At 33.7% G+C, this 144,179-nt stretch overlaps 6 protein-coding genes and 2 non-coding genes across 11 annotated transcripts in view; 6 read left to right on the forward strand and 2 right to left on the reverse strand.

Annotated features, from left to right (window-relative positions):
- Positions 1-6,634: 6,634 nt before the first annotated feature.
- Positions 6,635-33,754, forward strand: LOC128998861 (uncharacterized). Its single transcript, XM_054425218.1, has 3 exons — positions 6,635-6,722; positions 10,221-10,258; positions 33,488-33,754. Coding segments are annotated over exons 1-3 (306 nt in total). The 5' UTR covers positions 6,635-6,721.
- Positions 33,755-42,398: 8,644 nt separating this feature from the next.
- LOC128998368 (5-aminolevulinate synthase, erythroid-specific, mitochondrial-like) lies at positions 42,399-74,193 on the reverse strand. 3 transcript variants are annotated; one of them, XM_054424475.1, is made up of 10 exons: positions 74,172-74,193; positions 63,139-63,438; positions 61,422-61,490; positions 56,442-56,652; positions 51,347-51,531; positions 50,548-50,759; positions 49,136-49,268; positions 46,692-46,960; positions 45,394-45,603; positions 42,399-44,501 (listed from the first exon to the last, which is right to left on the reverse strand). In XM_054424475.1, exons 2-10 carry the CDS (start codon positions 63,401-63,403, stop codon positions 44,388-44,390), a joined length of 1,668 nt encoding a protein of 555 aa, XP_054280450.1. In that variant the 5' UTR covers positions 63,404-63,438; positions 74,172-74,193; the 3' UTR covers positions 42,399-44,387. The 3 variants fall into 3 exon arrangements, with proteins under 3 accessions (XP_054280450.1, XP_054280449.1, XP_054280452.1); XM_054424474.1 differs by lacking the exon at positions 74,172-74,193 and adding an exon at positions 65,620-65,730; XM_054424477.1 differs by lacking the exons at positions 61,422-61,490; positions 74,172-74,193 and adding an exon at positions 65,620-65,730.
- Positions 74,194-83,222: 9,029 nt separating this feature from the next.
- On the forward strand, positions 83,223-88,227 carry LOC128998752 (mediator of RNA polymerase II transcription subunit 21-like). The gene is made up of 4 exons (XM_054425087.1): positions 83,223-83,407; positions 84,376-84,484; positions 86,017-86,117; positions 87,676-88,227. The coding sequence occupies exons 1-4, from the start codon at positions 83,366-83,368 to the stop codon at positions 87,853-87,855; spliced, it is 432 nt and encodes a 143-aa protein (XP_054281062.1). The 5' UTR covers positions 83,223-83,365; the 3' UTR covers positions 87,856-88,227.
- A 5,330-nt stretch (positions 88,228-93,557) lies between these two features.
- Positions 93,558-105,223, forward strand: LOC128998371 (fumarylacetoacetase-like). The gene is made up of 9 exons (XM_054424480.1): positions 93,558-93,703; positions 94,395-94,505; positions 95,310-95,419; positions 100,792-100,932; positions 101,767-102,020; positions 102,279-102,485; positions 103,323-103,471; positions 104,134-104,251; positions 105,046-105,223. Exons 1-9 carry the CDS (start codon positions 93,620-93,622, stop codon positions 105,120-105,122), a joined length of 1,251 nt encoding a protein of 416 aa, XP_054280455.1. The 5' UTR covers positions 93,558-93,619; the 3' UTR covers positions 105,123-105,223.
- A 3,908-nt stretch (positions 105,224-109,131) lies between these two features.
- LOC128998496 (delta-sarcoglycan-like) lies at positions 109,132-125,000 on the forward strand. 2 transcript variants are annotated; one of them, XM_054424652.1, is made up of 7 exons: positions 109,132-109,268; positions 118,918-119,083; positions 120,113-120,323; positions 121,716-121,838; positions 122,500-122,566; positions 122,870-122,993; positions 123,825-125,000. In XM_054424652.1, exons 2-7 carry the CDS (start codon positions 118,922-118,924, stop codon positions 124,026-124,028), a joined length of 891 nt encoding a protein of 296 aa, XP_054280627.1. In that variant the 5' UTR covers positions 109,132-109,268; positions 118,918-118,921; the 3' UTR covers positions 124,029-125,000. The 2 variants fall into 2 exon arrangements, with proteins under 2 accessions (XP_054280627.1, XP_054280628.1); XM_054424653.1 differs by lacking the exon at positions 109,132-109,268 and adding an exon at positions 114,356-114,434.
- A 9,282-nt stretch (positions 125,001-134,282) lies between these two features.
- On the reverse strand, positions 134,283-134,354 carry Trnap-ugg (transfer RNA proline (anticodon UGG)). Its single transcript has one exon. It is a non-coding gene; the product is annotated as a tRNA-Pro (tRNA).
- Positions 134,355-134,533: 179 nt separating this feature from the next.
- Positions 134,534-134,605, forward strand: Trnap-ugg (transfer RNA proline (anticodon UGG)). The gene has a single exon. It is a non-coding gene; the product is annotated as a tRNA-Pro (tRNA).
- A 9,469-nt stretch (positions 134,606-144,074) lies between these two features.
- The window catches only part of LOC128998658 (gamma-sarcoglycan-like), an 8,310-nt gene continuing 8,205 nt past the window's right edge, over positions 144,075-144,179 (forward strand). The window contains exon 1 of the mRNA XM_054424884.1: positions 144,075-144,179. This exon is cut by the window's right edge and continues 73 nt beyond it. The gene's annotated coding sequence lies outside the window, so the exon portion shown is untranslated.

Consider the following 144,179-nt stretch of genomic DNA (forward strand, 5'->3'; position numbering starts at 1 on the left):
CGAAATGTGATTACTGTATGTGTAATCGTGTAGGCCTACGCACCAATATGAGATGGCTAATAGGCTTGTTGGCCTAATGATGGCAGCGCACTAGCGTTGAGCAGAAACTGAAAGTGACATATTGTAAAAGCGAGTTAAGCAGAAAAACACTGTAACGATCACAACGAAATCGTACAGGTCTTCCGGGATCGCAGCGCAGTTGTGATTATTTACATGATACAACAGCCATCAAAACCCCGTCAATGAGTGGAAACCTCGATTGTAGACTATTGATGACGATGATTTAAAAATGTAAATTTTCCAGTCTTATACAACACTGATTTATGTTATTATTCCTGGTTATCGTCACCTTCTCCCCTTCACACCCACCACCTCGGATGTGTAGCATTTGTTTATTACTTTGTTATCATATCATACTTCATAAAATTATAAGTAAGACAGAGGAAATGTTGAAAATGATAGTGTAGAAGTTCATTGTATGTAGTAATAATAAATAAATAAATGTAAATAAATAAAATAATTCTTGATTCGATATTTTTCGTATACATAGAGCTGAATATGAACATTTTGTATACTTTTTTCATTTTGTTTTTGAGAATCGAGTATATCTTACGTATATTAATTCATATTGAAACCAGATTAAGTATAATTAACGACGTTATTGAAGATTTATATTATTTTAACAATGTTGGGGATAGCATTTTACACAAAAAGTTACATTTACATTTAGAGTAATTTATAGGGTAGTTCAATGTAGATTTAGGGTAATTTAATTTTAGCCCACCTAATGGTAAAATCACCATAATGAGGTGACAACACTACTATAGGATTGAGAGTTTTAAGCCAATCATCGGTCTCAGGTAAGAGACACGACTCTCGGCTTTTTAAATAATAGAACATCAACGTGAGTCCAAAGCAAAGATAAAACAAAACAATTAGGATTGGGGAGGTCATGTACCAGCTACTACCAAATCAATGTGAGAGCCTGCAAGTAAAAACGCGTATTAAGCATACTAACACTGGTTTAAATGTAAAAAACGTGATTCGTTTTGAATATATGTTGGGTTATTTGTTTGGGAAGGTTCAGCTTTTTGTTTCACCTTATAGAATTAATAATATAGATAATTAAATCAAACGACGGTGGGTTACAACTGGAAATTCAACTCAGGAGACACCTAGCGGCAGTTAGACGAACTGTTTCGAACGTCAAAGTGAAAGCGCACATTGTGGCGGAGGCGATGGGCGATAGCGGCTGGCGAGGCAACTGACTAGATGAACTGTTTAACTGTTGTTGCCACTTTTAGGGCAATTACCCCTTTTCGGGAAATTTACTGGTCTTAGGGTAGATTTGATGGTAATGGCGAATTTAGGGTAAAATCACAAGTTGCCAAAACAATGAAAATTCAACTAAAAACATTAAAAATTAGTTAAAAATCAAAGATTACTGTCATTAATAATATATTTCTATGATGAATTTCCCGTATTATTCGAACTTAGCTATAGCTGTAGTTTGCGAATTGTTATCGATTCGGTTGTATTCGATTCTACAACAGGTTTTAATACAACCTCTTATTATTCATAACTTCTTGCTATTTTTATCACGGTTTTGAGGTCGATTACAATAAAGGCGGGATTATTTTACTATGATTGTGAATTACCATTGATGAAAGCATTATAAAAGCATAAGATTGTTAAACTGTTTAAGGAAAAGTAGTTATAGATTGATACTTTTGACTATCAATGCGATACAAATGAAAAAAAATGACGATAGTTTTGATTTTATATTTTTTGTTTTGTGATGGTCGAATTAGAATATCGATTAAGTTTAGTTCGTTTTTAGGTCGTCTTCTAATTATTTTTACATGTTATACTCTTAGGCTACAGCCAAAAGATTTTAAGCAGTCAAGTCTCTAAACAACTTTAACTATTGCAGCATGCTGACCCGATGCCACAAAATGTTATGTACTTTTTGAATTCCTTTTAGTATTGGTGGGTGGGTTTAAGGGTAAATAGTACTTCCATTTATTGATTTCATCACTACTAACTTCTATCAACTTTATTTTAGGGTATAGTGGTTGAACTTTTTCAATCAGATCGTGAGCATTTGTAACATCAACATCCTGACCGTGAAGAACGACAGAATCGGCCGTTCTTTTTATTGTGCCACCGATTCCGTCCATCGGACCCTTTTCATGTACGGAAACAGAAATATTCCAGGTTTACATCTTAATGTTTGGGAAAAACTCAGGTAATTTATGAATTAAGAGAAACAAATTGCTCTTATTTTTGTACTGATGAGCTTGGCCAACGTGCTTAGATCAAGTATCAGTTTTGACGTGCATTTTACACACTTTCTAAACATACACTTCTGGTATTGTGTCCTGCAACAGGCCATGTTCAACAGTTTTGACTACGAATTACTTGGTAGAACTTTCAGGAAATATAGCTTGTCTATAACAAGTTTCATATTAGCATGTTCAATGCAAAGGCATGTCTCTCTATCTGATAGTCTTGGCTTAAAATGTGAAACGGCCTTAGTTTCCTAAATAAATCGTGCGAAATTTTAAATTTATAATCCCTCAAAAACTTGAGATGCAAGTTTTTCATTGTGTCCAGTAAAACTCTTCTTTGGACTTAGATTTTTTTCTCGGGTGACTGTCTTTCTTGCCAGGACACACATTCAGCTGTTATCGTCCTGTTCTAAAAATACCCTCACAAGCAAGGCGTGGTTCACTTTTTTCAAACAACATTCAATGTAAAAATATCAGTGACAGCTAGAAGTGAGAATCTTAATCCAAGCAACTGTTCGTTATTTCATAAATTACGTACGTAGTAAACATTGGGAGATAACTTGAAAAAATTGCACAAAATTGGGTTTTTGATTGTTTGTTATTTTATTTCTAATATTTTAATAGCCAAAGACACTTTCACCAATCCAGTGATACAGAAAAATGATTTTAATCTTGATCGGTACTCTAGTTTTCTAGGAGTAGGCCGCGTAAATTGACATTTTGGCGTTAAAGACAGAATGGCAGGGAGAGACAGACAGAAAGACAGGCAGACAGAAATTAATTGAGATAAGACTCGTTTCGGGTTTCTTAGGCTATGAAACGTAAAAATAACCAAAACACTGCATAATTCTACGCAATGTACAGACAAAGCTGTAATTTTATTTATATAGATAAGAAATTGTCTCGATCCCAGTTTAATAAGTTAATTCAACTTAGATTATAGTTGCATGTAAGCTTTTTGCACGTTTAACAATATAATGTATATATTCCAAAGTTTACTTGTATTTGTTGTTCATATGGTACGATTTTTAACAATCTGCCATTAAATGACCAGTACGAAATCAAAATTGTGTTTTATGTGGTTTTGAGTACTACGATGTTAAAAGATATTTTAGAGCCTTTTCATGAACAAGGCATGTTGTATATAACTTTTAATTATTTGTTTGAAATTGCTGATTGTTATAATTTTCTTGGAATCTCGTAATGAACCTAAAAGTAACAGATATCTAATTGTAACAGTTGAAGGGATACAATTGTATGTTACTAATACCCAAACCGAAATGTTTGGATATTTCATTTTCGGCCCAGCTTACATTTTAACTACATAATAATATATACTCTTATTATGATGATAATTTTCATTTTTTTCAGTCTGTTTTGAATACCGTGGTTTTTTCATAAATGCGATAAGCGTGTATATTAAAATAATTAAAATAACGTTAATTACCTAAATTTGTATATATAGTTTTACGTTACACATATTAATAAAATGTGAAATATAATGTTATGAATGTGATTCAGATAAGCTCTTCGAATGGACATGACGGTGGACAATATCACTATAATAATTAACATGTTGAGAATATTCCATCGATGTATATAACCTATACATCGATGGAATATCCTACCTCTTTAGACAGTAAACCCATAAAAAGTTGATTTAATGTTTCTAGATGGATAATTAAGGATAATGGATTCTAATGCAGCTAATGGATTAGTGAAGAAGAATGGATTCTAATGGATAACTAGATGCATAATTCTCTCACTCTGAATCAGTCTTTGCTGTACAAGCTTTGTAATCTTGTGTATGATGCCGTATTAAAAATCATGACTAATATAGTTTAATGAATACGAGTAGTATTTGCAGAAATAGTTATGGGAAGATGTGTTAAATGCAACTAGTCCACGGAATTAAATCAATTGTAATGTTGTTATTGGTTGTTTAAATAAACTTACATGTTGGTTAAGTATTTGGAACTGAAAGGGAGAGCGATATGTACTAATACCATTTTATAACTTTATGTCACTTAAATGAACTTAAACTTCCACCGTCAACTCTTATTTCGATTGTGTTTGTAATTGGTTGATTTAGAAGGGATGGCTAAAGTGGTAATGATTGACTAACTCTGAAACAATGCAAAATTACATAGACATTTTAGGTTATTAGTTCAGTGTTATTGGCCATTTGATTTATCTTTTCCTGTAATTAAAACAGGAATTAACCTATAATACATTTAAGGTTTCAAATTATTCTGAAATTGTTTTACCTGGATATAACATCCAGATTTAATTTCTTTATAGAATAGTAGGTTTTAGAAGTTATATAACTTCTCCAATTGCTTTTTTAGGGGTTTGTTTTAGCCAATTTCCCATACAGGGAATAAGCTATTACCGTGGGGCTCATGGTTAGACCTGGACCCAGGACAGATTACATTTTAATTTTGATTACCCTAGAGGCCAAAAACGGCATTAATGACAACAAATATATATTTTTATTTATTTATGTGTGCGTTAGCTTGAAAACTCGAGCAAATGATCTGATTTGACGAAATTTGGCACAAATGTGTGAAACTTCGTTTTCCTTACGACACAGAAAACGTACTGCGCAAACAAGTATGATCGGACTATGGGAACTAGGTTTATCGGGTGTATATGGTAAACATTAGTGGCACTTAACCCGTTTCACAATTTCAAGGACTTTACATTTACACTCTCATCACTGATTATAGTTGTACCGTAAGTTAATATTATTGCTTCGAAATTCACCTAGTCTGTAGGTTTGCTGCGGTGGTGGTATTATCTATTATATAAATATGATCAATCACCCATTCCAACACTTTTCGATGTATCAACTACTGTGATTATATAAAAAAAACTGTAAACTTCGAGTAAAAGATGTTAGATTATAAGATCGATTTCGGTCTGAAACATTGGTTAACTCTGCATCTGGAAGCTACAAATCTCTGTACTGGCAGTCCATTTTTTACTGTATGTACATAGGTTACTTTAGAGCTGTATAAATTATGTTCTACAATATAAAAGTATATACTATTATATTTTTTTCAGGAAATTACAAGGAACAAATGTAAATAATTGACAGACAGCAAAATCGTTTTGAGAACTTTTTATATGTAAAAACAAAAAAAGGAAAATGGGCCTGTAAAATTTTTCCAAAGCAGAGGTTTGGGAAAAATACAAAAGATTTTTTATCAGAAATACAAGATATATAAAACTTTTAGAGAATAATTCTTTGTATGACAAAAGTAAAAAATCATATTTATTATTATTTGTATGCAAAACATACAAGAAAGAATGTTACGTCACACCACGCTAAACACACAGTTAAACATATACGTTTTTATTCTCAACTTTCAAAATATTGTTACATCACGGTAACTAAACAAACTACAAATAAAAACAAACGTTAAAATCTCTTGTGCAAATTGATATAAAGCGATATTATAATACAGAGATGTTTTCTTCAGCAGTTCAAGAAATTGTTGTTCATACGATTAGTGACTAGTCGTTTGCCAGTGGAGGAACTAGTTATAATGCTCGATCACTTTAGAAATGATTGATAACTAAGTAAAATGTTCATCTTTTTGTACGCACGACCACCACGTCTCTAATTGGGTTTGACTTTAAGATTTCATGATCAATGCCTGATCAACCTACAAATCCAAATAAAATTATATGAAATACTTCTATTCATCTAACTAATTTATGTCAACAAACTATATAGTGAAAACATTTTTTGGGTTAAAAATGTGTCATGCGTATAGAATATGGCAACATGTGGAGGTGTATGTGCGTAGGCCTGGTTGTTATCAGAGAAAATTCCAATATGGCTCATAACTAGGTGAGTATTGTTGAACAGACTTAGCTTCGGCTCTTCATTCTAAAAGCATCAATTTGTCTAATGGTTTGGATGTAACCTGACATTTATATTTGACATTCCCTAAATAATAACCCAAGAACTGTGTAAGGGGTTACAACTGTGTGATCCCTCAATATTTAGCTCATTTCTCCACAGAAGGACCCCACAGCTTGCACCCATGATCCGAATATTTATATTTTACTTATTTAAGCTAAGATATATTCAAAATGCAACTTAACACAATATTTTATACATACATTAGTATATACACACAAATAACCAACTTAATTACCTCCACGACCACGGTGTTCTCACGTCAACTGCCGCCCAACTGGCAGGTGCCACCAGTGATTATGGCGATATGTGTTTCTCTGCATTGTCGCAGTCTAAACAACGATAAAATGAATAACGAGCCACTCCCCACTCACTTCATCCCGCAGTTTTGCTTACGACTTTGCTCCGTTGATTGCACTCTTACAATAGGTGGAGTTCGCCGGTAGCAGGTACCGATTACCACAGAACACACTCAACGTCTTGGCGCCGCTAGGACAAAAGTGAGTTGAATAACTTAATTACATATTTTATCGATAATTATTTATAACTAATTGTTAAAAGTTCATTGACATATAATTACAGATGTTTTGAGTGCAATAAGTTGTATGAATTTTTATTTAGAGTTTTAAAATTTTTTGGAAGGAAATAAATTTGACTTTATGAAGCGAATAAATAAGGGTTTGTTCTATGAAAAATATATTTTTTCACATAATAACTTTTACATATTTGATTACGTATTACAAACATATATGCTTAGTTATTTATATAAACACATGCATATTGTTGAGTTAATTTCCAGTACGATTGAACGATGGGAACAGGGGTTTATGGAGGTTTTATAGAATAAAAATTGGGTTTTCCATTTTTGACCCTAAACGCATAAAATTAAACAATTTCTTTTGAAACCATTTTGTAACGCGTAAAGAAGGAATAATTTATCATATTTAAGCGTTTTTCTATGCATAATATTGCGTTGATAATTAAAAAAGCTAAAAAATTTAAATTCCCATGCTTTTTATATGGGTATTTAAATTAAATTTGGCAATTTTGTTAATTTAATACTAAGCTACAACATTTCAATAAAAACACACCTCATTACCTTCACTGTAGAAGCAAACCTAAGAACTAATTAGAATTAATGTTAAAGGAAATAAATCTGGCAATATTAAGGAAATATTTTAGTATAAATCCAGTAGGTAATTGGAAATACGCTTAGTCTTCAGATTTTCTTTGGCGGGGATATTCGTACAGTTTCCCCATAATCTTGTTCTCACTGCTAGCCTTTTTAGCTAAATTGAACTACATTTTGTATCGTGTACTTTTTGTTTTAACGTGCTAAAGGATCATCTTCAAATGGTCCAAAATAGTTTGGTGCAACGTTTATATTGCCGTTCGTTTGGTCCAAAATCGTTTTATCCAACACTTTAATACGAGTTCGTTTGGTCCAACAGTATAAACTATTGCGTCCCTCACATTGAAGGCGTTCAAATAACCGCCATCGTATACAATAATAATATTAATACCGTACAATTTTTGCTTTAAACATGCCGACTTTCTATGTTTTAAACGTTAAAGACACCATTTTTTGTAGTATTCAAACCACTAAAGCGTACATAAGCAGACTTAAAGCTCAAGAGTGTATCATACGGTTGGAAATCTTATAAATTAACAGTTTTATCATATTTGGCAACCTTCTAATATACAGAGTGTAGAAATTCAGTGGACCAACGTGTTTTAAATGTTTATCATACACCTTAATGTTTATTGTTGTATCTATTTACAATGGAGTGTTTACTATTGATCCTCCATCGTTGTCTATAATTCTTAATCAACAGTTTAAAATAGAACATGAAAATTACATTAATTAGCCTACTCATATTTTCTGGACGTCCACAATTTCCTGGTAAAAATTTGGTCTTACAGGATTATATATAAGGATCTTATTTTCTTACGTTAAAATTGATGTTCTTCTGTATAATGTCATGTTTAGCAATATAACGTTCCATTACGAATAATTGTATAGTCTTAATAATACAGTAACTCTTTTAATGATTTCTTATTGCATTATGTTATATCTATTGTACTGGTTGGTGTCTGCCTTTTTTACTAGATGATATCGTTGATATTCTTGGGACTAATTCTACTTCAAACTTATCACTTATGCTTATGATTGTTCCTACGATGTTTTTTATAGTCAGTCTGGTTCGGTTGCACAGCTTGGGTGTACCTAAGTTTCACATTATTATTATTGGCATTCCTTCTTTTAGTGACAGTAATGTGGTCGGTTTATGACAAATTTCGAGGCATTTGTATATCTGAGATAGCGCGCACAATTATTTTTCACGATTTATGTTACATTGTGTGTGTATAGAACAAAGGATAACCATATTAAAGAATTACCATCCCTTTCATTGATTATAATACTGTAATAAAAAAACAGTGTCGGGGAACAAACTATTTATTGTAGTTTATTAGTAATTTCTCACTGGTTTATATCAATAATAGTATTGAATACAATATCATTTGAAAGATTATTAAATGGCCAAGTTTTTTATGCATTTCAACATTGCATAGATGCAGGGTTATGTATCAAAATGGGCTCATGAAAATTATTGTAACTAATTAATTTAATGCAATTTTTACTTTATTTTGGATATAACGTGGACTATGTAATGGTATAATTGTTGAATGAAACCTTTGATTTATAGAAAATTTAATATTCTTTCCAATGATTTTAACTATAACTCTCTGAAGTAATTGGTTAAGTTTTTATTACATAAATTGTGGAGCAAAGTCTAATAAAATAAGAAAAACACAAAATCCCCTATTACAGCCAAACGGTTGAAAATCGGGCATGGGTTTATATGAATTTTTTTGTTCCTTTTAGTGAGTAGAACCTACTGGCGAAGTTAACACGATCAGTAGAAACTCATCCTGTATAGTCATAAGAATGCAATAACATGATATTACTGTATAATAATTTAACCTATTCTTATGTCACACAATAATGGTGGCCAAGATAACGTGTACAACTGTACATACTGTGTAAAAATTTTCTAGGTTTTCCCAAACCATAGTTCAATCAAATTAAATTTGATACCATCGAACTTAGGTTTAGTTTAAACTTAATTTCTAGAGATATACTGCTTTATTATAAAATTATGTGTTTAATATGAAGTTCGACGTCTGTAAATTTAAATAATTCAAATCAAATTCGCTACTATTACACCTGCCTGGTTATAAATTAATAATTTTTAAATGGGGCATTTTTATGCTAGGTGAAAGAGTCCAGGGACAGTTAAATATTTCAAAAGGTAATACAGATGGAGCTACAAAGCTTGGCCTAAAGTAGGTCGTTAAAATCATTTTACGCCACACTACACTATTTTGACAAACTTCCCATGGGGGTTTCATTGCGTACTACTGTACTGTAATGAGTTTTACCGGACACCAAACAGCTGATTATACTGCATTTGGCAATGAGTGTTACTAAATAAAAACATAACACAGTGGTAAGTCAGTGGTAATATATAAGGATTTGTACAGATTTAGTAGTATGGTGTAAAATTTCGTACGTCACTCGTCCAAAATGTGTGTACCAGACTCGTATGGTAATCCCGTACTCGACTTCGTCTCGCACGGGAACGACCACACTTGTCCGGCAAACACCTATTTTCAGGACTAGTAACGTAATATACTAATAACTTATTGTTCAGTGATGCGCTACCTCTACAGGGGGGGGGGGTGGCCCGCTAGGAGTTAAACGTACGGGAATCATGTTAGAAATGCAGATCAAAGTATCACTGGTTAATGTTTTTCAATTGTTTTTATACCCTGTAACTTTGTACCAAGTTCCAAAGCTCCGTCTTTATTATTTTTTTGAAATATTTAACTTTACTGGAACTTTTTTGCGCCCTGTAAAAATCGTAAAACAAATATTAATTGTAGTTTTACGTTACTTCTGTGTTCTAAAACGAAACTGTTTTGTCTGTTTCTAGTGGAGCATTCTTCAACAACGTCAACAACTGACAAAACAGTAAGCTAAAAATCATGTCTTGCATAAACTAATTACCTATGATTATTCTTGTCAATGTTGCATTTGTCAAATTATTGCATGAGTCTTCTACGTATGATACATTAGTAGCTTAAAATATGAATGTTTACTATGTTTAATGATTTGTTTAGCTGTAGTGGTGTCTATTTACAGTCAGTTTTTTTTTTTTTTTTTTTTTTTAATTAACAACTTTCTTAAAACATGCATTGTGTAAAAGCCTAAAAATACTTAATTCACTGACTAGCCTATATGGGCTGGGGTAGTGGAATTCTACCGCCGGAAATTTACCCCTTGGTCAGCTATGCTACGAATCGGCCAAGATTCATTATTGTATTTGATTATATTAATTGGTTTATGTAAATCAACGGCTCTTTTGTTAATCATTACCTCCTAATATCCAGTACTAGGTTAGGTTAGGTTAGATTACTAATTAATAAAATCAACTACAACAATGAATCTTGGCCGATACGTATAGTAGCCGCGACCACAGGGGGAAGATTTCCGGGGATAGAATTCCGTGTTATGGCAAATCACTTTATAAGCAAACAATTATATGTTGATTATTTAATAATGTAATGGGGGTAAATTTCCAGTCGCGGGCTGTTTCTCGACCATGTATAGACCCCATTCATCGTTACGTCAAAATGACGTAGGTGTTCTTCATGGGGGTAAATTTCCGAGGGTAGAATTCCGCTATCCCAGCCCATATAGGCTAGTCATTGAATAAAGTATTTTTAGTCTTTTACACAATGCATGTTTTAAGAAATTCAATAATTTAAAAAAGCTAAACTATGTAAATTATAAGGTCTATTATAAGGGATCCGGTGGGAATGAAATTAGGTAAACTAAAACCCATGACCCAAATAGTTATTTTACTTTAACACTTACTAGAGGACGCAGAGCTCAAATTCATCTCAAATCTGATAAGTGTAAATCATTGGATATTAATGTCAACAAAAACGAGACACAGAGAAGTCCTGTTCTTGCATCCGGCATTGTACAGCATTGGCCTTCTGGGATTATACTCTTTAAATATAATTCTCATTGGTATTCAATAACGTGATAATTTATACTACGGAATAGGGTGTTTGTATTGATGATTAACGGCATTATACCATTACGCTATGTCGTAATGGATTGTACACTTGTTTGTTACACTTCTTACCAGGGACAATTTATCTTTAATTTACTTTTCATTTTTAGTAGGTAAAAAAATAGATCTTCATCTTACTTCAATATTTATATATTAAAAATTAAATCCACTTCAAAATAGTTACAACTAAAATTCCTAATCATCAATCTGTTCAAATATTTCTTATTCAAATATTTTATTAATCGTTATCAAAAACCCCCGAAATGGGGTTAAGCACTGAATTTACTGTATGAACAACCTCGGTATGAACAAACAACATCTACTGAAATAAACAGGAACACTTGAAATCTTATTGTACAAATGGTACAGGATGATTGATTCTAACAATCTAATCATGGTAGATAATAGTATATTTTTAATGATAATCTTGTAATGCGTTGATTGTAGTATCGATTATTTTATCGTATCTTGATATAGTTGTAATAATTCAATTTATTGTTGCAATTTATCGATGTAATTTACATCGATTAAATTAATTATTGTTAATGAGTTAATTAATAACGTTCAGGCCATATTTTAACTAAAAGCATGATTATATTTTTTACGGATTAATTAACTATTTTTTAAGGGGAACAAGTACCTAGGTATGCTGCTACAGGGAGGGTAATAAAGTGTATTTTTAACAAAATATTAAAAGCTTAGTATAAAATAAATAATTTACCAAGTTTGATAAAAATATATACATGAACAAGACTACCGCTGTTAACTTATTCTCCATAAGAATAACAAAGGAATTTTAAATTTACAATTTTTTGAATAGTCTCCGTAGCCAATAACCTTACAAAAACACAAGATACTAAATTATTTGTTTTTTTATGCTTTTTAAAATGGTTTGAAGAGAAATTCGAAAATTTATGATTTAAGGGTCAACATTGAGAAACCCAATTTTTACCCCCATAAACCTCCGTTCCCACGGTCCGATCATGCTGGTTCGCGAACTCATTCAAGTTTATTGCACCTTACACCTTCAAGCCAAATTTTATCAAAATCGGACAAAAATTATTCAAGTTATCGCGTTCACGGACGTTTATACAGGGTTAGTAAAAAGTCTAGAGACCCCCTGTAAATTTTTTAACGGCTCATACTAGAAAAACTAAACTCGGCCCACCTTTATGGCATGCTATGAAGTACTTTTTGGGCTTAACTGCCACTTGGTGTACATCACCGAAATGGGCGATTTTGGGGGAAACTTAACATTTTCAAACGGTAACCCTCATTCAACAAACCCATCGAGCGACCCCTCATTTTAAAGGTCCTGGTAAAAGAAAACCAACAACGCAAACTATAGGCATCTATCTCAATCCAGTAATAAATGGCAGCCAATTGAAATTCTGAGAAGTTAAATTTAACTTGCACCTTTCCAAGTCTGGAGACCCCCTGTAAATTTTGTAACGGCTCACACTAGAAAAACTAAACTCTGCACACCTTTATAGCATTTTATGAAGTACTTTTTGAGCCTAATTGCTACTTGGTTTCCAAACCCAAAATGGGGGATTTCGGGGGAAACTCAAAAATTTCAATTGGTAAGCCCCAAATAAAATTGGTAAATTCAACGCAAACTAGAGGTCTCTATCTTAACACAGTAAAATATGGCAGCAAATTTAATATAAAATTGTAAGTTAATTCTGATTTCTAAAGATTTCAATCAGCTGCAATTTTTTACTGGATTGAGATAGAGACCTCTAGTTTTGGTTATTATTTTTCTTTTCTCAGGACCTTCAAAATGAGGGGTCACTCGATGGGTCTTACCGTTTGAAATTTTTGAGTTTCCCCCGAAATCCCCCATCTTGGGGATGTACACCAAGTGGCGGTTATGTCCATAAAGTACTTCATAACATGTCATAAAGGTGTGCAGAGTTTAGTTTTTCTAGTATGGGCCGTTAAAAAATTAACAGGTGGTCTCCAGACTTTTTACTAACCCTGTATAAACGTCCATGAACGCGATAACTTGAATTATTTTTTGTCCGATTTTGATAAAATTTGGCTTGAAGGTGTGAGGCAAATTTTATTGAATAGTGGTTTTGGCCTCTAGTGACATCAAAATGAAATAAAGTATATCGGTCCCGGGCCCAGGTCTTACCATGCCACCTACGGTAATACAGTAGCTACTTCCCTATAGGGAAATGTGCTAAAACTGCAAATAAACACTCTGAATTCTCTAAGATGACTGTGGTTTTCGGCTGTATTAAAGGGTTTGCGAGACAAAAACGGCATTGATTTTACTTATGCTTCAAATGTCTTTATTTGTTCATAATACGATAGAGTCTACAGCATATGATTTACACGAGTGTGAAGAGGTTGGTTTTTATTACGAATCGGAATAACGTTTAGAATAAGTTTAAATCAAACTATTAATTTGGAACTCTTAGTTAACCTATTAAAACATATACCTTAAAGCTACTTGTTTTACGTCATCTTCCTTTTAATTTGTTCCACTTTTAATTATGTTGTAAAACCAATTTCTCTTCGGTAGACCTCTCTTCATTCTTAGTTTACTTAAAAACATTTCCAGACGAACAGTCTATATTGAAAATAAATATTTAAAATAAATTTCAATAACAAACTCATAAGTCGCTATAAAATTTAACATCAGCTGTTGGTCAGCATTGTTGCGAGTTGCGAATATTATGTGTTCTCTGGTTGCAACATGTTAGTCATTGGCATCGCGGAACGGATATTAGAACAGACACGGTATGGATCAAAATAATAAAAGAATGACGTCACTGGATAGAATCTACACTAATAATCTCTACATGTGTTTTGAACATTTTTTCACGGTTGCATTGAAATAATACAGTTGAACCTCTATAAGACGAATTTCAAGGGGTAGGGGAAAAATTCGTACTATAGAGGTATTCTTAATAAAGAGGGTCGTTTTATCGAGGTTTAATGCTGCTGTTATTCTTCTTATAGAGGTTTCTCCTCGCTCCAAGGTTTCTCCAAACAATGACTGAGGTAGGAGGAGGGATGGGTGGGGGTTTCATGTTGAGACAAGCTTCTGTTTGTTTTGAAAACTACGTACTATGGAGGTTAAGATTATGATAAATTCTTCTTATAGAGGTCACGTTCGTCTTGTAGAGGTTTTGTGCTAAGCATATTCGTTGTATAGAGGTTAATCAGTCCTAGCCCATGTCACAAACAAATTCGTCTTATGGAGGTTTTTAACTTAATTACTACGTTGTATAGAGGTGTTTTTAGCATTGACCTATATGAAAGTGTCAAGGGGATTTAAAAAAATTCGTCTTATCGAGGAATTCGTTTTATCGAGGTTCGTACAAACGAGGTTCAACTGTAATACAAACATGTTTATTTTCGGGTTATTATTGTTTATGTTTATGGCCCATACCGTTTCTATTTTATAATCTGTGGAATCATCGAACAACCCGCCCATTCCGCATCGTTAAAACAAAGTTCATTTAGCATCCCCGAAAACTACAAAACGCCCTTCTCTGTTCCTTTTGAGTTTTAATACAATATTGGCCTAGTCTAGTATATATTGTTTTGAGGTAAAAGACTCTTCCTTTTTGAATAGTCGTAATCATCCCTTGCTTTGTAACACACCCCAAGTGGATTTTATAATCAATGCTAAATATAATTCGTAGGGTTGTCCTTTCTTTTGTACTATATTTAGTAATTTGCCTCTGTACTGTAAATGATTTGTTACAAGCATATGTTACAATTCATTTATTTACACTTTCTTAAAACTGCAATAGCTACTTGCTATAAGACTAATGTTAAAAACGTTGAAATTTCATTTTTAGTTTTTAACGAAAAACATTTTTTCCAGAACAGCCACTGATAGCCACTATCATGGGTATTGTTTTAGCCTAAAACTAAGATATTTCTAACAATTTACAGGAAATCATAAGAGCCGTTTTTTAATCATTGTGTGCCAACGTTACTAATATTATAGTATAGATTTAATAAACCTTTAATTTGATACCAAACTTCATTTTCAAAGAGTTGTTTAGCCTCCGGATTACTGTATTATACATAAAATGGTTTACGATACCTGCATATAGTAATCCTTTGTTTTGTGGCTGTTTCTGCAACTATTAAAAAAACTAGCTAGAACGAAAACATAGAATACATAAAAATACACAAAAGAAACATTGACAAAAACGAACGTGACCGATCCGAAGTAAAGTCTAGACAGTACTAGAAATTGATAAGAACCATTATGTATTCGTTTCTCGTTCGTGTGTCGTATATGTTTTATTTATATACTCTGTTGACGACCTTCAAATGCAGTGATCACCTGACACCTTGAGGCCTGATGATGGTTCAGACGAACCGAAACTAGTTGCCGAAATAGCAACTAAGGATTAACTATATGGGGCTATCGTAAACCATTTTAAGTTGATACCAAACTTGAAGTAAGCTAATGAAGAATATTGGCCGACTCCTGGGTGGAACGTCACCTAAGCCTTGAAAATCTGCGACCTTAAGTTATCATAAATTGTTCATGTAAATATCGGTTTGCCTATATTTTATTAGTTTTGGAATAACAACTGCTTCAATCTGAAATCTTCAACAAATTTTAACATTATCTAGAATATTATAGAATCGTCCTCCTAAAATCCCCTACTGCGATAGACTATAAATATAAATAAATGAGTAACAAAAATGGACGATTATGTAGCTAATGAGGTATTTTGGCGTGTGAAGATGTATACGTGTATAAGCTGCTTTGCATCCTTGAGCATTTACATGGTTTTAGGCTAGACTTATCTTGGTAAAAATCGAGCAGTACGCACATCTAAACTATCATGTATTCCATAAAGCAGCATCTATAAAATATAGTAAAATGTACCAACCATCAAAAGCAGTCACTATTCCAATGAGGTTCGATTTTGATTCTGGTTGTTGCTACCTTTTGCTGTATACATCTAGCCAGGGGATATACAGGGTGATTTGTAATCAGTGTGATAAAATTGTTTTGATGTAAGTACAAAATAAATGAAGTTTGATGATGCATATTAAATGTTCCAAGTCTAAAAATTAGCTTCCCAAAAAATATTTTATGTTTTTAAAAAATAACCATGCTTTTAAACTTAATACAGCGATTTTTCAATTACCTGTGTATGGATTTGAGTAGATAATGCCATTTTCGTGTTCTACATTAAATTTTGAATAAGAATCATAGAAAATGACAGAGGATCAATTGTAAAAACTCCATTGTAAATAGATTCAAAGATAAAAAGTAAGATGTTTGATAAAAATTTTAAAAAAATTGGTTGATTGCATTATTTACACCCTGTATACAAGAAAGTATCGGAATATGTTAAAAACTGCACCATTTTATGAGCTTTCCAACCATATGCTACACTATTGAGGTTTAGATATTTTTTGTTTGTTTTAGTAGTTTGAATACCAGAAAACAGGGACAATTTTTACTGTTTTTACTGTTCAAGCTGAAACAAAAATACAACTTTTGCTTAATATATGCTGACTTTCTATGTTTTAAATGTTAAAGACACCATGCTTTGTAGTCTTCAAACCACTACAGCGTACATAAGCAGACAGAAAGCTCAATGGTGTAGCATATGGTTGGAAAGCTTATAAAATGGCACAGTTTTAAACATATTCCGACACTTTCTTGTATACAGGGTGTGAACAAATGCAATAGACCAATGCTTTTTTAAATTGTTATCAAACATCTTAATTTTTATCTTTGAATCTATTTACAATGAAGTTTTTACAACTGATCCCAGTAATTTTCCATTATTCTTATTCAAAATTTAATGTGGAACACGAAAATGACATTAACTACTTAAATCCATTTACAGGTAATTGAGAAATCGCTGTATTAAGTTTAAAAGCATGATTATTTTTTAAAAACATAAATTTTTTTGGGAAGCTAATTTTTAGACTTGGAACATTTTATATGCATCATCACACTGCATTTACTTTGTACTTACATCAAACAAGTTTTGTCACACTGAGTACAAATCACCCTGTATATTCTTAGGGGCGCACTACTTTCTTGCGAGAATTAAACTAATTATTTCACAATAACACAAGTAGTTTTGGTACCATTTTGATGAAACTTGGTATGAACGTGTAGGGTGGCATCAATTTGAATGAGTTCGCGAACCAGCAAGATCGGGTTATGGGAACGGGGTGTTATGAAATTTTAAAATTTAATTTTTTTATTTTTACACTAAAAACATAAAATTACACCACTTTAATTACTACCATCGTGTAGAGCTAAAAGATATAAACAATTATGGATATTGAAGCATTGTTGTATCATTAAACAACATTTTGTTAAAGAGAAAATTCCAAAAACTGTATGTTAAAAAATCCCATGCTATTTTTATAGAAACAAACTGTTGTAGTTTGCTTATTAATAAATATTTTTTAAATCAAATTTGGAAAATTTATTTCACAGCACATGTTAGGGATTGTCAGACAAGGTAAGTTTAATCATTATAACTTATAAGAAAGCGTTAAAATTGAAATAATGGTTTTAAAGGCGAGCACAAATATATATGTTCATCAAATTGAATATCTTGTTGAACTATAAACAATGACACAAACCGGACCACAAATGGACTATCGGGTAAGAAATGACAGCTGTTCAAAGATTCATTGAATTTGCAACACTACACCTAAATTTAAAATCCTCTTACCTCCTCGAGGCCCGCCCTATAGTACACTAGAAAACGCAAGGACATTATAAACGTATGCATAGATTGATATACACATCAAATTAAAGGTCTTTAGAATACAAAGCTGCAAATTTTTGCTCAAAAGAGCAACTGAGTAAAAAAATGTCAGCCGTTTAAATATTTAAAATGGCAGATTCAAGAAATCCTTGAACGGCTGCCATTTTCGACGTGGTTGTCTATTTGAAGTCCGGTTTGCGGAATTGTTTTCAGTTCTCAAAGACCTTTAATGTTATGTACATATCAACCTATGCCTACTTTTAAGATTTTCAACTTACTCCCTATGGGTCTTCCCCTATAGGTGACGCATCCAATCACCATTTACACAAAAAAGTGGCTCACTATTACCTATAAAGACATGCCAAATTTTATTGTGATATTTATTCTCGTTTTAATGTTATAAGGTTGACTTAATTGTCACCCTGTATACTCTATAATTTGAGCTTTTGAAAACAACATGTTAAGTGTATTTTAAAATAAATGTCCATAGCTTTAACACTAAACTCATAGCTAACCATGCAGCAACGCATATCAGCTGATCGGCAATGAAGTAAAAAGGGATACCAACATATCTAGTTTAGTCATTAAAATGAGTCTCGCTGTACTTTTAATTTGGGTTGCGATAAAAACAACACCCTGTATCCAATAAAATAATTTTAAATTGTGAATGTAAAACATATATACTGAAATAAAAACACTTAATATCTATCAATAATATACAGAATAATTAACACAAACACAATTGGGGCACAAAAATATAGGCATACACATTATTTATGGTGACAACTAAGACTTGACCAATTCAGTTGTTTGTGTATGTGCATATGCATAAATCCACACAAGTAAGAATCGATACAATCACCACTTACACTAATTGCAGCTTAAAGAGCCGTTTAAGGAATTGCGGTAAGTTTCTAAGTGCCTTATTTATTATACAGGAGTTTCTCTTTTGATAGCTTAAGTGATTCAAGCACAAAGCAAAAATGTGGCGAATTTTTTTATCAACGAAGCCAGGTGATTCATTCTGATAATACTGTACACCCGGTAGGTAATCAGGTAGGTTGTGTTAATCCGTTTTGATCCGCTGTAACGTGTACACGATAGCGCTAACAGCTGCGATATTCGTGTTTTAATTTCACTGCAAATGGAAACGCCTAGCATGATGAATAATAAAACAAAATAACAATCTGTACAGTTGTACAATTGTAAATAGTTGATAAATCACGATTTCTAGTTGTGGCCTACAGGCAAACTTTTTATAAAAAAAACAAAATGGATGGTATCTTGGTAAAAAGGGATTTTGAAAAATATTTTATACTGTACTTGATTTCCTTTCCATTCCGACCCATAAAACTTAACCCTAATATTTTTTAGCTTAAGCTATTTACGGAACATCCTGTATACAGATTATTAATAACTAGTTAACAAGAATTATGTTTTGCTTACACAACGTAGTGAATTGTCAGTCTCATTGTTGTATATTTGAAAGTTACAACTAACAGCTGTGAGATCACAAGTGATAATCCGTTGTACGTTTAGCACGGCCGGATAAAGGTCGATTCACACACATCAGTCCAGTCACAGTTCCGTTACAGTCCAGTTGCAGTCCAGTTACAGTCCAGTCACAGTTGCATCCGCAATTTCTCAGTCAATTGTCCGTCAGTTGGTTTCAGTCAGTCTTCCGTCTCTAATATTTATAGTAATTTACAGTCCAAAAATTTAAATTTTAAACCTATATTCTATTAAATTATCATTGTCCATCTTGTTGATTTGTTACAAACAGTACTCAAAATACAAACGCAACCATTTAAATAACAATAACACTATTTTCTAACCTCAAACAGTTCCGTCAGGCGTCCGAACAATCAAAAAGTATCGCTGGAAAGAAATCTGAAATTGACTGACGGATGCCGGTAGAGCAACTGACGGGACTGCAACGGATAAGTGTAGATAGCGCAATAGAAAATCCATTAAAGAATATTTTTGTTAACTGTGACGTGCCTGAAGTGACTTTACTGTGACGTGCCGTAACTGATGTGTGTGAATCGACCTTTAAGGTCGATTCACACATATCAGTTCAGTCACAGTTCCGTTACAGTCCAGTTACAGTTCACTCTCAGTTGCACCAGCAATTTCTCAGTCAACTATCCGTCAACTGGTTTGATAGTCTTCTCTCTTCTCTTTTGAGTCTTCAGTGACTCAGTCAGTCTCCCGTCTCTAATATTTACATTAATTTACAGTCGAAAATTTTAAATTGTAAACCTATTCTATCATATTTTCACTGTCCATCTTGTTGATTGTTACATTTAAATAACAATAACGCTATTTTATAACCTCAAACATGTCCGTCAGGCATCCGAACAATCCAAAAATATCGGTGGAAAGAAATCTGAAATTGACTGACGGATGCCAACAGAGCGACTGACGGGACTGCAACCGATGAGTGTAGATAGCGCAATAGAAAATCCTTTAAAGAATATTTTTGTTGACTGTGACGTGCCTGAAGTGACTGGACTGCGACGTGCCGTAACTGATGTGTGTGAATCGACCTTAACACGAGTAGTATTTTTTTAACTTTATGCTACATACGCAAACAAACTTAGTTTTCGCACGTTTGTAGATAGTAGTCACTAGTAGGGCCTTAACAGTAGGCCACCATGGTGGCGTCACCACTAAATACCTTGAGATGTACAACAGCACACTGGGCCTCTTTGGTGGAGTGGTCACGCTCCTGTCCTGGAAGCACGTACTAAATTGCAGTGACCACTGACCAGAGCCTTGTATTAATGCCTTAATTTACCATGTATGTAGAGTAGCTGTGGTGTGCATGGACAAAGCATGAATCATGAATCACAAGTAGTTAGTTGCATTTTGATTGCTCCTCCTACTGGATTCATACTCCTACTTCATAGTAAGTACAAAGCTGGACTTTGTACCTCTGTGGAGGAGATATTTAATTTTTTACTTTCTCTCCCTATACATAGTATATGGAGAAAGTATGGTTTAAATTTATGAAAAGACCTATACAAAAGCAAAAACGGTTTATTGAAAGGTATTCACAATTTAAAATTATATTGGACGCTTATCTGAAAACCCTGTGTTATACCATAGACAAAAATAATTAAATATAGACCATTAGCTGTCCTGCGGTCACCATAGGTTCTGGCGTACACCGCTTGGAGCGCCATGAAGTTACGGCATACGCGCTACGTAACTACACAGTGCTCCCAGCGGTGTGCGCCAGAACCTATGGTAACCATGGTAACCACAGCACGGCTGACAGTCTATATTTAATTATTTTTGTCTATGATTATACATATCACTAAATTGTTAAGATTTACTGTATACATAAATATGGTTTTTTTTTACTAAATTGAGCCTGTATGAGAGTAGGAAACTCTTGCACGTCAACATCACTGTGATAACATGGTTAATATATTCAAAATACAGTACTTATTATTAGGCATTTCGTTAGTTTTCGACTGAAAACAAACTAATTTTACAACTCCACTTATGGTGTCCACTTTATATCCATGGCACGATGTGGTCCGAAACGCATGTCGGACGTTTAACCTTTGTCGAATATTCCTCGTGAAGTTATTAATATTATACGTTATATGCAAGGGTGACTCAAAACAATTTTGTTGACATAAAGTGTGTGGTACTGACGCGATGAGTATAATGTCACAGTATCGAACCAAATATGACAGATATTGTTTGTAAGGTCCACCACACGATCGCTGGATTTGACGCAGTCATCTTACCCATGATGGGAACATAGTCTACTAAAATCCGAGAATTTACACCATATAAAAGCCAGTTAAATGTCAGATTTTAACAGCAAATGTGAACATTTTTATTCGAACGAGTCCCTCTAGTCGAAGGACTCTATACATTGCCTAACCTGAACCAGACAAAGTATGAAATAGAGCTACTTATATACTTTGACTAGCATTCTATAGAACGCCTGCATTGCAAGCAAAGTATAACATACATCGTGGAAATTATTTTAGACTTTTGTTTCCTTGTTAGCATTATTCATTCTAATGCATAACCTACTAGTAACTATTATTTATTAGTTACTAGTAAATAATAGTAACTAAAGTAAACAGAAAAGGAATCATTAAAATTAAGACAGCTGTTAGCTTTCATGAAAATGCATCGTAACTTTGGTTAAGTCGATTATATGTTAAAGTCAAAGTATATAATATAAGCATTGTTTAGAACTACTATATTCTATACCTATACAATGCCTGAAGCTTTTATAAAAAGTATGAAAAAGAATTATAACAATAGGATTGTATACACTTTGACTAGGAAATGTGTATAATGCCAATTTCCATAAAAGTAAGGAAGTTTCAGGGAAAGTAAGAAATACAAATATTTGTTAAAAAGATATATTTAACAGGATTGATTTATTTATGTATGGTTAGGTTGGATTGACTAATTTGAGTTAATTCCTTTTCCCTCCTCTTCTTCAAGATATATATAGGCCTACGCTGCCAACTGTCCATGACGGTCAAGAGTGCAACTGCACTAGTCACTGCTAATGACAGTAATGACTATTGACTAATGAAATGTAAACAATTTCAAACATAAGCATTTCGCAGGATTCCAAAACAGTTACAGATGAATGTGTCTTCTACGAATAAATTAAATGAACAGTGATGTTTCCTTTAATCATAGGGCATGAACAATGTTTACCAATCATGCCAGGGCAGATTAATGTTACCTATTCAGGTACAGCCATCAGAATGTCAGAATCATCCACTTCCTCCTTCGACTGAGTGTTAGTCTCACCTCTCTCTGATAAAGTCCACTCGTGTCTATCGTACAATCACAGTCCATCACTAACATCTCATTTCACTTATATTATACCTCACACTTGTAATTTGTAGAAAGCTAAAATTAAATTTGTTATTACAATTTAACCTAAATTAGTTTAAAAAAGAATTCATTGTGATGTGTAGTCCTAGCAAAAATGGTGTTAGTTACTCAGAGAAACTTTTACAAGTAAAAAATAAAATAGGCTAACTTACTAATAAAATTGTCTCAGCGTCAAGAGAAGTAATAACAGCTAAATAAGCAAAATGTCAAGACCTGATTTGGAATTTACATGAATTGATTTCAGTTTCAGAGGTAGAAAAATAGTAAGTACCTATGTATAAAAATACAGAATATGGTAGAGGGTAAAGTCAGGGGTGGGGTGGATCCTAAAACCAATTGTTTGGAGAGCAACTGAAGGATCTGTGGGTCTAAACATTACTTTAAAGGGTTTTCTTTTACACACTAGATAGATGGATAGATAGATAACAGTACTTAATTTTCTGAATAGTGTACAAATTTACAAATTGTATTCTTTTTATTCACAAAAGACAATAGTCATTTGACCGTCTGTCTGGTTGGCACTTCCACTACATAATTACAATCAACACTGCACTCGTATAAAAAATAACAAACATAAAAGCACTCACTTAAAAGCTAAAATAAAATTTAAACTAATTTACATTCATTCCTATTTTTGAACTACACCAAGGAATCTAATCTATTGCCTACACATACCTCGACAAATACTAATACACATACACATCATACCTAAGCTATACTGTAAATACATACATACACACATACAAACATACAGATATATATTCTAACATACAGTTTTTTGAGTTAAGCCAAGAATTTTCTTATTCAGTAAACAGTTAAATAATAAATCTTTGAAATAAAAAATATCATGATCCTTTCTAAAAACTAACTATACATTTCTAATTTGTTACTTTATAAAAGAAATATTTTTTCCTTGCAATGTAAGAATTCTGAAACATAAAAATACTGCTCTAATAACATGAAAGAAAAAACATAGCATATGATTATTGGGATTTATCATCAAATAGCCTAATATCTTTGAATAGTCAATGCTAGTATACAGTATAATGTTTTAAACTGCTTAATTCATGTATGCTTTTTGTCACATGCCTTTCAGAAGATTACCGGTACCTACCTTTAGAACAGAATATTCCCATCAAGTTTAAATTGAATTAATTTATTAGCCCTCGCCTACGGACCAGGCTAGTTTAATAAAGTTACCCAAACCTCGCCAATCCCTCCCATTTAGATAAGATAAGAATTCGTGATAAAAAATAGTTAATTTATGTAAATGACATTTTCTAAGATCTTTAAACACGGGACACCTTGCCACAAAGTGAAAAACAGTTCCATTTTTATTCAGGTTACACAAAGAACAATAATTTTTATCGACCACAAAGGGTTTATAATTTAAATCTAACAACTCCCCTCTACATTTCATAATCCATGATATTGTGACGACCCCCCTTTACCCCCTCTTGGACAGACTATAGCAATATAATTTTTCAAAAACATGCAGATCATTTTAATTAACATTCTAAGGTCATGCCAGTCTTCACTGATCTGTGTTTTGTGACCTCGCAACACATTGTTCTTGAGCAAACATTCTTGACGCCAAAAACTATATTCTTGTAGCTATATTATCAATTGGCTAAACAGTTGCGTCATTTTACCAAATCCTTGAGGGGGGCAAACACCGAGGGGGGGGTCTGAGAGCCCCCCTGAAAGTTTTGCAGTTTTGGAACAAAAAAATAGGGGTTTAAACTTATTTTAATTGTTAAAAGCAATAAAAACCAAATTAAGGCAGTGAAGTGACCACAGGTGTCGTCGCACAAATTAAATAATATGCGGTAAACCCCTGATAGCTGATGTCTACACTACAGGGTGTCCCGGAACTCTCTACCAATATTTTAGGGCATTGTTCCTGGGTAAGAAACATATCTAAATATCATATTTAAATTGTCCGGAAGTCCTTAGTTACTCAGATAGCCGCCATTTTGTTTTTTTCACTTATTCATTTTTTTCTGAAAATTGGTTTAACATACGAAGTTGAAACTTTGCACAAACATTTATGACAACTAGACAAAGCTACAAAAAATTATGACGATTTTTCAAATTCATAAAACAAAATGGCGGCTGTTTAAAATTTTGTTTCTTAAATTACTCGAAAACCGTTGATGTTACAAAAGTTTTACAGGAATAACTTTTTTAAGGCAATTTTATTACAAATCGATCGACACCTTAATCTTTAAGATCAGACGAGTATTAACTGAGATATGGCAGTTTTAGTGATACGTGACCGCCGGATATTAGCTGCAGCGCATGCTGAAAGCGGTCACGTATCACTAAAACTGCCATATCTCAGTTAATACTGGTCCGATCTTAAAGATTAAGGTGTCGATCGATTTGTAATAAAATTGCCTTAAAAAAGTTATTCCTGTAAAATTTTTGTAAAATCAACGGTTTTCGAGTAATTTAAGAAACAAAGTTTTAAACAGCCGCCATTTTGTTTTATGAATTTGAAAAATCGTCATAATTTTTTTGTAGCTTTGTCTAGTTGTCATAAATGTTTGTGAAAAGTTTCAACTTCGTATGTTTAACCAATCTTCAGAAAAAAATTAATAAGTGAAAAAAACAAAATGGCGGCTATCTGAGTAAATAAGGACTTCCGGACAATTTAAATATGATATTTAGATATGTTTCTTACCCAGGAACAATGCCCTAAAATATTGGTAGAGAGTTCCGGGACACCCTGTATAAAGAACAATTGGCTCTGCCATTATGATTTCAACCAATACGTGTACTACTGTATAAGTGTGAACTACACTAAGTTTATTATTATAGATTGTGTGTTTTATTAGAGACACTTAAAAATTATGCCAATTTTTGTTTCAAATTACTGGTACTGTACAAGAATAGCCAGATTTTTGTCTGCTGTGCTTTTTAGGACTTGACAGGAGAAAATATTTGTATATTAGCTAGAACAGCATATTTTTGCTCTAGCCCAGGAACCAGAGGGAGGAAATGCCCCCCTCCCCCACCCCCACAATGACGCCCCTGCTCCCTATAATGTAATGCATCCACTAATAAAGGTTAAGTAGTAGTTAAGTAGACACGCCGGCGCTCGTCAAAGTAAGTGATTTACACTACGCAGTACTGTATTTGCATTGTTATGCGAACGTGTTTATACGCACAGAGAATGAGGGTAGGTGGGAGTTAGTTTCGTCGACAGCATAGCTTTGAAGCATAGACGGTGAAAGTTTTGCCAAATCGACGTTGTCAAAATTAGCCTACACGTACTCTAAATAGTAATGTATGCTTTTACTGCAATATAACATTGTTAAGTAATAAAAATCATCCATAGGATAGGTAATTATAATATAATATGTTATTTAAAAGAGCAAGAGTCTCATTAGCAGTAAATAAACGTCAAATACGACTTTATCTCAAAAGCACGACCGAATGGCGAAGGCGAATACTGGAAACATTTGCTATGTGCTGTCAGTTTGTTTAGTCTTAGTTCGCCAAATCACTGCTAGTTGCGCTAGCGTCACTTATAGTTCGTCAGATCACCGAGAGATGGCTACGAAATTGACTTCCTCTAAAACCTTAGTAAAGTTGAATGTTTTTAAATAATTTAAATCTTATAAAGGTTGACAAACAAATCTGACTTCAAATTTAAGAAATACAATTTATCCATTCAAAAAATATTAAATTTTCTTACGTTTTAAAGTCGTTTTAGTTAGTAAAAAAATCCTCTAAATAAGTTGTCTCCCGCAGTGATTGTAGGAGAGCTGGTGGTAGTCTACTGCAAATTATCTCCGCCTCAACATCCTTCAAAGTCGGACAAAACACGAAACGAAGCATTTTTTAAAAAGCCGAGAGTCGTGTCTCTTACCTGAGACCGATGATTGGCTTATAACACGTTCAAATGTGAGGGCTGGAACTGCACTCACGGTCAGTCCCTGGTCCTAATCCAACTACGGAACTGCACTCACGGTCACTTTGAGCCTTTCTGGGGGTACCGGAACTGCACTCACGGTCAGTTTTTAATTAGCCTATATCACATTGTGCAACACCATGATTGAATTGATTAAAACTTATTAAATTAGTTGAAATATATTGAAAAGTTTTGATTAAATTAATCTAAACGTCAAAAAACACTTACTACTGACATTGTAAAAAATACACATATATATGTGCACAGAAAATTATAGCATAGTATTTACGATAACATGATAGGCTATATTCTTATTATAACGAAGCTTCTTTTGTAAAGGTTAGGTTAGGTTAGGTTAGGTTAGGTTAGGTTAGGTTAGGTTAGGTTAGGTTAGGTTAGGTTAGGTTATTTATTGTTGTATTTATTGGGACAGACACTAAAACGTGTATTAAATAAAGTATTGGATAAAGTAAGACAGAGGACGGAATAAACAGATGACTAAGGGGCTAGCGAAGCGTTCAGCCGTGAAAGACCGATTTTTGACCGTGAGTGCAGTTCCATATGGCTTAGGCGGGCTACCCTTCCAACCCTTGTAAATTCCTTTGACCGTGAGTGCAGTTCGTTGTCAGCCGTTCAAATCATGCACTGTAAGGATGGGTTTCATAGGTCTTTGACAAACTAGTTCCAGTCGGTCCAGGTTCATGAGAGTCGCTGCATAGGAATTCTACCTTAAGAGCATGAAATAATGAAGATATTTTAATTAATTTCAATGGCTTTTATGAATATAAACTTTAGAACAAAAGTCGTACATTTGTTTATTGTTATATGTTCTTAAAATGTTTAGAGAAATATGGGAAATGGAATATCCTTCAAAATTCTTTCAATAGAAATATAAAATAGATTTGATCCTTGTTTACATATATTTTTTAATTGTGTAAAGTTCTTCTTTAACAGTTTTTATTGCAGTATCTTTTTAAGTAGTTTTTTTCATTTCAACATTTTATTTTTATAGTTTTAAGCGAAAATTTATATTGTTGATACAATTAAATTGTATTGTGTATTTGCCTATAGTAATTGAATGATCTAATGATATAAGAAAAAAAACTATTGCTTCAGGCGTTAAAATATAGAGTCTATAAGCCAATAAAATGATAACTGAAACCTAATATAAATATCTCACTAGGCTTTCCAATTTAAAGGGTGCCTTTAATATCTGCTTCTTAGAAAGTGTAAATAAAATGTCGTCAGATAATAACTGTCGGATAACCAGAATGTCGTCCATCTATCAACAGCACATTAATTCTAAAATAAAAGATTTTTTGCAACCTTTATTAAGTTATGGACGGTTCATCCTGTAGAAGTATTTTTTATAAAAAAAAAACTGTAAGCTTGAAAGCCGTATTATTTAGTTTTATGAAATCCATGAAGTAGGTGAGTCTTAAAAATATTTTTAATAGGTTGTAGTTTTAGAAAAAAAAAACACCTACAAAATTCCCTCTCGGCAAAAAGACCTATAAGTGTTGTATTCACCCGATTGGTTTTTTACATAAATATTTCCTTTAACCTGTATGATTTATTCCCAACTAAACTAACCTTAAGTTTCATGGGTTCTTAGGTTTGCGACAGAAAAAGGTTAATTGCTATTAGATAAGTATGAAATCAATAAATTTGATCATAATGTATCCATAAACAAGAAAAGTATACAAATGACTTAACCCTTCGTAATAATAACACAATTTTAAATGTACGTTTTTTTCTGATTAACTAATGAGTGAAAAAAAAAATTGTTCAGTATACTAAATTATATTTTGTTTTGTTCTACAAACAAAAGAGTTAATGAAAATTGATCATTTTTATGTTTAAGGGTAATATTTGAAAAGAATTTTGGAAAATAAACTCGTGTAATATCATTCCTGTTACACGATGTTGCTGTTTCGCGAACTCATGCAATTTTATCCAGCCCATGTCATCAAAGTTGGACCACACAAGTTATAGTGTTCATGGACACACAAATATAAACATTTTAACGAATAGTTTTTGACGTTTGGGACTTTTTAATCAAGTAAAATATCTAAAAATAAACAATTACCTTAGCACTTATTAAATAGTACCACTGGGTTGAAAGTAGTTTGCCCCAAAGATGGATGGATAGCTGCTACACGTCGGAAACGTCGCCCTCTACTAACATTGAATATATGAATATATAGTCTTGAGTGTAGGACAGTCTGCCAAACAGTGGTTCTCGAGAAACCAACCCTCCACAACAAACGGTAGGGCACATGTATAGCTCTGAGTCTGTTCTCGCCGAAAATCCCCTATAGGTTATTTTAAAAGATGTTGTAAGAGGGATTGGCAGTAGAGAAGGGGTTATAAAAGGTGTGCAACATAGCAAGCTTCAAAGCAAAGATAAACCCAACAAATAATTAATATTAAATAATTTTATTTTAATCAATCATAAATCTATGTTATTTGGCAAAATAAACTGACGAATATTATTATTAAAAACCTGTACAGTTGATATCCTCGACTTTAGTCCTGACTATTTTACCCTAGGGTAGTTCACTTGTGTTTTTATAAAAAATTAAGTTCCATAACTGTTATGGTATTTTTAAAGGCTCCTCTCTTCAATGCCAGCGCGTTGTTGTGCAGCATGGTTAAAACGTTGTACTTCTCCAAGTACAATTAGTTTATTAACATAAGTTTTTTACTTAGAAAATCACTATCAAATGTCGTATTGAAGTAAGCATAAAACCTAACTTAATTTGTTTAAGGTATTTGCATATTTTTGAATCTTGAAATAAAACGAGGCTTATTAAGGGCGGATATTCACTATCCCTTGTCAACTTCTGAGCCGTAAATGCTTAAGATTATAGTAGTTTTCTAGTAAAAGTATTTTTTATTTCGTAGAAGGCTCCAATGTTATTGCCCATGCTTCCTGCATCAACGACCTTGTCTCCCACCCCACGAATAATTCTGGGCGATTCCTGGGTTTATTGGGTAAAGCGCAAGCTGATGTGATAGGTACCTGCTCCCTAGGAAACCTACCCTCCACAACAAACAATAGGAAGCAGCGTTGGCAGAGTGTCGTTTCCCACTACACCGGACACCGGGTACGATACGAGCGGCGAGCGGCATGAGCGGCATTTTTCGAAGGTGGCAAGCGTTAGGCCGGTTTCACACGAGCCACAAAACGCCCGACAATCGCGAAACGCTGCTTCTGACAGTTGTGGCGCGCTTGTGGCGCGAGAATCGCTGGCTGACGCAAAAAAGGATAGCCCCATTCACTTAACATAGGAACGCGGCGTGCCTTTCACACGAAGTGGCGTCTTTTCGCGTTTGGCGCTAGAACGCGCTGCAATCGCATGCAGTGGCTCTGTTCTCGACAATTTTGGCGTTTGTAGCTGGTTATTGCCACTCAGACAGTCAAAACAACCAGTCACCCTGTATTGTTTCGAATTTTTATTTCACATTAAGTTATATCTGACTTTGACACAGACTGTTTTATCGTAAAAGTAGGGTGTAGGCCAGTGTTGTGGGTACAAGAATGTAAAGATTACTCAAATAATTACTCTATGACGTCGTACCGCACGAAGAAGCATTATAAAAAATAAATCTTCTTCATCGTCCATTGTAGCACTGAACTGCACTCGTAGTTTTTCCAAGCGGACTGGTGTTTTGGTTTATTTCAGGGAGGTGCGGTATGAAATGGCGATAAACTGATGGAAATCGCGGAATCATGCTTTTGCCGTCTGAAAGGTCCCACGCGATTGAGCGCTGCAAGTGGCGCGTTTCTGCCGACGATTGTGGCACGTTTGTGGCTCGTGTGAAACCGGCCTTACGTCTGAGCGGCGAGCTGTGGTAAGCGACGCCGCTCAGCGCTACTCATGGTTCCAAGACCAAACCGATTTTCGCAAAAACACCGCTCGCCGCTCAGGGTAGTCATGTATCAGTTCAGCCAAAAATGTCAGAGGAACAGCAGCAAACATGCGAGCCTCCAGCCAAACTCAAGAAGACAGAGGTGGAGTTGAGTGATTCTCAATTATAAGTGTTAATAAGTGAGTAGCAGTTCAGAATGTTTGTGGAATGACCAGCACTAGTTTTACAAACACAAGTCACCAGAAAACTATGGGACGAAGTGGGAGTTAAGTTTGTCTTAAAAAAGAGAATCGTCAGATAACAACAATAGTTGAAATACGTCTTACGGGCCATCACAGATTGCCATCTTCGACTAAACTGTCTCCTACAACGAGGGAAATTCGATGAGCGTTAAATGCGCCGCTTGTATCGTAGCCACCACCGCCGCCGTGCCGCTCAGGTTTCCGTTCGCCGCTTGCATCGTGCACGATGCCCTCTTTCAACGACGCGGTTATCACCCAAAGACCTAGATTTTACAATCTCTGTGACCGTGAAAGCCTATCATCTAAATTAACTTACCACTTGTTTATCGAAATATTAATTATGTAGCTCTAAAATCACTGAAAATCAGCATAATAAATTCGGTCATTTAGTAATTGTAATAAATAATATTAATATGTATGTATAAGTATAAGATAGTTAAATAAATTAGTTTAGAGTGTATTAGATACGGTATGAAATATTTAATGGATCGACTACCATTCCCATGCTTCAAAACTTAACTATCAATAAACCATATACGTGTTGGGTAGGGTTTTATTGTGATCATGTTTCCAGCACTTGACTCGATGCGGAGTCCTTTAAAAAGCTTCCATATACTATACAGTATAACACAATACACTTCGAGGCTGCACTTTTCTGCAGCTTATAGGTGCGCCGTCGTTGGCGTCACTTGGTATAAATATGCTCTCATTTATAAAGCCCAATGCATTTACCAAGCCGCAAGTCGCAACGCGCCGCAGCCCGCAGAGTATACGAGGAAGACATATCCTTTTCACATACAGTACAACGGGCAAACATGCACATTTGGATTTTCATTTTACATTGGAGTCGTTTCTGCCTGCAAATAGTATGGAGAAATAACTGCTCCCGCCATCGCCAGCATCGACATCTTGTTTACGAACAGACGTATACATTTTGGTCTTCAACCCTTATGGTTTAGTCACGGGGCGCAGCAACGGGTCGCAGGGATTTTATCTCCCTGGAATTTTTGGAGCTGACGGTACTCTAACTTAGTGATCTGAGTGCTCTCAAGTTTGTTCGCGGTCAGAATTTTACCCTCTCGGATTGTGGAGTCTAATAAAAATAAACAGAGCATGATGGATTAGATTAGCAATAAAAACCGGAATTTTACCACCTGTTCATATACCTATGGTTTAGGCAACTGAAGATGTACGGCTTTAAGGATTTCCCCCCGGATTTTTCCGCCCGGAATCTTTTCCCCGGAACTTCACCCCTGGCCAGAATTGGCTAGGATAATAATTTGTTTCTAATAATAATATTTTTGAGAGAAACACATTTCGGCAGTTAATATAGCGATAAATAATAGTTAGCTCTGATTATACGTCTTTATACAACAGACCATTTATGTACAAGTAATATTATTCTCACCAAATTCTATATCTGGACAGGGGGAAAGATTCCGGGGAAATCCGGGCAACATTTGGAGCCAAACTCACGAAGGGGGTAAACGTCTGGGGGTGAAATTCCGGCCCGTATACTCTAGGTTTTATAATTTAAATCGTTATGAATAAATTCACTACCGTGAAAAGATACGTTTAATTCTTCCTTTAATTCAGTCAAATCATGTTGGGCAACGCAAAAGTTGGCGCTCGGAATTTTACCCCCTAGTTTGTGACGTCCGTTTTGCTGAGGGGGTGAAATAGGGGGACTCGCGTTCGCGAGGGTTAGCGACACAAGGTCATCTCAAGTGGCGGGAGCAGCAGCAGACGACCATAGTCGAGACCATGTGTACCGGCGGTTTGTTGTCATAGCACACGCTCGCAAACATAACCTAACAAATTGGCGACAATAGAGGGCAAACGTAATTGAAAACCATATCTAATAAACAGGATTGCATAATCATTGAGTACCTATTATTTATACTTGTGTTCCTATAACTTTATTTGTGTTGTTTGACATATATTTTAACGATGGGGAATCCTCGTTCTGAAAATACCTTTACGGTGAGTGTGAGTATTGTGGTAACAGGGTAGAAAAAAAGCAATGAGTTGTGGTTATTACCAGCCCCATTATTTGACCAGTGTCAGTGTCAATATAATATTGTGCTTCGGTAAATATATATGAATTTGAGCGAAAACTGTAGTGTTTTTGTGCCTGGGGACATCAAAAAGAAAAAAAGTTATCAGTCCCAGTTACCATGTCATTTCGCCACTGACAGAATTTGTGGCAAAAGAAGAGTTGAGAAGACTTGACTTGTTCTTTTTGTGTGTAGGCCATAGTATAAAGATTTTCGGGATTCTTTTGCCAGAGTGAACTTCACCCCATTTCGGTATCGGTTACCCTAAAAAATCTTAAAATACTTAATACTGTAGTAAATAAATAGTAGTAAATCTGTGATTGATTGCATTGAATTTTTTCCTCAGCAACCATTAGAATAAACAAGGAAAGCACATTTCTTATCACATAATTTGTTCTTTTTACAGAGAAAAAGAAGTGCATTGAGGAGATGGGCAATCGACGAAGAACTGAAAAGGCTGGCTGAGGAGAGACTGATGATTAGAAGGGCTTTGGTCTTGGTCCGAGAAAGCATTGCAAGAAGAGAGGCAGAACTTTTGCTAATTCGGAGACAATTAAAAGCACTGAAGGGGGTGTATTCAAATGAGAGTCTGCCAGGAAAATGTGACCAAAATGGGACGGCGGGGGCCTCAAGCTGTGTGCCTCCTGAGAACACTGCTCATCCTTGCACTTAGAGGGCCCCGCTCCAATAGGAAACAGCGACAGGTAGGAAGTATCTTTGACTATTGCTAGCACTAGACATTCTATCCCCAGACGTCAGTTTTTGAATCAAAATTAGTTTAGAAGAGAAGTAATTTACTTTAGTTTATTTAAAGAAGTAAATTACTTATTTATGACTTACCAAATAATCCATTCTTATTTTAACTATGTCAAACTAATAGGACAAACTGTGCAGTAGCATTAGAAAGACAGCCTTTTCCATATAGTACCTACCGGTAATCTGAAATATAGGAATACAGTACTGGTACTTTGTTAGAAACACACAAAGTTGAATTTTGACAATGTTATGTATTATCATTACTATACTAGGAATTTATCATCAAACACACACACTTGCAATCAAACTATTCAATCGATTAATTGTGTACAATCACGCTTTGCAATGTACTAGAAAAGTAGAGCTCAATAAATAATCAGATAGTTATTAAATAACTAGATTTGCTTGGTAAATTATTATATTTTATTGTAGTGTTAAGGATGGGAACGGAAGTCTCCAGATTCATTGAAATGATCGGTTCAAGGTTCAACTCACAATATGTTTTAAAGTTTAGTGCCATCTATATTTTTAACCGGTCAGAGGTTGTAATCCAACAACTGTTATTCCAGGTAAGAGGGTCTAGTTCTACACTGCCAGTGGCGGATTATGACTTCAGCGGCCCCTAGGCAAATGTAAACTTGGACCCCCCCATGGGCGTCATTTCAGACTTTTAACTGGGGTGTGGCAAGAGCTACCGGGAGATCTGGGGGGATATGGAATACCCCCAGGTGGATGGGGGTTTCGGGGGCCCTTCCCTAGGAAATTTTAAGAAACTGGCTTTAAATTTGTTAGTTTTTTAAGCTTTTTCAAACTATTTTTACAACATTTTTTAAATTTTTCTTTCTGCAACCCCCCCATGTAGCACAGATGGTTGGGCCAACGTTGGCCAACTGTGGGACAGTTGGTCGATGGTTGGTTGGAGCTTCCACAACCAACCAACCGTTGTCCAACTGTATATCTCGTAGTTGGGCCAACCAATATTTACAACTGTGGACCAACATCGGTTCATTGTTAATGAAATACATTAATATGCATTGTTGGGTATCATACATCAAGCCAACCGTTGTCCAACCGTTTTTCACTCCGTTGGACCAACAAAAGATACTTTTGTTGGACCAACGATGGTCCATAGTTGAGTTTACACGACTTTCATTCTCTGGGTCTAGCTTTCACAACATAATTATAATAAAATATCTGGTTTTACAATACCTTTATCAGTTCCAAAAGTTTCCAAAAGTTTTTGGAACTGATAAAGGTATTGTAAAACCAGATATTTTATATATTACAGTTCCGGGGCTACAACAATGAATTTTAATAATTATAATAATTCAAATATTTTTTAAATTAATATTCTTTAACTTATTTGCAACAATTTAAGGGGAAAGAGTAATTAATCATATAACAGTCAATTATAATAGCATTAGAATCTAACGGTAATTAATTAATCTATATTCAAATACCAGTATCCTCTCTAACTCCAAAAAAAAAATAACTACTTATGATGCCTTAACAGATTAACAGAATCATATATTATACTGTGTAGTATCAAAAGTTTGAAGTATTGCGACCATTGCAACTGTCGGGTACTCTTTCACCACTTGAAAACTCTCTGTATCAACAATCACAGATAGCTCAGTGGTAAGGTAAGAGGCTCATAAGTCGAAGGACCCGGGTTCGAGACCCGTCTGGGCCAATAAATTTTGTTCCAGCTTTTTTTCAAAATTTGTTTTTATGAACTATTTAATCAATTTACTCAACTAATAATTATGCTTTTCGTACTAAATCTTTATTATTTTGTGTGAAATAATTTTGGTTGGTCCATTGTTGGACAAAGGTTGGCTGGAAAACAGTTTAAAGAGGTGACATTTCTACCGTTGGCCAACTGTGTGGCTCCACAATTTACCAACGTTGGCCCAACCATCTGTGCTACATGGGCCCTGAGACCTGCGGCCCCTAGGCAGTTACCTATTGTGCCTAATGGATAATCCGCCACTGTAGACTGCCTGAATATTCTGTCAACACCATGGGCACCCACAGGGTAATATAAAAACTAAATAAAAAATTAATCATGGTTTTAGTCAGATTAATGCATCAATAATAAATCCTTGAAATAATGTACAAGGGTTGGTCATACAAAGACTACATCACACCATCACAGTCAAGCTAGCTCGTTCAAATGCAATACCAACATTGTGATCCTTCATCCACTACGGTACTAGATGGTCATCTCGTCAAAGTATTCAAAAATGTGGTGAAAAAGAATTTACGCCCCCACCAAATATAAATCACATTCTCATTCTATGATTATTTTCCTGTGGCCTCAGTCATCAACCGCTATTAAAGTCCATCGCCAGCTGATGGACTTGAATGGAGTAAAGTAGTTGGAGGTAGGAAATGTGTGCATGAGGTGGAGGGAGTACAGAGGTAGTTTTAAAAGTGTGTACAGTATTTTCATGGTGTAGGCCAACTTCTGTCATTCATTCGTCTCATTTAAAGTGGCGACCAAAATAAGAGGATTTTTTTTTAAGAGGTTGGAAGCCTTGATTTTGCCCGTCCACATAGACTATTTGCCCGTTGTATAACGTATTCAGCAAAGCAAGAGGTAAGCCGGTAGAGTAGGAACTGATCAAATGTTTATGGCAGTGACCATGATCCGAACCCTCGACATTGCTGCCTCGGGCCCAAAATCTATGATGCCCGACCTAACTTGAAAACTCATTACTCTGAATTGTAAATCCAGATCATGGTGTGTGATTTTCGATTTAACAGGGAACATCTCTTTAAGACTATCAAAGTTCTCTCAAATTCAGTCACTGTTTGAATGGAAACTGATGAATACCTGCTGATACCCCCTTGAGCAGATGTCTACGACCTTCTACAAGTCCCCTGCGTTCCTGCTGAGCCACTTATGCACATTTTCTACTAAAGCACTTTTCTGCATACAATCTATAACTGGCAAAATTGATCAAAAGAGGTTTACCACCAACCTAGCCTATAGTAACCTAAAACACGATTCATACTTGGCGAAAGTGTCAATTTCTTTCACAATGTCTTTGAATACTGTGACAAGACTAATTACATAGGGTCGCCGGATTTCTACCCCCGGATATTTACCCCCATGAAAAAACGCCTACGTCTCTTTGACGTCACATGTATGGGGGTAAATTTCCGGCCGCGAACTTTTAGGATGGATAAATTATGATATATTCAATCAACTCGCATTTCACGGTTTACTTAACAGTTGTAATTAATCAAAATGCGAATAAACCTGACACCGGAACTTTACCCCCGGAAATCTACCCCCAGACATACACCCCCGGACATCTACCCCCGGACATTTACCCCCAGACATCTACCCCCGGAAATCTACCCCCAGACATCTACCCCCGTACATCTACCCCCGGACATCTACCCCCGGACATTTACCCCCAGACATCTACCCCCGGATATCTACCCCCGGAAATCGACCCCCAGAAATGTACCCCCAGTGGTCAAATCATAAATGTCCGACCCCGGAATTATTTATTTCCGACCCCCGGAAATCTACCCCCGTGCTACACTACGTATCGGCCAATATTCATTGTTGTAGTTGATTTTAGTAATGGTTTATAAAAATAATCAATGGCTCTTCGTTTGATAATTACCCTCTAATATCTAGTATTAAGCATGTGATATGTCGTTGTCTTGTTTAATGTCATCTATCTTCCCAATTCATTAAGCTGTAACTGATTTAGGTGTCATTTTTAAGCTTAAGATTCAGTGCAACGCAAATGGTAATTAAAAAGGATATTTTGATAAAGGGCTCCAAAAGTTTAACCCATAAGCATTTGATTTATTTTCAGACAGTGATTTAAATTGTAAACCAATTTTCACATACACTCATAGCTAACGGCACATGCACGAGCGCAGATCGTGAAATTTAAAACATATCACTAAAGGAGGTTATTTTCTGATTACTAGTGGTAAAAATGCAATTAAATGTTGATAAAAAGCCTGCCACAGGTTGATTAATGAATTAATAATTTTGTCACTATCAATTACCTCCTAGTAATACGAAATAGCATAATCCCTATGTCGTAGACACTATCCGGAGTTTTTCATTGGCTAAAAAGTCTAGTTGTTTACACAAATAATTAATCGTAAAAAATAAAACATAAACATATTTTATGATTGGTTCTGGTTGTCAATGCTGGTTGTGAAATAACGGAGAATAATGTAAAAGAATAAAATTGGATATTTCGGGATAGGGAAGGTATTTTTACCTCATGGTTCTTTTGGTTTTACGAATTTATTTTAATTAAATTAGAGTTTAGTATGAACATTGCTTAAAATTATATATTTTTTGGTCATTTTTACGTTTCATACATTAAAGAAGCCAAAACAAGTCTTTATCTCAATTTCTGTCTTGTCTGTCAAGGCCCAGAAGGCATTTTACGTGGCCTTCTTCTCAAAAACTAGAGCATCGATCGTGATTCGATTTAAATAGTCTTTTTGGATTCGGTGGATTGACACGAGTAACTTAAGCCATTAAAATATGGCCTCACTACTTTTGAATTAAAATACATTTTGTTCAAACCCCCAATTTTTTGCATTTTTGTCAAGTTTAGGCTACTCCTAATGTTTACCAGTAATTTGTGAAATACTAATAATTTGTTTGGAGAATACGACATCAATGAAATAACGAACAGCTGTGAAAGATGAAAAGCTGGATAAAGATGATTTTCTCTAGCTGTCACTGGAAATTTGTTAATACATTTTGTTTACAAATACTGCAACCATTTCCGATCACGTTTTGTAATCAAATCCAAAACCAAGTAAGATTAAAAACGTTGTGACTCACGTAAATAAACGGATCAAATAAATCGTAAGTGCAATAATATGTAACTAGTGTACATGTTGCTTGAATTCTAGCAATTGCAAAGTATTACAGGAGTTATTTCAAAATGAATAACAATGAATATTTACAATGAGTTTAAATGAGTCAAAGATTACCGGTGTGTAACTAAAACCATGTTTATCTTGGTTATTGATAAACCTAAAGCATTCATCCGGCCGGTTTTCTCCTTCTCAAAATGCCTCGCTGTACAGGCAACACACGTTATTGATAGAGGGCCAATTGAGAACGAAAAGTCGTTTTGGGGTAGTGTTCCATCTCTTGTTTACAGTTGCAGACGATCTATTCTGGTTTTTAACCTACTGATTAGTAATCTGCTCACATTTCACCTTTAAAACTGTTACTGTATAGTGTGAAAGTTGGTCAACCATTGGAAGCACCTTCTAGGAATAAATCAAAGGCTTAGGGATCAACCTTTTGAAGCCCTAATCAAAATATCATTTTTAATTACCATTTTGCTCTGCGCAAGATCTTAAGCTTTAAAATGACACCTCAATCGTAACAATCGGCGAAGTAGGTCGGGTGAAAAAGGACTGTTACAGCTTATTGAATTAGGAAGATAGATAATGTTAAACAAGACAATGACATATCGCATGCTTTAAACTGGATATTACAAGACAATGCTTAACCGAAGAGCCGTTGATTTCCGGGGGTAGATGTCCGGGGGTAGATGTCTGGGGGTATATGTCCGGGGGTAGATATCTGGGGGTAGATGTCCGGGGGTAGATTTCCGGGGGTAGATATCCGGGTAGATATTCTAAAAAATATATAAGAGTATTTTCAAAGTATTCTCTATTACAAGAAAAGTTAACTTAGCCCCATATAATTAACTGACCTCATTGAAATTAAAACATTGACTGCATATTAGTAAGAAGTACTCTACCTCTTAAATCCGAACCCCCGTAATCGAAACCCCTCATTGCTGTAAGTCTATACACAGTACAGCAGTTCTTTATTGTATACTGTATTTAATGTACAGTACTGTTTATTCACCATGTTTACTACCGTATTAAATAAACACTGTATTTTAATTTATAAGACATTTTTTCACTTTTCCCAAAATAATTTTGATCAATTTTAGCTATTGTTATGTAAACACAACAATATGATCTGTAATCCGAACTATTCAATAGTCCGAACTACCCCTGGTCCCAATTAGTTTGGATTAAAGAGGTTCTACTGTATTACAAAATATTATTCATGTTGCCACTGTCCAAAAATAATGGTATTTGATTTCCACTACAGTCTTTAATAGTATTTGAAAGTTGAGTATTGAAACTACAGTCAAAATTCCAAACCAGTTAGGTTTAGATTATTATAACCATGTAGTTCAAATTATTGATTTGTTTGGATTTTCAAACTTATCCTTGAAATGATGTTTATGCTAGATGTGCTTATGGCATATTAGAAAGTTTAAATTAAAAGAAAAGAAAAACTAATTTTTCTGTATCTACATAATATATTATAAGCAGTACTTTTCATTTAAAAAATAGTTGAATGTGATTGTGAACATTTTCATCTTTAATAAATAAACACACACGCATTACATGAACTACAAATCTAATCAGTGAAACCTTATTTGAAAAGCTAGCCTGGATTTTGAGTTTTAGTCAACAATGATGTTTTGTTTCAGATGATCACCTCATCCAGGAGCCAAGAAAGTATCAACCTACAGTATTAACGGCAGTTCCTCTATAGCTTGCTGAGAGAGAAAAAAATAGTTTGTACAATGGATCAAATTATTTTCAAATAAAAACCTTTGATATAATGTGTTTTAGTTTCTATCCATTACATTTTGGGCAGCTTTGAAATTAAAATGATTTATAAAAATTACTTTACAAATCTCAAATACCCCCGCCGCAGCCAACCTGCCGAATAAGCGAATTTCCATTTGTCTGAATTGATTTTCCATAAAAAAATTTTTAATAACATTAGGTTTAACGAGTACCTAGGTTTGCTGATACAAGGAAACTATAATGGTTATTTATTAGTAAAATATTAATTGCTTAGTATAAAATAAATAAATTTGCCAAGTTTGATCAAAATATATCCATAAACAAGCAAACTACAACATTTGACAAAATTCTCCATAAGAATAACATGGGAATTTTAAATTTACAATTTTTTTAAATTTATCTGTTACCATTAATTGTACAAAAACACTTTGATATACTTTAAAAAGGTCTAGAGAGAAAATGGAAAATTTTGTGTTTTGAGGGTCAAAAATGAGAAAAACCATTTTTTACCCCATAAAGCCCCGTTCCCATGGTCCGATCATTCTGGTTTGCGAACTTATTCAAGTTTGTCCCGCCTTACACCTTTTCACAGATAGTAAAAAGACTAATAACTGTATTGTATTCTTGATTAGCAATCTTTTAATAATTTCCTGTAGGAGAATCAAAATATTAATCCCAACCAAGGTTGCGCTCTACCTCAGCTCGGGCTTCATTTGCTATGTTGCACCATTGGACAGTGCCACGAGAAGCGCTTGCAGAGGTTTCCAAGATTACTGTTTTCGAATAGACCAATAATGATAGCTACGCACTCCAAACGGCTTATAGTAGTGCAAATACCAATCTATAGTTCTGCGTTTTTCAAATTTTCAAATAACGTTTTTTCAATAAGTTAGGGCTAGTTGAAAAGACCTTTTTTCTTGTCATAAAAATCAAGTTTATAAGGTATGTATTAAAAATAAATTAAATAATGAAACGCAGAACTATAGAAAACTTCATCCTCTTTAATATGAGACCTTAACTTTGACTCTACCTTCAATGTAGCAGGTGAAAACAGTAATCTTGCACACCCTTGCATTCGGTTGCGCGTCAGGGGTAGAGCGCACCCTTAAGGTCAAGGTGGTTATGCCAAACTTGCCATACCATAGTTATAATAGTTTCTAGAAATTATGTTGGCATAACAAAAACATATCAAGAGCTAGGGAATATTACTACATAAAGGGGGGTTACTTCCCTCTTATTATCTTTGCCCACAAACAATAATTGTGCTATAATGAAGCAAATAGCAGCTAAACAATAAACGTTTTAAAATATTTGACAAGAATTTTTTTTATAACTATTACTTTAACTTTATATTGTTAAAACGTTTTTTGTGAAAGTGTAGCCTTAGGTCTCAAAATCAGCCTAGCCTTTTTATACGACCAAAAAATTACACTTAGAAGCAAAATTTAAGGGATATGGAGTATCTTTGTTTAACAAGGGATAGTAGCCGTGAAGTATATAGTACAACCACATTAGACACCTCTACTAGATTGAATATGTAATGCATTCTTTGGTTAACCAGATAGCGGGACGGTAGCAGTGCAATATAGCGTAGTGTAAGGATTACTAACAGGTGTTAGGTGCTGCTTCCTACGGAGAATTTGAAAACTACCGTGAGAGCTGAGACTAGTCGCCTGTTGAATAGACAAGGTAAAATGTTGACGTATGTGTGGTAGTAAAACCATCACTTCCAGTCTCACACCCACATCAGGCTCACTGGCTCATTCATAGTTGGACGACATAGCTGACACTGCTGAGGCGGAGTTCATGTAACCAAAGTCAGCTGTTGTACAATTTTTGATTAATGAAAGAGAGCAAAGGTGTATAGTCAATGTCAGTACTACATTGGACTGCAGTTAAAGTTTAAGGATAAGGAATGAAAATATTCCATATCACAGCAACTAGAATGATATATTTTGACATTTGATAACAGTTTTATGATCTCAAAACCTTTATATAGAGTAACATTAAACATCATTACATATAGGTTTAATTTTAAAATAACAGTTTTAAATGTTTTGATTACTAATAATTGTACAAGTGAGATTGTGTATTGTTATAAATCAAGGCCAAAATTAAGGCAAATATTCAGATAAACTGTTGATAAAAGTTCAATTGAACGTAAAATTATCTCAGAGTATGAATCAAAATGCATTACACATATTTAAATATTAATAATGCTTACAAGAATCAGGTATATGAACTGAGACAAAACTCAAATTAGGCAGTGTTACGCACAGTTGACATATTTAAAACATTTTTAGGGAATCTTACAAGAGTTCAGAAGTACATTTCATCACAAATACTTTAATAGACTGTTTTAGATACAATCACAAACTTGCCTTTTCTGGAAAATAAATCTTGTAATGAAAATCTTTTTCCTACAGTCACCCATGGGCTATTATCAGTAGTCAACAGGTAGCTGTAGACATTTATGTGTACTATGTTTAAATATTTATTTTTCCCAAAGATAATTTATTGACAAAATCATATTTTAAAAGACATTTATTCTGATTGAAAATCAAAGACATCAAGCCTAATACAATAGGCTATTACATCAATTAACCTACAGATCCATCGAAGTACAAAAATATATTGGAAACCAAGCAAAATAGTATTATTTAACAAATATCAAAAATATATAAAGAATAATCCAAAATATACATGTTTAATTAATAAAATACAATATAGATTAAAGGTAAAACAGGATAAACTTGGTAACTTTAGATTATATCAAAGGATAACCAAGGATAAAAGGTACTCGACACTGGTGCTCAACTTCACACCGATTTGGACAAAAGTTTATCTTAAATTATTGGAAATTGATTTTTAAATAATCATAATTTATCATATCAAAAGAATCAAATGTAGAACCCGCAGATAGGAAAAACCAATTCCCCATGGAATGGGGTTTAATTTCAGAAGTATCAGCTGTTATAATACACTAATGCCAACAACACCCAAATATTATTTCCACCAAGCTCTAGAAGTAGTAACTAAGAACTGGATGTCTACTCAAAAACAATCTCATGCATTTTTTTTATTATTTCCCAACGGTATTAGAAGTATTACTGAACCAACTATAGATTATTTAATATACAAGGTCTAAAAACTGTCACACAATATTTGTTTTCTCCAGATCTTCTCAAACGATATTGTTGAATCTTATAGAATATTAACTATTCAAGACGGGATTGCAAAAGAACTTTCAAAGGCAAGACATTCCGTTTTCAACAGGTTCGGAGAAATGTCGTCACACGGACAACCCCTCTCTCTAATTGGAATGGCGAGAGGGGTTCCTTCAACTTTGGAGCCCTTTGCCTCTGACGATTTTTTGGAATACATTGTCCAAGACAAACCAATTGGTTTTATTATTGTATGAAATCAAATCAATGTCCAAACTGTGACCGCCCTATTGCCTGTGGGTTTATTGTAAATAGTGGGTGTTGTTGTTCATCCCCACTAAAACGATATATTTTAGATCACATTTTGTACATGTACAACTTGTAGTTTTTATAGATTTAAAATACAAAGTTTTCAGGATATTTCCGCTGACCAATTTGGCCTTATTTTTCCCCCACCATCACACGCACGGACACTAGGCTCTAGCCGAGGCTCTTTTTCCCCATTACTTCAGGCTACGCCAGAGGTTGTGGCATTATCACTAAGATCCATTGGTGATTAACAGGATTGGAGCCCAGGACCTCGGGGACCGAAGTTCCACACTGTGCCACTACTAGCTTGCTCCTCAAATTGACCTTATTGAGCTATGATTTGTAATATTGGATACTGGAGAAAAAAAAACATAATACTGTACTATCATTGTAGTTGAACTAAAAGTAGAGTAGTAGACATCCAGCGCTAACACCGAGGTTGAGAAGCTAGTTGGAGGCTACCATCTGCGGACAGTTGGGTGCGATGCAGGAGAATCCTGCGTCTTTACCACAAGTGTCTGCGTAGGGAGTTAGCTTGGCGCAGGTGCTGCACTTCTGGATCTGCAATCATTGCACATTTACATCTACAATCATTGCAAATTCCTATGGTTTTTCAATAAATAAAATCTCTTTATTCTGACACATAAACGTTTGTGCATCTCTATAACCTACAGTTCATAAAGGTCTCCAACCAGCTCCTATTACGGACCAAGCTGGTTTATCAGCGTTATGTTCTTTGCTACTCCCACTCTTAATTCTGGGGGACCCCTTCCCTGTGACGCTCAAGTGTTGACGTAGTAATCATCACAGTGGAAGGGAAAACTGATGCTCCCATCAAGTAAAAACTCCATCCTATGATTGGATTTCTGAGATTTGAGGGGATCTCAATGCCTTTGTGTGTGGAAGATTGAAGAGTTCATGGTTGTAAATATGTGCTTAATTATTTCTCACTCTGTGACTAATGAACTATGTAAGCATTTATGATTATCAAATATATATAAACAAACCTAAAATTATGTAAATATTATGTACCAGCTTGTGAGCTTATAGATAAGTTTGTTGACTTACATCAAAGCTGGTTCTGTGGCCTGATCGTAGAACATATCAAGCAAAGCAAGGGGTGATCCGGTACAGTACAAGATCCAAACTTTTAGTCATTACCTAACCTCTAACCTTTAATCTAAAACTGTATTACTTTATCCATTACTTTCTCTTGGATGTCTCTCAGCATTAGAAGCTTAAAATAATCAACCAATGAGAGGATTTTCATTATCGTTCTCCTGAAATCAATTATTGTGATTATTTTAGTTCGTAGTTTTAAAGAAATTTAGATTGAAAACCTTCCAGATGCTCTAATACCAGTATTTCTTTACAGTATTAAAATAAGTAAGTTAAGCGCTTTTAAAACATATCAAATGCATGATAGTTTTCAATGAACAGTTCATCAACATACCGGAGCGAGTGGCAGTTTTAGATAGGACCAGATCTCAAGAAGGTCGTGCACAAAACTGTCAATCATCTGTTGGGAGTGACGGGGGGTCGGGGCGAGACGTAGCTTCTCCTCTCCAAGCCGGACAGTAGGGTAGTTGATGGCTTGTACGTAATGTCCCTTCTTGCGCAACAACAAATCAGACACAGCTGTGCATTGAGCTGGGTCTCCAATCTGGAACCAAACATACTTTCAATTGTCAATATTTCAAACCTCGTGAATAGATAACCTATTTAATTTTGCCAACTATAAGATAATTTAACATGTAAAATGGTTTCCTGTGTTCAAATGCAGCCATTGCCTACCAATGATAGCAACTGACTTTGAGGGGTGTACAGCAGAAACCAAAGAAGAAAAATGTGTGTTTTTTATACTGCTAACTTTCAATTATCTGTGGCACTTCATGGTGAAACACACATTTTGAAGAGGCAATAAATGAGTCATTGATATTGGTACAACAATAAATTTTAAATCATGATGTGGAATCTTCTTGACTTTTCAGTCACAGTGTCCAGCCTGATTCAGTGACCCTTACAGTGAACAGTAGTAATTAATGGGTATAATAAGTACATTTCTGTGCTTTGTTGGATTTTTGACCATTGAAATCACCTAACTTTTTTTAGCATTTAAATTAATGTAACTCAGGTGGGCCTTGTTCAATTTAAAATATAGGTTATCCTTAGCGATATTCAGGCTCACAAAGTTTTCAAGACCTTTCAGGATATAGAATCTGACCCTGTACTCAGGTGATAAAATATTTAAACATTACAAGAATAGTACACAAACCGAGCCGAAGCTGGAAAAACACAGTAAAAACCACGTTCAGAGCAGTATAATAGTCAAATACAAATAAATACCATATGAATAAAAACAAACGAAAGCCACCATAAAATATACGCATTTGTTAGATAATGTACACTCCCCATCAGCAAAAATAAAGTTAAAAGGGGTGTCGGATTAGTTTGGATGTCCAATTGTCGAGGAGTACATAATGAGGCTTCATGAGATGACTTTTCTTCGCTTGAAGATTGAATGTTGCAATTTTTTTTGGAAACTCAAAGTTTTTCTTATTCGACCTTGCTCCCATGAGAGATTTAGATTCAGATTCTTTATTTGTCACAATACATTTTCCTCTCCAGCACAGCTGGTAAAACAGGCGACATGTCAACAACAGAGTTGAGTTGGATGATCGTAAGTCAATAGGAGTGACACTTTAATTAGATTTTATTGACTTATTTAACCTTCAGATTCTGTAGACCCACCCTGATAGGAATGATATGAGATGGGGAAGGCTCCACAGGGAAGCCGTGCTCCAGCAGTTTAGTCTTCATGTATGCCACGTTCTCCTGATGTTTCAGCCGCAGACTACGACCCTCGGGTCCACTCAAGACGGAGATGGCCGCCCTTGCTCCAGACACCACCGTGGGGGGTAGTGAGGTGGTGAAGATGAACCCAGCAGCGTAACTGCGCACCATGTCAACCAGTTTGCTAGTGCCAGCAATGTACCCTCCAACATTTCCTATCGCCTTCCCTAGAAACATAGCTCATTTAGCATATTCTGCAAATACTTAATGTATTTTTTTTTTAGTTTCTTACTATCAAGCTTAGTTATTCACTCAATTTTGTGCTATCTATGACATTATCAATGATGTCAAACCTTATTATGTACACATTATTTTCAACATAACATCAGATAATTTTATATAGTTAATCACAAAATAAAATAAAAATACATTGCAACCAGTTTAGGTTTTTGAAATGAAAGAAACACAAGGTATACATGTTGTGGCTAATCAACTCTGGGTCCCCGCCCTATAAGGCATTTAGATTCTCTTTTCGTTTCCAACTGAAGGTGATTCTGAAAACATTCTACCTCGACCAAATGGTTAAGACGTGAAAGGTCATGTTACATCTTGTTGTAATAGAGAGTGAATGTGAATGTTAGGAAATGTTTAATTAGATGGTAGAGTGAGTTTTTATTTTTAAGAAAGAAACTGTTCAGTTAAAAGAGTATATTTATTTTTATTTCCTTACGGTTTAGTTTGTGATTTTTTATTTCAGAGGCCAAACCTACGAAAGGAACATTTAGTCCTAATTTCTCACCTCAATAGCAAAATTTTGTATTCATTCACAAGTTTACCAATATAGATAAAATGAATTCAATCTTCTAGTAATTTGAATGGAACAGAGTAAGTGACTGTAATGAGTAAGAGTGCAGTGCTGATAAATAAGTATATTGAAGATTTCATTACGATACTCTGTGCATTGACAAATGCTATAGATTATGTAAGATCAGAAAGTAATGAAGAAACTTGAGCGGAATTAATCAAGTCTAAGACATGGTCCTATAGTCTATAGTCCTAAGAGATTATGCTAAGCCTTTAAATGCCTGAAATTCAAAGATTTAAAATAGATTTCCCCATAGTAAATCAGGTAATGAAAATTTAGTCACTTATTCTTGATTGAGAAATAAGCCAAGTGTAACATATTACACTGGAAAACAAGGTGGTTTCCTTCTCCATTGATATAGACTAAATTAGAATAGACTATATTTTACTAGTCCTACTAGTTCGAACACTACAAACATGAGTAATCCAAACGTCCCTTTAATCTGAAAAAGTTCCAGAAATTTGTTGATAATGTAAAAATATATTTTACAATCTTAAATTAAAAAAATTAAACTGTAAGTTATTTATTAATCTTCTTCTTAATGTGTTAAGATGCATTAAATATTCAACAGTTTTAGCCCATTATTGATATCCAGGCTCCCACATTATTGTTATTGGGACATCGCAGTTCATTTGGCAAAAATAAAATGAAAGCAACAAAGCAGAACAAAGAAATGTCAATCAATAGCTCGAAGATGACATCAAGGCTTGCACTGACAATCGTCTGCTCCTGCAGATCTGTCTGTTGTGCGATGTCACGCTAGATTTAATTAGCTTGGGACTGATGATGACAAAATTAGTAGCTTGTGATTGAGTGATAAAAAACCAGGGGAACTTTTGTAGCTGTGATTGGGTGATAAGTTAACTATAGCAACTTGTTGAATGTGTGGAAGAAGAGAAACTAAAAAAGAAAGAAAACAATGTGTTGTGTTGTTTTGATATCTACCTTCTTTTTACGAGTGTTGTTATGATCTTGGGAAAATCAATGCTACTTGACTATTATTGTTATTGACACGCCTCTGTTCTGAAACAGGACGTTCCGGTAGCCTATCACCAGTAGGAGGTTACAATACAATGGCTATTTTTTTCTATATATGATTCATTGCTGTACAGTATTTGTCTAATTTCTTGTTAAGTTTGAGTTAACTGTCATTAAAAATGTTACAGTTTGTATATCTTAACCAAAGTTAGTGACTTGAACTATCATGATTATGGAATACTATTAATGATTGCACGTTAATTTTTTGTTTTGATGATGTAAAAAAACAAAATGTCCGATTACTGTGGTTTTCATTATTTGTGGTCTTCCTCCTCCCAATCACCCTGGTTAATCGAGATTCTAATATATTTAAATCATTTAGGCTAATCTGAACAATCAAGTGATCCGAACACTGCTCGGTCCAGATTAGTTTGGATTAGCAGACTTATAGAGTACATTGCACAAAATTGAACATTTAAAAAAAGTCAAAGAAACTAGTTGCATTCTCATCTCTCAAACAAGATTTACAAATATGCCACATGCCTGGAGGTCTACCAACCTAAAGTTCCAGAAATGATATCCATCTGATCCAGAAGTCCGTCCCTTTCTCCGACTCCGGCCCCTTTGTATCCGTAGAGACCCACAGCATGGACCTCGTCCACGAATGTCAATGCTCCAAAATCATGAGCAACCTGCCAATAGATCATATGAGAGATTATTATTTATAGTTTTCTATTGTATGTTATCAAACACAACATGTAGACAAATACTCTCTTGATGTTAGTAATAAAGTAAATACCACAGCTGCAATAAAGGTCAAAATTTCTATATTGATTTTTTTGTCCAAATCCAAATGGTCTCTAGATGAAATGATCTGGTGTTGAGCCCAACTGAACTATTTCAGGTGCCATATTAAATATTTACATAATTAAACAAGATAACAAATGATATTGGAAAAGTAAATTTCATCACAACTACTGAAAGGTTGCATTTCCAGGTATGTTTTCAAGTTTAATGTGTAAGGCAAAGCTGAACACAGGAATACCGAATTTGACATGTGTGACAAAGCTCAGCATAATGAATGAGTGTGAATGAGTTTCACGTATGAGGTGAAGCCAAGGTCTGGAACAATTGGAGCAAGCGCCAGAAAATTACTTTCGGTATAAGTTATGAACGATACTTTTCATCACGGCACAAAAATACTGTCAAAAAATTTTGTCAACTAACTCCAATAGAAAATATGCCTAAGCATAAATCATTACAAGATCATTAGCGTTCCACACAAATACTTGAAAAATACCGGTATGGATCATAAACATATAAAAATGACGTTTTTGGCCCGAAAGTAAACAAAACCCCTATACTAAAAGCATTAATTAACAAATGGTTTTTTTGGGCCAAAAACGTCATTTGTTTATGTTTATGATCCATACCGGGCCTTTTCTAGTATTCCTGGCGTTACAGTATCTAAAAAGGCTATAAACATAATACATATACCAGTACACGGATAGCAAAATACCAACAACAAAAAATACTATTATCAGTAGTATTAGCAAAGTACTGAGTAGCATATTACACATACATTTGAACTTTTCCTTCTCTCTCTACGTTACCTCAATCTACCTTTGTATAATCTTCCTTCTCTTGTAACAAATAAGACATTTTACTTGCTTCTCAATGAACATTTTAAGGACAAACATTTAAGTACTTCTGTCAAATGACTCAAATAATAGTAAATGGCATAATATGTATCATCCATTAATGAGATGTCAAGGTCTGAATTTTTAATTGCCCATTGTTTAATGATGTTTAACACTGTTTAGGTATTAAAGAGTGCTTTGCAAATAGTCTTTTAGTTGTTTAAACTTTTTCTTGGGCATTGAACAAATGTTAACAATTGTAATTAATTAACTTGTTTACGTAATCCTGATTTTAGTACTATTTTCATAATAAATTTAACATTTAACTGACCTGACAAAGCTCATCCAAGGGGCAAATAGCACCCGTCATGGAATGTACCGTCTCAAATGCTACAATCTTGGGCACATTCTTGTCTACAGTAGAGAGCAGCTCAGCAAGGTGCGTCGGATCGTTGTGGCGGAAAATGTGCTTAGGAACTCTGCTGTTGCGGATACCCTGAATCATAGACGCGTGGTTGCCCTCATCGGAGAAGATATGACATCCTGCAGAAGAAATATAACATAAGCCATCAAATATTGTAATGGTTGCAAACCATGGGATGGCAGATGAAAACTCCAGATTGAATTGATAATGTTGACTAATAAATTCAGAATATTGATTTATAAAACTTGACAACAGGCAAGAGTATGTTTTGCAAGCAAGAGTTGGTTTTGTCCTTCTGCTGTACATCAAAATCATGTCAGCAATTTCAAGAGTTACATTTTTCTTGCAATACAGTTCTTTGTTACTAATTTTGCAATAGACTTCATTCATATTATCTCAAATTTGAAATTAAAAATATTATCGTAAACGTAAACTAATTTGAATTTGAGATTTAATTGATCAAAATTGTTTACAGAAAATGTACCATACCCCATAAGGGATTATAATAAGATAATATGAATCAGCGATGTATATTTCTGCTGGTCATACCGATACTAGTGTTTAAGGAGAAAGATCCAATTTTGTATTACTGTGTATCACTATTTAATGTGGTTTGTACATTTACAATTAAAGTTAGAACGACAGTAGGCTAACTTAACTATATGAATAACACTTAAAACAAAATCTTATACGTTTTTGAGCACACCTGGTAGAGCCTTTGCTAAAGTAAACAATGTCGAATCATTTGCTACAAAACAGGAGGTAAACAAGAGAGCGGCTTGTTTCTGGTGCCACTGGGCGAGATCTTGCTCCAGGTTCTCAATGAGGATAGAGTTGCCGGAAATGTTCCGAGTTCCTCCAGCCCCGGCCCCGTAAGTGTCCACAGCGTCCCTGGAACAACCAATCAGGTTGTCAATAGTGCCAAAAAGGTGTAAATAGTTCATAGCTGTAGCAGAACAAAATGTTTGTTAACAGTATCACTACATCCTTAACAGTGCTACAAAGCTGTTAACTGGATTACAAAACTTAGAACAACTCAACAATTTTGTAAAAAATACTAAAGTTGGGAACTGTGTTACAATGGTTTCCAGGGATACTCCTTGTCTCGTATGTCTATATTTTTATTTCATCAATAAAAATATAGTTTATAGTTTATTAGTTTAGTTTATAGTTAAAAATATAGTTTTAACAGATAAATGACGTTAATGACGTTTAATAGACGTTGATCCAACAACTAATCTTATTAAGTTCATCAACCTTATTTTTAATTTAAAAGTGTCTATCGAGTCTAGATAGTTCTTCAGTCCTACAACATTCATCAATTAAGCTTTTTTGTCAATAAACTACTTATTTGCCAGTTTCTGATAATGATAAGTTTTGCCTTTTTTTGTTTTTCTATAGTTTTATAGTGTATTGGTTTTTGTACCATTTATGTATATAATCAACTTTATATAGTAAATGTGTACTGTAGAACCTCGATTTAACAAGACTCTCATAGGGACGGTTAAATATGACTTGTTATCAAGGTTGACTTCTTATCGAGGTTTGAGTAACGTGTGATAGATAAGTGGTTAAATAAATTCAAGAGGTTTTGAAAATGACACTTGTTATCAAGGGTGAATTGTTATCAATGTTCTACTGTATATTCATATTCAATAACATAAATTAATATGTTAACATATTCAAATTTAATATATTATACAGGGTGTCCCAGAACAATCTGGACCATAGACAAGTCAAAATATCATATTTAAAATTTCAAAAATACCATATTTTTGATTAATTTAATATTTAGACAATACTAAAGCAGCACACTGATTTACATTGTACCAGTTGGTATTGACATGATCACATTCTCTTAAAAATTAGTTTTTTCCCTTATTTATGAACAGATTTTCTTAATTTTGGTGTAAAAAGATTTTTAATTGAATTCTCTTTTAAAAACATATAGTTGAATTTTTTTCATTTTAAGTTTTTGAGATATTTACGTTTTAAATTTTTAAGCGGCAGCCATTTCGAAAATAAACACTCTAAAATATTTTTTTTTCTTTAATTAGTTAAGGTAATAAGGCTATATAACAAATTTCATTTAGTTCTTATAGGTACACTGTAGAAGGCCGATTGGGACCACCATCCGCTTATGTTCTTGAATTTAAAATGTTTAAAAAAAAAAAAAACTAAAAGGCATCTATACAAGTGTTTTTGAAATTTTTAGTATGATATTTTGACTTGTCTATGGTCCAGGGATAATAACTGGAAAGGTTGGTAGAGAGTTCTGGGACACCCTGTATAGGAACTAGGAAGTGAGGAATACAAACATATTAGAAACCTTGACAATAATTTTTTAGAGGTGTTTGAATATTTCAAAAGAAATTTAACTGTTAACTTCAATTTTGAAATGAGATAGTCACAACAGAAACTTTCAATTGTACTGCAATAGGTAGTAAGGTGACAGTTGTTGTCAGTTTCAACATGGAGGTGGCTGACTGCCTAGCCACTTGTGTATTCATGAGCTTGGCTTATATTCAACCCATATGAAAGTCAATACCGCCTCTTCCTATTTATGGATGCACTAAATCTAAAACCTAACCTTACCTACTGAATGAATAGGGTTTGCTTCTTTCTTTATGGATTCAGTAGATTATGAACTTCCTGTCGTTCTGTGTGAATAATTCATTCATCTCAATGACGTTTTTGGCAAGTTCCCAAAACATTATAAAGAAGATTTTTCATAACATAGGCCTACATTGTATACTATTCAGTAAATTTTATAGTTTTCACTTTTACTTAAAACATGTGGTTTTTAAACTATCTATAAACATGTATTACAGTTGAGGATGTTTCATCAGCAAAAACTTTGATATTTCGATTGGAGGATGGGGAAGAATGTACTGAAATCAACAAATATCAAAACCATTTGGGTTTCCCAACATCGGAGTAAGGACGATTTAAATTTTACTGTTTGAAAGTGTTACTAGTGTTAGCAGTTCTTTACTTCTGAACTACCCTAGATTAAAATAGTCAGGGCTTTAGGTCGAGGACATCAACTGTACATGTTTGCAATAATAATATTCGTCAGTTCATTTTGTCGAATAACATAGTTCTTATTGATTAAAATACCATTGTTTTGCTATTAATTATTTGTTGGGAATATCTTTGCTTTAAATTGTACATTTGACACTAGTGTGCCCATTTAACGGTATTAGGAAAAAAATATTACATGAGACTCATTCGTCAAAATTTAAGATTTATGAAAGTGACAATAAGCGGATGGTAGTCCCAATCGGCCTTCTACAGTACTGTACCTATAAAAACTAAAAATGTTAATACAGTATATAAATAAAATAATGATCAATTTATACATACACTGCTGTTTTGGTATCTTTAACTTTTTTAGCTGACAGATGAGTCCATATAAGTCTCTGTTAAGACTTGGTAGAATATGATTCTGATTCTGAATTTAGCAGTAACTTTTAATAATCAGATAAAATCACTAAAACCAGTTTAATATACATTGAATTAAATACACCTAATACTTAATCAAGTACCTTGCCATATTTAAAGTTATTGAAATGTTATCTATTTAGGCTGTTGAAAATTCCACTGGTACATTTCTAGCCTAACATTAGCCAAAAACCTCCCTCTTATACTTCCGAAGAATGAATCCTCTGGTGTTAGCGTCCTTAAAATTTGCCCTAATTCCATTTGTGGTTTTTGCCCAGTTTGCTGTAACACACTCTTCCTGTCTATTACCCCTTCTCTACTTTCCTCTTCCCCACAAAATGTTCTAAAATAACCTATAGGGAATCCTTCGAGGAGAACAAACTCAGAGCTATCCTTGTGCCCTATTGTTTTTGCGGAGGGTAGGTTTTTCAGAATCACCCCAGGCTCTATGACCTGCACTCGGCAATGTTTGATTAGAGTATGATTCCATATCATTGTTCATGATTCAAGAGTTTCATTAGTCATGAGGCATTACAAAGATGATGCATTGGACATTTTTAGTTATTAAATCTAGATACAGATCTGTCTATGAAACTATATATTATGAGGGTGGACAGTGTGCAAATTATCCTTGTTGGAAGAATAAAAAGGAAAGATAAAGTATTGTTACTATCATTACTCTAAAACACTATATAGCCTAAATCATTACCTTAATTAAATTTATACATGATTTATCACTTTAAAACTAAAGTTTGAATTAAACAAGAAGATTATAGACAATAAACCAGAGTAAAAATACCCATGCCACAGCAAACCTGCAGTTCTGCAGACAAAGCAAACTTCTACTTACCTGGTTGAATTTCCACTCTCTTGATATTGTCAGATTTATTTTATATTCAAATAACATAAATTTTAATGAGTAGGGCCTACTTAATTTTGCTGTTACAGGGAAGGTAATAAAGAGTGTTTTTTAAATTGAAACCTTAATAGCTTAGTACAAAAAAAACCAATTTGTCAAATTTGGTCAAAATACAATATATCCATAAACAGACAAACTACAACATTGTATGTATTCTCGATAAGAATAACATGGTAATTTTAAATTTACAGGGTTTATTCAAATTTCCTCTAACCATTAGGCGTACAACTAGGAAAGCCCTAGTGGCGTAGTTTAAAAGGCCTAGCCCAAAGTAATGTGCTAAACAGTTCCAGGCTAGTGTCCTAGGAGATGAGGGGGTTTTTTAGCCGCTAGTCCGGCACTACTGAGTGGCCATTGAGCATCTCAGTGTGCGTAAATGCATTTTTTTTTTATAATAGGCGTACAACAATGATCTAAAGTATATTATAATTTATTTGGTTTAACTGGAATTATTTTGTCTAATTCATAAATTCTATAAAAAAAACTTTGAAAAGAAATTGCAAAATTGTATGTTTTGGGGGCCAAAAATGGGAAAACAAATGTTTACTTCATAAAACCTCATATTCTGATCATCCTGGTTCGCAAACTTGTTTGTTTACCTTAAGTTTGTTAAGTTTCCATATGCGAAATGTTTTAAAGTTAGTGTTAGGCTCTTTAGGCCAAATACATGTGTGATTTAACGAGTGGCAATCTTTTTTATTTTGTACATCCCAATGTTCATGGTCAAAACTGTTTTTGTAAGTTTTCTGGTTTTATTTAGGAGTTTTATTTTGGATTAATCCATTTACACTAGGGGTCAGCGGTACAGAAAATTTAAGGTCGGTACGGTTCAGTACGGTACAATATTTTGTACCTCGGTTCTCGGTACAAAATCGGTACGGTACGCGGCTACCCGTATTTTTGCGGTTTTCTGCTCAGAACTGTATTTAAACCATTATTTTTAACTTTAATACATTGACATAACTATGAAAATGGATAGTATCCTACATTCGTGGTTTTCTAACAACAATTACTGTACCACACATTATTAAAACAAAACCTTTTACAACTAAAAAGAAGAAAAATCACAGTTAAAAATCTACCGTTTCTCCAGTTGTTAAATAGTATCATGTTAGCCACCAATCACTCAGTCCACCAGCTCCACCTGTTCAAAATTCTTTTTTTTTCATCTTAAAAAAAAATCGTCAAAAATATATTGATTCTCTCCAATATACAGGAGTGAATTCTCCTTTGTGGGATATAACTGTGTTTGGTTTGATTTAAAAAGCGTTTAACAGAAACTTGTTATATTATTTAAAAAACTAAAAATATTGTAAATATTTTTGTACAGAGATTAGATTATGTAATATTTTAATTGTTTTTGGAAAATAAATGATATTTTGATATGAGGGTTTGCAAGTTTTGGGGAGGAATAAGCAAAGTTGTTTTCTTGCAGTACCTGACAGCTTGTTTGATGGTTGGATGACAGGACATGCCGAGATAGTCGTTGGCACACCACACAGTGATTGGTTTCTCCCCGTAGCTGTACTCGAGGGCAGAGGGAAACTCCGAAGCCAATCTAGCCACCTTCTTGAACACTCTGTACGAGTGATCACGCTTCTTTCGCATTATCTGCTCGTGGAAGAAATCTTCATAGGGGAATGTACTTTCTGTAAATAGAAGGAAAATTATATAAATAGTCTAAACATTATACAAGGGCAGTTCGGAAGATAAAAATAACCTACATTTTCCTCTTATGCGGGAAGTGAAAGGGGTAGCACCGCCATTCTTGTGGCTGTGCGCATCGCAAGTCAGTCGGCGTCCAGCTGTGGTAGTGTAACGGTCGTCTGAGCGCTAGTTTTTTTTTCGTTGCTAGTCAAATGAATACTGCAAACGAAAATCCCGCCAAGTGTGAGGTGCATCCTGTGATTCAATTTTTCATAGCTAAACAGTTCTTGGCATCAGCTATTCATAGAGAACTTTGTGTTCTGTATGGACCTAAATAATGAGTGAAGGAGCTGTTTGGGAATTAGTCCGCTTGTTAAAAATGACCGAACGAACGTGCATGATGAAGAAAGAAGTGGCAGGCCATCAGCGGTCAGTGATGAATTGGTTGAGAAAATCGACACAAAGATTCATGACAACAGACAATTCACAACCTTAGAACTTTTTGGACGAATTTCCACAACATATTAAAAAAACTTGACTTTTCTGTACGAGTGACTAACAGGTTAGGTTACCATAAATTGTGTGCTCGGTGGGTCCCGGAAATCGTTTTGGAAAACCACAAGACTCAACGAATGACCTCGGCTCTGGACTTTTTGACTCAATACAAGGAAGGAGAAACCTTTTTGAACCGAACTGTGACTAACCATGAAACCTCGGTAAAACACGCGAGTCCTGATACTTCTAAAGAACAGTCTAAGTTGTGAGGTCATTCGTCATCATGACACAAACTAACAAAAGCCCGGCAAGATTTTTCCAAGAAAAGCTCATGGTAACTGTGTTTTGGGACTCCCTTGCTGATGTTTGAATTTATGGAATGTGGTGCAAGAATCGATGCGGATTTGTACGTTGAAACTCTGAAGAACCTAAGACAGGCGATCCAAAACAAACCCTGCAGTCCTCTATCGTCAGGCGTCGTTCTTCTGGATGACAACGCACGCCTTCATACTGCCCAGAAAACCATGCACCTTTTGAACCACTTCAAATGGGATGTTTTTTCGCATCCTCTAACATGTCCTCATATACAATCTCTTCAATCACATGAAAAAATGGCTGGGCTTCCAGCGATTTGACAATGATGAAGAACTGAAAGATGCAGTCACGGGATGGCTCAAGGCACTGGCGGGTGATTTTTTTTTCAAGAGGGAATTTCAAAGTTAGTCCATAGATATGATAAACATTTGAATGTCCAAGGAAACTATGTTGTAAAGTAGAGGAAAGCCGTAGTTTTAAGATGTATATATAAAAATGTTGTTTCTACTCGTGTTTTATTTATAGAAAAACTGGGGTTACTTTCCAAACAGCCCTCGTATATAATCCTGTGAGTTTCTGGATTTTAAATATAAAAATTATAGATATTTTTCACCCTAACAACCAGATTGGTAGATTGGTTATATGATGAGTAGCAGTAAAGTTAAAGAGTTGCTACCACTGATAAATAATCTCAAATAATATGGAATTGTTCTAAATATTTTGGTTCTGTTCAAGTATTTTCAACATCATTCAGTCTTATAGATCTTGGTAATACAGCTTTATTTTAATGCTATAACATTGTAATTTTAAAACTAAAGAGAAAATTTTTAATCCTGAAATTCAAGAAATGCAATTAAAACACTCATTGCAAACACAAAATAAATAAATGGTCATTTCGAATGTTTGTTTGGTTGGATATTATATTTCTATGTTAAGTCTAAAAACAAACAACATTTGTTTTAATGGATATTCCAATAAAAAGTAGTGACATCAGGCAATGTTATGTGAACACCAACTTGAATAGAACATGAAGTTATCAATGTAAACACGTAGATGCTATAGCAAACACATTGAATGATAAACAATTCATAGACGTTTCTTGTTGAATGGGTAAGGTTTTCAGTAACAATGGACAATGCCAATCTTCCAATTGAAATAAGGTGTTTTTAGGTTAACCCCCCCCCCTCCATTTCTCTATCCATCTCAGGAACTATTATCCAAGTATAAAAATTATCGCAGGAAAAAACAGAGACAAATGTTTTCACGTAATATCTGCTTCACATAAAAACGTCCACGAGGAATAGAGTTGAGATTTTTAATACTGTACAAAAAAAAAGGTTTGAAAATAATATAAAAACACATCAGTTACACATAAAAAGAACATCATGTAGACAATCAAGAGGGATAACGGAGTACTTTTTAATTGGGTCGGAATCATAGTGATGGCTATACGTTTATATACAATGCACAAAGTACATACACATTCTTACAAGTTTTAAGTAAGATCACTAATTTTGTAAATAACATGTTGGGTTCATAAACCTGTCCACCTTTATTGAGAGCCAAATTGGTTGTTTTTATGTAAAAACAGGAGCAATTTAGTTTTGCATCTAAGATTTAACCCAGGACCTGTCATTTATATGATGTACTGACACGTAATTCAATAAATAGATTTCGGTAAAGTGTCATTACAGCTAGCTTTGTACATTCCAATATTCTTATGTCTTTCAAACAAGCATGATTGCAAAATCAAACTAAAGTGAAATAAATTTTTATCTTAATTACTCTAAACTTTGATCTAAACTGACAGATTGGAAAAGTTTCTCTCGGATATTTTTTGTGGTTATAAAATTATGTAATAATCAACAACAAGGAAATATATTTTTTTGTTAAAAAATTCAATTTAATCAGATAAAAATATGGGACTTTGGTCCTAACTGGCTATCTGTCTTCTAATGTTTCTCGGATAGTCATTTGTTGTTTTCTTGTTCTATTTGTCATTTTATAGTATGGTTGAATGTTTAATTTTTGCCTGGTGAGATCAACAGACTTTTTTTATTATTTGTTTTTCCATTGGACTTAATTTCATATTTTTTTACATTTAGATTTATTGTCTATGTATAACAATGTCTATGTGCTACAATGCAGCAAAAATAAACAATTTTTTATTAATCTCATCAATGGTGTATGTCAGTAATAAAACAATTTCACTTTTAACCCATGGTCTAGGCTCATATGTTTCAACTTTTTGCTTTGGTGCGATGGTCTTGCTTTTGTGGTAGAAGAAACAATTGGTAATATGAAGTTACATAATTTGAAATGTTTGCTGTGGAGTTAGAATGGCTGTTTATTAGATGTGTCACACCATCTGACATGTATTGTTGTCCTTTTTTTATATCAACTAATAAATCTATCAAGAATCATAATTTAGAGAAATTTCCAATCATATATATCATAGAGATTTATGAACTTTACGTACACAGGCCTAAAAATATGAACACGGGATCAATAGAAGTATTTGCATTACAACATAACTATACAGGGTGTTTCAGAATTCGTGTCGGATATTTTAGGGTATTGGTCCTGGGTAAGAAACAAATCCAAATATCATATTTAAATTGACCGGAAGTCCTTAGTTACTCACACAGCCGCCATTTTGTTTTTTTCGCTTATTAATTGTTTTCTAAAAAGTGGTAAGAGATACGAAATTGAAACTTTGCAAAAACATTTATGACAACTAGACAAAACTACGAAAAAATTATGAACATTTTTAAAATTCATTAAACAAAATGGCGGCCATTTAAAATTTTGTTTCTTAAATAACTCAAAAACCATTGAGTTTACAAAAAATTTACAAGAATAACTTTTTTAAGAAAATTTAATTACAAATCGATTGACGCCTTAAACTTTAAGATTGGATGATTAGTAACTGGGATATGGCAGCTTTAGTAATACGTGACCGCTGGAGGTTAGATGTAGTGCATGCCAAGGCATGCGGCCTAAGTCTGCCACAACAATGCAACAATCTCCGTCCGCTTTGCAAGTTATTTTTAAACGATTTTAGATTATTTCAAACAATAACAAAATATTACATCATCCCAAAAGTTTTTTTTTATCAATTATCAATCATTAGTATGGCTTAAAAATTACACACCTTTTTACTGTCTTTAAAATTCACACTAAACACCCAAACCTTTTAAAAAATCAGCTGTGTTGAAAGTCAACATACTTGTCAACAAAATAATCAGCTGATTGTATCGTTGTCTGAAGATATTATTGAATATTCAATGTAGTCAGTTCCTCTAACTTTTACATTCACTTTTAACGTGTACTCTTACTGTAAAAGGTTTAGAGTGAATTTTAAAGACAATAAAATGGTGTACAATTTTTAAGCCATACCAATGATTGATAATTGATAAAAAAAAACACTTTTGGGGTAACGTAATATTTTGTTATTGTTTGAAATAATCTAAAATCGTTTAAAAATAACTTGCAAAGCGGACGGAGATTGTTGCATTGTTGTGGCAGACTCAGGCCCCATGCCTTGGCATGCACTGCATCTAACCTCCAGCGGTCACGTATTACTAAAGCTGCCATATCTCAGTTAATATTCATCCAATCTTAAAGTTTAAGGTGTCAATCGATTTGTAATTAAATTTTCTTAAAAAAGTTATTCTTGTAGTTCATAATTTTTTCGTAGCTTTATCTAGTTGTCATAAATGTTTTTGCAAAGTTTCAATTTTGTATCTCTTACCACGTTTTAGAAAACAATTAATAAGCGAAAAAAACAAAATGGCGGCTGTGTGAGTAACTAAGGACTTCCGGTCAATTTAAATATGATATTTGGATTTGTTTCTTACTCAGGAACAATACCCTAAAATATCCGACACGAATTCTGAAACACCCTGTATAAATAGAAATGAAAATGTGCATGCAAAAGCATTTAAGCTTAGCCCACCACCTTTGTCCTGTTGCGAAGCTTTTTCGGGGGACTTTCCTTTAACATCACCAAGATCCTCATTCTGCTTGCCTGCCAACATAACATAACTGTATAACACAGACAACACAGACTAGTCAAATCCCAACAACAGACTGTACTTTAAACGCTAATCAAACCCTTTCAAGAGACTGTACATAAAACTACTCTAGTCAAATGACTTCATGGTACTGTAAATCAAATACTAGTCAAATCCCTTATAGCCTAATCAAATACAGTAGACTCCCTTTTATCCGGATACCTTTTAACCGGACTACACTGACCGGAAAAGTTTTATCAGCACATTGGTTTAACCGGACTAGATCGGCAGGAAGTGGGCAGTACTGAAACGACTGTTCTCGTGGGAAAGATTTGAGACCAGTGATCACATGTCTAAATACAATACTTTCCAAATTTTAAGTCAAATGTCACAGTAAATGGTCCGTTTTAACGAGTTTTTAGGGACGTCAGTTTAACCGGGAAAACCGTTATCCGGACTGGCCTCGGTCCCGAGGAGTCCACTGGTCCAGTAGGTCCGGGGAGTCTACTGTACTAGTCTAATCGCTTCAAGTTACTGTACACCAAATACTAGTTAAACCCCATCAATCATGCACCATGTACAAATGTCAAAGTAAAATTCTCCATTTCCAATACCAAAAACGGGGGATACTCTCTGGGCATATTTAAAATAAATTTGGTGGCCTCTATTAATCTTGTATTTGATATTTACATTGTCCTCGACCAGTACATAAAGCATATAGAGCAAAGCAAAGGGTGAGCCGGTTAAGTACAAGAATGAACCGAGATAAAAAATATCAACGGCAACACTGGGAGATGAACCTATTACATAGCTGTCTTTGCTTCGTAGTTCGTTGCGCTACCGACTAGGCCACCTACTTACCTTTAGGCTTACGTGAGGCCAAATATTTTCGGACACATTATTAAAGGATAGGTTGTTCACGAGGTTAGTGTTAAGTGGTAGTCTCAAACCAGTCAAAATAACTGACTGTTAATTTAAGGTGGACGATTTTTTGGACTGGAATGTTTGAGTTAAATTTAAAACTTTTGGCTCTTGTCTCAGTTGGGGATTAATGGTGATTGGTACAGATCATTCAGTAGGCATACCAGTTCTGAGCTGCCTGTAATATTACATTAAAATTTTTGTTACAATTGTGTAGGCCTACTTTAATAATTTCTATCAATTTATGATTTGTTTTGACCTTGGAAAATTTCCAGTGACCAATTTGAACTAGGCCTACTTTGCTGATAAAAGTCAAATAAAATAGTCAAAATAAAGCTCAAACACCCATGGGTCAGTGGTCCTTTTTGTTTAAAATAGGTAGGCCTAACACATGCAAGCTATTTCCTTCAACTTATGAAAAAACTAAAGTTAAAATTGAAACCAGCTAAGAAAGATCAAGGACAATCTAACTAATAGGATCTGTTTCAACTGAACTTAGCCATCTCCCTTATTTGGGCTTGAATGTAAAAAAAAGAATTCAGTGTATATCCCAAATAGGTTATTCTTGCAGTTCAATTACATTGAGTTACAAATGGCTTTAAAACACCCTCGGTATAATTAAGTAAATGATCAAATTAGTTTTGAATACTCTCACAATTTTATCTATAGCAGAAGATTGCATAGACCTACCCATTTTACAGATGTAATAAGACAAACGATCAAACCATGTGGATTACTTACCAATGGAAGTTTTGTCTGGAAACTCCATGACGTCTGCTTGCTGTTCCTGGCTCGCCTCCTTGACCACAGGAGTAGTGACCTCAGCCAGGAAGGGACATCTTGTAGCCAAACCCTCCAATTGTGCTGCTTGATCACTGGAACTGATGCTGGCTGCTAGACGCGACACCACGGGGCAGTGGCTGCCCAGGTTCTTCAGTAGGTTCAGCCCGTAGTTGCGGACATAAGCCGATGGCAAACGGCTCAGGAACGGGCAGGGCATCTTCATTTAGTTATTACCTTGATAATGAACTAAATATGCGTCTGAAAAATAGCAACATTTTTTTACTAAAGCGTAGCATGTGATTACCATAGAGGTAGCACTAATAATAGTTAGTAACAACTTTTTTGGATACAAACATTTTAGTTATGTACTAAAAAAAAAATATTATTTTACAATCATCTTAACTATTTAAAGTGCAAAGGTTGTACTATAAGAGACCAGAGCCATATTCTTAACCTTCCTCTATTTTATTATCTGGTCCCCAACCCTATGTGACTAGTCTCGTCATGATGTAAGGAAAAATCCTACAAAGGATGGATTGTTCTGTGATTTGGTTACTTTTAAAATCGAGAAAGCATTAATTCAGTTAATAATTGACGGTCCTATATGACAAGTGTAGCCTATAGATGTAACAAATGTGTCCATCTAAGGGAGGCTGGAGGGATGACAAGCACTTGGACAACCACGACAACAGCAGGCATCTATCAGTTGCTAATTATTGCCATCACGTTAGAGAGTGGAGTTGAGGAAACTTTGTTTTCAGGTCAACATCTTAAACCTTCCAGGATTTAAGGTTATCTATGGTAGTCTTAGAAACCCCCATCAGTTCAGCAATATCTTATTCAGTCACACTGTAATCCGCAGGCTTAATTTCCATATCTTTGATTACTGCCTCACAGCCAACACCCTGTACATTTTTAAACATCGAGCAAATGTTTACCTCAACTAACCCCTATTCAATCCACCAACCTACTTCTTGTTTGATGATTTAAATTAAAGGTAAACATGAAAACAACCTAAACTTTAAATATATAACGAAGGATTTTATGAATATTTTTTACTGAATACACTTTCTTGGCTATAACTACGCCCAAAATTAAACTCTTCTATTTTTTCCCGTAGCATAATTAGCCTTGAAGAAGTTTAACATTCTCCTCAAAACGTTGGAAAGTCTATGTCCTTTCACTTTCATTAGTGCTCAAGGGTAAATAGGCCTATTTTTTCTGAAGTAGGTAATCGTTTTGCTAAAACTTATTCATAATGTGACTTCTTAATTTGTTGATCATATTCGGTAGCGGTTAATAGCCCTTGGTACGGTGGGCTGCAGCCCCCCCCCCCCCAGTTTTAGGTAACTTAGACCTAGTAAAGTCTTGAAAGATGTTAAGAATTGTGATTTATTTAATCTAAAAAAACATGTAGGCCTACATAGCTTCGACTCTGACAGTATTTTTTATATGTATATGTTTTTTATTAGGGCAAACTTAACTCCGATTGGGGTGTTGAAGTGACCATACAAAAATGTTGACAGTTCAATTTCTTGTAATATTTATTTGTTAAAGCAGAAAATTATCAGCTCTAAGAGTGTCCAACGTCACAATTCGAGATACATTTAAATGAAAAAGTATTTGGATAAAAATTACAATATTATGTAATGTTAGGTTCAAGGAATTTTTAAATAATGATGTGTTGGCATTTAAAAGCTACGGTATTCACAGTACCACCACACTTACCTAGAACTGACGTCAAAATGCCGGTGCTGGTACTTTTGCAAGTTACCTATGAAGTAGCCTACCTGCGGTGACTAGGAAAATAAGTTATATATGAAGGAGATCCAATTATCACAATCCAACTGTGTACGGACACATATTTTATAATGCTCAATAATTTGTGCTCTGCTGTTCGCTGTTACGATGGCAAGCATTTATTTTCCAAAAGATTTGTTTACTATGCCAAGCCTATGACAGAACCTAACTAAGTTATCGTAAATTACAATTTTCTGCAACAAAACTTGGGGAACTAAGTTAAGTCAGAATGAATTATGAACGTCCATTGAAGATGATTATCACCTTTACCATGTGGAGGAGAAGGCCTGAGTGTTTATTAAGCCTTCCGATTAACTTATCCAAATAAATGTAAAAGCAATGTAAAACCAACAAAATTAATGGTGTTCATATGTTGTTAATTTTTTGTAAGATTTTTAACTAACAATAGGCCTAGTATATACAAAAGAAAATAAAAGAGTTTAGTATGCTCAAATTCAAATAATCCCTTAAGAATTAGTTTAGGCATAAGTGTGTGAGAACTGAGAATGTTTAAAAAAAGAATAAAATCAAGTCTGGAAAAATTTTACTTAGAATAACTTAGCTATACCTAATAAAGGTATTTATAGTTTATTGAGTATTCACATAGTAATATATTCATCGTTAACTTAAAATTATTACCTTAACAAACCAGGACCAAAGGTTAGCAAATATTCCTGAACTATGACTGTAAAGATGTCTTCATTCTAATTGAGAATTGAGAAAGAGGTTATTGAGGTTATAGAATCAAGGAATGATAGCAGACGACATAATATCTTAAAGGCTGGCAACGTTTGAAAGACAATTATTTATGTACAAGCGCTAATATAAAAGTGTATATATATTAAAGAATTTGTACTTTCTGAACTGGGTTTTAACTAACTTTTGATACTGCAAGTATAAAACAAATATTTTAGTAACATCTGGAGCTTTTCTGGTTTGCATTTCATGTCTGCTAACGCATGAGTGCGTTGATGTTGACCACAATTCCAGTTTAATATTCTAGGTGCATGTTTTACTTTCAAAAAATGCCCCTGTCCGTAGACGGTACGGAAAGTCCTAAACCCGGGACCAATTTACTTTTCAATTTTTATGTCCCCAGAGGCCAAAACGCTATTCTTTAAACTATATAATATGTCTGTATGTGTGTATATATGAACGTACGATAACTCGAGTAATTTTGGTACAATTTTGAATTTTTGATGGAGTTTGGCATGAATGTGTAGAGCTGGATCTAGGATTATTGAGCTGGATAAACCCGAATTAGTTCGCGAACCAGCAAGATTGTGTCATGGGAACGGGGTATTGTGATTGCGGAGGTTTGAAGTTCCAAAATTTTATCCTAAACATGGAAATGCCCAAATTACATTGCGGCTATCGTGTAGAGCTTAAAAACAAACAATTTTGTACATTGATGCATTTTGTTGTGCAAATTTAAATTGTCCATGTTATTCTTAAGGAAGACAACTGTCGTAGTTTGCTTGTTTATGGATAAATTTTGATAACATTATTGGGAAATTTATTTATTTTATCCTATACTATCCGATCAATTGAAATTCGTTTAGTCTGCAGGTCCGCGCTGTGGCGTGGGTATTTTGTTTAGGCCTCCTTATTATTTGCTTTACCTCAGGACATGGAATACCGAATAGCCATGACCATAGTTTAAGCATACTGGGAGTATGCTTAATCTATGCAATGACTAAATCCTTCCAATCGGTCGTTATAGTTTTAAAAGTGAGTGAAATGTTCGTATGAATAAAGAGAAACTATTAAAGTATATTTTTGCTATTTATATATCTCGAGCATACATTTATCACGGGACGCGATCTTTGACAGTTAATTGTTGAATATTTACTTCCCTTTCACTGTTGATTTGCAACCATATATCTAACTTCGAGGAGCGAACTGGTTAAGAGGCAGAGAGAGCAGGGCTTAGGTCTCCCGGGGCCCCGGGTTCAAATCCCACCAATCAGCTAACGCTATTTTATAATGTCGGACCTTCTAGGTGTAACGTAAAGTGATTTGTAAAACGGTACTGGGTTGGAGTATAGCGTCCTAGGATGTGATTGTGAGGGAGGAAATTATAAACAATCTGTTTAACGGCAAACTATTGACTATGTATACTGCAAGTCAATGACTTTCTTATCTGGTCCCATAGTAAATCATAAGTCAAATTTTGATGTCCTGTATGCCTAGATTGCTTTTAATGATAAAATGTTTCTCCCTTTTTGAGGATAGGTTTAAATAGTACAAATTACTCTTTGGTTATGGCACCAGAGGAAAACAGTGACATGCATATATACAACCTACGACCTAATTTATGACCTAATTTTCAAGTTTTAGAATTTAAAATAATAAAAAACCTAACGCCAACATAAAAGTTTCTAGACGTAAACGTATCTGTTCGGATGTAATTTTTATTAGCTGACCCTTAAGAATGAAAAATATAAGGGATAATTTAATCCCCTCGTCTTTGGTTGAATCTATCTGGACCCCCCCTCCTCCTGAAATGAAACGTTAAGTAAAAGCCCCTCCTTAACAAAGCCTTCATTGCATAAGCATAACGTTATTGTATAGATTAAACTCTAGTCTATGGTTATGGACTTTGTTCTTAATTAAGATATATTGAAGTAAAACCCCGGTAAGAATTTGAATTCGCATTATACTGTGCAATAATTAACGAACGGTATTCAGTATAATCAATTGTTGTCCCTGAAGCCGCATTTACACGAAGCCAGTTCCAGTTGGCGGGCATGTTACCTGCCTAAAGTAACTTGAAATACACTATAGATACACTATATGGATACTGCAAGTAGACATCACATGGACGGGAACGGAAAACAGATGTACCATTGGCTTTGGATACTGTAAGTAGACGTCCCATGGACGTGAAACCGTCTATGGGAACCCAAATAGGCGGGACGCTGAAACGGGTTGTTGGAGGGGGCACGGGGGGCCTGTGTCCCCCAACTTTTGGTAATGTCTTTAATAAAAATGCAATTTTAGCTTATTTTTAGACTTCATAGTGCTGATATGTTGTGCATGCCCCCCCCCCACTTTTGGTCACGGGACGCCTCCTTGCTAACACTAAGATTTTTGGTTAATGGCACTTTTCATCCATAAACTGGTGATTTATTGGATGTTAGTAAAGCTGCGGCATGTCAAAAAGTTCACAAAATGGTGGTAGCTACGATATTTTTGTTTGGTAATAAAACCAGGATACCTCAAATTTCCAGCTCAAAACTATGCCACAAGTATAGAAAGGTTTTTCCTAAATATAGAAGGTTTGTAATACTGTACTAATGTAGCTGATTTAAAAAATCGCAACAACACACAAATACAAATTAAACAAAAAAACCATATCTGTTTACATATAACCATTGTGACTATACACCTCTATACTGGTAGAGGTGTATAATCAATGATACAACTTGCCTGCTCTACTAGCCTCGTGTAAACGCGGCTTAATCAATGTTAATGTTGTAAAATAACTGTCTGTAATTGTAATTACCACGAATCTCAACGCCACTACTATCAAAGCCGTCCTCTTATTAAGATGTGTCCCTAAAATAATTAAACATTTTATTGGAAGCTATAGAACATTCGTAAGAACGTGCTGTGGAATTTTGATTAAAAATAGCAAAAGTAAAATGTAATAAAATTATTACCTTTCAACAATTCGTAACCTTGACAGTGAACGTGTGAGATAATATCTTAAAATATCGGTTGTATCACAATTATTGGCAAGTACTAAATTATAACATTTACTGGCCAACATACCTAATCTTATCACGTTCATGCAATTTAAATTAAGATCGTCTTGAAAAATACATAACTCATCTCCTCATGTTTGGATCAATGCCAAAAATAAAATTATTTGATAACAATATGGTCAAGTTTATTTTTAAACGACAGCACATGTGAAACATGGATTATTTTGCATAGTGAACGATTTAAAACTTAGAACTGTTTGCCATCTGAAAATCTGATACTATAGTAATGTAAAAAGTGTTTAAACCTTATAGAATGATTTTGGAAGAATAAACATGTAGTGGACTTTTTTGGTAGGTTTAAATTTTTCTGGGTGGACCTAATTTTAGTTTTCTAGTGAAAAGGCAAAATACAAGTAACGTTGCATTGTTATATGACACAAACGTTCATTCTATTCTATTGTAATGTTAATAAACTCTTCACAATGTTATACTTGTACTAATCTATTGTTCAATAATGCAAAAGATAGCAACTATAGAAAATTCAATAATAGATTAGTTAAACATCACTCTTTGAAAGTGGACTGAAATTGTCGTAAATTTGTATTAGCTCAAACGCCAAATAACGATAGATGTTTTTGGGTCATTGATTTATTGATATCAATGTAGATTCATCGATGTTAACAATTATTTTCAATGTCTCGTCATCGAACTTCAAACCTGGTGTTACCCCTGACCCATGTCATCGGTACAAGACCATCCTTTTACAATTATGACAAAAAACTAGATAGACCCAAGGAAACGCGGCATTATGTTCTATATTGACCATAATTATTACTGATACGTAATATTTACCACTTAAATACCTTACCTGTACCAGTAATGTTCTTTTAATTGTTAACAGTGACGTAGCCAGGATTTCTAAATGGGGGGGGGGGTCGATCGCCTAGGTAGAAGGGGGGTCCGGGAAAATCTTTGAAAATATAGGCCCTAAAATGATCTTTTTTAGCTCTCCTGGCATTGAAAATAATCAAATATAAAACATAATTTATGTAACTATTATTAGTATTATTATGTAGGGCTAATTTTAAGTTTAATTTAACAAAAATATATTATATTTAGGACCGGAAGGGGGGTCCGGAACCCCCAGGAACCCCCCCTGGCTACGTCACTGATAATGTAACAGAACACAACGATCAGTAGCATTAGCAAATAAATTGGACATTTTACGTTGATTCACTACTAGTCGGACGTGGTTAGGTTAGATTAGGTAAGGTTAGTGTTTTGTTTTCTAACTCTATACTAACCTTACCCTCCCCACATAACCTAACCAACGTTTAATTCCCTACCACTTCTACTGCTAATAATCTATTGCTCTAAAAACTAGTGGTAGTTAATTAACGGAAAAGGTCAATTAAATTTGTAACCTACTACTGTCAAGTGACTAGCGTCCGTTAGAACAAACAGTGATAATCTTGATCTGCTAACCGGCAAAATACTACTGTATAATAATAATAATACTGTATAAGCTAAGTAGCTCTGTCGGTTAACCGCTTGAAGCCGACTATTTACCCTTATGCGTTTGTGCAATTATTTAAGTTAGTGCAATTTTATACGTGAAACTCTTTATGGCGCATTAGCGTTTTAATCCACTGCATCAACTATGTTATCACATGTTCTGTGGTTCGGAAATTTTCTTGAGGGGTGCCCAATTAAATCTTTGGGTTCTTTCTATGTTTTTAATTACTCAGTATTCATATATTATATTTAAATGTAGCACGCTTGTAAATCAATATGTATTATATGTAACTTTGTATTAGATCCTGTCTTGCAACGAGTTTTTCATACGAGTATGTACCTTCTATTCTTTATATCCACTCTCGGGTAAATAATAGTTTTATAATTTCCATACTACTGCATCCCAACAATTACCCAACAAATTATCGATATTTTGTTTATCTTTAAAATTTAATTTAGGTACTTTGAACTAGCCACAGTTGGATGGCATAAAACTTAATTGCATATTTTAAAACTTGTTTATATTATAAACAAGTATTTACTTTTATACCCTCATCATTCTAGAATATCTTGGGAGGAGAGTCACTATTCATTATACATTGGAATTCAATTGTTCAATAAACTTCCAAATAACTTGAAAAGTACAGCAATTTTCAGAATGTTAAGTGCGCTCTGATTATAAAGGCATATTATAAAGTTCACGATTTTTTTATGATTCACGAATATTATAACCTAATTCTGTTACTCACCATGACATTTGATAGAGTAAAAAGTTGCTTTTCAATGTTAAACTTCTTGATTTCTTATGTTACATATTTATACAATACATAGTTTTTTGTTATGCAATTTTAATGAAGATTTTGTTATTCACTACAATAAACAATTTGTACACGATCTATGTTTTACAGATGTGTTTTGTTAATTTTATAAATCCCATTTATAGTTTTAAGCTTGGCATAATCTTTGTCTAACTTATCAGTTAGTATGTGTAAAAAGTTTCTTAAATGTTTACGCAATTGTTTTTTATTGTTGCCGAATAATTTGGAAGACTGTTAATTAATTAAAATAGGATATTTAAATAATATTGTAAGAAGAATAAAGAAAGCACTTAAACATCTTTAAGCTCTGTTCGTTATGTGCTAATCAATATAATTATGTTTTTGATTATTTGTTTTCTCGCGTGTATACGTATACGCAAATACTCGAACGAGATGACAAACTATATTATGTACAAAATATTCAGGATAAAATGAAATATTCTACTTATGATGAATTTTACTTATAATAAAGTCTGTTTAAAGACTGAATACATATCAGAGAACTAAAGTACAGTACATGTTTGAATCAGGATGTAATTTATTACGTAACTTACAGTCTACCAACAGCTTATTTCTAAATGCATTGTTTACTGTACTGACAGGAAATACGTATTCGAACCTAATATATAGAGATGGGTTCAAAAGAAGCTTAACAGTTGGTTTTCAGGCAATGATGCCTTTTTAAGCCGGTTTTTTCGAAGCTGCGTATGAAAAATATTTAGTTTTTCGTTATAAACAGCTGTTTACCTGTTTTAGCTGTTAATCGGTTTTTGTTATTATTATTACTTCAATTGTGTTATCTTTCATAATAGCGCTGTCAAAAACGAGACATTTTATATTTACAATTTCCTTCCATAATTCATAATATGCCACCCCTTTAAATAAAGTTTTAAAATAAGAATAAATTATTTAACTTCAAGATACATGATAAACAATGTTGTTTTTTTTTTTAAGATACATAATTTCAAACATATGATCTTATCACAACATACTGGTACAATTTAAATGTAAATCCAAATAAATCTTGAAAATCTACATTGCTATCACTGATGACGGAAAACCACTCGTATATTTACTGATTCTTAATATAATTCACTATCAACACTGTATTAAAAACGGAATAAATAGGCATAGGCTATTACAAACTAACCGGAAGGTTTCGACGAATTGTATTTGTCACAACGGCCAATCAGATATTTACTTGACCACAAAAATGTGTAATTTAAACCGAATGATTATCTTTCCCCCTTGTCAACTGTCAAATGACTCGGCAGAGTAGAATGACTTGCTGATCGTGTTACAACCACTTAGGAATCGGCCACGCGTCAATCATGACCTGCCTTGAAATTCAGATAAAGATGGCAATACCCTCACAGCACTTGATAGCTGAATATCATTTACAAACCGGATGTGTTCACGTTTTCGTGCGCGTTTCTACGGTTTGTAATCATGAAGTCGACTATCCAGATCGGTTGTCATTGTTTTTTTCCAAATGGAAAATTCTCTCATGTATCCTGTTATTGTCACATTCTGTAGTTTCCAAAACTGCATCATGTAGTTTATTTTTAGTATTTTTGAAAATAAAGGTGATTATTATTGTAAAAATGCGTTGTTAGTCATTTGATTAAATGAATTGCACACTTAGGTTGTATTTTTGATCAAAAACTCCTTTAAAACTTTCCAAGTGTTTAAACATCAAGATAGGGAAGGTCACCGGTTCGATTCCAAGAAAAGTCATTAGCTTTTTGATTAGTCGAAACCAACCCCATCTATCCTTGGTCATATTAAGCTTTTCATAAATCACCAGTTCATTGGTTAATGATTAGAGAAACGATCTTAGTCAGTAACAATAAACACATCAGTCTTATCCAGTCTTATCTTTCATTCATATTTGGATTAAATCTTTATATTTACTACATAAAAAACTAATAGAAATGTATTTTGTTCCAATTAAAAAAAGGTATACTTTCTTAGTTTCGACTGTAGATATTTCATTCCTCAGTTTTTTTAATGGTTATGAATTTCAGACGAAAATCTGATTTAAATACGATTCACAGCCCCCATATTTGCACTTTTATGGAATATGCTAAGTGTAGACCACTTCAGCACCCAACCTACAGGGTCAGGTAATGGAGTATTCAACTTTTACTTCTCAGCAAATCGAAAAGTTTAACCTTGACACAGTAATATAGGCGTGTACGTTTCCTCTACACAGCCATTCAAAACTGGGGCATATTCAAAGGTTTTATAGGTACCGATCAACTATACACCCACCGAACTATACATACGGTTTACCGATCGAGTTGATTTTTGCCAAGATTTTTAAAGATTAAGTTTAGAGATTTGTACGCTCGTCGACTTCCTTAAAATGTTTGATAAAGTTGGCTAGTATTTGATTCATCCTATATCATGAAAAGCAACCAAATGATGAAATCCAGATAAAACCAATCATAAAATTTAGTAATTACTAATTAGTAATGAATTAATATTTATCAATTTCAAAAAAATGTTTTAGGGCTATATTATAGAGGGTTACACTTAGAGTAAATATTATCACTTCTTGACGACTTATTTGTAATACAAATAGAAATTAATAGCAATTAAACTTTAATTTCATCGGAAAATAAATTCAATTTCTTTGCCTCAATTAATCCAATACCTAAAATCTCTAAAAATACTAATACAATTACAGAGTTTACTACTCAACCAATATAAATATAGATGAAACAGGATATGAGATCATATCATCTGGGCTAGATATTTTAAAAAGTGGAAAATAATTTCAACAGTGTACATCTTTTAACTTGATGAGTAAAGTAGCACCAGGCATAAATAATTATTAACACGGGGATTCAAACGAGTATTAAATTTCGTAACTCTAATAAATAAAATAAAAAAAATACCGACCTCACTTAAATGAAAGAAAGTAAATTTTAATAGTGACCTTAAATATGTAAGGTTAGGTTTCCATGGGTAATGCATACAATGTTCATTTAACTTTATTCTAGTTTATTTTGATAATAATTCACAATTCTCTAATACACTAAATATATATTATTACGTAAATGGCATAATATAATTCAAGTTAAATGCTCCTCAAACACATAATATAAATATATATTTACATATATATCGTTATAGAACATACCTGAATTTCACTTTCGCTGATAGAGCGCGAAACAGCTTGGCGAAGCAACGTGGTGTTGGACAGTAGGCCTAGACCTGACTGAAGTGATACCTTGAGTTGTCTTCTGTTCTCTCCAACTTTCTCCCCCCCATTGCGTCAGTATCCTTGAGTTGATTGCTATTATGTGATTTGCCGAGTTAGCCTGCAGCATATAAACCGTATGGTAGGACTAGTATATATGAGCTCATTGATGGTGGTTTATGGGGGTAACTGTACTACAAAACCATCAAAGATTTTATTGCTGCGCAGTCGGGGAAAGTGCTTTGAAATATATATTGTAGTGGATAGAGCTCTCCTTACAATAGACCAACGCTTTTAACTAGGGCTATAGGTGCACCTACAGTTTATGGTTCTGGAGCACCGGCTCACCTCAAATATATCGGTGATTGGCGGGACTTAAACCCGGGCCCCAAACTCAGAAGTTGTGCTCTAACCACGAATTAGCACGAAGGAAGCACATAGTTTAAGTCACTGTATACAGTAAACTTATCTAAACACGCGCATTTAAATTTGTTTTAGGGTTTGTTGGGGTTTTGATTGTAAGGTACTACAAAATCATCATAGTTTTGATTGATAGCTGCACAACGTTAGATAAGGTGTTATACATATTTTAAGGGCTTTTATTAGAGGGGTTGATTAGTACATAAAAAGTCCTTTTTGCCCGAGAGACCTGTCATTTTTTATTTTCAAGACTGATGGATCAATAGCTTAAGATATAAGATCAACGGATCACCTAAACGCTTTCGGTGCTTTGGAGGATCAAAGAACCTCCAGCATCTAAGCCCCTCGCTCTAACTCTTAGACCCCTTAGGGATGAGGGTTGCATTTGTTTATTTATTTTGAGTTTTAATTATATTTTCTGCATTTTTTGATAAGACTATAAGGCATTACGGTATATTATGTGATCACACTGAAGTCAAGCCAAATTGTTATATCGCTTGCCTTCAAAACTGAAGGCTGCAGTTACGTTCCTAAGTAAGATCGAATCTGGACCCAGATTCCATTTGTCATTGAACTAACAATTAATTGATGGTATTCATATAAAAATGTCAATGTTTGTTGACGTTACAAGACTTACGTACGGGCCGTTCCCTTTAAATGGAAACCCGTAAAAATTAATCGTGTTTAATACACATAAAAATCTCCTCCATAAGAAATTTACTTTTTTGGATTAATTTATTGGTTGTACTCTTCGGAAATTCATAAGTTTACAATTGTAAAAGTGTTTAGAAGAGTATTAACAACAAATATTGCTCATTCTGCTCATTTAACCATTGAATGACCATAAAGTATAAACGAGAAATCCCCTGAATTTTAAAACAGATAAAGAGGTAGAGTGATGAAGCTATAAGAAAATCGTATAGCTGTTTGAAGTAATTAACAGCTCTAAAAATAGTCGACTTTAGTCGTACGGATTATTCGGATAATTCCAGCTGTCTTTAAATAGTTCAATATTGATAAAAGGCAGTTTTACTGAAATCGGCTTAGTCTTATTCACCTAATAAAGAGTACTTAGGGTGAAAAGTATCTAATATAGGGGGCTCAAAGATGCATCCGATGCAATTTTGTAAATTGACACCAAGAATAAAAATAAAACATTGTTATTTATTAAATATCTGTTAGGTATTATAAGTAGGGCATATCCATACATCATTTATGACTTGTAAATAATAACTATTAATTGATTAGCTACACTTTATAACAGTCACTCAGTGGTTTAGCTGCGTAATACCATTGACTATACACCTCTACGTACAAGAAGATGTGTATAGTCAATGGTAGTATATTGAGCTACAAGTTTCCTAAGACCAAAAGACTCAAATAATGTTCGTTTCAATATACATGGAATGTCTTCGATATTTCAAACGGGCGCTTACAAACGAGTTTCTAATGGTCATATCATATTTGCGAACTAAACTATACGTTGTTCCTCTACAAAGTCATCACATGCATTCTTCTAAGATATTTCGAGCTATTTTTATATGTAAAATTAATTCACTTTTTGAAAATTAGCTAACTTTTAGCCATTTGCTTAGTTAACTTGTGATGGGAATTAATTGTATGGAAGTATATATTTATCCGAAGAGAATTGTAGCCATCTTAAAATACAATAAAATATTATTTTTATCGTTATTGTTACAGTAATATAAGGTAACATATCAACAATACAAGAATTTGAGAAATAAAACACGAGATCAATAATGACTGAATGATGTTGTAAAACATAGCTATCACAAGACATAACTAACCAGTTTTTACAAAATTATTTATTAGACAGATCATATCTGACTTATTGCGTGCCTTGAACTAGTTTTACATCTTGAATAAAGTTTTAACTCATCTCTTTGACAAATTGCTCGACCTATAAATATTACGGTAAAACTGTAGTCTATTATTTCTCATTATCTTTTTATATAATTTTAGCAGGTTTCATCAATTTGTCAAAATTTGTCAGTGTGTAGTAAACATTTTGTGGCATCAGGTCAGCATGCTGCAATAGGTAGTTAAAAGTTGTTTAGAGACTCTGTTTAAAATCTTTTGGCTGTAGCCAAACATGTAAAAATAATTAGAAGACGACCTAAGAAACGAACAAAACATAATCGATATTCCAATTCAACATTCATAAAAAAAATATCAAATCAAAACTATCGTCATTTTTTCATTTTTATCGAATTGATAGTCAAAAGTATCGATCCATAACTACTCTTCCTTGAACAGTTTGACAATCTTATGATTTTATAATGCTTTTATCAGTGGTAATTAATTTACACAATCAGTAAAATAATTCCGCCTTTATTATAATCGACCTCAAAACCGTGATAAAAATAGCAAGAAGTTATGAATAATAAGTGGTTGTATTAATTAAAACCTGTTGTAGAATCGAATACAACTGAATCGATAACAATTCGCAAACTATAGCGATAGCTAAGTTCTAATAATACGGGAAATTCATCATAGAAGTCGATTTTTTATTACAATAATCTTTGATTTTTTAACTAATTTTTCAAGCTTTTTTCATGTTTTTAGTTGAATTTTCATTGTTTTGGCAACTTGCGAGTTTACCCTTAATTCACCATGGCCTTAAACTCTACCCTTAGACCAGTAAATTGCCCTAAAAAGGGGTAATTACCCTAAAAGTAGTCAGTTGCCTCGCCAGCCGCTATCGCCCATCGCCTCCGCCACAATGTGCGCTTTCACTTTGACGTTCGCAACAGTTCGTCTAACTGCCGCTAGGTGTCTCCCGAGTTGAATTTCCAGTTTTAACCCACCGTCGTTTGATTTATTTATCTATATTATTAATTCTATAAGGTGAAACAAAAAGCTGAACCTTCCCAAACAAATAACCCAACATATATTCAAAACGAATCACGTTTTTTACATTTAAACCAGTGTTAGTATGCTTAATACGCGTTTTTTACTTGCAGACTCTCACATTGATTTTGTAGTAGCTGGTACATGACCTCTCCAATCCTAATTGTTTTGTTTTATCTTTGCTTTGGACTCACGTTGATATTTTATTATTTAAAAAGCCGAGAGTCGTGTCTCTTACCTGAGACCGATGATTGGCTTAAAACTCTCAATCCTATAGTAGTGTTGTCACCTCATTATGGTGATTTTACCATTAGGTGGGCTAAAATTAAATTACCCTAAATCTACATTGAGCTACCCTATAAATTACTCTAAATGTAAATGTAACTTTTTGTGTAAAATGCTATCCCCAACATTGTTAAAATAATATAAATCTTCAATAAGGTCGTTAATTATACTTAATAAGGTTTCAATATGAATTAATATACGTAAAATATACTCGATTCTCAAAAACAACATGAAAAAAAGTATACAAAATGTTCATATTCAGCTCTATGTGTACGAAAAATATCGAACCCAGAATTATTTTATTTATTTACATTTTTATTTATTTATTATTGTTTCATACAATTATCTTCTAGACTATCATTTTCAACATTTCCTCTGCCTTACTTATAATTTTATGAAGTATGATAACAAAGTAATTTAAAAAACTAATGCTACACATCCGAGGTGGTGGGTGTGAAGGGGGGAAGGTGTAGTTTGTGTTACGACAGCCCGACATCTCAGGAATAAGGCCGGGTGTCCACCATCGAGGTAAATAATACAACTACCTGTGGAATGAAACCAAGGATGGTTTAACATCGAATGAGTTTGGAACCATCATCTACAAGTTTTTGTAGTCGTAGCTCCCTTTAAAAGAAGGAAAGTCCACACTAATTGTGTACAGCAATGGCTGTGGGTATCTAAAAACCGGAGCTCAAATTTGGCTAACGCGTTGCACTTTTCATGTACAAAAAATGTTACTGTGGAACGGAAGTACTTGGAAGTGGGTCAAACCCAAATGGAGGGTGACTCAATGCACTCTTTAATTGAGCGTATGCTCAAAAATAAATGTCCCAGCAAATTACAATGTTTGTAAACAAGCCAGGAAAAATCCAGCTGAGTTTGACGTTCATTTAAAAAAACTCATGTTTAAAAAAATTTTAAGCTCACCTATGTTTCTGACATTTGAGCTTTACAGTACAACCGTGAAGGAACTAGTAACTTTAAGTTCAACTTTTAAGAAGAATGGTAGCTCCTACCACAGCGGAAAATGGGAAAGTTGAAGTAACAGCATTTGAACATCTGCCAAACCTGTATAAAGAAAGGTCTATCATTTAAACACAACACCTAAAATCGGTTATTGCTGGGGACTACCATGATTTTATAACAATAGACCAGCAATGTAACTGAAGAAATTTTTAATTAATTTTATAGTCCTATTATATAGTATAGACTAAAGTAGAATTAATTAAAACACAATTTTTATTCTATGAAAAGTATTGTTTCTTTATTACTAGACCCATTTTACTCATTAGGCATACTGTAATTACTTTTATAGAAAAACTCTAATTTCCAATATATAAATCAAGAGAAACTAACTCATCCACTAAGAATATTACTTGTTATAAAAATTGTTTGTTCGTCTTAACAATGCTATTTACTTAGTTTATTATTGCTGTACTAGACTATCTTTTATGTTACATACATAAATGATGTAAGAATGGAAAAATGGGGGAATTAAATTAAACTATTGTCTGTGATAGTACTCGTATATAGACAATGACAATAACCATTATTATTATTGTTTCAATAGTGCGCCAGTTTGCTAAATCACCGCTAGGTGTCACCACCACCATACAGGTTCGCAGCAGTTCGCCAATTCACCGCTAGGTGTCTCAGGAGACTTACTGTCGTTCATTCATTTATCGTTCATTTTAATTGAATTAAATGCAATAAATGAACTTAGCTTCAAATAAACACAAAATAATCAAGTTATAAATTATAAACAACTGGTAGTGTTCAATCGGCGCAATGGTTTCATTCATAGCAAGGAAAATAATCGATCACATTACTGGAAACGTTTGAGTCTTTGTTGTTGATTTATTGTTTGTTGTCTTTTGTGTTGAAATGTTATACAGTATGTATTATGTGACTTGGAAATTAAACATTTTTAAAGACATAAATATACACATAATCATACATTATTTTAACTATACCTAAACACTGTTCACAATTCGTGTACAGTACGAGTTTATCTAACAGTGGCGGGGATGAGAGCCCTTCGGGCCCCCGCAGGTTTGTTCGCTGGGCCCCCTGTACCAATAATCTGTAAAACATTATCGCATGCATTACCGCCTAAACTTGCACTTTAGCTTAGCACGGCAACTCCCGAGGCACCGAGGGGTCATTGTCATCTGCCAAGATGGCGGCAAAATCGTGAATACTTCCCGTAGTCATGGGAGAAAGATTAGCCTATCATAGTCTACCGTGATTGCAATCAAACCTATGACCTATGACATCATCAGATAACAACATCATCGTCTCCCGCGTATACGTCCCAGTCCCTAATATCTCCCGCGACCCGTGGTGACGGTGAAATAACTTTTTCCGCAATCGCGGCAAAATCCTAGATATATCCCTCGCGGAAAAAGAAGCGTCATTAACTTATCGTCTTCCACAATTACGGCAAAATATTGCTCATGAACAATACATCAGATAAGTAAGTACACTTTTAACTAGGCTAATATAATGTGATAGGCCTAGAAAATAGAGTTAAGTTTGGTTTTTTCCCTATGCTGGTTTAAATGCGAAGTTTAATGTAACAACTAATCCTTCAGTTAAATGTTAACTAGATTTTAAACAAGAGAATGAACATGCATTTTTCACCTTACTATATACTCAAAATAATCAATAAATTATCGGGTTTAATTTGAGGGTTTAGCTATTGATCGTTTGAATCAGTTAAGCTTAAAATACTGGATTACTCAATAAAAAATCATAAGTTTGATTATTTTTCGGATACAATATTTATTTTAACGCTGCGGAACAGCATGGGTATAAATGAACAGTGTATAATTACTAAACATGAGTTGCGGGTCTAAAGTAGTTCTCTTGCTCCCTAGAAACAAAACGCCCTTTTAGTCCATAGGGAGAAAAAGTCAGCTGTTGTAAACTTCCACTTAAACAATCACATGTATCGAAATTATGAATTGACTGAGATTATTGGTTGTAGCTTATAGTTACCTTCTTTTTTGACATATCAATAGATGTTATCCAATAATATGTACACTAACACAGTCGCAATAGCCGAATTCATTGAATCGCCTACTTGTTTGTATTATCCTATTATCAAAATTAAAAACAATCAGGAATTAGTTCTGAGGGTTTATTTTTACATTTAATATCATAGAACCAACTTGTGCAGTTCAAACAGCTGACGAAATTCTGTATTTTATTTTAAATATAAACTAGAGGACCCATGCTGTTCCGCAGCGTTAAAATAAATATTGTATCCGAAAAATAATCAAACTTATGATTTTTTATTGAGTAATCCAGTATTTTAAGCTTAACTGATTCAAACGATCAATAGCTAAACCCTCAAATTAAACCCGATAATTTATTGATTATTTTGAGTACATCTTAAATAGAAATAAGAATTAAAAAATTAATCAAATTGTGTTTCTTCATTGTGGTTTCGAGTATTTTTGAGAACACAGGTAGAATGAAAATAGGCCTAAAGTTATTGGAACATCACCCTTCTTATAGACAGGTACGGTTCTAGCTGTTTTCAATAAATCTGGGAATTAGCTCACTAACCTAGTGGGGGTACAAATTAAGATTTAATAAGAGCCTTTAGGGCCATGCAGGACACTCCGTAAATATCTTTAATTCTAGAAGTTTTTCTTAACCATTGATATGATATAATGTGTATACTCACTCACCAATTTCCAAGTTGTTAGTGAGAGCTTGTGGTATGTCTTTAATTGAGGTCAGAGGGTCCATCTGCAAAACAGGTAGGTTAGAGACTAAATGACCTAAACACTATTTACAAATAAGTTATCAAGAAGCTATGTATATTGTTATGTACATGCAAAATTTTACGTGTATTTTACTACTTTCGTTTATATCTTGCTGAAGTTGTAAGCATTTCACATACAACCAAAATTTTAAAAGAAAGGGAACCCGCAAAATGTATGTTGTAGTTGTAAACACAAGACACGTTGGAAAAGTACAATTTAATAATAGTAACATTTCAGAACCAACATCATAAAATTATTTTTTAAACTCTGTATTCAACATTGTTCAAATGGAGAAAACTGTATAACAAGAAAAACATTAAAGCTGTGGTTCAAACCCTTACGGAGTCATGATCAATGTTTTTATAAAAACCACACGTATAAAAAAGTGTTTGCAGAATTTCAAAGCTGTGGCTTAAACCGTTTAGGAGTTTGTAAAAAACACATACACAGACAGACAGGCGCTAATTAAGAGGTTCGAGATAGGACACATTTTTTCCCTTGCTTTAATATTCCGAATTATCTGGTAAAGTTTGTCTTTGTTGAAACTGGATACCCTGTAGATATATTGGATAAATATCTGCTTATAGACTATAAAATACTTTGATATTAAGAGCAATATGGTTGTGTATGCAAAATGCATGATGTGATGGCAATAGTAAGATGATCACTGGAAGTTTTGAATCCCTCGCACAATATCTTAAAAACGTAATCTTTAGGAAAATGTTAGACAATGCTTTGTCTGTAACATAGGCTATAAATAAAACTGCTACAATAATTAATTGTAAAAATATTTGTAGTTTTCTATGAACATTGTTAAGTAAAAAGAGCATTAAATATTATTCCTAAAATGAATTTCCCTACTTGCATTTCAACTTTAACCTTATACAATCCATTTTATAATTTTCTAATCTTGCTTAGTTTATTGAGCACAGTGAAAAGTTTTGTTTGCTGCATACTGAGGTTTATTTTGCACTGAAATCTGGTATCTCATGATATATTACTCTTTTCTGAATTAGTGCTTGGAAATAAAATACAAATTATTGCCTATAAGGTATCTGTAGTAATCTTCCTTTCAAAGCTATTCATTTAGTAATATTCCGTATTAGACCTATTGGGCACTTAAATGATTTTTTCAAGACAATATTTTAAAATGTGCCAAATTGATGAGCATGATGCCTAAATGATTTTCTCTTATTTTACAATTTATGGCTATTATGCCTGAAAAATAATGGTTAGCAAAACAATTTTATATTTAGTTGAATTTTTGAAATGGGTTTAAAGTTAGTTACTTGGATACTTGGAGTAATTAAATAACAAGAACTTATAGTACAATTTATTTATGGCAGAATGATCTTATTAATAACAAAATACCAATTGAAATATTCCCTCTTGTTGTTGGCACAATTTACCATAGACAAAACATGTTTTATCTATGAATTTACTTTGACCAAAACCATAGATTAATTTACTACTATAATCTATAGTAAGAACTATGTGACCAAAGGCAATAGAAAAAACAACATGGTTTTGGAACTTGGAACACTGTTTATGATTATGGATGGGAATGGAGGAGAAGAAGAACGCATAATAACAAAACAACGGCTAGCAGTAGCAGCAGCAGTAATAAATAACAGCATCAGCATCAGCAAACTAACTAACAATCTTTTCTTTTCAAGTTCAGTATCAGTGTTTGGTTTGTTTATTCTAAGATAAAAACCTACGTTTTTGAAGAGAAAGGAATACAAATTATATTTTAGTTTAGATTAATGTTTAAAAAACAGAATGGCTGACAGACTAACGCAACTTCAAGACACTATCAATCAGGTACCTATCTATTAGGCATATTAGTTATTAAAATTACAGTGCTTAATTTAAATACCCTTTTTCATGGACTCCTTAGATATAGTGTGTCATCACAAGGAGATGAGAGTATATATTTACTTCAGCTATCAAACATAAAAGTAGGTCTAGCCGAAATGTTATCTTTCTGGGCCTATAGACCCAAATGCCTTTTTGACTAGCCATCATTAGACCTAACCCTACTCTAGAATTCTTTTCTTGACTTTCTTTTTCAATGTTTGTTTAGGAAAACTGTCTTTGCCTGGATCACAAAAGTAGCCTTTGGACAAAGGGATTGTTAAATGATCTTGTTGTCATCAGAGCTGTGATGAAAAGTAACTTAAGTTAACTTAGGCCTAACTTACCTAAAAATACCTTGTAACTTAACTTGTTTTTTTCATATTTCTTCGGCTGCACTTTACTTAAGGTCCTATACTCATTCGAATTAAAATATTGATTATTCGTATTCGATTGTTTCATTCGATATATCGTTTGGTTAGTTAGGTTAGGTTAACCTTACCTAACTAACCAAACAATATATCGAATAATCAATATATCGATCGATATTTTCATTCGAATGAGTGTAGGACCTAAAGTAAAGTGCAGCCTATTTCTTCCCTTATGTGGTAGGCTATACTGTTAGGCCTACCATAGTTTAGGTGGAGCTTTATATAAGTGCTGTTATTTATTTCACCCTGTAATATCCATACAGTAGACTTTAATTTTTAAGTAATGTTATCCTATCAGTTAAGTTTAGCCTATAAATGGTTTGGTAAGTTTGATTAAGTCGGGAGGCTATCATTGTTCAAAATGTTCAAAGAAAATAAAATGATCAGTTAACTTAACTTAAATCCTAAAGATGAACTAACTCTTTATGCTAGTGCTCTTTATGGTAGTGATAGCAGTTATAAATAGGCCTAACACTGTTTAAACATCCTTCAATATTCTTTCAGCAAGCTGAATACTTCTGTAACAGCATTGGAATTCTGCAGCAATATTCAACTCCAAGCAAGTTCTCCGGTTTTGATCGAAGTGGATCTCAAACCCCACAGCAGCAAGAAGGTATAAAAAATATTGTTTTCAATTAGGCTATAAGCTAGGCTGTAAATAAGTACAGTAGAGTCCCACTGTTCCCAACTAGCTGGGACCGATCCCTGTTTAGATTTAGCGGGAATTCAGAATAAACACATTTAGACTATATGGCAAATATCAACAAACCGTAACCGTGTTCACTGTAGTCATTTCGTATTGATTGTGAAATTGTAGAGATCCTAGTTGACATTTGTGTAACTGTGATCGCGAAGGATGGTGACGGTGTTTTAGGTCGTGCGAAAGACAATACAGTAACAAAGTCGCCGCACCGCAAACTTAGGAGGTGATAACAATGTTGCTCTAACATTTACTGTAAGTTAGTCTAGTGTTTTGAAAACCAACCACCAACACTCACAGTTTGAAAAGTATTTAACTACGGTCGCTGATGTTTGTGGTATGATCACCAGATTCTCCACCGTTCATGGTAACGATTTAAATTTCGCTGAAATTTGTGATAATGCTTAATTCACCACCTTTGTTGAAGATACCTCTTGCTTTGTGGTAGTTCCCAAATTCATCACTTGATTCTAGGAAATTTAGGCCTACGGAAATTCGCTAATATTGCCCCACAGTAACACCAATTGCCTTGCTGACGTTCGAGCTTAATTTTTAAATCCGACTCTACTAACTTACCCCAGGGACCCAGGTAAGTTCTTGGAGGGACTAATCCAGCGGGGCAATAAGGCATGAAGCGCAATGTAAACAAACCAAATACTTGTAGCCCTCTCGGCGTCAAAGAATTTGACGAATTTTGGAGTTCCCTCGCCAGGTCATCGTCTCCTAGCAACCCTCTAAATACAAAATTACAGTACCAGTACTTCAATGTTAAAATAAAAACTAGCAGCGCTCTCAACATCAAAGAATGTTGTGAATTTTGGGGTTTCTAAGCAAAGTCCCCAGTGGGGTCTTCCCTACTGTCAAAAATGCACAACTTTTACGTAAACGACTAATCACCTCTGAGTTATATTATTACCCTTATTCTTACACCTTCTCAATAAATACCTGATACATTGTTAGGTTAACAGGTCAGTTGTGTGTGTGACTTTTTGTGAATAGGCTAGAGTATCTCTGTGAGGGTGATGCTATAGGCTACAAAGTAGGCTATAAACAAGTTTAAAGAAAAAAATAGGGGATACTTTAATAGAACTTGAATGTACAGCAAATCGAAAAATGTCAAGAAGACAGAAGCATTTATTTTATTTATTATATAATTTTTTTACCATATCAATTTATTTAACATAAGGTTGTTATTTATTTAACTCAATGTTATAAACCATATGGATGCTGGGAAATCAGCAAAATATTGCAATAGAGTTAAGCAACTAGCTCTTGGGCCCATAGCCCATCACATAGTAACCCCGGGCCTGTTTGTATACTTACCGTACTGTTTGTGATATTGAAATTTCAACTTTGCACATTTCCTATTTTTATATTTTTGTATAAAATATCCAGATATTCCAATTTAGCAGATGACGTTAAAGTAAGCTAATTGTGTTTTACAGATTATGCTCACTTGTTCGCCTCATTGATTGCAAAAACCGCCAAAGATATCGACACCCTCATAGAGTCCCTACCAAACGAAGAGTCCTCTACTGAGTTACAGGTAAACAGATTGTAAGATAAGATTAACTTATTCTGGAATTTTGCAAATTCAGGTATTTAAGAAAAAATCTAAGTTACATGAATAGGGGCTATATAGAAATTACCATTATTACTTAAAGATTTTCTTATAGCCAATACTAAATACTAGGTGTGGACGGGATTGAATTTTTAGTTCGGGACGGAACGGGACGGGATTTTTATTTCCTTCCCGATTTTCGGGACGGGACAGGACGGGATTTTTTCCTGTGCATAAAATGCAATTCTTTAGTATTGCACTAACCAAAAAAGACAAAACAAAATCAATTTTTATCATTTGTGGCACTGATCTATCAAAACCAAAAAAAGGGCACAAATTTACAGGCATAGAAACTTGTGACTCTCGGTCAAAATGACTCGCGGTAACGGTGCGATCGTCGAAATGACTCAACGGTCACGGCGGGATCGTCGGTATGATTCACGGTCGAAATGACTCGCGGTCACGGTGCAATCGGCGAAATAACGCAGTCACCGTGTTTATTTTCACGGTCACGGCGTGATCGTCGGTATGACTCGCGTTCACAGCATGTTTGTCGGTATGACTCGCGGTCACGACTCGATCGTCGGTATGACTCGTGGTCACGGCGCGATCGTCAGTATGACTCGTGGTCACGGCGCGATCGTCGGTGTGACTCGCGGTCTCGACGGGATCGTCGGTATGACTCTGTGGTCTCGGCGTGATCGTCGTTATGACTCCGGGTCATGGCGCGATCGTTGGTATGACTCACGTTCACGGCCAGCATGTTCGTCAGTGTGACTCGCGGTCACGGCTTGATCGTCGGTGTGACTCGTGGTCTCGACAGGATCGTCAAAATGACTTCGTCTCCTGCGTTTGCGGAACTATCGTGAACATCTTTCGCGATAGCGGCGTCATCGTCACTCGCGAAGCTGTAAAATCGCCGACGATCGGAACAAATCCCGTCCCGAAAAATTCCCGAATCAAATGTAATCCCGTCCCAAAAATCGGGAATATTTCCCGAAAATTTCCCGAAATTTTGGGACCCCTCTATCCCTACTAAATACAGTGGACATACCTCTAAACTAAACCCCCACATCAAATTCATATTCACATGATACAACTTGTATATACACGGTGTTACAAAAATCCGTAACTGGCTTTACATAACCATACATACAAAAATAAATCGGAAATGCTCGGTAAAGCTTTTTCGATTTAAACTTCGTTAAGCAGTAAATAGTTATTGATTTATTTATTTATATCTTCTGTTAATAACTCTAGTTTAAGAAAAGTAAACAGACCTATTATTTGACAGTTGGTTTTTTAGGAGTTTGAAAATTAATACCTAGCATAAAATTCAATGAATGTCTAGATTGGTCCTACAGACTCGTTAGCTTTGTGTGCAATTAAAGGAAGTTTCCTATATATATTTACCTAGAGGCAAAGAAGTTACCGGTATTATTAAGAACAAAAGATTTAAAATTTCTCAGCCGACTCAAAGTTATCAACTTTTGTTGAAGTTTTTGGCAAGAAAATGTTAATTGTTGTGTTTAATCTTTAAAAGATGGCGAGTTTGCGGAGGTTGGAGCAGGACAACCAAGAAGCTGCAGAGAGACTAGAAGAGGTTGTTCATCGAGGGGAAACACTTCTCGGAAAGATACAAGAGGCTCTTGCTGACATTGCCCAGAGTCAACTAGAGATGCAAAACACGTTCGGAGAGTCTTCTAAAGACACTAATGTGTAAATCTTATTCTTTGCAAGGGGGGAGGGGTTTCAAAGAGTATTAGTATAGCTTGGCAGAGTTACACTTTCTGCCATCCTGAAAATAAAATTTGCCAGAGGTATTGTAACATGTCTGCAACTAAAAGCATATTTCATCAGGGACTAAAGTGACTTTTCGACACAAACTCGAGTGGGACAACCTTGGATTTGCCTCAGTAAGCGAATGAGTGTGAATCAAAAAGACATTTTGGCCTGTGTTAAGATCTAGATTTTTTTCTATTGCACGATTTTTTAAGCAATAAAAAAAAACAACAAATATTTTGCTCATTGTTTACAGTTATAAATCTCTTAAGAAGTTACGTTATTAAATGCAAACAGTTGTGTTGGCTATTACTCCTACACAAAAATTGGAATTGAAATTGCATTTTTACTCTTCAATCAGTGTAAACAAAGATAAAGCTATTTTGTACTGTTGTAAAACATACAATGTAAGACAATGATAAAAAAATAATAACAATATGATTATATATTTTTTTACTTCAATTTTTCTATCAAAATAAGTTTTTACAAAGCGAAAAATATACAGTCAATGTCCTCAAATCCAGCTACCTAATCTTTTTTGCCCTTTGGATTAAAGAATTAGTTTTAGTTTAGCTAGTGTGTTTAGAAAACAGCCGTTTAGAATTTATTATTGTATTGGCAGAGTGATACCTGTTGCTTATTATTAGTAACGGTAACATTGTAATTGTAATAGTAACAATAGCAAAACAAGACAGAAATTATTTTTTTGATCTTGACAATCTATGAAATTATTGTTTTTATTGTGGTTAGCTGATATTATAATGGTGCAGAATAACAAAAAAATATTGTCCACCACATAAGCCAGAAATGTCTTTCCTACCCTCGCTCATTTTCCATGGTCTTTAAACTTGGGCTTGTGTTGAAAAGAGTCGCTTTGGGCCCTGGCCCTAGTAATGGTATAGACTATTTTTTTTGTCTAGTTATAATTTTTTTTAATGGACTACAAATGATGATGCAAACTAATATGTCAAATAAAAAATGGAGGAAAGTGTTTCAACCTTTCCTGTAAAACCATAAAATTAGACTGACGTATATGTACCAAAGAAACTTGTAACCGAGCACATAATCAAAGCTTCCGAATGCAAAGAGTTCAATAGATGGACCTTAAAGTAGATCCCAATTCTATGCATTCGTCAAGTTCATTAAAATATGATTAATAGAGTTGCATAAAGCATATAACATGAAGATTGGTACTTTAGTTCTAGGTTTATTAATAGGCTAATCATATTTTTAAAATGTTTGTTAAATTTGATAATTCAACAATATTTAACAAATATTAGCATCATACAAATTGGTATATCTTTTTGGAAAGAGACATATTATAATATATGTATGGTACTTTGTAGAAACTTTTATTTTATATTAAACATCTCGATGAAACCCAGAGAGAGATTCAAGTACAGGGATCACTTAAGTGACTTTAGTCGTAAGCAACAAATTGTATATAAAATAGTGTACAGATTGTTTCTGTGAAACAGTATTCTTTAGTGAGTAATGTTTATTTATTTATTGTTTTTTATATTGAAAAAATCCATCAAGTTAGAAACTAGGACCTGCATCTTTACACAGGACTGGATTAACTACTGTGTACTAACCTAGGCCATTTCTTATGGCATGCCAGGGGGGTATTGAGTTTGTCAATCGATGGTTTTGTGAGAGAAGTTGGGACGGCCCAATCTAAAAGTTTTGAGTTCAAATTATAACAAATTGTGTTCTCAATCTCAAATAACCTGTAAAACCTGTAAAAAACTAATATAGAATCCATTGTAGAAAAAGTGTCTCGCCATTATTTACTTAATTTTTTATAATTTCTAAACAGTTTATTTCCAAAACTGTTAACAACAGAATCGCAGCAACACATCAAGATCATCCACCGTGATCAAGACAACATTGTTATAATTTTTTGTGATCATGATAAATTAGCTAGATTTCCGTCTAAAATCCTCAAATCATAGCCAACACTCGAAAAACAGATATAGACATTTTCATAAGCTTGCACATCAATCTTTAAATTTCATTACATTTGCTACCAAAAGGAACACGGTTCTTACGTAAACAGTGGGTGTAACTTAATTCGAGATTTCAATTCCAAATCCACTTGGTGGATCTACAATTGGCATTTTATCCTGAGATTCAGTAGATTTGAGTTTTAAGGCCAACAAAACATTAGACAGAAGGAATGTGTATGTTTCTTCTGTACATCCTGCTATGTGTTTATTAGGTTACAATAACCTTCCAACAGCAATGCATTTTCAATTTCACAAATTAATAAAAAGCAGTGTCTTGCAGCCAAATCATGCATAACCTAAGTCACCAATTGTTCTTAAAGACAATAGACATCATGTCTCAATCTCAAATCATAAACGTGTTAAATCCTACATGAATCGAAAGCTGTCAATTTATCACTAACCCTAAAAAACTAGAGTCTCATTAAAGTTTTGTTCCCTCACAGATAAAGTAACTACCAACTGGAGTAACCTACAAAATAATTAACCCCTTTCAGTTTGGGGGTGGAAGGGTATGAGTTGAATTTGGCCTAGGGTGTCATAGAGGGTTAATCTGGACCTGTCCCTACAAAACTAGACACACATTAGATTGTGTTAACACGGCATCAAACCTTTCTATGAGAGGAAGCTATTCTTCAGCCTACACTTGCTAGGTGAGAATAACTTACTGGGCTACATTAAGGATCTAACTAGGAGGAATTTGCCATTAGTACTGAAAAAATCCCAAACCAAAACTATTTTGTTCTCTGAATGAGTTTTGGTAATGTTTTCCGTGGTTTAATTATGAACTCTTTTTAGCTATAGGGTTTATTTAAATATTATCCTTTAAGATTTAACTTTAAGAAAAATTGTATTGTATTTTCATGGATACTCATAGGATACTCTCATTTCACTAATCACTTTTCATCTGTAGAGAGTTTAGCATTTCATCAAAACATTTAAAAGTATTTAACTAATAGTTTGTTTTGCAGTAATTCATTTTGTTACTAGTAGAGAACAAAGACATTAAAGGATTTGAAACATCTCGCGATTTAAAGAACCGTGCTTGATGTTCTTTACTAAGAAGGCTTTAATTTATTTGTTTTCAAAGGGCTTTTATGTTTTTTGGAACCGAATACAAATTCAATTTTGAAAGTCTTGAAGCATTTCAAGTATTAAGAAGGGTGCTTCATTTTGTTGTACTAAGAAGGTTTTTATTTATTATATTTAAAAAGGTTTTATACTTCATGTATTAGTATTAGTATTAATTAAACACACTCTCTTTTAGTTGTTAAGGACTTGTGTTTGTATAGCAGGTTCATATAAATATATGCAAGACCTTTATTCAATTTACACAATTTAAACATTTCACTGCAATTACATTTGCAACCAAGAAAGTTTTGAATTGAAAAGAGCTTTTATGAAGATTTTTCTAACAGTCATTCCCCTGAAATTTTAAGAAAACGTAAAATCAAATTTAAATTCTGCATTCTTCCCTAAAATATTTTGTATAATCCTTTTTTAATGTTATGTATAATTTCATCGCATATGGGGTCATTGTCCCTCAACTTTAACATTACCAAAATAGGTATTTTATCTAAACATCCTAATTTTTCCCCTTTAATCAAAAACAAATGTATACATATTGGTTTTCTCTGTAACTGTGAGTGTATGAAATTCTTCTTAAAAGCAATTTATGGTAATGCAATGATCAAAGACAACTAGACATTACTCTCACGATTGAGTTGTTCCCACAAAATGTCCTTCCCTTTAACTGTTGTTTAGTGTTGTAGTTATACAGTTGGAAGAATTTACAATAAACTCAGATGCAGTTTGACTAATTTACCACGTCTGCCAAAAGAAGATAAACATTTTAGAGTAACATACTCAGGTTTTGGATTTTATAGTGTTAAAAATGCCATTGTTGTTTATAAAATAAACAGTTAAGAGTTAAAATACTGTAGTACCCTTTAGTATTGTTGTTTAAATAGGGTCATCATTTTTAGAATGGCATTTGTATGTACATTTTGTTGAAAGTTTCTATAATAAATTTTTATTGTTTACTGATACGTTGATATTTTTGTAAAAATCCAGACTTTACATATTCAATGACGTTACAATTCCCTTTTCACTCAGCCAGTTTTTTTTTCTCACGTAAATCATTCTGGTTTTTCTTGAAAGCACAACACGAACATGTAGTATGTAACATTAAATAATCAGTATTTTTTTTCAAGTGTAAAACATTTCAGAGCTTAGGATTTTGAAACTTATCAATTAAGTATTTTAATACATTTCTTACCTATACTATACTGTATAACGTTACCAAAGTGTTATTGCTTAAAACGGAGTGTTCATAATTCTGCTAAAGGCCGTGAGGAACTTTTTTAACACGTTCGCTGCTGAGCGGTTGAAATTGGCCGGTGCCGGTTGCGGGCCAGGTGCTGTGCAGTAGTAATCGGCCTTTCCCATGATTTAACTTTGACAAGTCAGTGTGAGCTCAGCCATTGACGCGGAACGTTATAATCGTTGCCAGTCTGTAGCTTAGAATGCGAGCTTTATTTTGATGTAGGTTGGTACTAAAATTTCCCATAGTTTCCCGTCTGTCAATGCTTTTGTCCCGGTTTCGAGGATTTCCTGTCTTCGAGCCACATTACAAAGACACTGGCTACGGATCCAGTCAGTGCTGCTACCCTTGGGTGTTTCAGTGAACTATGTCCACTCGTGGGGTAACGCAGCACAATCACCCCTGCTCTTTTGTGATTCATCGGACTGAAATATTTGAATGTCAAATGGGTTCGCTGATTGGTGGTGTGCCGGGACTTCGCCCGGGCCTCACCGCCATTAGCGAGCGCCTGTTTGATGTATGCCGCAGTGAACCTAAAGTGGAAATTGTATTCAAAGACTAGAGTTTGCTATGGTCAAGTGGTTTTCTTTTCTACTAAAGATATTTCTGATGGTTCTTATTATAGTGATTTAGTAAAAAAAAACATGGACCATTTTAATTTTAATGGTCCCATGTTGTTCTACTCAGATAGCTATTCCATAATGCTGGAGGATGGAAATAAGGAATTTAATAGTACATATTGCTATAGTTAACAAATGTTAGTGTTCTGGGTTTAAAGGAAACTAAATGAGAAAAGGCAGATTTTTGTGCAGAAATAATCATTGTGGTTGTGATATTTTGGACAAAACAAATTATAAAAAACAACCCCGCTGCAGCAAACCTGCAGACTAAGCAGAAAATGTTCTATTTTATTGAAATCATCTAATTTGTTAGGATTAACATTTATTTCATGTTAATAATAATTATGTTTAAACACACACAATTTATCAAATTGTTATGACATTTTTACTATTTTATTTTATTCACTTTGTGTTGTGTCTAGCACAATTTTATGGGAAAGTTTTCAAAACATTTTAATAGTTTTAATAATGTTTAGGTGTGTAACAACAATTAATGAAAGTTGTTATTGTTTTGAGCTCTACACCAATGTTACATTTTTGGTAGAATAATGTTACCTAATCTGCTTTACCTACATGTGAAATGTACTTCTTGATCTGCTTTACCCACATTTAGAGTGTGCTGCACTCTAGGGAGCAAAGTCCTAACCACACCCTGATAACATTGTAAACACACTAGTAAGAGCTCTCAATCAGACACATACAGTACAGACATCAGTCAAAACGAACCTCTTCTAGTAGATAACACAGGTTACAGAGATGAAGAGTTTTATTCCTTATCCAGAAAACTCAGAGTTTCCCATAGAAAATCTCCCATATGGGGTGTTTTCAACACAAAACAATGTAAGTAGAACAAACTTTATGTCATAATTGAAGGTAAATCAGTACAGTATTTAATATTTTGTATGTGAGCATAGATTAATCTTTTATTATTCTGTTGTTTAAGCAGATTGTAGAAATACATTTATGATTTCATGTAGAAAAAATTTTAAAGAATTGGTTTTCACTATTTCTAACTGTATAGTTTTTAAAAATTCTATTTGATATTCATTGAAACAATGTTGTAATGTTTGGTATATTTAGAAATGAAATAAATGATTTGGAAGGTAATATTAAATGAGGGATAACAAGTGTGTTGATTTTATTTGGAATTCAATGATAGTGTAATTCCAGATTTTGGAGTTGTTTACTTAGCTCTCTTGTTTGTTGTGGACATAACCCACCGGTTTCTGTTTATCACTTGGAACGATTTCAAGGTCAACTGCATATGCTGGTCGTTTCCATAGGAATTGTTTATCTGTCTCTTTCCCAACTATTTAATTTATAGTAACTGAAAAGGGGGTTTAATGAAAAATATCTCACACTGTCTATTCCTCTCCTTTCAGAAACTGCATCAGTTAGTATTTTATTTTAATGATAGTTGATTATCAAATCTAAAAAAAATAATTATTAAAACGATTTTACAAAAAATCAAAAAGATCAAAATTTCAGTCATAACAAAAACATATTAAGTGTATTTTGTTTTGTTAAACAGAAACAACACAGAATTGGGGTGGCTATTGGAGATCAAATTTTAGACTTGAGCAAAATAAAACACTTGTTCAATGGACCACAGCTGAAGAATCATCAAGATGTGTTCTCCCAAGTAAGCAGTCTTTAAAATATGTTGTCATGGTTATTTGTGGAGGTTATATAAATACCAAATGGGTTTACTATCTAGTATTACATATAATACACATTCTCAATTCATCAAATACCTGTCTGTGCTATTGCAGCTTACAAATGACATTTAAAAAATAATTTTCAGGTCTTACATTTTATGATCAGTTATCTAAAAATTAATTCCTCATCCATCCTCATTAATTATAATAATTAATTATATGGAAAGTCGTTTATTTTTCAAGCAAAGTACAGCAGACAATTCATTCTCATATTTTTATGGTAAGAATGCAAAATAAATTGGTTTAAACTATATAGCAGCATTTTAAAACAAGGCATAGGAAAAGATGATAATCCAATATGTTGAGAGGATATAACTTGTGTACAGGAATAACAATTACAATAACATTCATATGTACTAAATGTGGTGTATAGTTTTGTGAAACGCTATTACATACACAAATACACATGAAAAAAATACTTCAATTTTACTACGGGTTTCTACTAAAATATAATTAATTTTTGATTAAACAGTATCATAAATTATATATAAAAAAAAGAAATTATGCCCTAACCATAAATTAGCCTTATAGTGAACAAACCTCAAATGAGATTAGACATTCAATATATATATACAACCATTACTACGTTTAAGTTTCTGTGGAGCAAAATGTTTCTGACTAGTAAATTTTTATACTAGTTTATGCTTTGAGTTTTCTATTGGTGCATGATTTTGTATATTATTGTTCTGTTGTCATCCAGCCATAGATAACTCAGAGTTTGGTTTTAGAGTTCACTGAACGACTTCATGAGCTTACCGAAGGCTGCATGGAAAGAGGCTCGCTCGGAGCTGCAAAATCTGCTGTCAGTGAACAACAAGACTCTTCAAAATCTTCCAGAGTAAGTTTTACTTTCCAGCTGACAAATATCAAGTTTTTAGCTTTAGAATTAAAAACTTCTAGCTCACAAAAGGTTTTTCTTTCATACAAAATACCATTGAAATCATTAACAAAAAAGGATTATTGTATATTTTGTTCACTTTTATAATTTATTAGTCAAAATTACTTATCGATGGGAATGGTTGTCATTTATGAACATAAACATCTACGTTTATAATTTGTGTTCTTATAATGTTCATATAAGGCATATGTATACTCCAAGTATACATCTTTATAAAGTGCCAGAAAATTTTATCGTAAGGTAAATGCCCTAAATACCGACACCTTAAGGTACAGTTTAAGTTCACATTCGTAAAATAATTTTTAGGTTATGTAAAACTTGTGTTTTCAGGATTTTTTTAATTTCCCAATGATATTATCTATCAGAAAACACTAACTTATTGAGGGAATACACTTTCCTTAATAGTTTTAAAGAGTTTTAATGTTTGTTTACAAATTAGGCAACATTCCCTAAATACCGACAACAATGAAAAATATACCGACAGGCTATGTCCTATTTACCGACAGCAACATTATAACACATGTTCCAGATATAATATAACCACACCACTTCCTAAACAAATATATTTAATCAGTTTTTGTGTAACTATTCACCTACTTGACTCTTTTATTTTATATTAGTTATGCCAAAACCAGGACCTATGACCTATGACTTTGTACTATGTAGATTGCGTAACAGACGACATCACTCTACCACAGTTACCTCGATTTGAACTTTCTTGGTAGTTAAAGCTTGTACTATATATTAGTAGTAAAAAAGTTTCTTATTTTAGTAAACTAATACCTAAATAAATAATAATATTATTAAATTTATGTTAGTCTGTACCTGATTTCAAGGGGGTATTAAAATGCAAGTAATGAAGATAACCTTAAGATATAATTATAGAAAATATGTACAGAGATGTGACAAAAAAACTTGAGACAGAAAAAGGAAACCCTATTACAGATATATATTAAAGACATAGAGTGGGACTTGTGACTCAAACTTAAGGATAAGATTAAGGAGCAAAGGTGAGGTAACCTCGTCTACCAACGACAGGCTCTTTCAAAATGTTCAAAATGTCAAGAAGAGGCACTTTCTCATCGATGTCATCAATTACCGGCCAAAAAAACTTCACTCCTTTCTGTTTCAAAAATTTAATACTCGCAGTCTTCTCTATTTTATTGATGTCGCGAATCCGTCCAATAAACTTTTTTGGCTGTGTTCCTTTTGATCCTTGATACGGCAGTATGACCCAATTACCAGTATGCACGTCGTTCGGGTTAATCTTTTCTTCCGTAGAAAACGACTTAAAGTCAAATGTGTCACTTGAATTTTCTTGTTGGTCGTCCTCTTCACTCTCAGGAATTGTATTTTCTTGAAGTTTTACAACAGTGTTACTCTTCTTTTCAGCTTTTACCTTCTTTTCAGCTTTTACCTTCTTTTCGAATTTTTCCATCTTTTCTTTCTTAATTCTCTTGACAGTTAGTTTCATTTCTTGCAGAGTTCGTCGTTTTTCTCTCCTTTCTTCTATTTCTTTTTGTTTCAAGGCCTTTCCCTCAGCTAAATTTCTATAATATACCTTCCATTTCTCTGACGACACTACGGTAGGTACTTTAACTTTGGGTCTCTTCTTTTTCAATGCTGATTCTTTTTTTTGTCCAGGCCAAAAAAAACAATTTTTAAACGGAGACGGTACAAGTGATGTGAGGGTATATTCGTCATGAGTAGAAGATGATGTTGGTGGTGGAGTATTTTGCCTTAAGGGTGGCGGGTTCTTTGAAAGATGATCAAAAGGAGAAGATACAAGCGATGTGTTTTCGTTTAGATTAGTAGACGATGTCTGTGGTGGAGTAGGTGGTGATGAAACGGGACTTCTTGCTGATGATGATGATGGTAACATTTTACTTATTGATTGGGATAAAGCTTGATTTTGAGGACATGTATCTGAAACCACAGTGACTGGTAAATCAAGTTCTTGAGCAACAGAGGGCTCAAGGCCTAAGTCACGAAGCAAACTTTCATTCATGAAAATTTCTTGGTCAAGGTCCAAGTCAGAAACGTCTGCTAAGTCAATTATTTCATCAGGTATGTTAAGTTCAGATGAATTTATGGATGTTGTTCTTAGTTCAGGTTCTTCTACGATGTTTTGTGTTTCTTTTGGGTTCAAATCGTTAATTTGTGTAGTGTCATTGTGTACGCTATTATCAACATGTAGAGCATTTTTGAGATCTGATCTGATTTCAGTCCATGTTTGAAACAGGGATTTGTCACACTCATCTACTGGGCCACCACGCCTAAAGAGTTTAACTTTATCCAAGCCCATCTTATCTTCAACATACCGCAGCACATAATCGATTTTATCCGATTCAACAGTGGTTTTTGTGTGGCCTAGTTTTTCTTTTTGGGCTAAATTGCCGACAATTCTTGTTAAGTCGATGTCATTGACGTCCAGTGTAGCTAAGCCACACGTTTTGAACCCATTTTTTATTGTGTCGGGCTTCAGAGTCGTTACCATTATCGATTGGAGAAGAGGTGGGAAATCTTCTTTCTTTAGTTTTTGAGATTCATTCTCGAACCTCCATTTGGATACAGCTTTCTTCCACGCATTTTTTAATGGGTGGAACACCGCAACGTCTAATGGCTGCAGCAGATGGGTGGCGTTAGGCAAAAGAGCCACAAGCTCAATTTGTTTGGTGGCGCAGAACTCGCTCAATTCAAGGGACATGTGTGAAACATGTCCGTCCATAAATAGGATCACTTGCCGGGGGATGTTTTGTGTAGTCAGGTATGGTTCGAATGTGTTGGCTATGTATTCGAAAAAGGTCTCACACGTCATCCATCCTGACTCGCTTTTGCCCAAACCCCATCCATCTGGTACAGCCATTCCCACTTGGAGTGGTATTCGTTCGTATGCGTATAGCACCATTGGCGGTGCTACGCCACCATCTCCTCTCACAGTCATTAGCACGGTCACATTCTCCTTATCAGTGTTTCCGGATACATTATAAACACTCTTATCCCCCCCTGGCTGCAATGACTTTTCCAGTTTTAGGGCTGAGAAAAAAGGCAGTCTCGTCACAGTTATATATTCGGCGAGGGTCTTTGAAGATTTCCATTAGATCATTTTCCTCACAGTAGGCTTTCACCTCAGCGAACCAACTACTAATACCTTCCTTCGTGATTGAAGCACGAGATGTCGTCAGAGTTTGACACTCTCGAACAGCTAGGTTGGTATGCCGACCCATGAACAGCTCATACCATCTTCTGCCTGGCTTCTCATTAACGAATGGGTTTGGCTTCCCTAATTTAGTTATCATTCTTCCAGCACTGTGGATCAGCTGCTCCTTTGTCACAGGAAATCCTCTGGTTTTACATGTCAATACCCACTTTACTAACATTTCTTCTTCCAAATCAGATAGCAAAGGCTTCCTCCCGAGTTTACAGTTTTCATCATACCGTCCACTAAGTTTGTCATGGAGCGTAACTCTTGGCACACCAAAACGCTTGGAAGCCGATGAAGTTGTTTCAGCACCACTTCGTACTGCTAAGATAGCACTTTTCATGTCTTCATCACTGTACTGTTTCCGCTTTTTTGGTGGTAGCGTCTTCACAGTAGGCATTCTGAAAAAATACAATTAGGTTACTCGTATATAAAGAGAATTTGTATCTTTCTTTACACATTGTTCGTACACATAAGTATAGACACAAATTTCAATCTACGATAATAGTTATCTTAAAGCTTGTAATATGTTGATATTTTAGTAGGACCATATTTTTTTCAAAGAAATACCGCCAAGCATGTCTCAATTATATACAAATGCATAACATTTAAAAGGAATAATAGTTTTGGGACTTTAAAATGTGTTGTTTCATACATATACACTCAAAGTGTTAGATGTCGGTATTTTTTGCTTGTACATATGTTAAAAATAAATACCGACAAGGGGGTGTTGGTATTTGGAGAAATGGCAGATATTTGCTTCAAATACCGACATAGTTAAAATAAAAAGAGGTTATTTCGGAAACCGGCTTTTGCAATTACAGTTTAACTACAAATATATTTAGCTACTAATTAAAACAACTATTCACCTTAATGATAAAGTTTCTAAGCTTAAATCCCTAAAGTAAATATGCATTATACATAGTGAGAACGTACAAGATTCTTACCTGAAATAGAGGAGGCATGCACCACTTGACGAAATTAACTCACAGCAACGGCACAAATGGAGGGAAACTACTTCTTCTTCTTCTTGCGTGTAGAGAAAAACAGTATGAATCCACAGACGTTTAACTTAAGTTTTGACAGACGACGCAAAGCTTATTTTTCGGCGTTAAACCAGGCCATGTCAGTATTTGATACATTGTCGGTATTTAGTGCATCTACCTTATCAGTTAAGATTAGCACAGCTGTAAAAAACCACACATACCCAGCATAAGTTTCCAAAATAATCCCTTGGACTTCTTTCTCAGTTGAATGTCAACTATACTATTCAAAAACAGTGAAATATAAAGTAGTAAAATTATGAGAAATGCAGAAATCACTATTTTTTTTTAACAGCCAAAAGATAATAGGCCTACTGTTTTCGTAAATCCACTGTGCTTAATTTTTTAAATGAGATGTTAAAAACTGAAACCTACCAAAACAGATCATACATTTACTCGTCACCACTCATATTATCCCCATCCTATGAAGATAAATGCGCTATCCCGTCCTTTGAAGATAAATTTGCTATGCCACAATATATAGCAGATAAACAATATGCATCATCTTAATTTGTTTAGGGTTTTGTCTTTTTTGAAAATATATATAAACTAAAAAAAAATGGCTTTACAGAGAGTTTAGTTTATTCTATGGTAGTACTGAACTCCACCTCAAATTAAACCCTACTATAACACCTTTGATGGAACAAGGGTAACTTTTAGCGAATTTCCCTATAGGGAAGTAGCTATTACCATAGGTCTCATGGTAAGACTTAGGCCCGGGACCGATTTACTTTTTCATTTTGGTGTCCCCAGAGGCCAAAAACACCATTCGTTCAAATTTTTATATATGTATATATATATATATATTTGGAAACATTATAACAACATTAAGTACCCTTTTAAATTAATTTTAATTAAGAAACGACATGTTTCGACACTTAGGTCATAGTCATGTATTATTTTGTATTTCCACATCTTTATTTATGTTTATATGTTCATCTCTCCTCCAGCCCAACCTTGTTGCCCTTTAACTCTTCCTATACATTTTTGTAGCTAATAGAACTCCCACATTATGTATTTGCCTTTCTCAGCTAGATACTAAATGCTAGGAGTTGTTGTGTTTTTAGTGTGTTAGTTGCTCAAAGGGAGGCAACAATGCATCTGCCAGCCAAGATTGGAGACTACACCGACTTCTACTCATCCATGCACCATGCACAGAATGTTGGGGCCATGTTTCGAGGAGGAAATGCAGCTCTTTTGCCTAATTGGTAATCCCTTCATTAGGGAAACTGTTGAACTATTACTAGTGGTGTGGTCGTAAAATTATCAGTGGAGGAACACTCCCCATAGACTCAGAAAAAAACACAGGTCAATGGGTTTTTGTATGTAAAACAGTGCAAAGCAATGTGGGAATGCTTTTTAGACTGCCATGCCATGTTGGTAATCTTCCAATTTCACGTATTATCTTCTTGGCACTATAAGGTAAATTATTTAAAGAATATAAGTTTATATCAGAAAGCATTTTTGGTGAATGTATTTAAGTTGTCACTTCCTGTTAATCTAGTTAACAGTCCTACAAAGTGTCTTGCATCATACCTTTACAAGAAGACTAATTATTTAATGATGATTTTTTAATTGGTACACAATTAAAAAAGTTGTTTGTTAATTAATTTCAATTAACAACTTTTAATCGAATCTGTTTTATCTGTCAATTGCCAGAAAACTGTTTGATGGTTCTTGTTTTCATAAATCCATATTTTCCACATTACTTGGCAAAATGTATATTTGTTTTAATTCAATACACTATATGGCACATCTAATCATTCAAAACAAGTTTGTTGCATAGAACTGATTTTCATGTAGTTGGATACTTTGGAACACTGTTTATAAATCAATTATTAGCCAATTTTAAAGATCAGTTTATGTTTAAATAATTATTCTTTTACTGTGATCACATGTGACTGTTCGATCCACTTTTAAACTCTTAAAGATTCATTAATTACGATTATGAGATGGGGACCCACCATCGAACTGGTGATCTCCATCGTAGAAGACTAGTCCTAACACTCAGCTATTCTGATAAATATACAAATGTTTTTTAGGAAGCATATACCAGTTGGGTATCATGGGAGAGCTTCAACAGTTGTCATATCAGGTACTCCAATTAGACGACCCAATGGCCAGACTTGCCCATTTGAAGGCGAGCCACCGGAATATGGACCTTGCAAAAACATGGACTTTGAACTGGAGGTAGCTTTCTTCTTTGGGGGACCTTCCAACAGCCTTGGAGAAGTGATTCCAATCGAAAAAACTGAAGATCATATTTTTGGGTTGGTTCTCATGAATGACTGGAGTGGTGAGTTGATAACTTTAATTTATTAGTTATGTATTATTATTTAGTAAAATATTTTTAAAGTATGTTTTCAATATCAAGCAGACATGATTGAATTATAAAAATGGACTTTTAACAAATCATTGGATCCAAACATATTTTAATATGGTTTTCATCTCTTCTTTTAATTTTGTGAAGACCTTTCTACGCCAATTTCATGGAAAATGTTCACTAATGTATTCTTGGATAGAGAATTGCGTTAAAATAAATTTATAATTTCAGCACGTGATATTCAAAAGTGGGAGTATGTTCCCCTGGGCCCATTCCTCTCGAAGAATCTTGGGACTAGTATTTCACCATGGATTGTCACCATTGATGCTTTGGAACCTTTCAAGACTGACAACCCAGAACAGCACCCAAAGCCCTTCCCTTACCTCCAGCACTCAGAGTCCTTCAACTTTGACATCAACTTGAGTGTTGATTTGAAACGTAAGTTGTTTGTAATTTTGTTAATTTATTATTTTATTTAATATAACTATACTTTTAAATTTTGACTTTACCGTATGGTTAGAGACATAAAATATTTGTTGCCCCCTCTTTTTGATTATACAGCCACACTACTACAGCAAAATTTCAAAATAGATGATAGCTTTAACATTGCTAACTTTTGCCCGCTTTGGTTCTGAGAGAATTGACCCCTCATTCTCTTGTAAAATGAGAGTTTCTCTATTATCGACCATCAATGTACCCGCTAAGTCCCTGTCTTTAAACCTCAACCATACAAAAATGAAATGTAGACCATCCAAAATAGTTACTTGAACATTAGTGGATATAGATAAAAGATTGGAAAACATTGACTATGACTATAAACAATGAAGTTCTCCAGAATTAACACAAGTGACTGAGAACAGACACACATGCAAAACCATAGCATTCAAAAGGAAACCAGTTTCATGCTCATCACCACATCATTATTTTAAGCTGATGCCTACACAAGGTGTGAAACATTATGATATTTGTTGTCAGGGCTGTGCTCACTGCATATCATCAGTGGTTATTCTTTTCTACTAAGATATGCTTTTTACACTCTTTTTGCTACCCAAATCTTATCAGCCAAAATTCTACCCAAAAATAAATAAGAAACTCAACTGGCAAAAATTTTCAAATTCATTTTCCTGAAAGAAAAAGATTTAACTATCAGGTTGTGTTGTAAACATTATTTCATATCTTGTGAACTTTAAAACTATACGAGTAATTAAAATGCAATCGTGATTTTTGTGACTAACGCTAGGATAAAATATGCAGTGATGTAACTTTGATCTACAGCTGACAACAGTCCAGTGGCCGCGACAATCTGTCGTACCAACTACAAGTACCTCTACTGGACTGCAAGGCAACAGTTGGCCCACCATTCTAGTTCCGGATGTGTTCTTCATGCTGGGGATCTGTTGGCATCAGGGACTATTAGTGGCCCAGTAAGTATTCATCTGAATCTGTGTTAGCGGAAAGTTCATGATAATGTGAATAGGATGGCGTGAGTTTGAATTTTCTTTATAAATACAAGCTCAAATTTTTGTGTTCATATACCAAGTGGTGACACAAAGAGGAATGTTCTTGAAATCAATCCATGGCTTGGGGCTTAACGTAATTAAATAAGATATATCATACCCTCAAAAATCATTTGGAGCACCGCTCAGTTACAAAGTTCAACTATGGCTCCAAGGCTTGTTATCCAATAACATTATTGGTTTTAGTGCTCAGTGTTTATTTAGTGTTTCATACATGTAAATTGAGGTGCCAGAACTACAATGCACCAAGAGCTATACACCTCCGTTTCTTCAAACATCCCTCTCCTACCCAAAGACAGTTTTATTATGCTCATGATAAGAAATGGAAAACTTTAGTGCAATACTAAAAACCTTGCTCACTAGCTGTGAATAGTGGCACCTTTGGAAATAAGAGAATAAGAATTTTTTGGAAACCACAAATCATTCATATTACGGTTATAAATTTGTAAGGTAATTAATTTACAACTTGTGTGTAGCAGATGTGATTTTTTTTTAATTCAGAGAGCAATAGTAAACTAGTTCAGTAATAAACTTAGAAATTAATATGAATGATGTAGTTTGATTTCTAGACATCAGACTCATTTGGTTCAATGTTGGAGCTCGCCTGGAAGGGAACCAAACCAATCAAGTTGCTTGGTGGAGACTGTCGTAGATTTCTGCATGATGGAGACGAGATTATTCTAAATGGTATGTGCAAGTATTAAGTGAAAAATTTCTGCAAGTTGAATTGGTTCTTTAAATTATAATCCACATGGAGTTTTGAAACAAAGTAATCACTAACATGAAAGGATTTCCAAAAGATATCAAAAGTGTAAAACTGTAAAGCATTGGCATTGTCAGGTCAGCCATGAGGGATCAGTCATGTCTTGTACATTGATTAAAAGAAAAACAATTATGTAACACCCAACAAGACATTTTGACAGAAGGGGACTGAAACCGTAAAGTTTGCATAAGTATAAATGGAACTGTTCCAATACTACTTCAAACAAAACACAACGGGACAGATAAAACACCTAGAACATTTTTCTATTGCTGATAAAGGTTTGGAATAATTCATCTTGCATCAACCAACATCAAGCAGCCTGAAAACTCTCTTTGTCCTAACATTGCTAAAAATCATTCCTATCCAATAATAGACAAAAAATTCATTTAATTTCCTCCCATTTCATTTCCTCCAAACACAACCCTTCTTAAATGTCAAACATCTTTAAAAATCAATTTTAGTATCATTCGATAAAAAGTGCAAAACTAAACAAAATAAATAAAATACAAATTAATTTGTTCTGTCTTATTTGGTGTACCGTGCTGCAAGTCTAAAAGAGAAGCACCGTTGGAATATTCTTAATGCTAAATTTGTAATATTTCATTTGTGATTTTATGCCTGGCTCACTAAAATAGTCCTAGTTGACTTCATTATAGGAAAAACATTTTACAAACAATGAGATAAACTACAGCATTAACTACTGGATGTCTCATTGCAGGTTTCTGCCAAGGAGATGGGTACAGAGTTGGCTTTGGTTCGTGCAAGGGAAAACTTCTTCCAGCTCATCCATTGTGAATGAAGACTTTACATATTTTTTACAGATAATATTGTAAAACACTGACAAAATGTAAAGGAATTTTTTTATATAAACTATGTTAAGAGTTATAAAACTAAGTATCTTCATAGATTTTGTTAATTAATTCTCCTATTCTAAATCCTTCTATTATTACTTTAGAAAGAAAAGAAAAACATGTGCCCATCACAGGTAAAAGTTCTTAATGTAACATTTTGTAAAGTTTTATGTTGTATTTTATGAGTTTTTTTTCCGCTCAATGGTTCATCAAAGTAATATGAATGTATCTTGTGATTGTACAAATATTGAATGTAATTAAGCTAGTTTTAATATCAATTTGCAAGCCTTGATTTGTAAATAACTTCCTGGATTCAGCTTTTTTCCTTATCTTACCTTTTGACCTGTGCCCATTCTGAATTCCTCGTGGTATTTCAGGATTCCATTACTGACTGATACTCATTCAAACCATGATCCAAAGAAGGTTCATTTATTGTTCCTAAATACAGTAGACTCCTTCTTATCCGGACTTCTCACGACCGAGGCCAGTCCGGATAACGAGTTTTCCGGTTAAACCAACGTCCCCAAAAACTCATAAAAACGGACCGTTTAAATGCGTATTTGACTTAAATTTAGGAGAGCATTGTATTTAGACACATGATCACTTGTCTCAAATCTTTCCCACGAGAACGGTCGTTTCAGTACCGCCCACCGATGTGCTGATAAGAATTGTCCGGTTAAAGAGATGTCATTTCAGCAAGATCAGACTATGGGAACGGGGTTTTAAAAAGAGGTGGTTTATTGGGTAAAAAAGTGATTTCCCCCATTTTTGAACCGCCAAATTTACAAGTCTGCAATTCATTGTCAGATCACTTTGTAAAACTTAAAAACACAAATAATTAAGTATGTTGAAGCATTATTGTACATTTATTGGTTACAGAGAAAATTCCCGAAAATTTTAAATTTAAGTATTGGTGGCCTGTTTATCATGTTGCAGCAGCTTCTATTAAATCTCAATGCAGCCAGTTTTTCTGACAAAAGTTGGCTAGCTCTCTTTTCGGACAATTGGTGACATTCTACACTTTTGGAGGGGGTCTCTACATACCCCTTCCATCGGATTATTGGTCTTCAGAGGCCGGTCATTTGGCTTCAAAATAGGTGTTGGGGCTCAACATGGCTTAGGGTGCATTCCTGACTGGTGGTGCTTACCGGCAGGGTCATATAAAAGAGTCAAGACTCCCAAGGATACCCCTTGAGTAGAGATGCAATATGCTTTGAGGGTAAGAGTACTAGGCATGTTTCGCTAAGTTCTTTCCATCAGGGATGTTGCTAGAGACTTTATCTAGTGTATGGCGTTTTCATTACTCTGTGTGAAACTTTAGTGTTTGCCCCTATTTTTAAAATTTCTTGGTCTCAAGATCCACTTCATTGCACTTTTGTCTTCTTTTTTGGCCTTAGGTTCTTTGATATTGGGTTGTTGATATGTTCACAAAGGAGGAAAGGCCAAGTAAAGGTATTGTTTTCATAGGAGATAATTTCCATATCCGTCAAAAATTCTCTGAGAATTTGGTTAGATACATTGACCTCATTATTTTTCTCTGTTTCTCTTTGGTGAAACTTTTTCTTTGGGGTTTGTCGCTTGGTTTTCGGTATATTTGGTATGCAAGACTTCTTTTGTACATGGAGTAGAAGGTATCTTTTTCTCCTATCTTTGGAGTTTCACAACCTCTTGGTACTCAGCTGTGGGAGAAGAGCTGTTATTTGAGTTGCCAAGGAAGTATGTGACGCACTGCTATAAGTTGAAGAGTCAGTTTGCATTCTTGTTAAAGACGGTTCCTGCCTTATTTGGCTCTCCATTGTCAAATCATGGTTTGTACTTGGCTTATTTCAAATCATTATTTGGGAAGGGTGAGGGGAAGGTCGTTTGTAGGGGTTGTCTTTGTACGGGGTTGACCTGACTTTAATTACCTCTCACTGCCCTTCAAAGAGAGGCTGAGAGGCAAGGTCCTGGCCCCACCTAGATGACGCTATCTCAAGACAGTCTGTGATGCAGTGCCTCACTAGAAGCAATGCTGTGTGGCGAAGAGCAACGTCCTGCCAGAGGTGACCCTGCTTTTACTGAACATGGCAGATCTTGACTGGGAGGTCATTCCTGGTAGTGGATCCAGTAACCACCAGAACTGACTTGGGGCCAAAGACAAGACAAGTCAGATGAGCCCATTGCAGGACAGCTCTAGACAGATATGAGACCAAAAAATGGGAAAGGAAACAAGCCCAGAAATTTGACTCCCATTGGAGACGGACGAAACCTAGCCATAAGATAGTGCAGACCAAGCATGTCCTGAAAATACCTAGTCTGCAAGTGCACCCCAACAATGTAAACACCAGAATAAAACTAGTTTCCCTATGGTTCTGCAAATCAATCCATGGAAGGACACCCCTTCCAGGCTAAGAAATAAAAGAAAAACAGATGCCTATCCAAGAACAATACAGAACATCATGAGAGAAAATACCACTCCTAGCCAGGATGTTGAGAAATAGAGGTATGGTCCAAGCTAAAAACATGGGTAATCATCAATAATTCAAGGTGCTGATAGACCTCCAGTTTCTGAAGTTGTTAATTTGATCAAGCTATAGATAACTGTTTATGAGGAGCCCAAATGTACATTACGACTAACCAAATGTATATTTATAAGCCTTAAGAAACATACTAAAACTTTTGTTTGAAACATTTTGCGTATTTTATTTGTAAAAAATGTATAGAGGGTAAAACAAAATTGTGGTCTAAACATAAACATTACCAAAGTTTACATGTTATAACTCTTTGAAAATAATTCTTAGAAGAATAGGCCTACCTTGAGTACAAAAGTGGTAGATAAACTAATTATAAATAAAACAAATAAAATTTCAATACGATGGCATGCATAGAATTTGAATTATATCCAATAAAGTGAACGACTGCAATTTCCAGGTTTGGAAGGGGTGGGGGCAAAGATCAAGGGGGACAGTCGGGATCTTATTGAAAATAAACGTCTTAAGTGGTTCTATCACATATATAAAATCCAGCTTTCCACTATTTAGCTACGAAAAAATGCAGTTTGTGCATTTATTGACTGGGGTACATGCGATGACGCAGCGCAGAGGTGTTCAACTAGCCCGCACGCGCTCTCTTTTCCGACGCCCAGCTATTTACCAGTTCACCTAGATGACTAAAAAATAACATATTTGTAAACCTTTAAGAACGTAGGCTACTAAAACTTTTATATGAACCATATTTTCGTATTATTTCTATATAGAATGGTATATTATATATTGAGAAAACAAATTTGTGTACTCTGAAACAAAGCTTTAATTAAGTTTATAAAATTTTATATCTCCCTAAATACAGAAAGACATGTTGAATACAAAAGTTGTAGGAAAGCTAATCAGAAATAAAACAAAACAAATTGCAACACAATAGTGTATATAGTATTTCACTTATGATCAATTAAGTATAAGACTGCAATTTCTAGGTTTGGAGGTGGGGGAAAGCTCAAGGTGTAGAAGTGGGGACTTTTGGCAAAATAAACCACTCCATGTGGATCTATCACAATAGATAAAACATACGGGAGTATGTTTAATCTATGCTATCACATATACAAAATCCAGTTATCCACCATTTAGGTTTGAAAAAGGGCGTTTTATTTTTTTCATTGACTGGACTAAGAGATGCAACTACTGTACCCATAAATTTGTGTATTTCCCTTAAATCTTAAAAAACTGAAATATGAATTATCTAATGCTAATGATGGTTGGATTTAATATTGCGGTACAGTATTAGCGGTAGTCGCCATATAGGATTAAGCTAATTTGGGAGATTTGGATATTAAAAATGGCACTGGAGAGTCCTTTTTGTGTCAGTATAAGTGTTGTAGGCATATGATACATCTATCATCTTCCGGTTGATATGAAAGTGTGGGCTTGTTATCATTGTTGAGCTAGGCACTGACTGTCATTTGGTGCAATGGACGCGTGTCAAACTGCTATTCGTTTGTTACTGCTAGTATTTTTGGTTTTCGGTTGTTCAATAACTTGTTTCGTGCTCGCAGCATTGTATGTGGCAGGGGTATCCTATGTTGAGCGATTTCTCCGAGATTTATATAGGAATCAAGGTATGTAGATGATGTATAATGTATGTATTCGTTAATTCACGCTTATCTAAATTCTACCAATAATAATATTATTTAATGATATTTATGACAGGAAACGTATCTTGGTAGCTTCATTACGGCTGCATATGAGTGGCTTTTAGTCCTAACTCCTAACACGTAGTAAGTGGAGGCCGACCAAGCCACTCATTCCGCCCCCGCACAGACACGCCTTTTAGCCACCGCGGCACAAAGCAACGCCCGCGAATATCAGGGGAACCGCACGCAACACGGCCATGGAACTATTGCCGTCACACTACACCAAGTGCGACGCAGCGCACCAACACCAACCCTAAACAGCCCATTCACTACGGCCCTCATATACTCCAATTCACAAAATAAAGTATACAAGCACACCCACACAAACAACTATACACACATGCATTGGTTAATTCAACGTACTCCGTTTATTTGTTTAGTACCAGGGGACCGAGCATTGGTCATGGTGTTAATTTGTTTGTTTAATTGTTAATTGTTTTTTGCGTGAAAAAAGGTCATATGCTAGTCTTCTTTTATGCCACAAAGGCTATGTGTTTTCAATAATACGAGTGTCAAAAGTACCGCGCGTCGTCGAAAACTGTAAAACGTTTATGGCTTTTCCTCAAGGCTCCTAGTTCAACTTTAATTTACTGTATAATATTTTCCTGTAAAATACTCTACGATTACGTATTTGAACCATACAATATGTTAGTAACCCAGTATGGCCATCATAGCTCACAGCGACGATACGGAATCGGAATTATATCACCGGAGGGAAGGGCTATTTTTATAAACACTACCATCTGCCACGGCTTCTACCGATTGTTACGAAAATAACGGTTTCTGGGATTTTAGTGCCGACAAGATTATATTTTATTTTTATTTTTCTCGTTTTATATGTTTCCCGCATACTAATTCAACCGACTCTTGCTAATGTAAAAGATTGATTGATAAAGTAAACCAATTGTTTGTGGTAAAAAAAAATCACCATTATTGCATAATTGTAATTCAGTAAATAGTTAATATAAATTAACCTTTAAACAGGTTACATCCCCACGTCATCATTTTTGTATTATTACATTATAACTTATTTTGTCTTTGTAACATTTTAACAATATCAAAAGAAATTATATTTTCAATTTTCTTGGTGTTGTAGGATTTTCAAAGTTGAAAGGTCTGAAAGTTCAAAAGCATGTAAATCTCCATGTCTGATCTAATTTCATCCCACACATGCTTGCATTATTGTTGTGTTCTACATATCTTAGCATATACAAAGTGACATTTACAAATCGTGTTCTGCAAAGTGTAAATAGTTAATACAATTTTAGTTTGTTATGGAGTTTTATTATCACACTTAGATAGTATTTTACAGATCATATGGATAGGATAGTGAACATTAAATATGATAAAATTATTAAGGAGCTTATAACAATTATTACAAAAAAGATACTAGAAGAAATAATTTAAATGGCAACTTTAGAACATTTCTTGTATTTTAGATATAGTATTTAAAATTAAGACATGTGTTGAACTGGACTTCAAAGCATGGACAACACTAGATAAGGTATTTTAGTTTACTGCAATGGCGAATGTTAAAGTAGATAATTTAATGAGCCTCCCTACAGCAAAGTTTCATTGTATTCATTGTAATCATTCCCTTCAGCAAAGATTCAACGGTCTACTAAAATCGTAGCCCTTAAAGATTTTTCGTAATATATTTTTGTCCTGGTGTACAAATTAACTCGGTATCAAGGTAGCCTAGGTTCAAACATACGCTAAATTACTGGGTATTTAATTTTTAAATACTTGGTGAGATTATCACGTTAACGCGAGTTTGCAGTGGCGCCTTAACAAATGACCGAATATGTTTGAGATGGAAGTTACTCATCCATATCACCCCTTAAAAAAATAGTTTCTTCCCAACCATCTTAAACTCTAGTTAAAATTCCAGACATAATAAAACGAAAATTATTTCTAGGTCCAAAGGAGGTGGAAATAGGATAATCCAACGGGAACAAATCATTATTTTATTTAAGAACTTCTTACTTCTGTCGACAAATATATCCTTGTTTATTTAACCTTAGGTCATAATCCTTGTATTTTTCATTAGTAAATCTTATACGTCACAACATTTCTGTATCGAATGAGCGAACAACTAAATTGCACAGAGAGAATTGAATTCTCACCAAATTATTCCTCTATGGCGTCGTATGTTTCGATTACGAACTGCGAAAGTCCCTAATGTACTTAGCATCCCAGACGTTATAATTTACAACTTTACCGATAAAATACCCCTTGCTGTTGGTACATAGCAGAGCAAAATTATGATGTGAAAATTTTTTTATACCTTATGTCACGAATATTAGAACAGAAGCGGTATGGATCATAAACCAACATATGACGTCAATGGCCACTAAGTAATCAAGTTTGTATTAATATTAAAATGGAAGTGTCAAAAAACTTCAAAACCAGCTGATACGGTTTTTAGTATAAGATTCGGGCTATGGCGTCATTTGTTTCTGTTGATGATAAAGTAAAATGTATTCAAGAATATAACACACAAATTATTTTTTATTATTTTTCAAGTATTAGCTCAAAGCAACTATATAACTAGGCATGATTAGTTATAACTCTAAAATCTAAGAACACGATACTATAGCTCAAATAGTGTTTTCCGGGCAAGCCAAACGAGAATAATCCACGTTATTTATCATTTTTCTAAACTTAACAAAAATTAAAGATCGAAGTTGAAAATACAAATATGAGCTGTGTCATATAATTTTATGGTACTTACGTATCATACGGAGGCCACTTATTTTACAGCGCGCTGCGGCGGTTGGGTTAAGTTGGGTTATCATAAATATGTTTGTAGAACTTTCCTAGTTTCGTTATGAATCGAACTATACGAGATGAGTCATAAAAACTTATGATAACCCAACCTAACCTAACCGCCGCAGCGCGCTGTAAAATAAGTGGCCTCCGTATAATACGTAAGTACCAATTTTATAAATAAACGTAAGATCCATGAGCTTTTAACTAAGAAAATACAAAGTCAACCTCTACGATCGGGGTGGAGGGGTTCCACCAGGATCGTAACTGACGTCGTTAAATCGGGGATGGTTAGGGCCTCTAATTTTAACGACACTCTCTCATTTTATTTCTTGTACGTGTGGCTTTATTATTTCTATCTTCATAAACTGGTCTGATACTCATAAATGATGTATTTGCTTTTGAAATAACCGTCGAAGTGAAGTAACGCTCAATATTCTTGTAAAATGACAAATTTAATCATTTGCAAATTTTACATTCTCTCACATCAATTTTTGTGACAAGGATTTTTGCGTTACGCTAGGTTCTAGAACGCAACTTTTTTACTCATTACAAAATACTTCAGGTTAGTCCTAGAGGGTCGCGGCATTATTACTTAGATAAACTCCATTGGTGATTGGCGGGATTTGAACCCTGGACCTCGGGTACCGAAGTCCCGCACTCTACCACTAGACCTGCTCAATTTAATTATGTTTGGAGACAATACATCAGAACAAACACAAACTCCTTTAGGTCTAGTGGTTTAGGTGCCAAAAGTGAAGATCGCCATAGGTTTAGGGTAAAAAACCCGTGTATGTTATATAGAGAGAAGAAAATAAAGGATGGATATTGATTTCTATGCTCACTCATACAAGTAAGAGGTAGCTATACTACTTCATTAGCCTGCCACCATCAAAAAGTTAAAATTCCTTTGTAGTTACGGCAGTTTTGGGGCATCAGTTTGGGAATTAATTAACCAACGATGTTATAAACAATTTACTAGCTGATATAGTTATAGCTTAAACTATATAGTTATCTTAGGTATGATAGATTTGAGCAATCCCAATGAGCAAAAAAATTGTAAAAAATTTTCAAAAGCTGTATTACATTAGTTTTTAAAAATTTAAAAACAATTTGATTTAATCTTCATATTACAGCAATTTTAAGATTGAAAAATAAATTTTTTGCAGTTTACAAACATAAGTTTTTATAAGAGTTGTAACTATTTTAAAACACGTTTCCTAACAATATTTTAGAGTCAATATGCTAAGCAAATGGAAAACGACCTGATAGCCCCGTTATGCCGTGTCAAGTAGCCGTTTTCGACATTGATAACTTATAACAAAATTTAATCTTCCATGATGTAAAAATTTATAACTTTTGATTTTCTCTGAATTTAGCTGTCCTGAAACCTGAAAAGATTCTCATAATGTATCAAATATGCACAAAGATGACCACTTTCTGAGTCTGCAAGTGATTAAGCTAGGAGAGCCTCCGTACATCAGCGAAAGCTTTATTACTCGTGGGATATCTGTCTACGACCTACGTAATAATCGCTCTGACCACAGGCTTCACTTCCCAAAGTCAGGCTTGAGGTTAGAAGAAAGTATTAACGTAAATAACAAAACTATCAATAACTATAAGAACAATGTATAAATAATATTAAAAAACGATTTACAATGATAAATAATATAATTATATAAATTCTGAATTGTAAAAATAAATACAACAATGAATCAAGAAATAGATTAATATTTACTGATTCTAATTAATACTGTTTTTAATTTTAATTTGAAATTGTTGATGTTGTCAGAGAAAATATCAATACTATTACATTTATCTAGTTTATCAATACACAACAGAATAGTAGTGTGTTAATAGGCTAGGTTGGATTTTATTTTTCGATTGATTAAGTTTAAAAAAAAGTTTGATGTAAAACTCACTTTTAAATTAAGTTATTATTAACTTTATTCATTTATCAAGTAAACACCTTTAATACTGACCGGGAACGTGCTACAAAAGAGTCCCGATTTAAACAAAAGCAAATGTCCAACTACATAAACTACCACGGTATTGCTTTAATTAGCCTCTCAATTTTAATAGCGACTAAGATTTATATAATTTAGTAGTATAAGTATAGTGAAGCACTATGGTCTGTACAGTGCTGCTACGGGTGGCAGAATCGCCAGTTCTCTAACTCTCTGACATGCGCCACGGCCGCCCTCGCCCGCCCGCCGCCGCCCCGGCCAGTGTAGGCCCGCCGCCCTCATAGACCATTAGTTCACGTCACCCATTCTTTCATATTTACGTTTTTCGCGTTCTTGAAGCTAAATATTATCATATGTAAGTATTTTGATTTAATTTTACAACTAATTAAACAGATTCAGTGTCGGAAGAATTGTTGTGATTAATTAGTAATTTAGTAAAAAGTACACATTTTTATTGTTTAGAAGGAAAAAAATCAAATACATATAATTAATGGATTTTAAAATGTTAAGATGTAGTTTTGTAGATAATAGGTACTACATGTAGTGTTGAAAATGACTAATTTATGATGGGAACTATAACATAATCTCTACTTCTGGTACAATAATATACGTGGTTCTTAAATTAAATTGTTTATATTAAAATATTATTGTGATTTATAGACAATTGACCGAGGTGTATAAATGTATACAAAATGTTTGTTTATTATGAAAACTATCAAGACTTAATTATAGCCCCATACGTGGTAGGACAAAATAGTATCCTACCATGTACTGTTATTATACGTTTCTATATAAAAATACACATACATTTTAATTCATTATATTTAAAAAATCAAAAGTAATGGAAGTAATAAAAAATAAAGTCTTAAATAAGAAAGTCTAGGGCATAAAAAGGGATAGAATTTATACTAATAATTAAATTTATGAATTAACATGAAATAAGTAATTTTACATTTCAATGTGATGAAATTCTATTTTTACAAACAAATTAACAACAAATTAATTAACAAATTAATTAATTAGAACAAATTAATACAAATTTTTGGGTCGAGGAAAAATAGCTCTGTATCGAAGACCGTCTTCCATTAAAAGTCATAGGACAATACATTTTTAATTTTTTTAATACATAATTTATTTTAATAGTAAAATAGTTAGCTGTCTGGTTATAGTACTCGCCTTACGATCAGAACTTTGACGGCTCCTCTTTAAAAACAGTCAGTAGGTTTTTGACGGTTTAAAACTGGGCCCCACTGTTCTTAATCATTATGATTTTATTGAACGATCCATAATTTTAATATATTGACAGATGGTCTTAGCTTGTACAAAATTTCCACAAGTTATCTCACTTCATTATTAATAATTTAGTTTTTTTTTAGGTAAACGTATGCTAATTTACGTTTTACTAAACTGGTAATATGGTAGTAATAATAATCTAAATATTGTTGTGTTTGAATTCGTGGTTTGTTTTGTTTACCCACGTCCGTGTGTAAAGGCGGGTAGCGCCAGCTGTGAGCTATACTGGGCACGCTGGAATTAGCCAAACTGGCTACGGAACCAAACATAACTCGGGAATTATAAACACAATGGCACAGTAGTCACGCTCACACATACATGGCTCAGGAATCAGTATCCTGGAATAGCTTACTTTTATATTATTGGTGCTTCTTTATGAGAAGCAAATTCGGATATTTTTAATTATCGTTATATGGAATTAAAATTTTAAGTCACATTTTCAGGGACGGTCTACCAACAGTATATAATTGTAGATTTTTCCAGGTGTAATGGCGTCATACGGTTAGAATTTTTGGGTCTCCGTTTCGATAAGATTTTTTTAGTTTTCGAAGCTACTTCGATCGTTTCCATATTGCAATATTTTCGAGGTTTGCGGAACAACAGTACAATGGACTAATATTTAAAAACATTTAATTTTGTTGTTTTATATACAACTGCAGTTTTTACGTTTTTTTATGACAACTTTCTGAAATTTATAATGCTATTGACAGAGAAAAAACCGTTGTGGTTGAATTAATCTACGTTCAGATACATACGTTACGCACAACGTGAGTTTTTAATAAAAAATAAAACTTTTTTCTATTTATTTGGGTTTTTAAATTCTTCATTCTTTTTCAATGTTATGGTTTATGCAATTTAATTTTTAATTTTATCATTTTTGTGATTTTATGTATTTTCTATTCTAAAATTCAATTTCAAAATTGTTGACGTGAATGTCACTTCTGGAAAAAATAAATCTTAAAAAAGTTAATATCACAGTAGATAACTTTTGCCATACCCAAACAAGATTTTCATATTGTTACATTTTTCATTAAAATTTCAGCGAAGCATATAACATGTTGAATTTAATGAAACGACCTTTTCAACGTTTAAAGGAAACAAATTAAAATTGATAATTAGCATATTTTTGATATTTTGAATTGTTTTTTGCACGTCTTAAAAAGTTATACATCATATTTTACCTAGTGAAATTTCAGCACACATTTATTTCTCAGTTAAACCTAAATCTTATGAACATAAAAATTGCAACAGTGAACAATTTGACCCTGAATTTTTTTAAACCATACACAAATAACCAATTAAAACAGTTAAACTACCAGTTTTTGTTACAGTTTCTAATAGTTTCAATTAACTGAAATATTTTCCCACCAAAGTGCACGTGAAATGTTATAGATTCAAACTATTGAACTATTGAATTGAATTTAACTGAGGATTTGTTTCATTTGAAGCCACAAGAAATTAAATTAAGCTTAAAACATAAAATGAATACATTTTGAAAAGAGTAGAACATTATTTCAACATCTTTCAACTAAAGACATAAACAATGTTAATCTATTTTACATTTATAAGGGGGGTCAAATCAACAAACTATTTGTATAGACTGGTTAAATTGAATTCCATTATAGATCACAAGATTTCTTTATATATAGAGGGTAACAAGTTTTTTTATTCCTAGGTTATATTTTTGTCAACTTCTTTTTCCATGTTCCTATATATATTTATATTTTCCGGCCTCCGGCTAGATTTAAATCATTATCATATTTCGGGCACATATTTATCCATTGTAAGTTATCATTTTTACGGAAGATTATAAATCAATACCAAATACCATAATATTAATTGCATTCTACAGGCCTTCGTTGATGGTGAAAAACCTATTATAAAATAGCTTATAATATTTAAATGCCATGAAATAAGTAATTTTATCCAAAAGAGTAGATGATATGTTACATTAAGCACTTGAGTCATCATACTATGATCAACTCACTACTATGATCTTACTGCTCAGTAATAGTGATATTTTTGATCGATATTTTTTATTTACACAAATTAAATTATAACAATTGTAATGGTGGCAGTGTTAATCTTAGTCCAACGATACTCAAGTCATTGGTCTTGGGCTAGTAACACTCCATCCGCTATCAGTTAAGTAAAAATTGTTAGGCAATAGTCAGAAATAAATTAATTGTTATTCACCAGATTGTGTTCTGGTTGTTTCTATTTCGTGGAAACATTTTAGAAATACTGAAAAGAATTCTTGTTGTATAGTTTTATTATTTAACTCTTGAAACATTTAATTGATTTAATGAATGGTTAAGGATTTCATGTCTATTTTATTGTATGTTGGATATACCTTCAAAGAATGGGTAAACAATCAGATAGTAGTACGTAAATAACTTAAATCGATCCAGCAAAATGCAACCTAGTTTAAAATAAACCCGCGTTATTATTCGCACTCTCCAAAAAGTAATAAATTTCATTGCAGCCACATTTTTAAACTACTACTTTATCATCGAGTAGTTTATCATATGTAATTTCAAACAAACGGACTTGATTTTCGCATTACATCATTTTATTACACCTAATAATAACAAAATGGAATAAAACAGTATCATGATATGCTTGTATTTAAACTATTTTGAGCTTTTGTATCGTATGTAAACTTTGAACTTTTGGTTAAGATTGCACATTTTATCAACTTTACACTTTATTTAACTCTTTCACGACCACTACAATTTCTTATTTTACGTTTACACTGAATTCAACAAGAAATCAAATAAGATCATGGTTTTTGTATTAATTATAATTGTTAATTTGTTATCTTTGACAGATAGTATGTATTAATTAAGAAAATGCAGGGTCCTAACGGAATAGAGATAATATGAAAACCAAGGTTAGTGAGTTTTCTTTACACTGCGCAAATTTGTGAAGAGAACGACAAATAGCACAGGGATGGCTAAACTGTATATTCTAATAAGCTATTATATTATTATAAAAATATTCTTTTCTCCACCAACAGTATCGTTGCTGACTCATGGCAATTCCTGCTTAGCACACACTAAAAGATGAATAAACAAAATATGCTTTAAAAGATAATTTTAAAAACAAGACTGATCAATTTATTACATTTTTGGCTGTTGGAGATGATTTTGTACAAAAAGGTTCATAACAAGAACAAACTATACATACACCAGAACCATAAACAACATAACATTAATCATAAGAAGTCTGTAGAACTCTATTTTATAACAAGATGAGTATTTTTCGTTAGTTTTTACACCATTGGAGATAATAATAAACAATAAATTGTGGTACAACCCTTAAAACCTTTTTTATGAGATGAAGGAAATTGTTTCCACGCTTTTCGCCCAAAATCAAATTCAAAGACAAATAATAGACACACGCCCCCATATTGTCGCATAGCTTTAGCTGTCATACTGAGCGTTATAAATAACCAGTCATTGTCACCACCCAGTTAAACAATCACAAAAGGTACATACGCAAATCTTACACTAATGTACCACAATGTTTTGTGGTTGTTACAGTTCAATGAATTGCAATGAGAACAGTGATCCACCCTTAAGTCCCCACATCGGTATCTACGGCTGGCGCAAGAGATGTCTCTACGTGCTCATCTTGGGGCTTCTGGTGGTCGTCATGGGGTCCTTCGTGGCCACATTTCTGCTCATCAGCGCCATTGACTTCAATTTGGTAAGCAGCAGCTGTAGCGTTGGAAAAGCATCTCGGGTTGAAAACAACATTTCTTCCCTAAAACGTCAATGGCACTTACACTCACTTAAACAAATATTTGATGAATATTATGTGTGGTAAAGAAATTGTTAGCTCCATATGACTTTTAAATGCTTTTTTTTGTGAATTTCTTACTTTAAATTCATCATTGGCTACTTTTCTCTACAGTAAGATAACATTTTATTATTTGAATTTACACATTAAAATGCACATTCTTGCCCACTGGGTTGCAGTGAAGTATTGCTATTCGTAACTATCCCATTGCCCTAACTGATCCCCTCAAGTAGCCATAGTCTTCATGGTGAGTCGTATACCCAGGTCCAATTTACTTTTTTGTTTTACGGCCACCGGAGGCCCAAAACAACGTTTATCAAACGTTCTCAATCACTCAGTTCTGCTTGAAAAAGAAGATATATTGTTCAAAGCCGATGTTACAAAGGTAAGGTATCAAAAGTAGGCTGTCTTCTATGTTACCCTTATGGAGAATGAATTGATATAAAGGTGTAAGGTTATATAAATATTTTATTTTGTAGCTTTTAACCCTACCTTAAAGTAAACTTAATTAGTAACTACTTAAATGTAGATGGAGAGACCCTACTGTAAAGTTATTTGTTGCTTTTTTTATTAATATCAAACCCAAATAAATCCATACAATCAACATGCCCCCAGAAATACCCAAAATGGCTGTAGATTCCTAATTTATATCATCTTTTTACCCTCCGATCTTTTTACAGTGATAGGGATATGAGAAAAGCTAGTTCATTCTTCTTCCTTCTGAAGAACAATTGTTGTTGGAGCGGAGTAATTAGATTGGCTTGTGTCAAGAACCTTTAGAGTGTTATGAACTCTTTTCTTGAGTTAGTTGTACGTCCATTCCTTTTTGTCAATGTATTCTTTTGCTGTGCTCTTTCCTCCACAAACTAACAATAGGATCAATAATTTACATTCTACGTACTTTACTGATGAAGATTCTATCCCACCTGTGTGTAGGGGGGCTTAGGAGACCTTAAAATCTCCAGGGACGGTGTACGACTGAGAGAGTTCAGTTACGTCCTGGCGTCCCTGGCAGCTTCTAGACTAACCTCCAAGACTCGGGAACCTCTGTCTTTCGAGTCCCACTACAATATGACCTTGAGTGTCACTGATCAGAACGGCCACCCCGAGCAGTCCCTGCACTTCTGGAGTGCGACACAAGATACCAGTAAGGCGTTGTAAATTATAGACCCATATCGATACCTTTAGTTAATGTTAACACTTTTATTATATATAAGTAGACACTTGTTGTTCTTAAACACAGTATACGTGTATTTTAACGTAATGAAGAGCGTGAACTTCCACAGCAGTTTTCCAACAATATCCTAATGGCTTAAGGATTGAATATTGTTCATGCACTTCAATATCATACCCTACTCCTTAGTGAAAGGTGCAGTTCCATGCGGTATTAAAGAATAGTACAATGCGAACTATTCATTCCTGACTTAGGAGTAAGGGCGTGAACGTTGGTCTGAATATTAAATCTTGTTATGTCTACAAAACGTCGTTTTCTTACATCAACCAATCAACAAGCCTCAAACCAGAAGTCACGAGGATTTAACCTTACTTTAACGTAGTCTACTATTATTCGAGAAAAAATCATTAGATGCTGGATACGGTTTAAATAAACATGTGTGTATATTTTTCTTTTGACTAGCAGCATGCGTCACTTCGTGACTTCAAGATCCGTGATATATTTGAATTAATTTACAGTTTTCTTTTGCATCATCATTCTAATCATCCTTATTATTTGTATTGCGTTTTGTATTTATTTAATTTTCATTGCGTGTGCGATATCTTCGAGGCATCTTAGAAAATTACAAATAGTAATGAAACACACCATGAAAACACAAAATCTAACTTCAAATAATACTTTTCATTGTTATATAAGCTGTTTAAATTTACATTAAAAATGAATTTTACTAGGCCTATACGGTTTGCATAAAATCGTAATAAGTATTAGTAAGTACACTAAGCTTATGTTAAAGTTTCGTTTCCTTCATCATAAAAATATATGTACAGTATTCGGCTCGGAGTCTGCTCTTAATAGTTTTGTTTACCACGCAAAAAATGTGATTTCAACGTTATCCTTTATTAATGTATTTAAAAATTGTGACCATATGTTTTTGTAGAATTAAACTGTTTATGAGATTTGAAAGAGAAGTAGTCATGTTCCGAAAATAGTAATGTAATAATAGTAGTTAGTAGACCCGTAGATTTACGACGACAAAAGGAACGTTATTTTATATATCATAGAAAAATATTAGATTGAAAATACTGTCATGTTTTAATTAATCGAGTGCTTATAGTCCGTGAGGTCGACGAAGGACTCTGAGGGATTAACGTCCCTACCACCAACGCACGCGCACTCACCAGCAGGGCCCTACCTACCCCACGGCAAGTGACCCATGCGTGTGTGTGTAGGTGTGTCTGTGTATGTGTGAGGGCTGTAATCCCTTAGAGTCCTTCGCCGACCTCACGGACTTTAGTTGTGTCGGGTGTTAAGCTGGCCCGTTGTTTTTTTACCAGCCATAATGTCAGGACTATGTTTGGTTGACAGACAGAAGATATTTGGTGGCCGAAGCATCTCAGTTCCGTGTCAGCGACCTGAGAGGAAGAACTCTGTTCACCGCACAGCCGGGCCAAGTGACCGTCGGCACGGATAACCTTCGGGTGCTTCAGGGTTAGTATTCATAGATTAAACATATTTTATCATAATGTTGTCATAATTATGGATCATCTGAAGCCAATTTTAAGGTTAGTTTCGTCCGGTTCATGGTTCATATAGAAGGCATTTTGTTCATTACTATTAGCTTCTTGTCTTTCAACTTATTTTAAGCATATTTCAACCAAAACAAACGATCTATCTTGATAAATATACATACAGCAATAGCTTTCCCTTTAAGTAAAGTACAAATGGTTAAATCTACCCTAAAACAAAAGAGAAAAACTTGTTCACCGTAAACATGGAACACAAAATATAAATTTAATCAGACTTGAGAGTTTACGGTGGGCTGAGAAGTCTACTTCAGCATTTAAAGTCAAATGTTTATATTATGTGTTATAAGTATTTCTTGGATAAAACCAATAATATTTTCATCGATGTGGTGTGAGCACGTTCAGTTATACGTAACATATATCAAACTTTGAATTGATAAATGACAAAATCAATAAATGGCCAAATTAATAAATGAGTCAACTTTGATTCCGCCGCAACTTATCGGAATTCCGTTCTGAAGCATCTAGTGACCAATATTATCCACGCAAATTTTAACATAGTACTACCAACTTTTCGAGTGTACCAATTTAGTATCATCAATTTGAAAACATTCTTGTATTCCTAGGAGGAGCCCACTTCTCTGGCAGTGTTCAGACTGCAATGCTGAGATCCAGTTTAGGAGCTGAACTAATGTAAGTAATAATTATAATAACAAATCAAAGCGACACATATTTTCCTAGGTTTATAGTGATTGTTTTGTACGCCAAACACACATCTATTTACTGTGATCCATTAGGTAGATCACTTAAGTAATCCAAGTAATATTAAAATAAAATGAAAATGAATGTAGACTTCTTTTGTAAGAGTTAATTTAAAACAAATGTAAAACTAAATTTTACGATATTAAAAATAAACTTTTAATGCTTTCTACAATATTTATATATTTAATGTATTTATTTATGAATTCTAATAAATAACATCTTACTCTATGCCAGGCTGGAGTCTGCGACAAGAAGGCTCCATGTGATGGCTCCAGCAGGAGTTTCTATTGAGAGTAGAGGGGCTGATATCAGTGCTTCCTGCCTCACAGACCTTCACTTGTCATCTGTAGATGGAAGAGTAAGAAAATTGAGATAGTTATACAGTAGTTCATTATTTATTTACCTCTTGTTTTATTTGATGATATTCGTTATGATAGTGCAGTGCATTTAGCGTGAGGAAAATTAGCTGTAACGCTTATAGTTTTAGTGAAAATTGTAAAAGATTCCGTATGAAGAGGGCTACGTTTCTTTTGGGACTAATAGTAATACGTTTAGCAATTTTTAACACAACCTATTCTTCACCATCTGCTTGATAATTGGTGTATTCTACTGATATTGATAATCTGGTACCCTATTGAGTGCATACGTATGGCTCTGCATACAAATATGCAAGGGAAAATATTTGTTAAAGGCTTTTTCAGCCTATAACAGCTAGGAAATTGTTAAAACATACAATTTTACAGAAAATAAATCACTACGAATACCTAAGAAAACTTGAATGGTTAGAGGTTCCAAAAAATGCAACCCAGTTAATACGGCTTTAATGGCAAGATTGTTATTGTTGCGAAAAAATCAGAAGTTTTTAATTTTTCTCAAATAAAATAAAAATACAGTGTCTTCCAAAAAAGGAAGATGATAGATGATAAAAAAATTCTAGCAAAACAGTGTTAAACTTAATTAACGCACAAAATAAAACCATGTATCGAAATAAATAGTTGATAATAAATGATTTAATTATTTCAATTAATAATGTAAGAAATATCTTCCAGGAAATAAACATCGATGAGCTGAAAAAGCCTGTGCACTTTCTTAGTCACAACATTATTTTAACCATTGTAAAATCAACGAAGGAAATATAACAAATGTTTCCATAAATCTTGGAAAGGATTTTCAAACTTTTTGTTTCCAGATAAAACTGAAGTCGCCTGGAATCTATATCCCCAACCTGGAGAGCATTCCTCTTCTGCAGCCTCAGCCTTCTAGGTACATCCACCTGGAGTCCAGTACAGGGTCCAAGCAGTACCAGGTCTGCATGTGCAGCAACGGGAAACTCTTCATCTCCAAACCTAATGGAGAATGCAGTGTCAACAATGACGGGAAACAGTGTCATTGAGCATGGTTGAGAGGATAGGCTATTCTACCTCACTCTTCGGTGGCGAGAGAGCCCTGCGTGAAAATCGGTCTCTAGTTGGTGAAGTCAGGAGCCCAATAACAGATTGTAGGGACCGTAGCTCGTTGTGTATATCAGAATTATCACTGGTGAATTGTATCGTACGAGAACTAACTGCAATAGTATAATGAACACTGAGATAAAGACAGAGAGTGCTACAGCTGCAATTGTTTTTATGTATATAAAAGATTGAAAGTAGGCCTAATTTATTTAAATCAAAGTCTGTCGTTGAAATGAGTTGATTATACGATTTTTGTTCCTGATCAACAATTTATTTTCTAGAGAAACCAGATACAAACTTATCTGTTATAACATTGATTTCTGTTGGGTGTGTATGAGCACTCACCAAATAAAGGTGGATTGTGTAGTCCCATTCTAACTATTTACCAAACACATATTTCCTCCCGTGACGATATGAAATTCCTTTTTAATAACCCCAACCGGTCCCTCAATCCGTCCATAGCTTTTGTTTGGGCGTCTCAAGCTCCTGTCCAGACCGCTATTCATGTTGAATAAACTAATTTTTACAAATGAATCCACAGTGGGTGGAAAATGGTATTTTAAATCAACACAGTGCGGCGATATTAAATTTTAAGCAATTGAAACGAATTTATCGTAATTCATCGGCAAGTCAATTTGTTCTTGTATATAAAAAAAATTGTAATGAGAACCAATGTTGTACTGATTTATTGCGTTAGTCGTTCTAATGTAGTCTTAGATCTACTGAGTATTACGATTATATGCCTTCACACATAACCCTGACGAGGATTAAAGTTATATCATATAGTCATCAGGGGACATAAAACATTACAAGTAACATGATAACAAGTATTATATGACAGTAACACTATTGACAAGTAGTATATTTGGTACTCTAAGATAAATTGTATTATTTATTGACTGTTAGTGGTTAATGCTGTAAAACTATGTAGTATATTGTTAAAACGATGTTATTTTTTAGATAAATAAAGAATTGTTTTATAAACGACTGATTAAATTTACATCACGGAGGCTGTTTTGGTCATTTTCAAAGTCAGGAGAATGTCTATAATGTTTTAAACGGTTTAACCTTTAAGTACAATCAGCTCTAAATGAAACGACATTTGCTATGCAGAGTTTATATTTCAATTGTTGTTTTGCATGGTTTCTTTACAATTCAAGTTTAAACGGTCCAGGTTCTGAATCAGATTTGGTTCAGGTTTACCAAGTGATATTTAAAGATATCAAACATTAATGTGATTTTATATACAGGGTGTCTCGTAAGTAAACAGCCAAACTCCCGGAAATGGTTTTATGGGTCTAAATAAAGAGAAAATCAAAAACCAAAATTCTAAAATTGGTCTTTTCTACCTTAAACTACATACCAAGTTTTATAAAGATCGGTTAAAAACATTCAAAAATAAAAATGTTTATGTCAAAAATACAAAATGGAGGGGTTAACGAAACATTTGGGAAACAATGTTATTCCTGATTTTCTCTTTATTTTGACCCATAGAACCATTACCCTGTTCAGTTAGGCTGTTTACTTACGGGTCATCCTGTATATTTTCAGATTTGAACCCATGAACCTCAGTTTTGGAACGCCCTGTAATTTGATTACCTACGACAGTTTTAAATGGATTCCTCATATATGGTTTTTAGTGAAAAATAACCTTACTTCAAGACTGTAAGTCAAACCGTTCTCTCGTTATAAGCGAAACTATATTTTAGTTCTCGCAGGAAAGAAGTGTAATGTTCTGAGAATATATACACCCCGGCTAGATGCACCACCACCATCAAGGAGGACCGATGTCACCAGGTATCAATCGTTGCAAAGCGAACGTATACACTATACACTTATAGTACTATACAGTCTTTTGACGCTTATACCTCGGTGGCGACCTTTGTTCTCCATTTTTGTTTTTAGTTCTTTCAATTCGAATTTCAATTCAATTTCATATATTTTTCCAATATTCTCTTCATCATCTGTTTTAACTATACTATAAATTAATTTATTATTGTAAATATTTACTTTTTGTATTAGTTTAAACACAGCCTGACGATGGAAACATAGTTTCTGAAAGCGCTTGTGGATTAAAATAATTTATTATATATTGGCCTTGTTGAACTTTTAAATTTAATTATACATTTCACTATTCATTGCCAATATATCCAATATAAGTTAACATTTTACTTTGATTTCTACTTTTTCGCACTCCGGGTAACAACTGATCATTACACAATTTTCGATGATTTTATTATTGATATTAAATTAATATTATCTGATATTTATATTAATCAGCAGGAAATGGGCCGTATGAAGATTAATTTAATTCTTACATGTATAATTTTATGAATAAACATAATTACCAGAGTTTTAGTTTAACGATGAAGTGATTTATTAATTCATGGAGACGATTATCAGTATATAGGCCTAAATGGAGGTTATTTTTGTTTGCCGAATTTAACAAATTAACTTTATAGGCCTAGCTCTAGTAATTAAATTCATAATATAAATTGAGGTTTAGGTGCAGTTTAATGTTTCGGCGGTCTTCAAGTAAAAATAATTAAATGTGTGCTAAAGTAAATAGCTTAATAACTTAACTATTGTGCTAAAGAGACAGTGAATAGATTTTTTTCTGAACATGGAAAAATTGGTTCATTGGAAGTAATATGACATAAAAGTCATCCGTGATTCTAGAGGTTTTAAGCGTGTGATTGTTCTGCAGCCCCTGGTTCGAACCCCACTGTATAACTGTAGATACGGATGTTTACTTCTCTTCTGTAGGAACTCCTAACTAGGATTAAAAGGTCAAGCCACAGCAGCTGCACTAAAACTATAGGGGTAATATTTCTAACTCTTCAGTAAATTAAACTATCAACGTTTGATTCATCCCAAACGTATTAGAAGAATATGCTAATGTTGGATTCAGTGGCGTCATTTCACCTAATCCTTGGGGGGGGGGCAAACACTGGGGGTATGGGGGGTACGGAATACCCCCCAGCAAACAAGGGGAGTCCGGGGGTCCCCCCGGAAAATTTTGCATTTTTGAAACAAAAAAAGAGGGGTTTCAAATAAAAAAAATTATTAGTAAAATTTATTTAAATTTAGGCAGAAAGTTAATGAAACTAAAACTATTGACAACAGACAGAAACACAATAATTTTATGTTGGTAAGTTAGTCATCTAAGAAACGTGATCAATAGTTCCATGATGTATTATGATATTATGTTTGTTATCATAGATTCATGACCAATTTCTCTTGTACAACATTTAGCAATGAATACGGTTGTTCATAGCCTATAGTTTATAACAGTTTATTTTGGTTTTTAAATAAAATACAAGTATTTAAGAACTTAAAAGCAAATCAAATTTTATCACCAATAAAATAATTTGACACAAAAGTACAAAAGGCTATTTAACTATATTAAAGTGGTAGTCTACAATGTTCAAAATAAATTACGTAAAATTTATACAGATGTATAATTTTAATGCTTAAATAATTCATAAAAGTAAATGACAAAGCAATGCTTCTAAAAAATCTGAATTTTTATGTATATAAACTAGAAGTAAGTGGTTTATCGTACAGCACCAAACAGAAAAAGTAAATGAATAACAAAACTACTAATTTATGTAAACTAAAAATGTGCTATCAAAGACAATAAAACGATAATAATTTTTGTTTCAAATTACTGTACAAGAATATACAGATTTTTGTCTGCTGTGCTTTTTAGGATTTGACAGGAGAAAATATTTGTATATTGGCTAGTACAGCATATTTTTTTCTCCAGCCCAGGATCCAGGGGGGGCAAATGCCACCCCCTGCCCCCCCAAATGACGCCCCTGGTTGGATTATGAAGAGTTTATTGCTCTTAAAATACAAAATACAATTCTGGAATTGGTCAATTTTTGATGAATTTAGCAGGTCTATTCTTAATATATTTTAAAGTGTTTTGTGAAAGTAAAACTTAAAACTGCTGGGTGGGGACAGGCTGTCAACATTGTATCTATAGAAAAATCATTACGTATGTGTTACTTTTGTTTGTCACAAACACATCAGATAGCATATTCACTTCTTGGTAGATAGTGGAAATAATTGGTATAAATACTCTATACTTAATAAAACATCTTTTAAGTTCTGGTTAACACTTTTGTGTGCGGCTTAACACTGTTTATCTTGCTGTTATAAAAAATGTTATATTTTATTGCTGTAAATAAATATCATATTCACCAAATTGTGCCAATGTTTCAAACGATGCTTAAGCAAGATTTTAACTTGTAGTTGATTTGGTTTCATCATGCACATTTCACATTTTCCAAGGGTACGAAATAAAATTATGCTTCATGAGTGAGCACAGCAAAGTTTGAATTTAATACTTTTGTAGTATAATATCGTAGACCTAGAAACCTGCTTTTTTCCTTCTTCAAAGTTGTCTATATAGAAACAGTGACAAGAAAAACGCACATTTTGAGGAATTGGAGAGATAATCAGATAAATCTACCGTCCAAGAATAGTAAAAATAGTTTTAAACTATTTTCAGTTTAACAAATCATAACTTAGGGTAATTATTTTGTCAAAATAATAAGTTAGATAAACAACTATGGTCTTAGTTAATTGAATATGATTTCAAGGAAATATCATCGTGACAACTTTATCCAAGGTTAGAAGGTAGCGGGGGAGTGAGCTGGTCTAGTGGTTAGAGCACGGGACTCAGTCCCTGAGGTCCCGGGTTCAAATCCCACCAAAACGCCAATGGATTTTATCCAAGTGATAATGCCGCAACCCCTAGGTCTAGCCTGAAGTAATGTGAAAAACATCCCAGGCTCGTGCCTAGCGTCCTATGAAAAAATAGAAGGTAAAATGAATATAAGCCTAACAGTTGTCACGATGTATCGAATAGCATTCTAAAGTTTAAAGTGAAAGCTATTTCTCTCGGCATGACAAAAAGTTTCCCAATACAACTTAGTAAATAAAACACATTGCTCCCTTGGAAAAAGATCTACTTGACAACAAGTATTTACAAAATCTTTACTGAAAAATTGTACATTTGTATAGTACTTTACTTATTTAGTGGGACATAAATTAGTAACAGTATGTTACAAATAATTAAGGTTCACTGAAGTTTTAGTATTACATCAGTATCAGACAATATATTTTACTAGGTACTCTATAAGTTTCTGATAAAACCAATTAGTATACTAAATTTAATCTAATACACAATTAAAATTTATTAAAACAATCTATGTTTAAATAAAGCCTTCAAAACATTTAATCAGTTTTCTCATTTGCATTCAAATCGAGTGCTACAATCAATTACGCTTCCAGTAATCAAGTGATTCCTCGGTAATTGAAGTTTTAAGTGTTAATGTAAACAATATGGTAGACTGTATTGTATACGTTGGGGTAAAATGTTTGTACTGTACTAAAACTGTATGTAAATCAACCTTATGTATTCTTCTACATTTTAGAACTTAAAGCATGCTTAATCTTCGCATTGAAATTACTAGTACGTAATACAGTATAATATTTATTTCAATCAATATAAGTTACTAAATTGATGAATCATAAACTAAAAACCTGAGTCCAATAGAAAATCACCAATGTCGGTTTTGACCCTCAAAACAATAAATAATTATGTATATTAGGCCAGAAATCAGAATTCTACCAAGGCTAGCTTGGGAAATTATGAAAATAAAACTATTCTACGACTATCATAGCACAATATATCCTTACCTAACATATATAAAGGTTATATCTGCTCTCATGAGCATTTTTGTAAACCTAAACACAATTACTATATATACTAATTTGGGTGAGCGATACTGTATTAACTACATAATATTACTTATAAAGGTATAAAAAAGTCATAAAATTATTATATTTGGAGAAATAGATATACGGTAACAAATGCCAAACTGTAATACCTATTTTTCACTACGGACTTTGTTATCCTAAAGAAATTTATGTTAATATTGAATAATGCTTAATTATAAAACATATTGATAAAAAAAAAATACCATTCAAAATGCTACTATAAACTCTTTTACAAGAACTCGCTACAGTCTGGCCCGTATTTTATTTTCAAATTAAATTGTAATTGGATATGTAATAGTCCCAACAAATAAAACATTCTAAGAAAAATGCAATTCAATTATACGTAATAGGCAATTTACAAAAAATGTGGAAAAAACTTAACATAAAATAATTAAAATAGGCTTACAAAAAAATCACACACTACAGGACCTCAAATAAAATTACATGGAATCATCTGTGTTCCTGTAATTTATTCAATAAACTACATAATAAATACAAGAAAATATAAACAAGATTCAAAGTCAATATGTAAAAGTATTAACCAACCCATAACAAGTAGAAGGGAATATAAACACAATTCTATGTCAATATGTAAAAGTATTAACCAACCCATAACAAGTAGAAGGGAATATAAACACAATTCAAAGTCAATATGTAAAAGTATTAACCAACCTATAACAAGTAGAAGGGAATATAAACACAATTCTATGTCAATATGTAAAAGTATTAACCAACCCATAACAAGTAGAAGGGAATATAAACACAATTCAAAGTCAATATGTAAAAGTATTAACCAACCCATAACAAGTAGAAGGGAATATAAACACAATTCAATGTCAATGTGTAGAAGTAACATATTGAATTATACTTTCAATAAAAATATTGGGTTACCAAACTAGAAAAAGGTATATAGTTTATATTATTATCATACAGGTGATTCTGTACTCACACAGCATTCTGTTTTGATTGACTATTAACAACGTACCTCATATTTTTGTTTGTATTATTTTCTTATATTGCAGACTGGCCCATATATATTGCTTACAAGAGTAAAGGATGAAGTTTAAAATAAATAAGTTTGTTGAAGATTAAACTAGGGGTACGTTGTAAGACGAACGGTCGACTCAGTCTTTCTGTATTACATTTGTGATTTATTCCCCTTCATATTCCAGAAGGCATCTCCTATTCATATAATACCCTTCATAACTTACTTGGCCCTACTTATATTGTTATACTTGGGGCGGCTGGCATCAAGTAAATCACAAATCACGAAATATTTTTTTCGTTTTGCTCGTTCATACTGAGGGGATGATTGACATTGTCTTGAAGTTATGGTTTCCCAGTTTTAAGGATTTTTTATCCATTATACAATTAATGTTTTATAATAGAAAGTACCACTAAACCATACTGTTATACCGTTTGCACAGTTGAGACGATCTTTAGGTTACGAATACAGTCAAGTAATATAGATTGTCGACAATCTATAGACGATGTGCAAAAGCTGGTCTATTTTAGGTTTGTGTTGCCAAGAGTTTTATACGTAGAAGACCTAGTCAGACTAAAACATTGAACCAATTATTAAGAAGCGTAGGTAACAGCTGTTATTAGTTTTGTAATCAATGCAAAACTACATGTTTATTACTAATAAGATAGCGTAACCCCAGTTTATTGATAAAGAAATCTTGATAGTAATCCGTATCATTATGTTTTTTTCTTATATAAAATTAATTATCCCATTGGATGTTCATGTTAAATCTTAGTACACCAAAGTTTGCAGTTTCAAACAATCATTATATCTGAATACTATTTCATAATTATTTTTTGTGTTTAAATAATGTAAAAAAAGATAAATTTTTATTTTCATCGCCTATAATCACCCAATTATGTCTTACTTAGGGGGAAAATGAAACAAGATTGTTAACAACGTTTCAATTTAAGTGAAAACCAATATAAATTTAAATATGAATAACGAATCAAAGTATAATTTTCTATCGAAAAAAAAAAATTAAAAACAAGAGTAGGCCTATAAGAAAATGTATATGTTTAATTATTAAAGCGGGGGGTGGGGGAGGGGAGGGTTAATGTAGATATTAGCTCAGAACATATAAGTTTGAGCAAACATAACGGGTTCTTCTCCTTGACTTATCAATTAGACAAAATATGTTTACTTACGTACAACTCCATGTCAAGTCTTTCAAATATTTACCAAAGGACATCGTGCATATTAAATGAGAAACAATTAGAAACTAAGTTTTTGAGAATTTACAAGAACATAGCGTGCCACACGAATTTGCAAAAGTCACAGTGAACTTAAAAATTTATCAAATTTACATTCGGAGTGGTCCAACTTTAAGAATTCCAAGGTCGCATTCGATTCATCATAATCAATACCTTCTGGCGGAAGGAATGCAATAACCCAGGAATATGCCAATAAAGCCTTAAACCTTACCCCACCTTGGCGCATAAATGTGTTTTGAAAACTCATCTCTTCCATGCGCCGCTTTGCTATTCAGGGGTTGATCTTAAGGATAAAAGAAAAAATTTATAAAGCCGAAAATTCTGACCTTTGTCAACAAGTTGCCAAAACTAATGAACGATAAAATAATACTCAGTATTAGTATTTTAAGATTTGAGACAATTGTTGTTGTTATTGTAGTCTTGATTTTTGCTGTTTAGTGTTCTCCATAACATATTTTATTTTCCCTTTCATTTCTGTAAATCTCAAAAAGTAAAACCATTAAAAATGTTCAAAAAAATGAGAAATGTGTGTATGAAACTGCTAAATGTACTAATTAAAGGTTAACTTAGGTTACTTAGATTTATAGAGTACATCTAAGATTAAAGAGTCAGCCAAAATAATACATAGAGAAAAAATAACTTTGAAATAACAAGTTATTAAATATACTCATTATCTATGGTTTTATTACTGAATCGGTTATCAATATAAGTCCTTACAAGCAGTCAAACAGTAGTAGTAAAATTAATAATAATTTTAAATGACATCCATAAAATTAATTAATGTTAAAATTAGTCTGTTAAAATTTGTTGTAAATAAAGAATTTCTCTCTCTCTCTCTCTCTCCCCCTCCCTCTCTCTCTCTCTCTCTCTCTCTCTCTGGGATGAATTTGGATTTTTTAGCCCAAAAGTGTACAATGTTCGTTTTGGTGAAAACGATGATGGAAAAATATCAATAGGTGTGTCTATTTGAAAGAGGTAGTAGTAAGCTAGTTATTTTACTGTGTACTAGAAAGTCTGTCTCAAACTTCATATTGTTATTCATCTCGTGATTTAGTTTTCATCCTAGCCGCACAATAATTATCCATTTTAATGTTTAATAAGTAATTTTAATTTTATCTTTAAGTTTATAATAATAAATAATAAATAGTTAACAAGCAAGTAAGTAAGTTAAGTAGGTAATGTATAGGTTTTTTTGTAATAAGTAGCAATAGAATTACATTTGTTTATTTAATTGTTTGTATCAATTCACCACAATTTTATAAAAAATAACTATAATTAAATTTCATTGAAACAACACCTAAAAGAAAAGAGGGGATGGAGAAGCTAGGAGGGCGAGGGAGAGGGGAAGAGATCGAGGAGTGACTTGTAAAGCTAAGGAGGTGATGGCAAAAGGTTCTCACTCAAACTCAATTTCAGGAGAAGATTGTGAGTGGAATAATGAAAGAATTTCACAACGCCTTATTCTTCGTTTTAAAACTCGTTCGACTTTGATCAGTAACTTCTTTGCCAAATCAAACAATGCTTGTAAATGTACTGTGTTATGTGGGTTATTTTCTTGTCCGGCAGGCCTTAATAAGACCGAGTTCTGGAATGTTTTTTTTTAGGGCATTACAAATTGACAACAATGCCTAGATGAATACCGAAAAGATAACTAATCAATTTACACTGTCTTTAAAAAAATATTATTTTGTCCAAAGATTTGTTATGCTGAACAAACCAAGTGGATGAGAATGGCATACTTATGTTTACGTGCCACTATAAGAATTTCTAAAAATATGTGATACAGCATCGGGAATATTAAAGACATACCCAGTACTCGGGTTTTTTATGGGAAACTCTGCAGAACGAATAAAGAGTTTTGACAACTTTTTCTGGAAATAGATTGACAGCGTGACTGTGATTAATTTGATCAATAGTTACTAGTAAAGAGTTCACTTTTGCATTGATCAAAACAGTTTGTTGGGTGTAATGTTCATTTGGGTTTATCAACATCAGAGTACAGTAATTGTGTTGTTTAATGTCAAACATTAATTTAAATTTACGTACGTACTTCACACATGTTTTTTGTCAACATCATTAAAATAAGATTCAGTACCTAACTAAATAAAAAATAGCTACATTTTAAACTAAAAATATACTTTTAAAAAGCGACATCAAAACATCAAGGGCCGCTCCGGGATTTGAACCCGGGACCTCCTGCACCCAAAGCAGGAATCATACCCCTAGACCAAGCGGCCGATGTTAACATTAATAATAGAAGAAAACAAGTGTAACTGAAATAGATGTCAGTGAAAGTAAAGCCTCAAGGGAGGGACGACGACAGACACCACCAGCCGTCACCTCTTCCTCGAGTCTTCACTTTCACTGACATCTATTTCAGTTACACTTGTTTTCTTCTATTATTAATGTTAACATCGGCCGCTTGGTCTAGGGGTATGATTCCTGCTTTGGGTGCAGGAGGTCCCGGGTTCAAATCCCGGAGCGGCCCTTGATGTTTTGATGTCGCTTTTTAAAGTAAGGTTATTCAATTTTTTTACATATCTGCCTTTATTACGCATGTTTTATGTAATTTTATACCACTTTGCACTGACGTATTAGATTCTAGGCACACGGTGCTCTGTTTTTGGACGGGAAACTCTGCGGAACGGTGTTTTAAAAACTCTTTCTGGAAAAAAAATTGTCAGCATGTGCGATGGTGGAGTATGGAGAGTAGGGTACCTAACTCCATGTAAGCTTTAGTTAAGGAGTTGAAATCAAAATTGTATTCTAGAAAATCGTATAAAATTGTATTGCAGAAACTCAATTCTATACATCATGAGTAGTGTATATTCTTGCGTCCATAGACCTCCAAAAGACTTTAGACCTAAAGATTAAACAAAATCAGCAACTATAAAAACGGAAATATTTTGAATCGATGGCAAAATTTTAATTGAAAAAATATATGTATACATATATATATATACGTCTAATAACACTTATAATAATATATTTACACATATACTGTTGACTCACATACGGTAACTTGTATATAAGGGGCGCCATTTTGATTCTTGTCATCCGCCTATTGGGTCTGATGATGATTGGAGTGTTCAATCGAAATCGATCACCACTTTTCATATGTATAATAAGTATTGTATTGTGAGTCAACAGTATAAGTGTAAATCCCAAGTTAGTGTTAATAGACGTAAATATTTTCATTTTTTTCAAGTAATTTAATAACACGTACGATGCTGATCAAGAAGTTATTCAAATTTTAATTATATTCTTTATTGATCATATGAAATATTGACCGAATGATAACAATCTAGATCTCAAAACACTCTTTTTAGTGAAAGTGAAGGAATTAAATCAAAATAATAATAATGTTAACCGTTATTTGAGCAACACATTTGTCACATATTTTGCTAGTTCATTAAACAAATTAATTTCAAACAGTACTAAGGAAAAACTCGCTTTTCGAAGCATCAAGGAGCATCATGATTCGTAATTCATATTCAAGAAGCATCGTAACAAATTGAACAATAAGTAGAGGTGTTAACAGTAATTCCCTGGCCCAGAGAAGAGGCATGCTTCCAGGATTGTAACTAACAAAATTGTATTCCGTGGCACGAGTCCCGTACAATGCTTCTGTACACATTGAGAGACACTCCTTTGGTGATTTACAAGTTAAATTATTTTGAGGCATAAGAGAAAACTAAAATAATACTAGTACTTTGTGATAAAAAGAATCAGTTTGAATATTCTTAATGGTAAATGTATTTTAGATGCGTCTTAAAACTTGTCATAAAAGAAGAAAACTGTTTTTGTTATGGCCACTTCTCTTATGGTGTTGAATACATATTTTTTAGTTTGTGTAAATGTAAGATGTTAAAAATTATCCGTTGAGAGTCACTACAAGTTTTGGATTATTCTTTTTAATAATTCAACATTAGGATCTCTGATTTTCCCCCAATGAGTCAATAATCAAGAATCGGGAGTCAATATTTTATTCCGTTAGACATGTACATGCATTTGGATACGTCAATAAGGTTGATTACATGTCAAAAAAACAAAAAAATACAAAAATACAAGTCAAAAATACAAGCCAAAGATAAATTACAGTACATAAACAAATCAGGCATTATCAAAAAAATGAAATAAGATACAAAGGTCATTTAGATGGCACAGTGAAGACTACGGTATACTTACAGAAAAAATAGATACAAGATATAATTTAGTGAAAAACATTATTTACAAAAGAAATACCTATGGAAAAGGCAGTGACTAGATTACGATTTCTTTGGTTGAACATTAAACAATTCTCCCAGCCCATAAAAAGGGTGTACAGTCAGCCACTGAAGAATTTTATTTTTGAAAATGTTGTTATTTAACAACAGTATTTCCTTGGGGAGTTTATTAAGGCATTTGAGTCCCAGTACTTCATAATAAGATTTCATTTTTTAAAGTCTAACATAAGGGTTGTCAATTAATGACTTCTGAACATTCCTCACTTTCTTAAATTCTTCATCCATTATAAAATAAAGATGATAAAAGCAAGAGCATAATTGAAATTTAATTTGTTCAAGATTCACGTTTTACGTGTAGCTAGACTTGAGTATTTACTTAAGACTAGCAAACTCTAAAACGTTGAAATACAAACATTTCTAGTGGCCAAGCGTTGAATGTAACACATGTTTCAATTGGTTTTTCTCAACCACGTTTACTGGGCAGTGTTTGGTTTACAGAGTCAATAGACCCTGAAATTCGTGTTTCAGAATTAAGTTACGAGGAATTAAAAATATTTATTTATAAAAAGGAAAGAAACGATTTGATATGTTAAAGGAAAATTAACTAGTTTTCACTATTGTATATTTTAAGATTTTTTAATATGTTGCTATGGTGTTTTATTTGGTATGGTTAATTATCTATTCAGATACTGCGCTCTAAAGCATTTTATTCAAGGCATTAATTTGAACATCGGTGGAGCACAGTTAGAGCTCGTATAATTGGTATCGCACCAAACCCTTCAATATCGGTCCGATAATGATCTCCTTGAGCGATTTCGGTCTGCTTAGCTCCCGAGGTAGGCTCATATGAGTTCTAGTAATTGTTAAATCGATAAAACCGTCTCCACGCCTTATCTTGATGGTTGTGTATGAAATAATTAAAATTCCGTAAACTAAATTAAAAAAAAACTACAAATCAATATGAGTGGACGGTTTCACTGTAGACTAGTGGTACATCGCTTATGCTACGACAAATGCATTAGAAAACATTAGACTATGTTTCATTTTGAAATATCTTGGAAAATAAATAGCGAAGGAGCTTCTAAGAACATAAGAGGCTTAGAAGGAAGACGACTGTGTGGTTGTGATAACCAGCCTTGCTTTGTCGATGTAATTCTGATGTATGTTTCAAGCATTGGTCCAGCTAGTTTATAGTAAGATAACCTCGAGTTTTATCCGATGATTTGTAGAAATATTGAGGCCATCTTAAAAGTGTATTTTGTTACTTTTATTAGTCTGTATGTAACATATTATGGAGATTGGTGGTGTTTACAAAATCAAACTAATACCCTTGTAGTTGTACACTTTCCAAGTATGTCATTTGATATGGTTAGTACTACATAAATAAAATTTACACAGAACTTGTTGAGTTAAACATCATCGAAACATTGTGTAATATTTAAGGCAATTTGTGGTACACCCGTAAATACAACTATCAATTGTGTAATAATCTTTCTTACGCAAATAAATAGAAAATGAACCTACATTTTAACATAAATTCCCATACATTAATTACCAGTATATTGAGAAGTAAATTATAAATTTTTTAAAAGTTAGTTAATATTTATTTTTAGTAAATTTGACTTAGGTAGCTAATTTATTAGTTGTAATGTTAACCTAGCTAAATAAATGAGTTATTGAGTTAAAATTACACAGAATATTATTCAACTGCTAAACTAACCTAACAAATAACCATTGTGTTTATTTAAGAATACGTGAATTCGTAAATATTTAAGTAGGTATGAATCTAAACTGACTCACTCACTCATCACTAATTTATTCTCCTTCCCATTTACCTAGGAGGCTGAAATTTGATACACTGATTCTTTAGGCTTTTAATAGGAAAACTAAGTAGTTTTTATTCTGATTGGACTTTCGGGCTCCGCCCCAGTGGCTCTGGAGTTTCCCATGTTAACCTTATGAGTATTCATATTTAAAAGGAATTAATGAATCTTAACAGCTGTTTCAGTTAAACAAGTTGGTTCTATGATGGTCAATAGCATTATAAAGTTACAAGGCATATTAATTATTGCAAATTACGAATTGTATTACTATATTGCGTACTATTTACTAAATAGTGGGTTTGTGTTTTGTCTGCTGTAGGTTATTTCTAAATATAGAAATACAAGTAAAAATAAATAAACAGTTAGGCTAAACAAGGTCAAAAGTTAATCAATTGCAATAATCTTAATTGTATTAATTTAAGGTTTTTGTCTGAAAGAGTTTGAATATTATATTGTGAGAAATGCTCCTCCTTTCAACAAAGAAACATGTTATATACGTAATCAAAAAATATTTTGATATAATGTTACATATTATTTAATGCAAAAATATTAAATGCTATGACTGCTTCACAAAATGTAATTTTATCTCATTTACATTCGCCTAATTTCTCCATACTATTCAAAGCTTAGTCGTGAGAGAGTGGTTGTAGTTATCTCTCTGAAGTACGAACGCGAGGGAACTATTTGTTTCTCGGCTGCAAGTTGACTGAACAATGGAACCGAGAAACAAAGGCTTAAAATGAACACACCGGCCATCTTTGTGGTTTAAAAGCCTTTAAATGACAAATATAAAAGACACGTAAGATATAAATGGCTTCATAAACCATACAGCTGATGCAAGTGAACATCAGCTATTTCTCAGGCCTATCTTGAGTTGAATATTGAGCTAACCCTTAATTTAACATTGTGCAAACTAAAAGTAAATTGTAGCAATGATTTTAGCGACTCTAGCCATACGTCTGTGTGACAGAGAAGTGAAGTTGCTTACATTACTTCTTTGGGGCTGTGTCCACGGAGATATGACTTTGTGAATCATTGGCCCTATTGGTTTGCATGTGAATAAACTGAATCCATTCCTTTGAGGCGACTAGTGCCTAGCGAGGAAAGTGACTTCATTGGAGTGGCTTGAGCAATATTACTAGACTGCTAGCATGCAGTTGTAGAATGAGGCTAGAATTAGCAGTTGAGTAACTTTAGTCCCTACGACCGAAGCTGAACTTCCAAAGCTCAATATGTTGAACTGGCCATGGAAAATAGCAGTTCTGAAATTGGTGATCCACATCAATCTATCAAACAGCAGTGGAAAGAATCAATGTTACCCAAGGGTGATGATGGGCCGAAGGAACAAAGAAGGCAACCAATCGCTAAAGTATTAATAATCAGGAGATAGTACTCTTCAAAGGAATTTAAGGTATATTCTTAAGACTCTAAACCGATCAAGTATTCTTGATTAGCCAAAATACTATGGCCCTATCGATTCGTTTTGCCAAAGTATAGCTATGAAGGTAAAAATACTTCTCCAGGAAATAAAATTCTTGCTAGGATGGAAATTTGTCAAAAAGTTAACAATTTTGAGTTGGAAAAAGTAAATCAAACATAAACGTTCTTCAAATTTATGATAGATCTTCCGTTTTTCTCGTCGCACAATCTTGACCATTCAACCTTCGTCAGTTTTAGTATATGATTTACCCTCTACGACCTTACGATGGTATATTCAATAGGGTTGCTTTAACATACTAATGCTAATACTAACATATTATGTCAACCTACTATTTTATTAAGTTCGTTTTATTTGCTTTCATAATAAATATTGTGTTCTTTAAAGGGGTTTTGTTTTAATCTCAGAATACATGCATTTGAGCCAATTCTGGATTTTCTCCAGGCCTAATACGCTGTTTAACTTGATTTCATAAATAGATCAAAATACCTTGATTGATCCAACGTTTATCAATACCACTATACTGTGTACGTGATCATACTGTTTTTACTGTACAACAAAAATTTTATCTTAATAAATAACCACATTTAGAATAACAAACAAATATATAAAATAAACAAATTACTAACCAAGACAACCTAAATAGCAACTACACAACTAATAAGAATTTAGAAATGTACAATGTTTTGAGACTAGAGGTAGTCATTCAAATTAAATAAAAACTGAACATTGATTCGCCTAGCAGAAGATGTCTCTCAATTAATATATTTTCAATGTAGGAATAAATCTTTGTTCTTGCAGTATAATTACAAAAAATGTAGTACACAAATTATTCCATAAAAATACGTAAGTGTGTGTTTATAAGAAAAATAAGGAAACCAAAATCTTTGTTTAACAAAACGTCTACAAAAAATTAACAAAAAAATAATTTTATAAATAAAAGATTGTGCGGCGATTGAGTTTGCGTCCACCATAGCTATTTGTATAACTAGTGGGCGAAGTGACACTTTGCTGCACACGAGAAAATGTTTAGTGAGTTTAGTGAGAAAGTTCTCGATTGCAGCAAAACAGTTATTATATAGCATGTTGTTTGCTTGGAATACTGGTGTGCGACAAAGGAAAAAGTGTGCGTCAAAGTAAGTAAATGCAGCAATTAGCAGCTTTCTGTACTATAATCAGTGCAAGGAAGCCCACTTTGTCGGGTGACTGTAGGAAAGATTTACTATTTGCTAAATTATAAGTGGGATAAAGGAGATAACTTATCATTGTAATATAATTGAAATGGAATTACAATAACAGTGAAAATGGTGAAAAAACTACTTTAAACAAAATTGTTAGTTATCAGAAATATGTAAACAATTTTAAATCAAGATATGCAATTAACTTTACATCCCCTCTTCAAATTTTTATAGACACTGTCACTTTTCCGAGATCTGCCATAAAGTGACAGTTTCATGTATGGAGAATTTTGTTCTAGAAATTTTATTTATGTTTACCGGAGCAATGTCGGTGAATGTTTTACCTTACATAACCTTCACAGGTGCAGGTCTTACCCGTCAGAGTCTTACCAATAACCTGACAGAAATGGTCTTTGGATTTGGTATGAGCATTTGAAAACTAAATGCTAGTTGACAGATTTTCACCCAAAGGTTTTGAATAAGCTCATCCTCTAAACAAGTTACTTATCTTTGATCCAACAACAGTCAGTAGCAGGCAAATTCACCGCAAGAAGTGGGGTTCACACCAATGGGATTGAGTAGATTTAAGCAAATTATTGTAGTTGGAACATTCCCAGTTATTTTTACCTTATTGACAGTCTATTTACACAACCTAGATCTAAACAGCAACTAAAAATATATTACAATATATCTTTTGCGGTACTTTGTTTTCTTCTTATTCATTATTTTGGCGGGACCGGTTCCCCTGGACCAGTCTGGTGTTTATGGTCCCAGATAGAGACTAATAGCCTATAAGTACTATATTAGTGTACAGTATATAGATAGTAAATATAACAAGATTTGGTGGAAAGGAAAATTTTGAGAATTTACTAAAATATTCTAAAAAGTCTAATTCCACAACTTTAAATTCGTGTTGATCTCTAAATAAATTTTATGAACTTAATTGGTATTTTAACTCGAAAATACTCCATCTTGTGTGTACCAAAATAGATACAGGTGTAAAGTTCTTTAAGCAGTAATATATTTCTTAAGAACAGCTGAAAATATCGATGCACATGTGAAATTGTGTCGTTGGGGCGGTGGGTCGGACTCCGCCTCCAACCCCCTCCCCCTGACGGCTCACTACCCTCTACAGTCAGTATCGCCGTGCCGCGCCTCAGTCTAGGACATTCTGTGTCGCTTCTGCCCTTATATTACGTAACTCTAGCTAACCTCGTACCAATTAAATATATATTTAAACACTGTAAGTTTCCTGAAACATTAATTTTATTTCATTTTTTTAATATGAATAATCTTTTAAAGTTCAAAATTTATTGAAATGCTTACAATTTGCATATTCGATTTCAGAACTATATAATTCATATGCACCAATTTTAAATAGACTTTGCACTATATAACATCGATTCTTATGATGGGTATTTTAAGAATCCATACTACGCATATTATAGTTTTCGAAAACCAACACATCTTTAATTCTCTCTTTCCGAAAACATTAGGCCAACCTTTAGCGCATCCATAGATTTGCCATCATCTAACATACAAAAACTAATTTCCGAAAACATTAATTTTTGTAAATACCTTTTAATAAATATATAGAGGGTTATAATAAAAGTAATTTGGCACCAAAGTATTAGTATTTTGAAAAACAAAAAAAATCAGAATACTTAATTTTTTAGACCATACTTTTTTATGACATAACTAAACACTGCAACAACAAACTTATTTAGTAAAGACATAATCCATTAACTTATTTTACATCCATGACACCATTTATATAGATTATTTTGTCTCAAACATAGAAGCGATACGTAATTTTCACTCTAAGAACGTATCATCTTTTAGTTTGTAATAAAATAAATATATTACAATATATTTATATAGATTTTTATTAGATTTTATAAAAATAGCATTTTTGATAGTAATGAAATGTCTATATAAAATAATATAATTTTCATTAATTAATTTGAAATGTGTTCACAAGATGTAGTTGCATAACTAGCCGTTTCCAAAAAATGCTTGAATTTAACATATTTTGTTAAAGTTAAAATATTATAGATCTATCTTAACCTTCACACATTGTATATTATTGAAATGTGTTTGTTCACCCATTTGCTTGTTTGTCAAACAATACCTATTTGGTGCAAAAGAGACAGATGCACCCAGCATGTCTACAGAATTAAAGATAGTCCTAGAGGTTATGGGTGTAGAGAGACTATAAAACAAAGGACTGTGTCTAAAATACTATGTCTGTGTATTTCTACTGAACCATAACTAAAATCACTACGAAAGTGAATTTCTTCATTTATAAGAACGTAGCATTTTAGCCGAAATGAAATGTTGAATTGTATCTTGATATAGTAATATCCCCCTCTTTTCTGTGTATAACTACTAATACCAGTAATTATTTAAGGTTTGTAGCATTTGGGCTCTAGATAAATAAACATATTCCAATCGGGTAAATATTATTCCAACTCGAAAATATTAATATGCACTCAGTAGCAAATTTTAAAAGTTAAACTGATCGTACATGAAGTTTATTCGTTTAATGCAAATCGTTATATGTTAAATTATCTATAAAACCACATTCTGTTCTATTTTTAAGTCAAACATTATATTTATAGGTTTGTTTTGCATTCTTAGAAAAGAAATTTTAATATGCTCACATAATAGCAAACGAACTAAAGTAATCAGATAATATATTATAAAAATTGAAAAGTTTGGACCTATACAAGTTTGGTATTTCTAATTAAAAGAGACGGTTTTGTGAGCACAAATCCTCCAAAGCTGTCACAAAACTGGATAGCAGCGAAAGACTGTTAAGACAACTCATAATCTGGATCATGAAAACACGTACTGTATTAGTCGAGAGTTTTTTGAATAAATAATAAATATTGAGAACACATTATTTTTATCGAATCAAAGTTGATTTCCCGCTAAGATGTTTAGCTAATACATTGACTAAACTGAACAACCATTCTAAGATTTAATAATTGAATAATCTTGTTGCCTGAACACTTAATCTTCTGAACAACACGACGTTCAAAATCTGTCGCACAGTTAAACGGTGAGAAGGTAGAGCTTGCCAGAGAATTACTCATAGTCTCCCAAAAATACTTAGAAATTAACTGGCTGGAACTGAGCAATGTTTGGTACAATACGTGGCTCGTATATACGAAACACGGAGCTGTTTCTGGATATAATAGGGAGGGGCGAGGGAATGGCAAAAATAGCTTTAGTTGCCAGCTGCGAACCGTCGTGCGTGCGAAGCGAACGCTGGTGTATTGTGCTGTTGATGAAAGTTTGATTTATTGTAAAAATAGTTGTAAATAATCTGTTAAAAAAAACCATTGTATTAGCTATAAAACTTACAGTTTTTTTGATTCGTGGCCAAAGACGG

This window comes from Macrosteles quadrilineatus, unplaced genomic scaffold (genome assembly GCF_028750875.1).
Source record: "Macrosteles quadrilineatus isolate MER2022 unplaced genomic scaffold, UCM_ALF_1.0 Scaffold_7__1_contigs__length_78375512, whole genome shotgun sequence".
Classification (NCBI taxonomy): Eukaryota; Metazoa; Arthropoda; class Insecta; order Hemiptera; family Cicadellidae; genus Macrosteles; species Macrosteles quadrilineatus.

Bases quoted from the DNA above. Each gene is read 5' to 3' on its own strand.
- LOC128998496 (XM_054424652.1), top strand. From the start codon at position 118,922: ATGAATTGCAATGAGAACAGTGATCCACCCTTAAGTCCCCACATCGGT. The intron at 121,839-122,499 runs GTTAGTATTCAT...TTGTATTCCTAG, and splicing joins TAACCTTCGGGTGCTTCAGG to GAGGAGCCCACTTCTCTGGC. The intron at 122,567-122,869 runs GTAAGTAATAAT...ACTCTATGCCAG, and splicing joins AGTTTAGGAGCTGAACTAAT to GCTGGAGTCTGCGACAAGAA.
- LOC128998752 (XM_054425087.1), top strand. From the start codon at position 83,366: ATGGCTGACAGACTAACGCAACTTCAAGACACTATCAATCAG. The intron at 83,408-84,375 runs GTACCTATCTAT...ATATTCTTTCAG, and splicing joins TTCAAGACACTATCAATCAG to CAAGCTGAATACTTCTGTAA. The intron at 84,485-86,016 runs GTATAAAAAATA...TGTGTTTTACAG, and splicing joins AACCCCACAGCAGCAAGAAG to ATTATGCTCACTTGTTCGCC.
- LOC128998861 (XM_054425218.1), top strand. The intron at 10,259-33,487 runs GTAAGCTAAAAA...TTCTTTTTACAG, and splicing joins CGTCAACAACTGACAAAACA to AGAAAAAGAAGTGCATTGAG.
- LOC128998371 (XM_054424480.1), top strand. From the start codon at position 93,620: ATGAAGAGTTTTATTCCTTATCCAGAAAACTCAGAGTTTCCCATAGAA. The intron at 93,704-94,394 runs GTAAGTAGAACA...TTTGTTAAACAG, and splicing joins TGTTTTCAACACAAAACAAT to AAACAACACAGAATTGGGGT. The intron at 103,472-104,133 runs GTAAGTATTCAT...TTTGATTTCTAG, and splicing joins CAGGGACTATTAGTGGCCCA to ACATCAGACTCATTTGGTTC.
- LOC128998368 (XM_054424475.1), bottom strand. From the start codon at position 63,403: ATGAAGATGCCCTGCCCGTTCCTGAGCCGTTTGCCATCGGCTTATGTC. The intron at 45,604-46,691 runs GTGGGTCTACAG...GTTTGGTTCCAG, and splicing joins CTCATATCATTCCTATCAGG to ATTGGAGACCCAGCTCAATG. The intron at 44,502-45,393 runs GTATGTTGATGA...CAATGATTGCAG, and splicing joins TAAAACTGCCACTCGCTCCG to ATCCAGAAGTGCAGCACCTG.